Source organism: Siniperca chuatsi, linkage group LG13 (genome assembly GCF_020085105.1).
Source record: "Siniperca chuatsi isolate FFG_IHB_CAS linkage group LG13, ASM2008510v1, whole genome shotgun sequence".
NCBI classification, from domain to species: Eukaryota; Metazoa; Chordata; class Actinopteri; order Centrarchiformes; family Sinipercidae; genus Siniperca; species Siniperca chuatsi.
In genome coordinates, this window is record NC_058054.1 from 22,167,039 (window position 1) to 22,294,267 (window position 127,229).

Genomic DNA, 127,229 nt, shown 5'->3' on the forward strand with positions numbered 1-127,229 from the left:
ATCTTAGGAGAGGGTGGGGGGGCCCGCAGCTCCACTTTGTGCTCCTGCAGGACCTGGTCCATGAAGCTGACCTCATGGAGTGCTGACTTCATCTCCTCATTGAACCACGCCTCTCTGGCTTTTACCCCCAACAAACACGACAGCTTCTGGACTGTGGTTGACGGAGATGCAGGTTCAGTCAGTTCCAACTGAGACAACCAGGTTCTGAGCTCCTACTTGAAGATGCCGACACAGATTTGGATACTAGCTTGCAGAGGGAATGGTGCAGCTCAAAGAAGTGCTTGCAGACTGGCATCTGGAGCTCTAGTTTTGGTATAAATTTAGTAATTGGCTGTACAGGTGGCTTCTGTACAGGATTTTGTAGGTGTTGGTGGAAAGTGTTTTTGCTTCAGTAAGTCAAACCTGAAGGGGCTGTGCAGAGAAGATATCTATAATGTTTACACCTCCCTGAGAAGTATCAGGGCTTCCCGGCCAGCACTGGTCTACTGGATGGGATACACCAGTCTCACAGCAGCTCGCATCTGCATCGGTACAGCTACATATTGAATACCACAGGAAAAGAATATAGATTATACATGTTCCTACAGTTGTTTCTTCTTAGTCTCAGACACACACAGTGTTAACACATTCATTGGTATTAACATCATGCTGTTACCTTTGTGGATGAAGCAATTTTCTATGAGCAAATGCACTTTTACTGATCCCACTTAGAGGCCAGAAATGCATATCCACTTTACACTGCTAGTAGTTCACTACAGCTCGTGGACCCCGTGTCAGTCTGAAGGCTGGGCTCTGTAGTTTGGAGCTCAAACAGAATTAAATTGTTTCAGGAACTATTTTCAGTTGCAGATAAATGTACATTTTGTGTTCCAGTGAGTATTTACAGCAGCAGGATGGTGTATGTGGAATTGATTCAAAATAAACCCCACGTTTATGGTAATGAAAGAACATGTCAGTGCAACAATGAGGCTCATTGATGTTGTTTTTAATAGTTTTTGGACAACAATGGAGCTTTATGGCACAGATGAATAAGCTATTATCAGGCTTTGGCTACACAGGCACTACTTGTTAGTAGTATCATTTCATTGTTGTTTTTGTTTTTGACAATGAGAAAAATATAGACCATCTCCAGCCTTATTATTCATATTTACATTAAAGTCAGTGTGACTTCTTTCATTTCTCCAGGGAAGTTTAGAATTCAGTCGCAGGTCAATGCCACTGTGAACTTAGTCAGATAGCTTTCTCTAAATCTAACAATACATTACATAATAATACATTACCTTTTTTAACATTCTTACAATAATAATAGCTGCTGGAGAGAATATTAACCTTGTGTTAAGGCTATCACAGGGTTAATAGCAATGTCATTATTATTTATTAGTATTATTAACATGTACAAATCGCTGTTAGTGTGATTATCACATATAACAACAGTAACATCAGTATTGCTAATGTGTGTGAATCTCCAGAGCAGAAAACTGTTATTGGCCTACTGAAACTCACAGTCACTATAACATGCAAAACTAATTTCTTGGTATTCTGCACAATTTTCCATGTAACATACTGCGTAACACAACTTAACCCAAGAACCTGAGGATGTAGTGTAGTGACTTTGAATGGCCACTGGAGGAGGCTGTTTGTTAATCAGGGCAAATTAACAGAGCAATGCACCATGGTAATATACTAGTGGTTATAATGGCGGGGGGAGCAGAACCAAACCACCTGCTATCATCAGGGCCATTTGTACATCACAGTACTCATTTATTTGTTATATCAAGTTTTAGTTTTATTATATGTATATTATATTTATGAAGAAAGTATTTCTTTCTCAGTGACAACTGAGCAAATACCATCTGTTGATGAAGGCCATGAGTTGCAGCTGAAAGCTCCAGGAGAAATTTAGTAGGTAGACCTTGAGTTAGGATTTTTCTTTTTTGTGAAACTGCTTTTTCTGAGATTAAGAATGAACCTTCAAGCTCTACGTGTCTTTATGAGTTTTGAACACATTTAGAAACTATTTTAAACATGCCTATGATGTTCATGTTAGTTCATGTCTATAAACAGTTAATAAATGCTTTATAACACACTGTAAGGATTTGTTTGTGTGTTTGTTCATATATCATTAAATATGATTACAACTATGACAAACACATGAATAAACACTTAAAACTGTCCTTGTATCTGCTCATAACTAAATTATAGTGTGTTATGGGATTCAAGCAAAGTGTTACAGAACTGTTCAGGGGCAGTTGGCAGCCACAGTGCAGCCAAATCTAATTTTGAGGTGCCTTGCTCAAGGGCAATGGCAGAAGGATTTCTAACATGTATGTGTTTTAGTGAACAAAAAGTGCGGAACACTGGTGGGACATCCAGACTCATACAAAGCCTGCAGTCAGCCTCTGCAGTCCCAAGACCATCTGTGACCAACCAACACTGATTTCTACCCTGTTATTCCATTAATTTCTATTTCTCTTCCCACATCATTCTCACGTCTCCACCTGCTGAGGTCAATACAAACACTCCTGGCAGGCTATTGGTTTCACCTGTCACATTGTATTAATCCACCAGGAACAAAGCAGGAAGTTATTGCAGGCCATTTGGATGCTTCCCAGTCTTTCTCTCCCTCTTTATTTCTCCTTTTGTCTTGACCTCTGGTTTTCCCACGATTGTTCAGCAGCAGGAAACTCAGCCTGTCTGAATAGGAGGGAACCAGACCATCTGTAGGCAAACATACACGCATTAAACCCCTAACACTCACACATATGCACCACAAGAGCATCAGTGCTATCAAGGTTGGTGAGGAGGGCTTTTTATATAATATTTGCCTCTGAAATGTAATGAAGTAGAAGTACAAACAGCATAAAAGTACCTCTGAAATGTATTTAAATACAGTTACGTGCCACCACTGGTAGTACCATTACTGCTGCTACTATTAGTAATAATAGATATATCCAGACACACAGATCGAGTCCAGCTCAAACACAGTCTGTAGTGACACTCTCTCATGTATTGTGGTGTAATCGTGCAGCAGGCACCAAACCAGCTTGTGCACAGAGATGAAAACTTTAAAATTTGTGGTAACAGGTGAAAATGAAGACGATGGGAACAAACAGTTGCAAGAATAGCAGGATATGAAAGAGAAGAAGGGAAAGATGATTTAAAAAGAGCTGTTTCCTGGTGTATTTGTAATCACATAGTGACACATTTTCATTGTTTTGGTGGTGTACTCCCGCACACTGGACTTGACATGAAACAGTGACTGAGGTGCTGGTGTTCAAGTTCATGGGTGAACAGAGCATGTAGCCATTTTTTATTCACAAATTTTAGGACAATGCAGCAGGACAATGATTTTAAATATACTGACAAAGCAACCAAGGAGCATTTTCTGGCCAAACAATTAAATATTCCTGAAGTCAGTAAGTGAACCTCAACCCAGCTCAGCATGTGTCACTTGCTGAGAACCAGACTGAAGGCAAAAAGCCCCCTAAAACAAGCAAGAAGTGGAAATGGTAGTAGTACAGGCCTGGCTAAGCATCACCAGCGAGGATACAGAGTGTCTGCTGATGTCTGTGGGCCATAGGTTTCAGACAGTATTGACTGCAAAGTATTGGAATATTGAAAATTAAAATAGAATTTAATTAATTGCTGGTGTACAAAACATTTAATTAATATGGTGGAGTACAAAGCAAAACAACAAATAACATCACAATGCTAATACTAAGTGTTAATATGCTAATACGTTTAACAGGCTACTTATGAACTGTCTTTGGTTTACTGCACAAACATGCTACTGGACTAATGTAAAATGAGCTGTAAGATTCTACTGTGAAAGCTACAACTTGCGAACATCCTGATTAACTTTTATGTTTTTAGAAAACATCTTATTTAATAAGATAAAACAGATGTATAAAGCCACAGAACTGAGTGCAGATTTAACTACCTAACTAACTAACTATCTGCTTAAGTGGTTAGCACCTTTCTGAATGCAGGGCTGATATGAACTCCACATACCAATAAGCTAACAGTCTAGCAGCAGGCTGTTTTTAGGCACAGTAGGCTACTGCTTTGAGCTAAATGCTAACGTCAATGCTAACATGCTCACAGTGGTAATGCTAACATGCTGATGCTAATCAGATATAATGTTTACCATGTTCACCATCTTAGTTTAATGTATTAGCATGCTCACATTTGCTAATTAGCACTAAACACAACATAAAGCTGAGGCTGATGGGAATGTTTTGCAGGAATTTTGCCATAAACCAAAGTACTGGACACTGAGGGGAACATGAATGAGTCAAATAGTTGTTTGTGACATTTCAGTCAAAACCTGAAATGTGAACACCATGGCAGCTCTAGAAGAAAAGTCAGGGAATCTCCAAAGTCATTAGGATTCATCCTTTAGGGGCCATGAATGTCGGCACAAAATTTCATGGCAATTTATCCAATACTTATTGGGATATTTCAGTCTGGACCAAAGTGGTGGACCGACAGACAGACCGACATTGCCATCCCTAGAGCCATGCTGCTAGCATGGCGAAAAATTACTGAAAGTCGATGCGTTATAATAATAATATAATAATATCATGACCCAATTATAGATTTTGAGTCTCAATTATATGTGTTTTAGCAAATTATACACCCTCAGTCTTGTCCTTCCTAAGATAAACACCAAAAACTGAGAAAAACTGAATATAAATTCCATTCTCTTCCATTCTTCCATTCTTTCAGAGCCATATGTCTATTTGTAATGGAAAGTAGTGTGGAGATTCACAAGGTAAAGATGGTGTATGCAATTCTGGAAAAATTCAATACCATGACAAATACCATGATATAGAGCGAACAACAAGTCGACACAGCAAATAATGTAACTAACGTTAGCAAGGTTGTGGATTAGCTTAGCTAGGTTGTGGGTTAGCAAATTGTCCCTACAGTTGCTGCTGCGAAGCTAACAGCCAGAGAGGACGAGATGGTTTCCCAGAGCCAGCACAGCAGCTCCAGACAGCGATACACACAACTCTCCTGCTACTGTAGCTAACATCACAACAACAGCATATCTGTGACAGAACCACAGACTCTGTTTGCAGCATTTCAGTCACCTTCTTGTTTGTTGCTTATTTTGGCTCATACAAATACAACACTTTAGCTTCATGATGTAGATTCAACTGCACATCTGTAACCCTCTGGAGACACCTCCTCTTCCTCAGTGAAACCCCTCTGGGCTACAGTACAGTACAGTACAGAGTACAGTAACTGTTCACGAATGAAACCGACAACATCCTGCAGATTACCGTACTGCTTTCTTCTGGAGAGATATCTTGATCTAAGAATTTGTTTAATTTTACTTTCACTAATTACATAACCATGCATGCCTATTGAGCAGTAGCACTACATCAGCATACTTAATGCCCAGTTCAAAGTAAAATTCAATGAGCTGATATACTGTTGTGTTGCACTGGGAGCAGCTGAGCGGAAATAGACATTTGGCTCAGAAGGAATGGAAGAAGAACAGTATTGTGAGGGAAGTAGTCCTCAAAAATATCCTCGCCGTGACCTTTAAGGGGCTCCGTACTTTCCAGTCTTTTCGGAATTTATATTCAGTTTTCAGTTTCTCTCAGTCTAGGAAATGGTCTTAGTTTTGGTGCTTCTATTAAGAAGGACAAGAGGTGTATAGTTTGCTAAAACACATGCAATTGAGACTCAAAACTTGAAAAAATCTATAATTGGGTCATGATATTATTATATTTGTATCATTCATAAGAGCTAACAACATCCTGACTTCTAATACTTTACAGATCTACTGTCTGTTTACACATCACCGTTATACCTGGTTATTAATGATGTCCTTCACTGTCTCTCCTTCATGTTGTTAAACAGATTTATTTTGTAGCAGCTCTCTGTGTTGGAGATTGCAGAGCTGCTTGGATGTGTATTTGTTTTAGCTGCATGTTTTTCCTAAAATGAGCTGCAGGAAGTCTTTCCTGTTTTGAATACACTATGAATAGAAGAGCGTGTCTGTGTGTGTGTGTGTGTGTGTGTGTGTGTGTGAAGAGAGAGGGTCAAATATATGAAAAGGTAACAGGTAAGTTTTTCTTCTACATTGACTGTGAATGCAATTATTCTACACACATTTCTGTATATATAACACACATGATAGGATACAGTTACAGTGATGCACACAGTTACTCACAACCCTTGAGTCAACCCTTCATTGTGGTGCTGACCTACTGTATTCTTCTTTTTCATCTCTCTCACAACTCTCCTCTTCCTCCTCCTCCTCTGTGCTCCAGGAAACAGGACACAGTAAACTTCCAGCTTCTGTTTCTCTCACTTCCAAGTGGAAGTAGGTAAGTGGGAAGCACTTGCATGTATGTGTGTGCGTGTATTAAAGTACTGGAAAAATGGACCTCGTGACCCCTTCATGCTCCCATCTCTCTCACGTAGAAGAAGCAAACTGTTTATGTCATCAACATAAATCTAACCTAAACCCCCAAAACACAAAGACGCAAACACATCCATGAGGGCATGTCCTCATACACACACACACACACACACACACACACACACACACTCACTCATACGTGTGACTCAGATACACCTGGCTATCACACGACACATTTTAAAAAGCACAGTTTCATTTCTAAAAAGAACTGTGTTTATACTCCGGATCAGTGGAGTCAGATGGCAGGCGGCTGAGTGACTTTCAGTACAAAGGGAGACAAGCAGATGATAATAAAGATTAGGAGAACACACACCACAGTGCTAACTTATTCCAACACTTTTTTCAAACAATCTGTATCTGTAAACCACCAACTCTGGCCCCAAGCACACCAAACAAGAAGTAAAACGGTAGCTTTGCAGCCTTGGGCAATGTTGGCAGCTGTCCGCTGACAATTAAACCACGTTTCAGACCAAATAGATTTGATTCCGGCTTGTTCGTCCTATTCCGCCTTTACTGGCCCTTTTCATAGTGTTTTCTGTGATAAAGCTGAAATGCCTTCATCTATCATCTCAGTAGCTAGCTTGGTGGACTGAATTTATTTGGGTCTTAATGATATCCATCTCACCCACTGAGAAGTTTTGAGGGTGGCATTCGCTGTGGCTGAGTGGTTAAAGTACAAGCCAGGAATTCACACAGTTTCATTCATGAAGTAAGAAACTTGTTTCATAAGAGAAGACATTTTCACAAATGCAGGTATTATTTTGTATATTTTATTACAAACATCTGCGACAGTATACAACACACACAGCAGCACTGAAAACAAATGTAATAACAGTATTTACAACAGAAACCTCACAGTGAGGGAGAAGACAAGTCGTGGGCCAGCAGACTGCTCCTTAGATACTTTGTGTAAACGTCCTTACACACACACACACACACACACACACACATATATATATATATATATATATATATATATATATATATATACACAGTATATACACATATATACAGCACAAGCAAACACTAGCTAGAATGTAAACTGGAGGACTCTGACTCCGTAGTCGTGGAGGCCCCGGGGCGTCTTCGTGGTAAAATCTTCAAACTGGAGGCTCGGCTCAGTGTGAGGGCTCTGCGGGCCGAACTCTTGAACCCGGCCCCCAGGAAGGCGTACAGCAGCGGGTTTAGGCAGCAGTGTGCAAATGCCATGGGCTCAGCCACCGTCAGCCACACGCTCAGGGCGGCCTCCAGGCTGCAGCTGCGGTGCAGGACCTCCAGGCGCAGCAGGGCGTCCACAGTGATGCCCATTCCGTAGGGCAGCCAGCACACGAAGAAGCAGAGAACCAACGCGATGGTGGTCCTGACTGCTCGCCGCTTCTGCCTCTGACCCCCCAGCGGGCCTCGGGTCAGCCTGGTGACAATGACGCAGTAGCACACCAGGAGGACCAAGCCCGGGATCACCAGACCCACCAGGACCAGCTGGAGGTGGAACACTGCAACCCAGAGAGGGGCGTTGTCTGCTGGGTAGAATCGCTGGCACAGAGTGGCACCCTCTCCTCCTTCCTGAGTCCGGGCAAATATCAAGTCGGGCACTGCCAGGAGGCCAGCAGGCAACCAGGCACCTGCAGGGAGAGAAGAAGATAAAAAGAAGTAAGGGACTGTGGGAGTAAGAACTAAGAAAGAAGAAGAGAAGAGTTGCAAAGGGAAAAAGCAAGTCAGTCTTTTGACACTCACCCACATAAACCAGTCTGTGCGCCAGCAGCTGCCTCAGCCCACCGGTGTTGGTGTCTGTGGCTCGGACCACTGCCAGGTAGCGGTCCAGGCTGATGAATGCCAGGATGAGCACGCTGCCGTACAGGTTGACCGTGTAGATAGCGTGCACACCAACGCAAGTGGCCTCTCCGCAACGCCAGTCAGCCAGGGCTGCGTCCACGGCCCAGAACGGCAGCGCCAGAACAAAAAGGAGATCAGCAGCTGAGAGATGGAGGCGATACCGGTCTGTGAGGCTGCATTTGGACCTGTAGACAAACACAGGAGAGCACATCCAATCATTAAGCCTTATTTCTTATTGGTTCTTGTAAAGGACACAAAGAGATTTGTTGGAGCTAAAGCTTATCAACCACCAACCCTCTAGCCATCCTCTCACCTGCGTTGGCAGCCCAGCACTATGACGACCAGGCCGTTTCCAGTGATGCCCAGGATGAAGATGAGGGCGTAGACCACAGGCAAGAAGACCTGCTGAAGGTCAGCAGTCATCACGTGCTCCACATCACAGGGCTCCTCGAGATCCATCTCCAGGTCACCAGAACCCGAACCAAAACCGGAGCCGGTGTCATTGTAGTCGTCAAAGAAGATATGCTGGAGACAGATATGGGATAATGATTAAGGGCGCAGAGGAAAGAAAAAGCAACAATTTATCTTAAACACAGATTTGTGAATTTACATAAAAGCTCCCAGGCTTGACTACACATCACTAACATCCTTACCTCATAGTAAGACATGACGGAGGCAGTCCTTTCTCAACTTTGAGTGAAGTTGAGATTTCTGTCTACAGGGGTTATATAGTGTTCATGCTCCTCCTCCAAACACTCCAACACATCTGTGTTCCTGCTGAAACGTTTTTCCTGTTTTCGAGGTGTCAGGTGCTGATAGTGGTTCTATCACAGGATATTGTGTTGTGTGTGTGTGTGTGTGTGCGCAGTGTGTGCAGTGCACTGCTTGAATTGTTTTGGCCCTGAGACCTCTGGTTTGTGATTATCTGGATCTATTGGCAATAGGAAAGACTGCCGATGGGAATCAGACAATGAGTAATGTGTGTGGGTGTCTGTCTGAACTCCATGCTCTGTTACATCAGGACAAGCAGCGGGAGTTTCAGCTCTCACCGGAGTGTGAACATACTTTTATTTGCGTCACTGTCTTATACGCATGAACATGCATGAGAGGGAGAGACGGAGACACAGGGAGAGGAGAATTAATATGGTATTCTGAAAGTGAATATGATATGATTATCAGCAATGTTCTGTAAAGCTATAAGACTCCATCTGATCTTTCACTGTCAATGAACCATGAGTGTGTGTTTGTGATATTAGTGTGATATCACAAACACGCTCATTATGGAGACTGGAGTGTGAACTTGGACTTTTAGTGTTTAATATAATAAATGAATACATTTTTATATGTTTGGTTTAAAACTGAATTTAAACGGACAGCTGACCCCAAAATCAAAAATACATAATGCACAAAAATACACAAAATGCACTTTTTCTGAAATCAATATTTGTCTATATCTGCGTCAAGCAACTTACTAGTGGTTAAAAAAGAATATTAATACTACAGTATAAATACTGCAATTATCTAGAGACTGGAATGCCAGCTGCAACATTTATTGACTCTTGCTGGACTTAAGTTAAAGGGACAGTTCACCCCAAAATCAAAAATATATATTTTCCTCTTACCTGTAGCGCTATTTATCCATCTAGATTGTTTTGGTGTGAGTTGCTGAGTTTTGGAGATATCCCATTATGAATATAATGGGACTATATGGCACTCGGCTTGTGGTGCTCAAAGCTCAACAGCAATGTCCCTTTCTAGAAATCCTGACCCGGTTACTCAAGATAATCCACAGACCTTGTTGTGAGCAGTTTCATGTGGGAACTATCTGTAGCTCTGTCCAAAGGTAACACAATCTGCCTACCATCACCTCTAAAGCTCACTGATTAATCATGTTTATATCTTGTTTGCTTAAACCATTAAAAACAAAAGTGTACAAACATCAGGCTGTGCTTTTACGGATGCTACATGCCAGACTTTTTCTTGTCTCCGCTAGACGTGTCATTTTGTTGCTTCAGTTTTTGTACAGATTAAACAAACTAGATGTAACATGTTAATTAGTGAGCTTTCGAACTGCTGGTAGGCAAATTTTTTTTACCTTTGGACAGAGCCAGGCTAGCTGTTTCCCCGTTTCCAGTCTTTATGCTAAGTTGAACTAACCGGCTTCATATTTACCGTACAGACATGAGTGGTGTTGAGCATCTCATCTAACTCTCAGCAACAAAGTGATTCAGCGCATTTCTCAAAATATTGAACTATTGCTTTAATTATACGCATGTGAGAAGGCAAAACAGGGTTTAATGGTAAATGACAAATGTTTGTGTGAACTCTCTGAACGATCGAGGTGCTCACTGCGGGCATGCTCACAGCAGCAGCTGAAAAGCTAATAAGAAGAGTGTTTATGTGCCTAAAACGTGATGTAACATTTGGTATTGATCTTAATGACTCTAGTATGGATACTCAAAACTACAGTTAGTTTCTGCAGTATCGATACCTGGGTGACTGATCTGCACACCTCTAAAATCCAGCTCAGTACACCTGACAGCCTCAGATCTGCTCTCATGGCGTCCTATTAGCAAACCTTTGCTGATGGTCTTGATGTGTTTATAATTGTAACTATGTACATTCTGCATCACTATAGTGCCTTCACAATGACAGTGTTTCTGATTTTTTACTTTAAGAAGTACACTTACAGTACACCATAAGCTTTTATAGTATTGTTACATATGTGCCAGTTTATATATTCTTGTGTTCCAGTCAGATACTGAGCAGCAGGGTGGATTTTTCCATCTAACGCGGTACAGTCTGAAAGCTCCGAACATGATCAGTATCCATTATTAATGAGTGGAGAAAAACTGTCAACATATTAGCCCATTGAACTAATGTATTTCTACATGACTAATGGTACAAGAATATAAACGCCTGCATTGTTTTGTCAGACTGTTACAATATCAGTCGTCAGTTTCTACATAAGAGCTGTCACTGCAGACGACAGCAGACAACAAATAATCAGAATGGATCATTTAGTAGATCTGACACAGACTGCCAGGGTTGTTACTGAGGAGATAAATCAGCAGCAGCCCACTGTGCTCCAAATAATCAACACTCAAGTTATTTTTAATTAGAAAAATCTGAAGCAATCACACGTATTTACATGTTGCTTATTGATGATATTAAAGGCATATTGCTCCTTATGTATAAGGACAAATGGTCTGCTGATGTTTGGTACCTTGTTGTGAGCAGTTTTCGTGTAGGAAAATAATTTCTACATGAAACTGCTCACAACAAATCTGTGGATTATCTAGGGGAACTGGGTCAAGATTTTAGATTGTATTTTTTTGGCACTTTAAGCACCACAAGCTGAGTGCCACATAGTCCCATTATATAAAAAAATGGAGACATCTCTGCGGCCGATATCTCCAAAACTCAGCAACTCACACCAAAACAATCCAGATGGATAAATAGCGCTACAGGTAAGAGGAAAATATGTATTTTTGATTTTGGGGTCAGCTGTCCCTTTAAAGGATATATTATAAATAGAATTGTGAAACAAAAAAGCAAATTAAGTCTAAAATTTTTATTTAATTAACCGATGTGTCTATCAATTTCCATTTCACAATTAATTTGCTTCCTGCTTTAACATTTGCAGTATCGATTTCTATTTCATGGCCATTTTAATCCAAACAAGTATAAGCAGCACAGCGCAACAGCTGGATCTCCGATTGGCCAGCTGCTATGTGTTGGCAGGAGTCTGGCCAATCAGAGCACCTACTGCTCTGTGGATTCCACTTCATTTTTTAGGTGGTGCACTGCTTACACATCTATAAATTCAACCCATCATGAAATGGAAACCGTAAAGGTTAAAGCAAGAAACAAATGGCAGGCACATTAAATGGAATAACTAAAAGTGAAATGATGTGATTCCATTTTGAAATTCAATTATCATTCATTCATCAATTCATTTCAATTCAATTTTAATGGCATTTCATTATAATCAGTCTATTAACTGATTAGAATTAGACACATTTCCTGGCTTGGCACTGGCAGTTCTGACTGTAAATCCCCATCCTCTCCCAATACATTAATCCCATAGGTAAACAGAACCCCCCCCCCCCAAAAAAAAACACTGTCAAACCTTCCAGACTGAATCCTCAGTCCCTTATCTCTTTCTCATTTTCCCCACCCTTCCTTCCTCCACATTCACTGGTATCAGCACAAACATCTCAAAAACAACACTGCTGTGTAAAACTCCTTGAATGTGGAACACTCACTGATGTAAAAAGACATATTCCTGGTTTATCCTCAGCAAAAGTATCCAGCTAACTTGGGAAAGTTGCTTCTTGGAACAGGCACCTGAACAGACAGCATTAATTGGGGGTGTATAAATAATTATTAATTAAAGGCTGTATTCCATTTAGATATACTAGTACCAGGGCCCTGGTTATTGTGCGTACTAGGACACTAAATGATCGTTAAACTTATTAATTTTGGCAGTGCTTTTCCTGCTGTGACAAGTCAAAATGTCTTCTTTAAAAAAAAAAGGCACACTAAATGGCACAGGGTTGATGTAATGTAACTGGGGTGCTGATTTCTTCATTAAGTGGCGCCACCATGTGGGCTTTTAGAGAAAGGGTCTAACAGTGCCCAATACCTCTGAAAATACTACAAGCTAGGAGTGTAAAAAAACTCCCATATTTACAGAACATGGCTCCTATCCTATATATTCTTGGTAAACAGTGTTTTTCATTCATACAGAAGGGGCAGAACTTCACTGTGTCCCAAATCCATACTACCTACTAAATGTATACAGTATATATATTAATCTTTGTAGTTTTTGCAGAATTTTTTTTTGCAAATTTGAATTTTTTTGTATACTTAATTTTGTCACTTTTCTAGTGTGAAGACGCTACATACTCAAAACCTGCTTTGAATTAGTATGCCGTAATGAATTGGGACACAGGTATAGTCATATGAATAATCGTATTTTAAATCTTAAATCAGTCTGTCATATAGTGATTCGTGAAAACAGCATTAATGTTTAAAAAAAAATACAAAAACACGTTTATTCACAGTCATCCTGTTGTATAAAACTTTAAATAAATGCCATTTTGCAATTTAAGAAAAAATAAATAACATGCAAGTACGTGAAACTGCAGCAGTAATTTGCACATAAACCCAGGTATAGGTGCAGGTATTGACTGCAATAAAACAGGTATATGACTCCAGGTAAATGGCAACAAGTATTTACAGGCAAATATTCAGAACAGAATAACAGCCAGGCTAAACAACACTGAAGGTCAACGAAACATCACAAGTAAAAGCTACATCAGCGCTTGAATGCTTAATACTGTAGCGGTTAAACTGTAGCTTAAAAATAAGTCGGAGTCACCTCGCTAACGTGTTTCTTTGACGATCATGCTGCTGTTGCCACGCAACTGGGCAAGCAAGTCTCTGAATCCACCCCTCTTCTTCGGTGCTTTCTGCTTGGGTGAGACCACTTCTGGCTTGGTGGTTTCCAGGGTGACTGCAGAGGGAATCAACTCAACAGTCAGATCTTTGCCTGTCGGATCGTCGATTTCTTGATCGCTACTAGCCACAAAATCAGGGCTGCTACTGTGGCCGCCGGTTGGGTGAAGACCGTTGTTATCGGCACAGCTAATGCCGATTTGTTGGAGGTGATCGTTGCTGTGGAGACGCTGCTGCTTAGCGGCGCGAGGAGGACCCTGAGAATCATCTCTTGCCCTCTTCCTCCTGTTCTTCTTCCTCTCCTTTTTCACGGGCACTCTGACGTGTCGTCTAAGGTTCCTGACACAAAAACGCACCACATTCAAGTCATTTCTGATGTAAACAGGTTTGCCGATCTGCTTTGCTACTGTAGGAAATGTGTGTTATTTGTACAGATGCATTACCTCTGAAGGAAAGTGTGCAGCCTCAAGCAGGCTGATGATTCTCCCTCTCCCACACATTGCTTTGCACCGTTCTTCACCTTAAGCCTATTCTTAACCAGTTGCACATGGATCAAAAGCTTCCTGACAAGAAACAGAGTTATAATCAGCTGATGTTGCATAACTGGTGTTTCACCTTAAAGCCAGTAACCAATACACACACACACTCCACACACAAGCAGTCTTACCCTCTTGCATTAGGCAGCCTCCTCGGTCTGCACTTCTTGATCAGGACCCACTGGTCACATGTCAGGGACTTGGGATCTGAAGAACAAACCAGAAAGAGGTTGAATATGTTAGGATGCATCTGTGCACTGAATATAGACTAACCCTGTAGCCTGTGTGAATGTGGAAGTTATTCAGTCTCAAACACTGGAGTGAAATTGGTAATGACATAGGCTTTGGAAAAAAAAGAAGACAACGTTTTTCTTCGACCTCCACTATATGGATGTGAAAGTGCTGCATTAACATTGCCGACATTACTTAAAAGCTTACTATAACTCAACAAACCTGCAATCCATGATTTCTTGCATTGTAATCAGATGAAATACATCATTTAATAAAAATCTGAAATACATAAAACAATAAGAGTGGAATGTTGGGCAGTGTGTACCCAGCCCAGCTAGTAAGAGATCTGTGGCACATCACAGGTAGACACTGGGCTGTAGCGGTTACTGGTCGGTCATTTGTCAGCATGCCGCCAAATGTAACCGCGAGGATTTAATGGTGAATAAACTGAAATTAATTTCAAGGAGCAGACGCTTGTCAATTCTGCCTTTTTGTCTTTTCTGTGTATTAGTATTTGCTGTAGCAACGACCTAATTTCCCCACACGGACATCACATTTTCATCGTATGTTGCTGAAACGAGGAATGAGTGCACTCACCATTGTCTAAGAGTTTGTTTTTAATTGGTGCTTTCATCTTCTTTGCCTTCTGGTAGAGCGTCCGACAGGCTGAGCACAAGCCCTGCGAGGGCCTCGGTTTCTTAGTAGTGGTGTTATATAGGAGAGAAGGACCAGAAGCTATGCTGCTGGTCACAGAGGCACAGTCTTCATCTGACTCATCCACTCCTTTATCAGCTACCTCTACAAACTTTACTTCATCTTCCTCTGCAACACGTTTTGCATCATGTGTACTGTTGATGATGTCGAGGATGTCACGGTGCCATCCGCCGACTGTATTAACTGCGCTGTCGCCGGCTTCGGCCTCCCTCAGCCCTGTCCTCTGTCTCTTACCCCTAAACCTGCGCTGGATAACGTCTTCATTTGGGCTAGGGCTTCTCTGTGGACTCTTCTTGGAGGCCTTCAGTAGTCTGGAGGAGCGTCGCTGATACATGGGTTTTTCCCACTTCAGACAATACTCAAATGACCTGTGAGAGAGCGCAACAGTGACGACCTGTGATAAAGCACCTATAAAGTGTAATACATTGGTATGTGATCACCAAGGTGCATAGCTTTATCTTATTTCATAATTTAACTGAGGTCGCAGGCTGAACACTTTTTTAGAAAGCTTTCATATGGTCTTACCTATAATATTCTACTCTTATGGAAGATGTATGAACGAATGACTCCAAGCCTTCAGCCTCATACCCGCCGTCAGACACAGGCCTGTAAATTTGAAGACAGCAACCACTTTAATGACAATAATCAAAACTTACAGAAAAAATACAGCACGGTATTAGACATCTGATTCCTGTTTCTGCTCGATCTAAATTGTGATGTGCTTGTTCTCTCCCACACAACTTTCCCATCTTTGGCTATATTGCAGGAATAGTTTCCACTGCAGCCACTGAACTAAACTTGACCAGGAGCACAAAGGACCTGTGGGCTGCTACTTGACCCATTGTTCCTCTCACTCACTGAACACTGTGTATATTTTGCTGTTGTCACCTAAGCACAGTGTCCACTGCTCACTACATATAGCTTAATTGTATTTTGCCTTGAGCCACAGAAACCAGAAACATTACTATGCTGAAACACTACTTTCCCCACAGGTTTATCAATTAGTCTCTGGTCATTTTATTAAACCCCACAAAATGCATCATGTAAGCACAACAATAAGTGACATCATAAAACTCTGAAACTTGGTTTTTCCACAGGGCCTCTCCAGAAGACAGGCTGCTATTTCAGTGGTGAATATTCCCAAACTAACTTCAAATTAATCAAATGATCGCACACCAACTGATACACAAAAGTGAACCTGGAGCCATCGATCGTTGTTGGGCTGAGGCCCTGGGACTGGTGATCTAGTTAGGTTTGAACAGACCCGACTCGAAAATGTCCACAATCTATAAAATACTAGCTACCGTTGTCTAGCTCATTTTTAGCTTCCTGGCTAAGCTAGCCAGACTAAAATAAACAAGAGACTGAAGGCTACCGGGACTGACATCTTCAATGCTGAGATGACGTTAGCCACTTAGCATTGAAGCTATGACTTACTTCGTCTCAGATCGCTCACAGTTTACGTGTTTTGGCATGTTCTGTTTTTACCGACATCTAAAAATACCGAATAGCGAGACGCTTACTTGTTAACATACTGGGCCCGTGCCCCAGTGAGCTCGCGGACTTCAGGCTGTGTTTTGTTGAGCTCGCGGACAACCTACTCGAATGTGCGCACGCGCGGCGGAAGAGGAATCTTTCAGGCTGTCGATTCTTCTTTTACTGCTTTTTGACAAAAAATGTGTCTCGTTAACGCCACCAACTGGACAAGCGTTTGAATGATAGAAACTGCCTATATACACACATTTAAACGCCACATTCAAAACACGTTTCATGAGGAATGTAACTGTTTTGAATAGTATCGTAGAAAAGGTTTCAGTCGTAGTCATCTGGACACTGTTTTCAGAATCAAGACGTTTCGGCTCCCATCCGGAAGTCATTCTCAATTGTGAAAAAATTGGACGGGAACTGGAAATTTAACCTACTCTGAGTTACATAAACCCCTGCCCTCAGGAAGGAATCTGCCTGAGTATGAGGGCAGGGTTTATGTTACTCAGAGTAGCTTAAATTTCCAGTTCCCATCTAATTTTTTCACACCTGGCCCCAGGTCTTCTGTGTGTCAGTAATTTGATGAAGCACAATTTATTTTAGGAATATGGATTATGTGAGCACAACAGGCCAGCAGACATTTTGACATGTCACAGGTGTAAATAATAAAATGAATGATGACTGAATGAATTCCATTTAGCTGCTTCCGTTTCAGGGTCCTGGTATAGTGCATGCTTGTTTACTGTCATGGCTTAATGAGACACTTATATAGAACAGAACCACCAATAATGTTATTAGTAACACCAGTGATTTTCCCACTATGACAAGTCAAAAGGCCCTAAATAAACTAAAATAATTCAGCTTTTTGAGGTCGATTTTGACTCAGGCCCCCTCCACAAGGTATGGCCACAAATGATTGATGTTGTAGGCTAATTTCCAAACACAATTACAAGTGATCAAAATACCAGAAAACAATTGTTGGTTGCTTATTCATCCTTGTAGATAGATCTCATGACCGCCCTGTCACCCCACTGCATTTACATGTTCTAACTACTGGATCAGAGACACCGGCTTGATTGGCATGGGTGTCATATTACAAAACCTCAGGACTCAGTTTTCTCTTTATAGAAGTTTCAGGAACTGTATCATGTCTCACAACACTTTTGGTGAGAGGGATTATTGTCTTTCCATGTAAAAGGCTCAGCTCAGTGTATGGACCATAGAGTCTATGGTATGGACAGGACTGTATGACAATGCAGAGCAGGTAAAGGGGTTTACACTACAGTAGTCTACTTGATATACTTTCTTGTGACATCAGAAAGCATATAAAATGTTTTTGTGCAAGTACACATGCAGTTTAGTACCATCCCTGAACATATGGATTAATGTCCAAATGAAATATTATTTGTGTTAATTGAAACTGGACCAATGGAAATATTTTAAAAAGGTTAAGTAAGGGATGATGCCCGTCAAGGTGTTCATTATCAGGAATTAATGGATGACGTGGAGGCCAGCGTGTCAGACTGTTGACTCTGCAGAGTCCATTAATTCCTGATTACACCACGGTCACTTGCCAAAGAAAAAAAATTAAGACCATTCATTTATATTTTCATGCGCTTTGCAATCAAAATCTAACGTTTTTCACAAGCCATAACTCAGTTCCCTGGTGACACCTGAGGGTCTGACTAATACTTGGAACAATCATTACCATCCCATAAGGTTCTTAATGTTGTTCACTACTGCAGAAAAGAGGACGGACCTTAGATACAACTTGGCTGCGGGAGATATTTCTAGTCCGCTCAGCTCATAGAACCCTTTGGCTCAGCTATGAGCCAGAAAGCTAACATTATGTTAGCAAGATTCAAAGTCAGCAACATTGCGTACGGTTGACAGGACAGACAGCAAATATAATTCGACAGGATGTTTAACAACAAGACTAGATAGCTATTCAGCCATGCCATTGTCCCCTTATCAATATCAAGATTTTCAGAACAAATGAGTACCATGTGTACTGTCGGCCGCAGCCTGAAGTAGCGAGTTGAATAGCGAATGGGATGTGAGATGATGCTTATGTGATACAAAGTATCAGTAAGTTCAGAGGGGCGGTGTACTTCTTGCAGCTTGTGTGTTACACTTGCCATCCTGTGCTGTTCAGAGGATGAGGCAGTGAAGGACGACACTCAGCGTTGTAAATAAGTTATTCAGCATTCATTTTTTCCAGCCGCGACAGCGTGGCTGGTATTGTTTTCACCTTGTGAGTCTGAGTGTGTGTCATCGCGGCAAAACGTGCTCCTGGAGACACCTCCTGTGTTTACATGTCTGTGGACAGATTTTGTCATCGCGATAGCATCACAACCGTGCAAGATGCATTCATGAAACTTTACAGGTGTGTAGCTGAGATCAAAATGAAGGCTGAGTTTGAAGATGGGTGTGTTCCGAGCAAGAGTGCCAGAAGTAGAGGGCTCAGAAGTAGGGAAGGTGCCATTGGCCCACCCCCGCTTTACGCCCCTGGCCCACATTCGTTTAAATTTGCCGATCACTGTATTCCAGTTCCAATCATTCCCGTCACTCTAAGACATTAGGTTAATATGTGTATGTGTGTGTGTCATCATGGCAAAATGTGGTCCTGGAGACAACTCCTGTAGCGGGAACTACCACAGAGGCGGTTTTGAGTACTTTGACATGTGTTTATATTGCTGTCTGTCTGTCTCTGATACAATTGCAACAAGTGTTGCTTGAGTTTTGACCTCTTCAAACGGCAGTGTTTTGCCAGACGGTGTGTTTATATTCACTGTAGTAATCCCATTATTCCCCACTTTTGGCAGTAATCATTAACGCAATTGTCACTCTTGTATAAGTGAGGACTTTGAACACACAACTCTGCTAATTCACAGAGGAATTTCAACAACCCAGACAGAGGAGCCTGAAGGGAGGGAGTTGTTTACAGGTGCAACCAAAGTACAGAGAAGGGGACGTTTTCTTTGCCCACCTATTTCTCTGTGTTGGATTCAGTGTGCTGTGGACACAGAGGAAACAGAGAACTATGTGGAAAGCAGCAGTGTTTGTGTTCCTGCTGCTAAACATGGATCTGCAGGTGAATGGTGCTGTAGAAAAGACAAGGGGGTCTGTGGCAGAGAACTCCAGGCCAGAGAAGAAGGTGAAGACAGAAGAGACTGAAGCCACAAACGCCATTCCTGCAAGTCACACTGCTCCTTCAGGTTTCTTGGGAAACTTGCTAGTGGTACCTATGGATGGGAGCCACTGGGTGGGTATAAAGGCTGTTGTCCAAGAAATGGGTCGCCGTGGACACCGGGTCACTGTGGTGATACCAGAGGTCAGCATACGGATGGGTCCAGGGAAACACTACGACACTGTGACCTATCCTGTTCCTTATGACAAGGCTTATATTGATTCTGTCATATCCACACACAAGGATGTATTGCAAAAATCTGCACAGTCTTTCACGGACAAGATAAGGAAACGATTCACACAGATCCAGAGAATTACAGGCTTCATCCACACTACTGCTGAGAGCCTGCTGTTCAATGCCAGTCTCATCTCACATCTGGCACAGCAGGTGAGTACAAATAGGTTGAACACAACATCAGGATAAGGTGTAAAATCAAATAAAATTCAATACAATAGCCCTGCACTTTATACTGAATTTGTGAGGCATTTACTTAGACTGTGTCTACTACTCTTGAACTACTTCTTGAGACTGTTGCTATATTGGATTGTATGGTATTGTAAAGTGTTCCTGTCCTTGTGTACAATCTCTGTATCTACTGAGGTTGGGACAGTGGTAGAAGAAGTATTCTTAACTTATGTGAAAGTACTGCAAAAATGTACTTAAAGTGTCAAAAGGTTCTGCAGAAAAATGGCCCCTGTGATGGATACATTATTATTTATGACATTCTTAGATTGTTAATGCTGATGCATCAGTGCAAGTAGCATTTTACTGTTGTAGCTGGTTGGGATGGAGGTAGTTATCTACTTTATATAAAATTATTTTAGTCCTGTGGCTCCCAACCTAGGGGTTGTGAGATGATTAATGGGAGAGAAAAAATAAACAAGGTTCTGCTACACAAATTTGTGTCCTTTTTTTTTTTTTTTACTTCTCCCTAATCTTTGCTTTTTTTTTCAAAATATTGGAGAATTTTACCCCTATGGGCCTAAAATACTTATTTCAATGAAACCATGTGATACGTTTACAGGGAAAATGTCCCAACCAGACAGCATTTTTTGTAAGGGGTCCAAAAAGGTTAAAAACCACTGGTTTAATCTTTGACAGTGCATTGTGTTTCATAAGTTCATCATACTGTATGTTTTTGATTAGAAAGAAGGACGGTACTGTATGTTAATGCAAAAACAGTGATTGTAAGTAGAAGGAAAGGTGCTTCATTTTGCAAACTGTTGAAGATTCATCTCCTTCTCCTATTTTTCTTTTGCATCTTTTCACTCTGCAGAAGTTTGATGCCGTCTTAACAGACCCCATGGTGCCCACAGGCTCGTTAATAGCTCGGAAATTAGGTGAGTCTTGCCACACTTGGATTATCTGTGTTCTTATACATCTGCAGATATTCTCACCAGCCATCCCTAAATCATTTTCAGGTATCCCGACTATTAATTTGCTGAGGGGAATTCCATGTTCCTTGGATATGAAGTCTGCAGGCTGCCCCTCCCCGCCCTCATATGTGCCTCGCTTCTTCACCGGATACACAGACAGAATGAGCTTCAAGGAGAGAGCTTTCAACACTTTGGTGAGCACTTATGGCCGGATATGCATGGACAGGTGCATGCAATGAAGGATGGCTATGTAAAATAAACTCTACTCTGCTTTATTAAGTAAACCACAGATTCTGCATCGACCAAACTAATCCCTCTACTTCATATTTCTCATTTCTTTCACTATTTGTCACATAATTCTACAGAAATAGTCAGGTATTTCTGAGATGTTGGCATGCTGTTCAGTTTGGCAATGTAGCAGAACCCCTTAGTGTCTGTCTCCTTACTTTACTGTCCATTAAAAGTCATGTAGGCCATGATGGCCCAGTTAAAGTTGGACCTCCTAACAGCACTGGTAAAATGTAACTTACATAACTGAAATTCAACTCCTTTGCCAAGCACTAATGCCTTACTTTGTGCTTTTGTTTATTGTTCTGTGACGCCTCTGACCTGCAGGTGGCTTTACTGGAGCCGCTGCTATGCCGACTGCTGTATTGGCACTTTGACCACATAGCCTATCAGTTCCTGGGAGAGGAGGTGGGCATAGCTGAAGTGCTGTCAGACTCTGCTATCTGGCTGCTGAGGTAACGTGAACAAAGGTTGTATATTGATATTTTGGGAGACGAATACACCTCAGCCTAAATTGTCCTATGTAGAAGTACACATAATAAACTTATAATAATAAACTTAAGTTTTATAGCACTTTTCTTAACAAGGTTACAAAGTGCTTTACAGAAAAAAAACAGCAGATAAAAACAACAATAAAAACAACAAAAGGATCAAACAACATAAAAACACTGGAGGATAAAATAAAGATAAAATTGTAAAATGGCAAGAGTAGGAAGATAAAATCCAGCACTGAATTAAATATTCATAAACGCTTTCCTATAAAGGAATGTTTTAAGAAGGGATTTAAAAGATTCTAATGATGTAGCTTGTCTGTTTTCAGTAGGTGGAGTGTTCCACAGTCTGGGGGCTCGGGCAGCAAAGGGCAGCAAACCTTTAGTCACAAACCGGGATCTAGGAACAACCAGAGCTGCATCCACTGATCTCAGAAAAGGCCCACGCACATAGGTAGTCAATAAGTCCTTTTATATAATTTGGAGCAAGGCCATTTAACGCTTTAAAAGTGATTACAACATTTTAAAATCAATATGGAAAAAAAAAACGGGCAGGCAGTGTAAGTGGGCTAAGACAGGAGGCAAGTGTTCATATTTCTTTGTGCCTGTTATAATTTGGGCAGCAGTGTTCTGCACCAGTCCAGTGAAGTGAAGGGAGCTCTGCCTGATCCCAGCATAAAGTGCATTACAGTAGTCCAGGTGAGAAAAAATAAAAGCATGCAACTTTATGTAAATCGGACGGAGACTAAAAAGAACATATTTTAGAGAATTTTTTGAGCTGAAAGAAGCATGACTGAACAACATTCTTTACTTGAGCAACAAAACAGAGATCTGCATCAAATATTATGCCAAGATGTTGCTTCATATTTTGAGTAAGGGAGCGGAGCTTTGCTGGACCAATGGCTATGATCTCAGATTTATCGTCATTACATTTTTTAAAGTTTTGTGACATCCAGGCAAGGAGATTTTCTAAACTGCTAGAGTTACTGGACTGAGGGGGACATATAACTGAGTGTCGTCCGCATAACAGCACGTATACTGAACACAAGAGGCCCAAGACTGGACCCTTGAGGAACACCGCAATTAAAATGAGCAACTGAAGAACAGGCATTTTCTACAACAACAGAGAAAGTTCGATTTGTGAGGTAAGAACATAGGAGTTGTAAAGCTGTTCTCCGCAGACCATCCACATTTGAGACGGTGCAAGAGAACAGAGGGATCAATCGTGTCGAAGGCAGCACTTAAATCTAAAAGCACAAGGACTGAGCTGAGTCAGAGAGCTGTTAATAATCACTAGAATAAAAGTTAAAATTACCTCTTTTAAAAACTTAGTTGGGATAGTATCTAAAATGCAGGCGGATGATTTGTTAGTAGTTTCAAACTGGGTGAAGGAAGCAAGATTATTGTTGAAGGTGATGTCGTGGATCTGATGTAATTTGAGGAACGCTCTCTATCTCCCCCCCAAAAATGGGCAGCAACTTTCTCTGTACAATCAGGTTCAAGGTCTGGTTGGTCCATTGAGGACAGAACTGAGTGTCTTAATACATATTACACCAATAAACAGGGGAGGGATAGAATGCAAAGGTAATTTTACTGTTGTCGCTGTTTCATGCTGCTAAATCACACTGAAAAAAAGATTCTATCTCATATTCACATAAATATTGTGATACTGTGTTCAAACAGGATTGACTTCACACTGGAGTTGCCACGCCCTCTCATGCCTAATATCGTGCTAGTTGGCGGAATCAACTGCAACGTGAGAAATCCTCTGCCTGAAGTAAGGCCCATGTATTTAGGATTTTAATGCAGGGAGATGGAGATAGATAAAGAGAGATGAATGCCAGACCCTACTGTGTGTGTGTGTGTGTGTGTGTGTTTGTAGGATTTGGAGTCCTGGGTGTCAGGAGAGCATGGGTTTGTAGTGTTCACTCTGGGCACCATGGTGTCAGATCTGCCAGAAGAGACAACCTCCATCTTCCTAGAAGCCTTCAGACGGATTCCACAGAAGGTAGAGGAACATATATGAAAATGCATTTTAAAAACACACATCAAAGCAATGAATGACACTTTTAAAACACTTTTGATAGGTAATATGGAGGTACACTGGGCAAGTTCCCAAAAATGTCCCAGAAAATGTGAAGATGATGCAATGGGTGCCTCAGAATGACCTACTAGGTGTGTAAATCCACTGCTACACATCCTGAAATGTGAAGCACACTACTCGAAACTGCCCGACGATGTGTCGCATACTATAACATCTGACATCTTTGTGTGTGTTAGCGCATCCTGGAGCTCGGGCTTTCATCACTCACGCTGGCTCACATGGTCTCTTTGAGGGACTGTGTCACGCTGTTCCCATGGTGATGGTGCCAATTTCGGGGGACCAGCCTGACAACGCGCAGAGGTTGGCGAGCAGAGGAGCGGGAGTCGTGCTGGATATTTTTTCGATCACTACAGAAAGCCTTCTCCAGGCACTGAATGAGGTCATCAATGACCCCAGGTGAGGCGGTCAGAAGGTCGCTCACAATGTGGTTGTCAGTTGTGTCATTAAAAAGAAGCTCCTTAAATCTTGGTGCTGAAAATATGAAAGAATATTTGGAATCTGCTTTTCATACTATCTACTTCACTTCAATGTTGTATTCTCTCTGTAACTCTTGCTGTCAATCTGTTTACATCCAGGTATAGAGAGAATGTGCAGAAGCTGTCAGCTCTCCATAAAGACCGACCAGTTGACCCACTCGACCTTTCAGTGTACTGGACAGAATTTGTGATGCGGCACAAAGGGGCAAAACATCTCAGACCTGCTGTCCATGACCTCAACTGGCTCCAGTACTACTGCCTGGATGTAGTAGTGCTACTGGCTACTGCAGTGCTGGTTTTTGTAATAGTGACAGTAAAATGCTTGAAACTATGCCTCTGGAAGCTGAGCAGGAAGAGGAAGCAGGACTGACTTGTGCTACATTTGCACCTTCATCTCAGCAACAACACTGTCTGTTAAGGGAGATTAAAAACTTATCATTATCATTAAAATGTAAAATACAGAAAAGTAAACTTGGTTATGGTTTAAAGGTGTGACAGGGTGTAGGAAAAATAAGGGAAGCGATAAGATGATCAAAAAGACATTTAATAAACAGAAAATACAGGTGTAAATAATAAAATGAATGATGACTGAATTCCATTTAGCTGCTTCCGTTTCAGGGTCCTGGTATAGTGCATGCTTGTTTACTGTCATGGCTTAATGAGACACTTATATAGAACAGAACCACCAATAATGTTATTAGTAACACCAGTGATTTTCCCACTATGACAAGTCAAAAGGCCCTAAATAAACTAAAATAATTCAGCTTTTTGAGGTCGATTTTGACTCAGGCCCCCTCCACAAGGTATGGCCACAAATGATTGATGTTGTAGGCTAATTTCCAAACACAATTACAAGTGATCAAAATACCAGAAAACAATTGTTGGTTGCTTATTCATCCTTGTAGATAGATCTCATGACCGCCCTGTCACCCCACTGCATTTACATGTTCTAACTACTGGATCAGAGACACCGGCTTGATTGGCATGGGTGTCATATTACAAAACCTCAGGACTCAGTTTTCTCTTTATAGAAGTTTCAGGAACTGTATCATGTCTCACAACACTTTTGGTGAGAGGGATTATTGTCTTTCCATGTAAAAGGCTCAGCTCAGTGTATGGACCATAGAGTCTATGGTATGGACAGGACTGTATGACAATGCAGAGCAGGTAAAGGGGTTTACACTACAGTAGTCTACTTGATATACTTTCTTGTGACATCAGAAAGCATATAAAATGTTTTGTGCAAGTACACATGCAGTTTAGTACCATCCCTGAACATATGGATTAATGTCCAAATGAAATATTATTTGTGTTAATTGAAACTGGACCAATGGAAATATTTTAAAAAGGTTAAGTAAGGGATGATGCCCGTCAAGGTGTTCATTATCAGGAATTAATGGATGACGTGGAGGCCAGCGTGTCAGACTGTTGGCTCTGCAGAGTCCATTAATTCCTGATTACACCACGGTCACTTGCCAAAGAAAAAAAATTAAGACCATTCATTTATATTTTCATGCGCTTTGCAATCAAAATCTAACGTTTTTCACAAGCCATAACTCAGTTCCCTGGTGACACCTGAGGGTCTGACTAATACTTGGAACAATCATTACCATCCCATAAGGTTCTTAATGTTGTTCACTACTGCAGAAAAGAGGACGGACCTTAGATACAACTTGGCTGCGGGAGATATTTCTAGTCCGCTCAGCTCATAGAACCCTTTGGCTCAGCTATGAGCCAGAAAGCTAACATTATGTTAGCAAGATTCAAAGTCAGCAACATTGCGTACGGTTGACAGGACAGACAGCAAATATAATTCGACAGGATGTTTAACAACAAGACTAGATAGCTATCCAGCCATGCCATTGTCCCCTTATCAATATCAAGATTTTCACGAACAAATGATAGACCATGTGTACTGTCGGCCGCAGCCTGAAGTAGCGAGTCGAATAGCGAATGGGATGTGAGATGATGCTTATGTGATACAAAGTATCAGTAAGTTCAGAGGGGCAGTGTACTTCTTGCAGCTTGTGTGTTACACTTGCCATCCTGTGCTGTTCAGAGGATGAGGCAGTGAAGGACGACACTCAGCGTTGTAAATAAGATATTCAGATTTTTACCAGCCGCGACAGCGTGGCTGGTATTGTTTTCACCTTGTGAGTCTGAGTGTGTGTCATCGGTGTGTTCCGAGCAAGAGTGCCAGAAGTAGGGGGCTCAGAAGTAGGGAAGGTGCCATTGGCCCCCCTGCTTTACGCCCCTGGCCCACATTCGTTTAAATTTGCCGATCACTGTATTCCAGTTCCAATCATTCCCGTCACTCTAAGACATTAGGTAAATATGTGTATGTGTGTGTGTCATCATGGCAAAATGTGGTCCTGGAGACACCTCCTGTAGCGGGAACTACCACAGAGGTGGTTTTGAGTACTTTGACATGTGTTTATATTGCTGTCTGTCTGTCTCTGATACAATTGCAACAAGTGTTGCTTGAGTTTTGACCTCTTCAAACGGCAGTGTTTTGCCAGACGGTGTGTTTATATTCACTGTAGTAATCCCATTATTCCCCACTTTTGGTAGTAACCATTAACGCAATTGTCACTCTTGTATAAGTGAGGACATTGAACACACACAACTCTGCGAATTTCAACAACCCAGACAGAGGAGCCTGAAGGGAGGGAGTTGTTTACAGGAGCATTCAAAGTACAGAGAAGGGGACGTTTTCTTTGCCCACCTTTTTCTCTGTGGACACAGAGGAAACAGAGAACTATGTGGAAAGCAGCAGTGTTTGTGTTCCTGCTGCTAAACATGGATCTGCAGGTGAATGGTGCTGTAGAAAAGACAAGGGGGTCTGTGGCAGAGAACTCCAGGCCAGAGAAGAAGGTGAAGACAGAAGAGACTGAAGCCACAAACGCCATTCCTGCAAGTCACACTGCTCCTTCAGGTTTCTTGGGAAACTTGCTAGTGGTACCTATGGATGGGAGCCACTGGGTGGATATAAAGGCTGTTGTCCAAGAAATGGGTCGCCGTGGACACCGGGTCACCGTGGTGATACCAGAGGTCAGCGTACGGATGGGTCCAGGGAAACACTACGACACTGTGACCTATCCTGTTCCTTATGACAAGGCTTATATTGATTCTGTCATGTCCTCACACAAGGATGTATTGCAAAAATCTTTCACGGACAAGATAAGGAAACAATTCACACAGATCCAGAGAATTATAGGCTTCATCCACACTACTGCTGAGAGCCTGCTGTTCAATGCCAGTCTCATCTCACATCTGGCACAGCAGGTGAGTACAAATAGGTTGATTAGGTATTTTAGTCCCGTGGTTCCCAACCTAGGGGTCGGACCCCTCCAAAAGGTCACAAGGAAAATCTGAGGGGTCGTGAGATGATTTATGGGAGAGGTTGTGCTACACAAATTTGTGTTCTTTTTATTGTATTTTTTTTACTTTTCTTTAATCTTTGCTTTTTTTGCAAAATTTTACCCCTATGGGCCTCAAATACTTGTGATACGTTTACAGGGAAAATGTCTCTGCCCCAACCAGACAGAATTTTTTTACAAGGGGTCCAAAAAGGTTAAAAACCACTGGTTTAATCTGAGAGAGTCCAGCTCCACCCCCACAATGTCACTGGCCAGACTCAACAAACTGATCCGTAAGGCCAGTGACATTGTGGGGGTGGAGCTGGACTCTCTGTCGGTGGTGTCAGAGAGGAGGATGCTGGCCAAACTACATGCCATCTTGGACAGTGTCTCCCACCCACTCCATGACGTGCTGGTCAAACAAAGGAGTATCTTCAGCGAAAGACTCATCCCCTCAAAATGCACCACAGAGCGCCACAGGAAGTCATTCCTGCCTGTGGCCATCAGACTCTTTAACTCCTCCCTCTAAGTGTTAGTCTATATGACCCTAAGTCACTAAACTGGACATTGGATCATTAACATCACTGCAATACTTGAAATAATTGTGCAATATTCTGTGTTAATACTGCTGTGTAATATACTGTTTTCAATTTAAAATTTCCTATTTATTGATATTTATTCATACTTCTATTACTGCTGTGCAATATCCACTGTCTCATAATCATCTTAATAAGCTACACTTAACTTAACTTGACAGTTCACACACTATTACTTACTACTTGTATTATTACATTGTATTATTATACCGTACATACTTATCATCAACCGGTAAATCCACTTTGTACTTTACACTTATTTTAATTTATACTTATATCCACTTTTTATTTAATTTATCTTACCTGTATTATAGTGTATTATATTTTGATTTGCTTAGAACTCCTATCCCTGTGTGCACTGACGTGATAGTGAGCTGCTGTAACAAAAGAGTTTCCCCTCAGGGATCAATAAAGTATTTCTTATTCTGATTTTATTAGTTCATCATACTGTATGTTTTTGATTAGAAAGAAGGACGGTACTGTATGTTAATCAGTGTTTGTAAGTAGAAGGAAAGGTGCTTCATTAGTGCAAACTGATTCATCTCCTTCTCCTATTTTTCTTTTGCATCTTTTCACTCTGCAGAAGTTTGATGCCGTCTTAACAGACCCCGTGGTGCCCACAGGCTCGTTAATAGCTTGGAAATTAGGTGAGTCCTGCCACACTTGGATTATCTGTGTTCTTATACATTTGCAGATATTCTCACCAGCCATCCCTAAATCATTTTCAGGTATCCCGACAATTAATATGCTGAGGGGAATTCCATGTTCCTTGGATATGAAGTCTGCAGGCTGCCCCTCCCCGCCCTCATATGTGCCTCGCTTCTTCACCGGATACACAGACAGAATGAGCTTCAAGGAAAGAGCTTTCAACACTTTGGTGAGCACTTATGGCCGGATATGCATGGACAGGTGCATGCAATGAAGGATGGCTATGTAAAATGAACTCTACTCCGCTTTATTAAGTAAACCACAGATTCTGCATCGACCAAACTAATCCCTCTACTTCATATTTCTCATTTCTTTCACTATTTGTCACATAATTCTACAGAAATAGTCAGGTATTTCTGAGATGTTGGCATGCTGTTCAGTTTGGCAATGTAGCAGAACCCCTTAGTGTCTGTCTCCTTACTTTACTGTCCATTAAAAGTCATGTAGGCCATGATGGCCCAGTTAAAGTTGGACCTCCTAACAGCACTGGTAAAATGTAACTTACATAACTGAAATTCAACTCCTTTGCCAAGCACTAATGCCTTACTTTGTGCTTTTGTTTATTATTCTGTGACGCCTCTGACCTGCAGGTGGCTTTACTGGAGCCGCTGCTATGCCGACTGCTGTATTGGCACTTTGACCACATAGCCTATCAGTTCCTGGGAGAGGAGGTGGGCATAGCTGAAGTGCTGTCAGACTCTGCTATCTGGCTGCTGAGGTAACGTGAACAAAGGTTGTATATTGATATTTTGGGAGACGAATACACCTCAACCTAAATTGTCCTATGTAGAAGTACACATAATAAACTTATAATAATAAACTTAAGTTTTATAGCACTTTTCTTAACAAGGTTACAAAGTGCTTTACAGAAAAAAAACAGCAGATAAAAACAACAATAAAAACAACAAAAGGATCAAACAACATAAAAACACTGGAGAATAAAAGAATGTTAAAATTGTAAAATGGCAAGAAGATAAAAGAGGGAGATAAAATCCAGCACTGTATTAAATATTCATAAACGCTTTCCTATAAATGAAAGTTTTAAGAAGGGATTTAAAAAATGCTAATGATGTAGCTTGTCTGTTTTCAGTAGGTGGAGTGTTCCACAGTCTGGGGGCTCGGGCAGCAAAGGGCAGCAAACCTTTAGTCACACTGGGATCTAGGAACAACCAGAGCTGCATCCACTGATCTCAGAAAAGGCCCAGGCACATAGGTAGTCAATAAGTCCTTTTATATAATTTGGAGCAAGGCCATTTAACGCTTTAAAAGTGATTACAACATTTTAAAATCAATATGGGGAAAAAACGGGCAGCCAGTGTAAGTGGGCTAAGACAGGAGGCAAGTGTTCATATTTCTTTGTGCCTGTTATAATTTGGGCAGCAGCGTTCTGCACCAGTCCAGTGAAGTGAAGGGAGCTCTGCCTGATCCCAGCATAAAGTGCATTACAGTAGTCCAGGCAAGTAGAAATAAAAGCATGCAAATTTATTTGTTTTCTTTAGCTTTTGACAATGCTTTGTAGGTATGTCATATGTTTGTTTTCTGTTTTTTCTGTTTCTTTTTTATATTTTGTGTACAGCACTTTGGTTCCACTTGTGGTGTTGAAAGTGCTTTATAAATAAAGTTGAGTTGAGTTGAGTTGAACTTTATGTAAATCGGACGGAGACTAAAAATAACATATTTTAGAGAATTTTTTGAGCTGAAAGAAGCATGACTGAACAACATTCTTTACTTGAGCATCAAAACAGAGATCTGCATCAAATATTATGCCAAGATGTTGCTTCATATTTTGAGTAAGGGAGTGGAGCTTGCTGTGAACCAGGCTGGTAGAGTTTGCATTCGTTTTCGTCATTACATTTTTCAGTTTTGTGACATCCAGGTAAGGAGATTTTCTAAACTGCTAGAGTTACTGGACTGAGGGGGACATATAACTGAGTGTCGTCCGCATAAAAGTGATGGTTTTGAATGATCTGGCTGACAGGAAGCACGTATACTGAACACAAGAGGCCCAAGACTGGACCCTTGAGGAACACCGCAATTAAAATGAGCAACTGAAGAACAGGCATTTTCTACAACAACAGAGAAAGTTCGATTTGTGAGGTAAGAACATAGGAGTTGTAGAGCTGTTCTCCGCAGACAATCCACATTTGAGACGGTGCAAGAGAACAGAGGGATCAATCGTGTCGAAGGCAGCACTTAAATCTAAAAGCACAAGGACTGAGCTGAGTCAGAGAGCTGTTAATAATCACTAGAATAAAAGATAAAATTACCTCTTTTAAAAACTTAGTTGGGATAGTATCTAAAATGCAGGCGGATGATTTGTTAGTAGTTTCAAACTGGGTGAAGGAAGCAAGATTATTGTTGAAGGTGATGTCGTGGATCTGATGTAATTTGAGGAACGCTCTCTATCTCCCCCCCAAAAATGGGCAGCAACTTTCTCTGTACAATCAGGTTCAAGGTCTGGTTGGTCCATTGAAGACAGAACTTAGTGTCTTAATACATATTACACTAATAAACAGGGGAGGGATAGAATGCAAAGGTAATTTTACTGTTGTTGCTGTTTCATGCTGCTAAATCACACTGAAAAAAAGTATTCTGTCTCATATTCATATATTGTGATACTGTGAAACGGTGTAGCCCCTCATTCGTCCAGGAGTGTTCTATCGTAGAAAAGATTTCAGTCGTAGTCATCTGGACACTGTTTTCAGAATCAAGATGTTTCGGCTCCCATCCGGAAGTCATTCTCAATTGTAAGTACCTGATTAGCATGTGATTGGCGTGACCAAGGTGTTAACACACTGTGATCTCTACTTAGAATCTTCACCTCTCTTTCTTCAAATGTGGGGTTTGTAGCTTTAGATGCAAATGCACGGCGCTCTGTAATCCTGAGTTAGCGTGTCGTCTGTGCTGATAAAGTCTTTTGTGAAGTGGCTGTTTGGTCTCACCTATGTACCGTTCTTTGCAGTTTTCCTCACTGCACTGAATGGAGTAGACTACATTGCTCTGTTTTTGTGTGGGCAACTTGTCCTTAGGATGAACAAGTTTCTGTCTAAAGCTACAAACCACACATTTGAAGACAGCGAGGTGAAGATTCTAAGTAGAGAGAAGAGTTGGTTTGAACGGGGTGTCAAGGAAGCCATTTTTGTGAAAAAAGAGAACCCCTCTTTGAACAGAAATGGTGGTCTGAGATTAAATCTGCCCAAAGTCTATCACAGTGTATTAACACCTTGGTCACGCCAATCACATGCTAATCAGGTACTTAACAGTGATGAGGGAGGTGCAGCCAGAAAACAATAGGCCTGATTACTGATTACTGGGCCATCTTGGAAACAATTAGGTCACTTTCAGGTGAAACTAGCTATTAACAGATACTCAGGTAGATTCAGGGCTTATGTAACACAGAGTAGCTTAAATTTCTAGTTCCCGTCCCATTTTTTCACAATTGAGAATGACTTCCGGATGGGAGCCGAAACGTCTTGATTCTGGAAAACAGTGTCCAGATGACTACAACTGAAACCTTTTCTACGATTGTGATACTGTGTTCAAACAGGATTGACTTCACACTGGAGTTGCCACGCCCTCTCATGCCTAATATCATACTAGTTGGCGGAATCAACTGCAACGTGAGAAATCCTCTGCCTGAAGTAAGGCCCATGTGTTTAGGATTTTAATGCAGGGAGATGGAGATAGATAAAGAGAGATGAATGCCAGACCCTACTGTGAGAGTGTGTGTGTTTTTGTAGGATTTGGAGTCCTGGGTGTCAGGAGAGCATGGGTTTGTAGTGTTCACTCTGGGCACCCTGGTGTCAGATCTGCCAGAAGAGACAACCTCCATCTTCCTAGAAGCCTTCAGACGGATTCCACAGAAGGTAGAGGAACATATATGAAAATGCATTTTAAAAACACACATCAAAGCAATGAATGACACTTTTAAAACACTTTTGATAGGTAATATGGAGGTACACTGGGCAAGTTCCCGACAATGTCCCAGAAAATGTGAAGATGATGCAATGGGTGCCTCAGAATGACCTACTAGGTGTGTAAATCCACTGCTACACATCCTGAAATGTGAAGCACACTACTCGAAACTGCCCGACGATGTGTCGCATACTATAACATCTGACATCTTTGTGTGTGTTAGTGCATCCTGGAGCTCGGGCTTTCATCACTCACGCTGGCTCACATGGTATCTTTGAGGGACTGTGTCACGCTGTTCCCATGGTGATGGTGCCAATTTCGGGGGACCAGCCTGACAACGCGCAGAGGATGGCGAGCAGAGGAGCGGGGGTCGTGCTGGATATTTTTTCGATCACTACAGAAAGCCTTCTCCAGGCACTGAATGAGGTCATCAATGACCCCAGGTGAGGCGGTCAGAAGGTCACTCACAATGTGGTTGTCAGTTGTGTCATTAAAAAGAAGCTCCTTAAATCTTGGTGCTGAAAATATGAAAGAATATTTGGAATCTGCTTTTCATACTATCTACTTCACTTCAATGCTGTATTCTCTCTGTAACTCTTGCTGTCAATCTGTTTACATCCAGGTATAGAGAGAATGTGCAGAAGCTGTCAGCTCTCCATAAAGACCGACCAGTTGACCCACTCGACCTTTCAGTGTACTGGACAGAATTTGTGATGCGGCACAAAGGGGCAAAACATCTCAGACCTGCTGTCCATGACCTCAACTGGCTCCAGTACTACTGCCTGGATGTAGTAGTGCTACTGGCTACTGCAGTGCTGGTTTTTGTAATAGTGACAGTAAAATGCTTGAAACTATGCCTCTGGAAGCTGAGCAGAAGGAGGAAGCAGGACTGACTTGTGCTACATTTGCACCTTCATCTCAGCAACAACACTGTCTGTTAAGGGAGATTAAAAACTTATCATTATCATTAAAATGTAAAATACAGAAAAGTAAACTTGGTTATGGTTTAAAGGTGTGACAGGGTGTAGGGTGTAGGAAAAATAAGGGAAGCGATGAGATGATCAAAAAGACATTTAATAAACAGAAAATACAGAATATTATTAGACTCCATTATGGACTGGGCATGAGGGACAATAATGAGCATTAGTGGCCACCCTTCTTTGGTGGGAACAGGGCGTACTCTACAGCCAGAGCAACAGTAAAGGCAGCAAAGCCCCACTTGAATCCTCTCAGCAGCACATCAGACAGAGTCACAGCACGAGCGAAGCCGCCTGAGTATCTCCAAGCCTCGTTTCTGCAGACAGAGAGAGTGTGACAGTTACAGGAGAGAAAGATAGGGAGCAGGGTCAGGAATAAGAATTACTAAAATATCAGCTATATGTCATGTAGGTATAAATACTGACCGTGCCCACGGATCCTTGAGGCCCCTGGCTGCCAGCCTCTGCTGTGTGAACTCCAGTGGTGTTCCCTCCGTCTTCCACTGCCGCCAGTCTGGCATGGACATCTTGTTGTGGCCGTGGTCACCTCCCATACTGAAAACAGATAGATACATGCAAGTTGGCAGTGTTTTTTTTTTTATGTACCCCTTCGCTCACTGGTAGACACCTAATTTTGTGCCTCTCATATTATCTGTTTTTAAACTGAGATACATCTGCAGTCACAGAAATAAGCAATAGTGTTTCTCAGAATTAAAGCAAAGTGAAAATACGAGAACATATTTCCTCTGATGTACAGTGAAGTTTTAAACCATTGCAAAACCAGCATTTCCACACCTGAACCACAACATATATTCCAACCTACAAGTGATACCTGCTTACTCTTTGGTTTCCATCTTTGTTTACGTCTAGTAAGTGTACATGTAACTTGGAAATTGGGTAAAAATGTTGTTTCTGTGAAGGCAAACAAACAAAGTTTTGGTGATCAAAGTGCCGAGTATCTCCTGTTCTACTCTGTTTTTATTTTGACCAAAGTTGCAGCTTATTTCTGTCATGTAAATGTAATCATCTGTGCAAAAGGCTCATACATTAAAACTATGATTACATGAGGCACAAATGCCAGCTTAGTACACATTCAACAACAATGCTGTAATCCCCTTGTAAAGATACACAACTTCATTTTACATCTAAATAAATTTTAATGCTCAATGTGTGAGCAGAGACATATGAAAAACTAGTTGAGGTTGAGGTATTTAGTACCTGTCCTTATGGAAGTCATTGAGCTGGCCTGTATGCATGGTTGCTGTCTATTTTGATACACCAGTCTCTCCACATTACGCTGGCTCTACACATATTTTTTGTAATTTTAGCTTTCTCAGGACTATTATCTGACGTGGAAGTAAATGGAGAAAAACTAGGATAATTTTAAGTATCTTGGGCTGGCTCTGTTTAAGTCTCATGTCTACCTTTTAAGGGAAAAAACAGTCAATTTTTCTGAGCAAGACTTAACTCCCACTAGGTGCCACAAACTGTAAATGCAATGATTCTGGCTATTTTAATATTGCTTCACAAGTTGGCCCTAAACCTAGGTTCCCACACTAAAGCTAAATCAATCACTTTTGTAATCAAAGTATTGGACACATACCTAATTACAACCACCAATGTTATACAGTATCATACAGAGTATTTTAAACTGGCCTTATTCTTTTTACCTTGTATAACAAAGAAAAAAGTGTAATCACAAACTTTTGTGAATAAAATTCTGTATTTTAATAAATGCCACATTATTAGGTGTAATGTTACTGTTTATTTGTTATAGTTGTGTTGAAACCATGGGTCCAAACTAGCTGTCACGCAAACCCTGGAACAATTATATTGATGTTTTTATAATGTCGGTGTTGTTAAATGTGTACTGTTCCTAATAAATACCCAAAGAAACAAACTTGTCGCTGCCCTACTGACATTAACTCTGCTAAAGCTCACTGGTGTTAAACGTTGAGCATTTGATTTGACACATGCCTTAAATTATCAATGACTATCTTAATCCAGTCACTGTCATTGATTACTTATCTAACTCGCCTACCTAAAATAAACGATCCCATCGTACATAATGAATCCAAATGCTGATTAAGTCAAAGTGTAGACAAACCGCTGTTTAGCAAAGGTAGACAGCGTTTCCTCAGCTAGCATTACGTTAACTTAGCTAAGTAGCGACGTTCTCTCGCTAGATAAATAAAATTACAGCATTTGTTCTAAGACGCATTATCTACACCTACATAAGTGTAAATATAGTGTTGTCACCCACTATGAAAAAGCAGCAAAAGATGCGTCAAAAATTTTAAATTGTATTTTAAAAAACACACTGTACCTGAGTTTGTTGTGACCTCTGTTGCTGGACTAAAGGTTGCGACAGCTAACGTTGTCTTACGGCACAATTACGGTACAGCATTCGGGACAAAGTACCAGTGCGTCTGCGAGAGGGCGTTTTGATATTTTTCTCTACTGCAAACTAAAATAATAGCAGTACAGCCCTTTCGTGCATCTATACAAGTACAACTATACGTTTATTTATTGTTGTAATATCAGTTTGTTCATTTATGTAAACTGTGAGGCAGTAGCTGTCTCAGCATTATAATATACAATATTAACAATATACAATCCTTATTAATCCATATGTATACTCTAAATATTTATTGCTGTTCCGGATCACAAGGGATCACAAAATTTGATCCTAGTATAAATACTTATTGCATCCACAGATATACATTTAATGACAAAAAACATTTTATTAGTCTTTTATTATCCAATGTTAAAAGTAACAATTAGCGTATATCATAACTGTACATCAAAGACAGTCAATGCAAGGCAATCTTAGACTTACAAAGAATTACATGATCAGGCCCCTGTAAAAAAAAAAGAAAGAAAAGAGGGGTTTGAAAAAGAGATGCTGTTCTCTCTCATCACTGTAGGAGCCTAGTCCAAGGTCCAGGTTAAACACTAAAGGTGATCGTGTTTTTGACATTGTAGATCCTGACTTTGAAACAGCATCAGAGACACTAAATCAGTGCAAATTTTAAAAAAATCATTGCCATTTTCCTGAAATTATTTATATTTGTTGATTTGGGTCTATGTTTTGTTGTTATTTATGACTTTTGTCTCCATTTGTTAAGGACTTTGTAGCAATTGAGTTCTAAAGTACTGTATGTTTACTTACCAACTTACAAAGGCATTGGAAAATATATCCAGGATTAATTACATACAATTATGTACATGACTTGCATAATAAATCACACCATCGTATAACCAGGCCACCATAGTTTCTTGTTTCTTTGACAGTGCTCGTGGTGCCTGATACAGCTCGATGTCCATGATGCTCGTTGGCCAAGCACGCGTGCGTGTGCGTGTGTTTACGCATTGGGCTCAGACTATGTCACAAAAGGGAATTAGAGTTTGCTTTGTGGGTTGAGCAGGTCCTTCAGAGCGTCCAGGTTCTCCCCCTCTGGAGCTTTAGGCCATGCACTGTGGTCTGGAGACAAATACACAAGAATTTCGTATAATATACAGTATACTGTATAGTATGTGTATAGGATGCGTTAGATCTACGTACTGGGTATCTCCCACATGGAGTGGTACAGACTCTGTCCTGCATCAACCCTCAGGGTGGCTCCAGAGATGTAGGAGGCACCAGGAGAGAGCAGGAAACACACTGCTGATGAGATCTGAACATACAACCACAAAAAAAAAAAAAAAAACCCACAGAGAAAAATCACTGCTGTCCGTGACAATGCAACAAAGCCACAGACACACAGCACAAACTCTGTATCTATTGTTGTCGATTACCAAGTATTTTCAGAGTAACAGTTCACTTTGACTTCCCTTTATCATGCAGTTGAATGGGACGGACATCTAAAGAGGTGATGTTTCTTAAATAAACAGATACTGTGGCATTGATAACAACTGTTTGTGTATTTACTTTAGCAAAGTATAGCAAGGACCTTTGGATGTATAAATAGGGACTTTGTTAACAACGGATATTTTCATATTGTTCTGCATGTGTATTACTTCCAAGAACACTGCAATGCATGGGTAAAATACTTTTTAAATATAACAAAGCTGCTCTGAGTTTCACAAGTGCCTTTCCTCAAGGTATTTGTGGGTGTCACTACGTAGTCACACACCTCTTCTGGTACTCCCAGCCTCTTTGCAGGGCTAAATGGAACAGACATCTTGAAGAGATTTGGTCCAAGCTCCTTGTAGTTCTCCATTGCAGTTTTGGAAAAGATTGTGCCCTGCAACCAGACAAATGCACAGACTTGAAATGACTACATAATTTAAAAGACACTGCTTGTGCGTTAACCCATGACTTGTACTTACAGGTGCAACGGCGTTGACTCTGACTCCTGAGGCTGCCCACTCGATGGCCAGACTCTTTGTTAGGTTGTCCACTGCTGCCCTCGCTGCTCCTGTGTGGCTGTCAGGGAGAGGAGATATAGTGTGTTTCCAGAAATTGGGAAAAGAGTGTGTGTGAGTTGTAAATTTATGTGGGAATTTGGTGGGCGGCGCTGCTTACGCCATGCCTGGGAAGCCTTTCCACATGTCAGCAATGATGTTGACGATCACACCTCCGTGCTGTTTCATCCATGCAGTGTATACTGTGTGGATCCAACAGCAACACAGTCACGCTGAGCGCTTTACCAAACAGAAACTGCACCAGTGTTAGCTGTCTGCATCTTACCCTCCTGGCAGCAGTGGAAGGTTCCAGTCAGGTTGGTGTCTATAACGGCTTTCCAACCTTTAGAGGACATGTGTTCTGCTGGGCTGCTGAACTGACCTCCTCCATTGTTCACCAGAAAGTCTATCCTGCCGTACTGCTTCAGCACTGACGATACAAGGGCCTTCACCTGCCGCACAGGGAATCAAAACCAGATGCCACAATGAAATCCGGCGATCATGCGCTGACAACATGAAGCAGTTTCAGAGGCTGAAGGTGTGTGTGTGTGTGTGTGTGTGTGTGTGTGTGTGGGCCCACCTCATCCTCTTTTCGGATGTTACATGGTAGAGGGGTGACACAGGCAGGGCTGGAGGGAGGGAGTTTCTGTCTCATCTCCTGAGCTGCTGCCTCCAACCTCTCTGCATTTCGACTGGAGATCACCACACTGCAGCCTGAAGACAAAACAGTTAGCCGTAAGCAAAAGAGAGCCGACTGCTGAATAAATAGCTGTTATTTGGTTATGTGATGTGATTATTGGAAACGAGGTCACCACAGGTCAGAGTCACTGACTGCTTGCTCTTGTGTGATTTTTCATATGGATGACAGTGCTCTCAAAAATAAAGATACAATTTAAAGCTATTGGGAGTTCCACTGAATTTCACTGTTAGGCAACATTTATTAACATTGACACTTTCTTGCCTGCACAGTATTTGCTTGTCTGACAGTCAGGTTTAAACAGCCAAAGACTTCTATCTGTGTCGAAGTTCACTTGGCTCTTGTTGTCAGTCAGCTGCTGTTCACTTCAAACTGTCTGCTCTGTTAAAACTTTTCAAAAGTCTCCTGACCCACAACCCCGCAGCACTCACCCAGCTCCAGCAGCTCTGCAGAGATAGCTTTACCGATTCCGGTCCCTCCACCCGTTACTATTGCAACTTTATGGTTGAACAAGCCCGGTCTGAAAACACTGGACACCGCCATACTTGTTTCTTGACGCTGCTGTGGAATAGCACGACAGTTCGCCCCCTGCTGGACATTTTACGGCAGTTGTTGTCTTTGGTGTTAAACCGCTGCCACCTTCAGGAACTGAACTGTTTCTACAAGGTTCGTTCATCTTAATACATATATAGACTGTACTTGTTAATACAATGTTTATATTGTGCTAAATATTGTATGATCAAAATGTGTTTCTTAACTTTAATTGTTACTTATTTAGTCATGGATATATAATGTGACTGAGAAAGACTTTCAGCCAAGTTTACGAGGCTTTAAATGTCTCAAAAAGGACTTTCTTCTATTTTTATGATACTACAGACAGAGACAATTCATTATCAGTCTTATCGGGTGATGCTATTCCTTAAACTAAATGGCAAATCCGTTATTTGATTAAAGAATGATTTAAACATATATATTAGTACAACTAAATGTCACACACACTCACACAAAAACAAAACAATCAGCGGACAGCCGAAGACACAGTCCGCACCATGGCAGACACCCGCAGTAACCAGCACGTGATACTACGCAGCATCGTCCCGCAGTGCTTATAAAGTACAAAAGTTCAATGTGAGAAACTAATGTTAGTGCAAAGACGCAACACAGCACAGAACAACGCACACAACTTTTTACTAATGCTGCTGTGAGTTCTGAGAGATTCATGTAAATCTAACGCTGGCAAGAGTGTGTTTGACAACTGTACACCTACTTTCACTTGTGCTGTGCTTGGTAGAAAACCCATGATCCAGGATATAAGATGAGCACTGAGACCAAAATGATGGCTGAGCCTTTGTGCTACAATAGATATATCAGTCGTATTAAAAGCTAATGATATATAATATCTAGATGTTTGTAAAGCAAGTTTAAATACAAGCAATGTGATTGTACAAATACATACAGTACATACTGTAATATATATATACATACACATATATATATATTTATATATATACATATATATATATAGTAATAGTAATGCACAACACAAGAATATACTGCAACAAGGCAGCAGCAGAATTGGAAATTCTTGTGTGATTAATGCAGAGGATAGAGTTGACCTTTTGGAGTGTGTCCTCTGTTCTGGATATAAATATTCTCTCCATTTGCAGTCACCATAATGTCAAACAGTAGTCTTTAAAAAATCATTTTGTGTAGTACCCCTGCACACTGTCTCTAACTTGTTTATTCTATTGATCTTAATGTCATTTTTTTATTGTTTGTATATTATTTGTAGTGCCATTGTCAAATATAAATCCTGCGAGCTATAGCTATATATATATATATATAAAATCTATCACATTACCCATTTAATATTTATTTTAACTATTTGTATTTGTTTTCAATTTACAAACACTTCACTTGTAGTCATTGATTTTTGTGTGTATATATGCATATATACATACACCTACTTGTATGTACATAAGTTGTTTATATTTCCTATGTTGAGCTTTAATTTCGGCTGTCTTATTTCTATCTTCCTGTAAAGTTCTTAGAACTGTGTGTAACATTGAAAGCAACTTAAAACCAGAGTCAAACTCCTTGTATGTGTATGCATACATGCCCAATAAAGCGGATTCTGATTCTATTTACACCTGTGCCAAAGCTCAATGTAAGATTTTTTTTTTTTTTTTTTTAAAGTTCTGCACTTATTTAAAATATTTCATATTCATACAGCAAGCGTTATTAATGACAGACTTAAGTGTTCTCCATGTTAACCTGTTTCATTTTGGTCTCTGTAATGCATCACAAGTCCATCAAAATGACATGAAAAATCCACTCTAACACATAGTATATATGGCACTATAAATGCTGACCTATATAGAACTAGTAATACATCTGTTTCACAGCAGAAATTCTGAATAGCCATTGCAGGAAATGCACAAGCGTAATCAATAAAGGCTGAGTGACATTTATGTGTGCCTAAGTCATGACAGTGAGCCAGCATGTGCAATACCAGAGCCAAGAAACTGCAGATACATGGAACGCAGCCTTTATTAATGACATTACGTATAGCAAGTCAAAATATCTGCAGTGAAAACGGTCTATTTATCAAATGACCATTTCAAATTTCAATTAACCATGCATGTGTTGCCTTGTTGATCCGTTCAGTGAAATATTTTCACCTTCTGCTCCGGTGTTATTTAATTTACTGGGGATTCAAGAAAGGAAAGGGCACTGTGGCAGAGCAAGAGATTTCACTCAAAGGCTTTAACTTTGCAACACTGTCCACAGGTGAAAATATGGCATACTTCTAACTTTCTTATCAGGAGTGAAACACCCATAACTCTTTGAGTTATTCAGCTAATTTGCTAAAAGAAACAGTGCAGGTTTTTACTGCCAAGAAGAACCCCTTTCTTATGTTGTGGCACCATTACAAGCAAATGTACTAAGTTGTACTGTTTTTGATGGTGCAACTTTCTTTTTCATGCAGGTTTGGTGAGGCATCTTCTTGTACTTATGGCCCACAAGTTTAGATTTTACTGCTATATTATAAAAAAAGATGTACAAAGACACAAAAAAATATTCCGCTCCAGACCGTTTTATTTTTGGATGTTGAGGCTAAGTCCAGGCCGGTTAAATTATAGAAAAAGTCCCAAATCCACCAGTGATCATTGCACTTGGTTTACTGGTCCTTCAACTCCTTCAGTCTCCTGATGGCAGACTTGACTGTGACAGCGGAAGTTGTGCTGCAAAAGACAAAACAAACACATTACTTATACTTGTGTATGCATTTTAACGAATACTCCCAACTTCCACAGCAAGAGATTCCCATCCACCACATTTCCATGATCATAGAACGTCAGTTTATCAGGAGCTTGTCTTTCCTTAATTTAGAAAACAACTGTCAAGAAAAACTTTGGTGTTGCTCCACTTAGTCGTGCAAATCCATTTATTATTCATGCAGGTGATTTTTAATTATTGGCCATTTGCATGAAAATAAAAGAAAGCGATCCTGTGTAGGAGTGTTGACATTTTTTGCTTTCGGCAATTAGCTGTCTGCAATAACAGAAAATCATCATTTGAAAGCACTGAAAAGTTGCTTTGTGGTTCAATCTGACATTGTTCAATGGAATAATGTTGATTTTAGCTGCTCTGTGGTAGATCGGCAAAGCCATTCAACCATCTCTTTGCATAGTGTGGTCTGGCAAGGACATGGCTATTTTATTTCAATTAAGCTTCATACTGGATGATGTATAGGTCTCGCCACTGACCCGAACCCTTCCTACATCTAACTGGAATGCACTGCTCCATGGGCTGTCATCGGTCTTTACTTCCAATTTCTAAATGGAAAAAAATGTGGCAGCTGCTCTGGAAAAGGCCAGACGTCCCCAAAATATCCAACAAAAATAATCTAAATGATAATTTCTAAATATTCTGAGGGAAGAAATGTACCATGTAGTTGCTGGATCAGGCTTCATATTTATAAAACCTAGCCTAAATAGTTGAGAAAATCTGAGTGGGCTAATTCAATTCCTGAGTAATTGGTTTCAGACATATGGTAAATCTCAGTTTACAAGTTGCAGTCTGGCTGTGAGAGATTGATTTATTGGTGTAATGAACTGGGCTGTGATTGGGTAATGAAAAGAGCATTTTATTGGCAATAATTTATTATCACCTATAAGCCCTGCACAGATCTATTACAGATCCTTCGACCACCATACCATCTAGCTCTGAACAGGTAGCCTATTATTTATCGCACAGACTATACAGGCTAATCAGTAAATGACATTATATTTAGATGCCTGTGATTCCAGCTCTCTAAGTGGAAACAAGCTGTATGGCTGCTTGCTCCGTGGGTACACTGCCTTCTGTGATCTGACCACTTACTGTCAAACAACGCAACAGACCCCAGACACAGCCCTAGCTGCAGGTAGAACTACAGCATGCTGATGGCGAAAATACCGTTGTTGGTAGTGGAGTTTAGCAAGAGAAGTTGCAGCCTTCAAAACAAAGTGACTTTATAATGGATGTAAACATCCACAACCACCATTTGTTTGGGTGCCTACGTGTTTCCAGGTGGAGCTCGATGGTAGAATTACAGCAAAGCTAAAAGAAACCTACTTGTAAGTCCAGGCGCCTCCAGCCACCGTCTTCCTGCAGGACCCACAATGCCAGATACCAACAGCCCTCCTCTTCATCTTGGTCTGTCAATGTAAATTTAGCACATCAATAAGTTACATACCGGTATTTTGTCATTTTGTCCAGACACAACATCTAAACATGTGTACTCCAAACATTAAAATCTTTGCCATCTGCCCTGTGTTCCTTCACATCAGTACATACACTGAATAGGCACACTGCTTTCTGCATAAGATCATGAATTTGTCACAGCACATTCCTTTGCTGATTCTTAGGGTTGTCCTTACCTTGCCACAGAAAGAGCAGGTGTATTTTGCATGCTGGGAGATTTCAATTTTCTTCACCATCTTCCTCAGCGACGCACCGTAACGCGTGCCATATTTACCAACGATCCCCACCTTCTTGGTACGCTTGGCCTGGTGACAAACATACATATATTAAGATGCAACGTTAATGCAAGTGTACCAGCAGTAACTACTTCTGATATACTGAGCTATTACTACTGACACGGATACCGCCTAACTTGCACAGTGCTGTTGCTACAGGGGTTAAGTGTGCCTTGAACAGTGTTCTTTCAGGATATCCAAATACTCTAGATAACCCTGTAAGTAAAATAGAACCAATAACGTTCTGAGGATAAAATTTTGACAACCGAATGTATATTGGGGGATACACATCACTGCAAGTTTCAACACACGTTTTACGCCAGGCCCAGTAAGCTACAACAACTTTAGAGCCAGGGTGAATGAGCTCCTGTCACCACTGGTGTAACCAGCTAGCTTACACAAAGCTAGCCACCTAAACCATGCTAACAATCCTGGACCAGGTTTGGAGACAGCGAACGCTATCGAGACATGACGCATGCCACTTTCTTTTACTTTAAAAACTGCGGGTCCTCTAAACTTGCACAGAATTTAGGATTTAGCGACCGACAGCAAGCTAATATGACTAGCCCGCCCGGTACTTGAGATTCAGTGAGTACAGCAATGGTGGCAGCCATTTCTGTCTCAACAGGACATGAAAACATCGTTTTTACTGTTGACAAAATCACAAAACCAACACAAATAACCCCCATGTCTGACAAACAAGGACACCACAAAGCCTCCGAATATGTGCTTTTATAATTTATAGCACAGAAAATGTTAGATTGACGCGGATTAGGAAGGGGACATTCTGAACTCACCATCGTTTCAGTGGAGACGTAGGTCCAAAGAGGGATTGCTTACCGCGCAGGCGCGATTTACCCAGTCGTTCACGCTGCATTATGGGACTTTGAGTTTTCGCAGAATGCAGATGCTACAACATAATAATAAAATTACTCTTATAAATCGTATAAAATAGTAAGTACTTTTGCTAAGTAGTAGTGTCGCTGCTGCATATTTTTAACTAAACAAAAATTCTTCATGTACGCAATAATTATAAAGGAAATGACTGTAACTAAGGACGCTTCATGGATACGCGCATGCGTATTCATGTGGTGGACAACAACGTAGCGACTGCTGAGTTGAAATGTTTGTCCACCTAGTCTGTCATAATGCGGCCTTTGTTGTTTGTGAACGTATAACGTTAGTGCATTAAAAATATTCTTTCTTCACATTTAAATTACTTGATATGCTATGAAGCTAACACGGAAACTGGTTCTCGCTAAGGCTAAGGCCTCCGACTTGGAAAGCGTGAAGAAACTGAACTGTTGGTAAGTGTTTTAATTTTGTTGGTTTTTGCTTTACATGCTGATGGCCGAAGTTGACAGGTAGCAGTTACATCTTGTATTTGTGGTAACGTTACATTTCATTTTTGCAGGGGATGCAACCTGACTGATGTGAGTAGTCAAACAGTTAATAGATATCATATTTGGTCTGACACTGAATTCACCATTCATGCTCCAATAGACTTTGTTACTCATTGTTTTAATTGAAGTTGTATGCATGTATGCATGCAATAATATTAGTGTTCCCATATACACTCTCTTTCCAGATTTCTATCTTCTCTCAAATGGCCAACATTGAGGTGCTGACGCTTAGGTTGGTCTATTTAACTCTTTGCTGTCTCTCTCTCTCTGACACATTCACACACAGAGCTGTCACCGTTAACACTGACATGACCCTGTTACACTTGCTTTGAATCATTTGAGATGATCAATGATTCCTGGCTGTGATGTTCTTCCTTTTCTCTCTCTGTAGTGTCAACAGCATCTCGTCTCTCTCTCCTCTGGCTGGCTGTCTGTCTCTGTGTGAGCTCTACCTGAGGAGGAACAAGATTCCCTCACTCTCTGAGCTCTCTCATCTGCGTCCACTGACGCGTCTCAGAGTGCTGTGGTTGGCTGAGAATCCCTGTTGTGGAACTGACTCCAGCCAGTATCGCCTTACTGTACTGCGCTGCCTGCCTCGCCTCCAGAAGCTCGACAACCAAGGTGAGCGTGCAGTGTTTTTGTGTTTGTATTAGAAGTGATCTACACCCACATTTGGAACAAAAGCATTCAAATGATCGTGTTGAACTGGAGCAAAACCCTGCGTAGCTTTGGTACGACCTGAGAGAAGAGGGTGAGATAAAACACAGTTCTGTGATGGGAATGGAAATGATTGTAATGAAGTATATGCGGATGGTGTTTCATGTTTGTGTGTTTGCAGTAGTGACAGAGGATGAGATTGCACTTGCTCTCATGGAGGGTGAAGAGGTCACCACCCCCCCAGGCAGTGTCCAAAACCAGCTGTCCACCAACGGACTTCCAGATGCAGAGACAGAGAATGACCCGCTTAACTACAACATGGAGGAGACCAAGTAAGCCTTGTGGATTGACACCAACGTTTACAGAAAGTAGAACATGAAATGGCTGAAAACAATCTGTCAAACTAATGTAGACATATTAAGAACAAAACATTTTCTCTTGATTTTTGTTATTAGCAAAATCAGGGAAGAGTTGGGGATGAAGCTCCTCTCCAGAGACAAGTTTCCCTCTCTTTCTTCTCCGTCAACCAGAGAAAACAAACCATCAATGAAAAAGGTACCCTCTTATCTCTGAACAATGCTCCCCTAAAACTCAAAATGTTAGAATACACTAAAAAATGTTTTTTATTCATCTCTGCTAATAAATGATTCGTTGTATTTTCAGACGCACGCTCTCGATGCAGTTCTGCTACTGCTGAGGGATTTGGATGAAGAGGAGCTTCGTGTTGTATACACAGCTACCCAAAACAGACTCCAGACTTGCACACTGGACTCAGAAACACTAAACGATTCACTGCAGACACAGAAAACTGCAGAACACTGAACTGTTTCATAGCCTGCACTCAGGGCCAAACCTCTCACTCCTGTTTCCATGTTTAACCCAAACCTCCATGCAAAAACACCCCCTTTTTTACCTGTTACCTTCTGATTGCAATATGCATGATGTGTGATGTAATTTCACTGACCTCCCTTTTGTCTCACAGTTTTCACATGTTGAGCAATACTGAATAATTTCCTCGGCTTGCTTGCTTTTTAAAGTTTTTTTTATTAGCAGCATGCCTACCTGCCTTGTAAGAACAAAAGAATGTATGTTTTGCTAAATGTAAATCTATTTCTGTAATTAAATAGATGAAATTGCAATACATTAACTCTTAAGTGTTGATTTTAATTACACAGGTGTTAGCTGAAAACATGTATACATCAAAACACAAGACACTGTGCTACAATGGGGGCTTTTATAACAAGTCAAAACATTTCACCAATAATTAGATTTAAACCATTCATTTAAACTGTGCAGAGCCTGTAAGCTGCGCTCATGTCTTATGTTGATCAGATGTAACTGGGCCTTTATATCAGTGACTGATTCAACCCAAATATCTATTTGCTGGTAAAGTCAGTCAATGAGCTGTAAGTGTTTTAAGTCTAAAGCCTTCTCTGCTCAGTCACCCTCTTCGTTCTCTAGGAAATCCATCAATGTGCTCGCGTCCACAGCAACGGTCAAGCACTCCACTCCATCAGCACCCTGGAGAATCATGGGAATAAATGTAAGTGAGACACAGGAGTCTGCAGAGAGTTGCGGCACTGGATGAGAGTTGGGAATTCTAAAATGAAACAGGACTCCACCTTGCGTGTCCGTATCAGTTTGTGGTCTCTGAACTCAGTCAGCTGAGTCCTCAGTGTGAGGTCAGAGTTCACCAAGAACGCCTCTCGACAACGCTGGTAGAAATCTTGGAATGACAATCCTGCACCCAGTGATAGGAAAACGTTACAATCATAAAAGCAATACAGTCACATTTTAGGGAAACATTTGCACAGCATTTTCAAGTTTGGAGTATGCATGCACCTGTGTATGAAGGATTATCTTTGTTTTCCAGCTGAAATTGCACGAGCAGTTTGAAAATTCCTCTGCAAAAAGAAAGGACACAGAACCATGAAGAACTCACGCAGTTCATTAGCCACTTAACAGCTCTGAGAATTAATGTTGTGGTGTGTGTGTGTGTGTGGTACCTTGCATTGGGTGTCAAGCTGCGTAGCACGTGCGTAAGGGAGGACAGAGCGAGAGCGCCAGTCTGCTGCACCAGGAGAGAGTTTTCATACGACGTCTCCTCTGCGTAGTGCTGGAACGTCACACACTCCCACCACAGCCAGTTAAACTGGCTCTGCTGAAACTGGTCCCACACTGGGAACACACGGGAAAGACTCAGCTACAAGGACACAGTTTCATATAATTTACACTGCAGCACACACATTTACAAACACCCACCCAATGGAGCATTTATGTGGTCTAAAGAAGCCACCAAGTGCAGGTTGGGCAGGGATGCCAGCTGCCCCAGTGCACTCTGGGTTTTCTCTCCTCGCAGCATTGGTCCATCGATATTATGGATTAACAGGTACACATGGAGATCTGGGCCTGCGAGGACATGCTTCAATTGTAAAACACAGAATTCAAACACAAGCTTAAGACAGAGACAGTTGACAGACACACTCACTGTCTTTAAGGGTCTGAGTGATGTACTGGATCTGGTCTGAGGGTGCCCGGAAACTCCCCTGGTGCTCTAGAACCTCACATGTCAGAGCATTTAAGATCTGCAAAGAAAGCATAGCATGATAAGGGTAGAAGAAAAAAAAAAAACGACTAAGAAAATCTACCTATCAATATTGCTCAAGCGGTTCTCTTTTAAACCACTTCCTGACCCTGTCTGTGGCACTCAGCTCCAAGCCCACTGGCTCCCATAAGACTTAAATCTTTTAACAGGGTCGTAAACATTTAGTTTAATTTTAAATAAGGCCATAAGTCATTTCCTAAAACAGTTGGACACCAGTTTCTGGAAAATGTTACTCAAACAGGAGGAGATTGTGCATTTGTTGGGGACTATTTTCAGCAATAGATTAATACACATTTGCAGTGAGGATTTTCTATATTTGGGATTGTCTCAAAATAAACTACAGAGCCTGTGTTCATCGTAATAAAAAGGAACATGTCAGCCAGTGCAACAGTGTGGCTCACTGATGTGTTTTTAATAGTATTTGAACAACAATGGAGCTCTATGGCACAGATGAGCAAGATATATCAGGCTTTGGATATACACACACACACACACACACACACACACACACACACACAAACATTCATTGATGGTATTGGTCTTTTCATGAAATTTGTTGACAATTAGAAAAATACAGAATATCACCAGCCTCGTACCATGCCACTTAATTTTTGATATAGGTTGTACCAATAAAGTATTTTTGTTTTGACGAGATGTTTTTTTGTGTATACTGACTGATTTAAGAGTTATGGAAGGGAAGAATCCATTGACCACAAGGTGGATTTCTTGAGCCAAGTGAGACATACGGAAGTCCTCCAGCAGAGCTTTTTTGCTGCCCAAACCGTAGACCAGCACACTGAATCCCAACCTACACAAACAAACACAAAGAGACGCTTTCTGTCTTGCACCACATTTCAAACATGACCAAAAAAAAAAAAAAAAAAAAAAAGGCATGGAATAAAGAACACGCAAACCACACTCACTGTAACTGTAACATCCATTTACTAAAGTGCTTTCGGTGTTTGTTGTGGAGCTGCTGGATCTCTTTTGAGTAGCAGGATGGCTTTCCTTCTAAAAGCTGGACCAACGTCTCCTGCAAACACAAAATAAGGATGCATTTCACTAACAAGATAACTCATTGAAGACATTTAGAACACTGGCTGTTATATACTGACCCTGTCAAGTTTAGGGGTGTGTAAACGCTCCAGGGTGCGGTCTGATGTCAACACCTTTGAACTGCCATGAGCTTCAAAATACTCCTCAACCATACTATGCTGATTGAGGGGTTCAGCAGTGTTCTTGCTCTTCTTGGCGGGAGTCTTGTACAGAGCTGCTGATAAACCTTTACTGGGCGTTCTTGGAGTCTTCAAGTTCTCCTTGTCTTCTTTCTTTACTTTCTGCTCCTCCTCCACCCCATCTTCATCCTCCTCCTCCTCCTCCTCCCCAGAGTCAGAGGGCGACAGCTCACTATCGCTGTCTGACCGGATGCTCGGAACTGAAAGTATCAAACAATTTTAGATCATAGCTAAGGTCTAACCTTATATATCATAACTACTGTAACAATAAGAGAATCTACTTCCACTGTAACATGTTAAACTCACTTGTCATTCTCTTCCTGAGCCTGTGGGGCGTTGTAGAGACAAACTGAACCTTCTTCCTCTGTCACACCAAAAGCAGAGGTTAGACTGAGAAAACTGACACTGCAGCAAAGCCACCTAACCACAGCTTATAGAAATATGGCAACATCATCATAAAAGGTTGCCGAGTCTGAAGTATATATGAGAAGTCAAGCAAACAAATTCCTTCTAGTCTCACCCTCTGTGGTGTCCTGCTTTCACCTCTGTGGTCTGTCAAGGAGAGACAGAGAAAGAATAGACTTAGTTGTATGTAAATGGACACAAAAAAAATAAGAAAAATGTGTTGAACTCACTGCGGCCTGTTCGGGTGGGAGTGGAGGGTTCAACGTTGGGGGTCGTGCTGAAGGTCACGCTTTTCCCGGGAGTCCGAGCCAACTCGCTTGCTATTTTTAAAAACACAAAAACACAGTGTGTAATATCCTCAAAACCAAGTTAATAACCACCTGATCAATGCAGCTGATGATGTGATTCACTCCAAGAAAGTTTGGGTATGTGTGAGAATGGAGGCTCTCACCAGTCTGGGCCATGCTGTGTCCACGTTTGACTTTCTGAAAGGAGAAAATGGAAGATCCAGCCACTCTGGACATACCCTCCTCATCCTCTGTAAAACCAAGAAAAATCATGTAACTGAGGTGTAACCATGTAAAATACTCATTTTTATATGATTAGCAGCACTAAGCACAATGGCCTCGTGCTAATTCAGGCTGTACCAGGAGGTATTGGAGCTGATGTTTTGATTCCAGCAAGGCTCAATCGTGAAAATAAAAAACCTCAGGTCTACTCTCATTGGCATAAATGGGGTGAACAAAATACCCTATTAGAAGCACCTCTCTGTGTAACATAATACAAATCAACAGCAACGCAAACTGCAGCCTCTAAAATGATCATAACGTTTAATCAACACCTCTCTAAAACAGTTTCAATAAAACATTTACATTATAACCTTTATAGAGACAGGATTTATTGCATGGCTCTTGTATTAGACTGCATTAGTTTTAGCTAAGTGTACCTAATAAACTGGTAACTGAGTGTATACTAAATGGCAGCGGGGTATTGTTTTGCATTATTTAGCAGCAGGCTGAATAAAGGTTGAGAGCTGGGAAAAAACTGGCAGGTAGACCATGAGCAAGGTTTACTACCTACAATAAGTATTCAAAAATGACAGATGCCTCACTCACCTTCTGTGTTGTCTGTTCCTAGAGCTAGGACATAGTTCTGCTCATTAAGGAGTCCATTTTCATCTCCATCATGTCCTGCATCCTCTCTGGCCCGTCGTCCAGCTGGGCTCTTAAACGTTACCATCTTCTGAACAGACCCACTGCTGCTCTGCACACCTTATAGTTATACACGGACAGACAGGCGGTTAGCCACCCGCTCATAAACAAAAATATCTAAGCAGGAGAAGTAAAGTGGCTCTGTTGTGCATACCCTCCTGTTTGTCCACGATGTGCTCCAGAGCATCTCCATCACCAATGAACTTCACCTCCAACACACTCATGACTGACGGGAAATACGACAAACAGTGTGACAGTAGCTAGCTAAGAGCTAACTACTCAGCAGGGTCTTACAAACACAACACATACAGACTTAGCTTACCAAGGTTGCTTTACTGCTAACCAATACTTTTAATTCAGTTTGGCTCTATCAGTCATGGTAACGTCATTAAACTAAGTAATGTTAGCTGATAGTGCAGTGCGGAGTGGTCTCCCTGTGGACAGTCAGCAACACTGGACAGCGGCAGCACACTGAATGTCTAAAAGAGAAGTGGAGCAGTAACCAAATGTGTCTAAACTACAGTTACTTACCAGCTAATGTTTTAGTGACGGCCGAGGAAAATGTAAACAAAACTTTCATTAACTCAGAGCTACACTGTGTGGTGTGACAACTTTCCGCGCCATCCCACTGAAGTTTTTAAACCACGTGACAAGTGAAAGGTCATATGGTGGCCAATCAGAACGTTAGCTTCAGTAAAAAAACACATTTCCCAAGATGCACTTCGCAGCCTACTTGCTCCTGAGACCTCAACGCCACACTTTTCAGAGTTTTATTTGTAAAAAATCTTGAAAACCATGTATAATTTTTCCTTCCACTTCACAAGTACGCGCCACTTTGTGTTGGTCTATCACATGAAATCCCAATAAAATACATTTACATTTGTGGTTGTAACGTGAAAAAATGTGGAATACTTTTGGAAGCTACTGTATGTTCGTCTTGCAGTTACCAGCACCTGTTGCTCTGCAGTACACACTGTGAGCAATGCATCTTTCTCTTTTTCAGTAATTACATTTAGAGACAATCCTGAATTTCTGAATAAAACATACATGCACAAAATGTTTTTATGGAGTCTGCTGTGTCATATGGACAAGTGTCGTAACCCATGCTCTTCATAGTAAAATGCAGGAGCCACATACACATCTGCATCATCATTCATTTGTGTTTAACCATAAAGCTGGCTCATACAGATAACTAGTTAACTGTAGCATCATACTCATTTGATTGTTTTCAGCCTCCAGTGAGTGCCCACATACTGACAGCAGCCTACTGGCATTTGTTGCTGCTATCTTGGCCTTAGCACATTGACTCTTGTTTCAATGCACATACTGACACATTTCAAAACACTGCAAGATGATATCAATTAAATGATGAGACAATATAGTCCTAAAGCTTTCATTTATTAATTCATTTAAAAGCATACAGGTATTCTTTTCTACATTTCTTTTCCCACATTGATTCAGATAACACATTTGGAGAATAGATCTGCGTAAAATACTTTGTTATTTAATCAGTTGCTTTGGAATACTTCTACACTTATATTTTGGAATATAACACTCTTCTTTCCAAGAATTCAATTTATTTATTTCAATTCAATTTTATTTATATAGCGCCAATTCATAACCGAAGTTATCTCATTGCACTATTCCTATAGAGCAGGTCTAGACCGTACCCTTTATAATATTAATTACAGAGACCCAACAAATCCCACCATGAGCAAGCACTTGGCAACAGTGGCAAGGAAAAACTTCCTTTAAGAGGCAGAAACCTTGGACAGAACCAGACTCAATGGTGGACGGCCATCATGCTGTGTTAGGTTAAGAAGAGGTGAATATTCAATCATAGACGTCCACTATGTATAAAATCAACTACAGGTGACATTAGTTGCTCTAAGAAGTCCTTTTCCCCCCAGTGTTCATTTAGCTATTCTAACAAGCTCATGTATGAGTGAACAGGTGGACAGCTGTTCACCACCCGCGTGTTGGTGTCCACCTCCCCAGCAGACGGCCCTCAGAGTGCACGTGGTACACGGGATGCATCATCGCGGTTGCACACGACTGTAAAAACCAACAGAGAGAGGGTCAAACAAGAGGAGAGTGCCACAATCAAACTGACACAGTGCTAAGCTTCACTCCACAGTGAACAGTACTAACATGGTGGGGGATCAGTGTGAGCAGAGAGCCCAGGGGGTATTTGTTGTAGTCCAGCGGTCCTGAGATGGGCTCCACACTACCGTGCTCCTGGGTCATAGACAACAACCTGGAGGGAAATTTCTTTCATCAGAACTTCAGTCACACTTAAGTTTAGTATTGAGACTAGAGACAAGAGTAGATAGCATTACTTGAGGTTTGGGTGTCCTTCAATCACAGCATATCCAGTGGGAAGTTTTCCAGCTCCGTCTAGACTGAGAGCAGTGAGCATAAATGGGTTTAAAGCAAATGTGAAAACTACAGATAGCTGGAACGGCAATCAGTAATGTAGTGGTGAGTGGTTAATTTATCTGCTAATACATTTAGGTTTCTGCCCTCATACATCATTAAGGATTGTCAGCCTAAAATGGTAAGCAGGTAAAGTCCATTCTGCAAATACAAAACAGGGTAAACAATACTGATGAAGGTACCTGAGTCCACTCCATCCACAGTCAATCAGGAGCTGGTTCCTGTGAGGACAGTGTCCGATGACTCTCGTCAAAACCCTCACAGCCACATCCTCCAGACTGCACGAGCCAATCACAGACTGCTGCACGTCTAAAAGACAGCAAGAAAATACATCAGCATCATCATTTCCATATGCTAATTTCAATTGGAAAAAAACATAAACAAGCACTGATGCTACATCCATACACACACCATAGAAGATGTAGTTTCCAGGATGCACCTCGCTGAGCCGCGCCATGTCTTTGACTGGGTGACTACAGGAAGGGGTGGAGCCAATGCTGGACTTACAGACGATCCCAGCAGCCTTCAGTCTGCCCGAAAACAAACCCAGAGAAGTTTACAGAAAGATTCTATCAAGACAGCATTTCATAAAAAATAAATCTAATAGCTTATTTACTTGTTGAGGCCTTATAATGCAATTACTTTCAATAAGGTAATTCAACTTAAATCTGCATTAATTGAATCTAAGGCCACTTGGGGGCATTGCAACAAGCTGTAAACACAACACTGACATATTATTACCTCAAAGAGTTAATATGGCAAACGTGTTAGCCTATACACAGATTAAGCTGTCATGAAGCAACATTAGCATTCAACTGAAGTCGTGTTTGTGTTCATTAAGTCCAATATTCACTCTAGTTTGGTCTCTACCAACTCCAGAGAAAAATATCTGGCTCTTTAGCAGCTAAATGGGTCACTGCGTTCACCAGCTAGCTGCTAACTGTGTCTGTCTGCTGTTTGGTGCTGGGCAGGGGGTGTAAAGTGTGTTTATCAGAGCTTTTTCACAAAAACTGCTGCCTGCTGCTTCTGGAAATTATGCTGTTGAGACTGAACCAAAAACAGTAAAGTCGCGGGCTGGAAAACCAAAACAATGAGCCAAAAGACGCTAAAAGGCTCCATAGAGCTGAGGGGACCTGCAGAGTCGGGTGATAAATCTCTGTGTTTGTTACTGCGAGCAACACCTTTTACATTATATGTAGTCACATACATCATTTTTAAAAATATTGATTAGAGCAGCTTTATTAAAGTTGAAACGTAATTAAGAAAGGTTACTTATTAATTAAAGTAGTGTTAATACAATTCCACATTGTTGAGGTGTCTAATTTTAAAGCCCTTTCTTATTAATTTAACTTTACTCTCCTTCCTTCTACAATCATGGCTATAAAACAACAAGACTTTTGTGAAGCAAAGAAACTTGTACTTGGGTACACTATACAATGTATAGAAAATGTACCTTCTATGTGGCAGGTAACATATGACATGATTGGCCTCTACTTGCATCTGTCTTTTTGTCTTTTGACATACTTTTCCATGAACTGCAGAGTCAAGGTGGTGGTTTCCTGGGCGACAGCCTGTATTTGCTCCACTCCTCTGCAGTTGTAGGTGTTCCCACAGTGAGCGTACACCCCTACTAGCTCCACGCCCTCCGTCTCGGCGATAGCATGAGCCAATCTGAGCGCCTCAGGTTCTGAGTGCAGGACACCGGCTATGGCCAAGAGCAAACAAAAGATCAGCAGGCGCTCGACTTCCACGGCTCAGTAGCCGATGATGAGCCGTGTCCTGGTTCACCTGCGTGTTTACCTCTTCCGTTGCCGCAGTCGAGTTTCATCCAGACGTGCCACAGCCGACCGTCTCTCAGTGGTCTCTTTTTGAGCTGCTCCAGAGCATGAGGATGATCCACTAAAAGTTGGAAGAGATCCAGCCTCTCTGACAGCGCTGCACAGCGCTCCACCTATGAACACACACACACACACACACACACACACACACACACACACACAGACAAACAGACATAATTTAGCATGATTGTTATTTGCAGTATGGTTGGGAGATACGACCTAATAAATATAAAAGTGCTTCATACACTTCACTTACAAACAACAGAGCTGTCATTATTAAGTTAAATAAATTATTTCCACCTGTGCTTTTCCTGCTATGGCGAGTAATATCTGCTGTGAAAAAGGTGAGCTAGTTCCCAATTCCATACTACTAGTACATAGCATACAGTATGTACTATTTACTAATGCAAACTGTGACATTAGAATTCACAAAAACAAAGACAAATGTTATTTCATACGTATGTATGTATGTCTTCCATCACCTGCAAGTTATTTTAATGATATGCAACTGTGAGCTGCTCCTCCATTACTTAATGCACAAAGAAACTGAAACTGAAGCAGCTAAATGGAATTCAGTAATCATTAATGTTATCATTTACACCTGTGCTTTTCCTACTGTGACACATCATGTCTTGTGTGAAAAGACTTATTGCTTTATGGGACAATGGTGTACATTTACAAAACACTCAAAAATCAAGGGGATTTCAGGATTCATATGGACTTTTTTGAGTTTACTTGATTTTGTCACTTTTCCAGTGTGACTGCACTATATAATCAAAACGTGCATATATAGAATGGGTCTATTTAGTGTGTGAGTTGAGAGAACCTTATCAAAGGGAAGAGAGTATGCATAGAGGATGTCATCAAATCCTTGGTCGGCATAAAAACAGGCCTCTGCCAGTGTGGAAACCACGATGCACCTCCGTGATCCACCCGTCATTATTTCAGCACACTCACTAGACATGAACATGAATACACAGACATAGACCTTATCAGTATCCCTTACATATGACTGACCTGTATGAATGTATTGTATGAGTGTGTGTGTGTGCGTGTGTGTGTTTATACAGGGTTTTGTGGGTCTTCATGTGTGGCCGAAGCTGGACCCCCAGCTTCTGACAGCGTTCGATCATCCTCTGGGCATTTCTCTTCACTTTGTTCACATCCACCACCAGAGCAGGGGTACACAGGGCGGAGAGGGCCTCTCCCTCCATACTGGCAGCACTGGAACGAACGAACACACACACACACACACACACACACACACACACACACACACACACACCAGATACTTCTCATGCAATTAAATTCTTGTGCATGACTGGCTTCAACTCACATACTAGTCCAACTGTGACACTATTCTTATGATAACAAACAAACATACTGTATGTAACCCCACCCATTTTGCAATGGGGTTATGTAATGTAGAGACCTTTGAACTATACACAAAGATAATTTTTGTTTAAACAACCCTAATTTTTCACTGAATACTTATCAATCTTAAATAATATAAAGAGTAACCAAACTAAAATACCAAAAAAAATAACATGATACAGGCCACCCTATGAGTTGTTTAACCAAACAAACGAATTCACAAATAGAGGTTTTAAATGCTCTATATGCTTTTTTTAGCAATACCCTTTATTAATTCTTCAACATATCTCAACAGACATTAATAGCAGACTATGAATGGAGCCAGTATTAATCATTATAGATGACTTACCGCTTAGCAGTGATTCTAATTTCTCCCCGACATGCGGGATATTCCGGTCACGTTACACTTACGGTGTCCGTGAGTGGTCAAACCTCTTTACCGGAAACGGTCATTCACTGATGTAAAGCAGCGGTGGATGCAGTATTCACATCTTTTACTTAAGTGAAATTAGCAATACCACAGTACCCAATACAACTATACACTCATTCTGTATAAGCAACAGTATAAGCAACAGGATTGACAAAAAAAATAAATAAATAAGGCACAAAAATTACATGAAAGTATATCCTCCTGCCTTCTGTAAATGTTTTGCCTATTATGTTTCTATGAACCTTATAAGGTCCAAATATTTCTAGGTCGCAACATAAAAATACTCACTAATATTCTTGCATTAAAAATGTTACTTAAGTAGCCTAAAACATAAATATCAGCATCAAAATATACTTAAAGTACTCATGCAGCTGGTGAATATGGGGCTAATTTTAACTACTTTATATACTGCTGGGTATCTTAATCTATAATAATATATCATAATGAATTAGTTGATTTCACCTAATGTATTATATTTTGCATTAATAATCCGAGTCTGCAAAGTAACTAGTAGGCTAACTAAAGCTGTCAAATAAATGTAGTTGAGTAAAAAGTGAAATGCTCCTTTTGGAGTTTGCCTCCAAAATGTAATGTAGACTATCTGAATTATTTCATGCAATAGATTAATCTGAATACACTGTAGAATTTTCCGCTTTGTATTTCTCTGTACAGCAGAGGGAGCCAGATTCACAAACACCCATTTGTACATTTGATGACATGGAGCAAAGAGAGAATTTCTTTTATAGGATCAAAATAATTTGGGAACAACATTTTCTATTATGCTGAGGGGATAAATATTACATTCCAAAAGGGGGAAATGTACGTTTGTGCTACGTACGTTTTCTATATTTCTTGTCTTTACTAAAATCATTGTTGAGAGCCAGTTACTTGCTGCTAAGGATGCAGTGATTTAATGACAAACTGCATGGATCAAAAACATATTAACAAATCACACATTTATAAAACTTGCAAACACAAAAGACATTGTTGGGGTCACCACATTAGGCTTTATTTGGACTTCATGTTTACAGATTTGGTTATTTTATGTTTGTCTGTCAATGTATGTGTAATTAACTACAGCGTATGCGTGTGCTCCTGTGTGTGATTCTTGTGTGGTTGAGTGTGGGGCATTTATGCGCAATTTGTTTTCCCTGGAGAAGATATGTCTGCATGGTTTTATCCCCTGAACAAACTACAATAATTACAGCATAAAATGATGTAAAAAAGTGTTTCGAACCACTCAGATGGCTTTGTCCTTTATTTCTACTTTAGCACCTTTAATGTAAATACTGACTTTGTGAAGACACAGAGAGAGACAGAGAGAGATAGAGCGAAAGAATTCTTTTCTGCAAACTGAAAATCAATAAAAAATATAAACAAAATAAAGCCTACAATTCGTTTCGTACACATTCAATAATCATACATCTCTGTCTTTGGTTTGAAGTGCTGACCATAGATTTAGAATGAATAGAACAACCAAGTTACAAATGATATTGCATGCCTATGTGTTTGTGTGTGTGTGTGTCAGCTGGTCCTACGTGGATTGTTTTGGTTTTTGTAAATTAATCTTCACCCATAAAAACCAGATATGTAGCCATCTCAGTGCCTTACATCCAGTAATGATAATGATCACAGAGGTTTGTTGATGTCTGTGTGTGTGTGTTTATGTGTACGCTGAAGGAGCTGGCCCTTCTTTCATTCTGTGGATTCTAATTCTATGCTGTAGAGTGTTAAAGTTCCTCACTAGCATATCCAGCGGACAAAACGCTCAAAGAATGAGGGTTTGTTCAGCATGGTGTAGTCATCTCCTCTAAAGATGGCCGACATGTCCCCTAGAGACACCTTCTGCAACACCTCTTCATCTGTGTCTTTTCCCATGGCGATCACCATGGGAACGCCTTCTGCTCGCCTCATGGCAGACACGCCCTCTTCTAGCTGCTCGCTGGCTGTGATGCCATCAGTGATGAATACAAAGGCCAGCTCAGCGTTGCGACGAGCCAAGCGTTCTCCCTGCTACAAACACAACATGCAATGTTAAGGGAATACACTTTTTAGTTTTCTTACCAATAGTTTGATGAGATGATTGATACCACTCTCATATCTGAGTGTTTAAATGGAGCTTGAGCCAGAAGACAATTAGCTTAGCCTAGAATAAAGACAGGAAACAGGACAAACAGCTAGTAATTGTAACTGTTTGTGTACAAATGACACAGATGAGATACAATGTGTTAATTAGAGGAGTTGTTAGGCCTATTTTTGAGAACCAGGCTAGCTGTTTTCCCCTGCTTCCAGTCTTTATTACCTCCTGGCACCAGCTCCATAGTTAAAGGAATAGTTTCACATTCTGGGATATACGCTTATTTGCTTTCTTGTCGAGCGTTAGATTAGAAGATTGATACCAGTCTAATAGATGGACGATAAATATGAAGCTACAGCCAGCAGGTGATTAGCTTAGCTTAGTATAAAGATTGCAACCACAGGGAAACAGCTAGCGTGACTCTGTCCAAAGGTAAAACATTCACTAACTCACTAATTAACATGTTATATTTTGTTTGTTTAATTGGTATGAAAAGTGTAGAAATGACAGGTTGTGGTTTTCTGGGGGGTTATATGCTGAATTAATTCTTGGTATGTAAAAGTGACTTCCTGGAGTCTTGTTGTCACCTTGAGGTTGCTTGGCAACCAGCAGAGACTCCAGGAAGTCACTGCATCTGGCCAAGAAACAGTCCAACACGTAACCCCACTAATTAAACAACTTATTGTTTTTACACAGATTTGTACGGATTAAACAAACAAGATACTATGTGTTAATTAGTGAGCTTTAGAGTTACTGGTTTTTGTTTATGGATTTTGTCACTTTTGGACAAAGCCAGGCTAGCTGTTTCCTCTTGTTTCCAGTCTTTATGCAAAGCTAAGCTAATCATCTGCCGGCTGTAGCTTCATATTTACAGTATAGACATAAGAGTGGTATCGATCTTCTCATCTTACTCAAAAAAGCAAATTTCCAAAAATGTTGAACTATTCCTATACATGTTTCGAATCCAACACAAGTGTGTGTGTTTGTTTATACCCTTGGAATCACCAGATTGTTGACAGCATGGATGATAGCGCCGCCCAGAGCAGAAGAGGAGTCCATATAGGTCACAGCTGCCAGCGAATCAGAGATCACGGTGAGATTGTGTGTGAGCGGGAACTCCACCCTCTGTTCTGTAGGGCTGCCGTACTGCAGCAGAGCCAAGCGGGCATTCCTCTCGTCTGACCTGCCGTTGGCCAGGGTGAGGCGGCGAGCCACATTCTCAATGAACTCTTTGGCCCTGCGGTGGTTCTCCAGTCCCATCCTCTCAGAACCATCCAACAGGAACACCAAATCCACTGGCCGCTGAACACAGCTAGCCACAGCGGGCTCTGGAACAGACACACACACACATACATAAAGTTTTAAATCAAACATGGTGTTCATCGAGGTACAGCTGGAACACAGATGCTCAGAGGTCAAAGCCAGCAAAAGATATAGTGTAACACGGTGTGCTTCCATACATGCTAGTTCACATCCAATCCAGCTGTCTGATGTCATCTAATCTCAGATCAGTAGTGGCCTCATCAAGAAGTTTTTAGTTTAGTTTGCTCTGCACTTTTATTCTCTTGAGACGACATTATAAAACATGAATACATTTTATACAAAACAACATAGTTCACATCAGCAAGTTGCAGTCACAGAGCTAACATGATACCGTAACATTTGGTTAAAGCCACTCTGTGGTAATTTTCCTCCAGTCACCCTACTTTACAAGCCAAGCCACATGCAAAAAAACATGCACCGATCAAGGGCGTAACATACAAAAGTCCTTTCATTGTCAGTGCCAAGTCAATCGACCAAACATCCACATATACCAATGTCTGACTCATATACAGTCTACTGTGACATGTATAAAACCAGATATTTTCCACATGTAATGGCCTTTTCACCAACATGAGTCATTCACAGAGCACAAGAAAAAAGTAAAGGCCGTAACCATGGATATGTGCAAAACAGCAAAATACATGTCATCAGAGTTATTTAGCGAGCTTGTGATTCACAGTGGAAATGAGGCTTCATCAAAGAGCCACTGTACACTATACAGGAGCAACATGAATGGCTCTACAGACCAATCTGCCTCCAACAAATGGATGACATCTGCTTTCCATGTGAATGGAAAACATTCCTCCACTAAGGTGGAATAAATGATATGTATCATATGTCTAACAGACATACTTTTCTGAGAAACATCTCCATATAGGTTAATTCAGAAATATTATATGAAGAGAGGGAGCATCATGAATCCACATTTTGAATTTTGGCCCATCATATACAGTAACTGTACATAAGGCTGCTCTGAAATGTTAGCACAGGACCAGCTTCATGTCATGCGATTCTTTTGCATTAGCCCAGGTATATATTGCACCCGCAGAGTGAAAAAAATGCCCACAGTTATAATAAAATCTATTCTATGCTTCTCCAGCAGTAAGGTTATTAGTTATTGTCGTCCATAATTGCGAGGTAGCATGGTTAGCATATTAGCATTAGCAGAGTCCTAAGGCTTTCTCTGGGTCTCCCAGAATGTCTCCATAGACATATTTGAAGGAGTCGATGAACAGCTGGGTCCACTGCTGCCTGTCCGCTCCCTGGGCGAGTTTGGCTCTCTGGGCTGTGTACGCCATGGTTGCAACGCCAACCCCATACTGCTGCTCACTCAGGCCGCTCAGCAGGCTGGCCACACCCTCCAAAGAGGTGGGGACCATTGAGGGGCTGCCTTCCTCGGCCAATGGCTTCCAGGGGGGAGGGGCTTGCCCCGCAGTGACGCCCCCTCCTGAAACAAGCGGGCGGAATAACATCGTGGGCGGGGTCCCACAGAAACGACGCAGCAACACAAGTAACAAAGATGACGGAGGTACTCCGAGTTGCACTAAATTGCTAATTTGGTCTTGTGCGTTGGCTTTACAGCCACAGTAATTAATTGCATCATAGCAAAGTAGGTGAAATGATACAACTGTGTAAAAAAAAGACATATTGACCTCAGTTTAAGCCACAACGCGTCTAATCCTTAACATAACTTAAAGGCGTCATTATGCTTCAAACAAACTAATTGGTACAAAGTGTAGTCTGAACACGCCAAAGTGCCAAAGTGCCAAAGTGTTTATACCTGTTCTGAATGGCCACACTCAAAGCCGGGGCGAAAAGCCTGCTGTCATAGAGAGGTGCAGGGCATGTTGAATCATACAAATGGGGATAACAGTGCATGCTTTCTGATAGTCTCTCCTCAAAGGCATTCATGGTGTTGCACCCAGTTGTATACACGAAAAGTGACGGAAGAAGTTTCGGAAAGATACAAAGATTGTCGGATACCTCCCCGCTTTTTCAGACGCTGTTTGACAATCCGACAAGCACTTCCTTTGAAGCATATTGACGCCTTAATAATGCTGGTTACCCGGGCCTAACTGCTGAAACAGCATGTAAAATCTAAATATAAAAGAAGAGGACACGAAGTGATACATAATATTTTAAAATCTTACCTGATTTACAAGGGAGATCAGGGCATATGATGATAGGATCTGAAGCAAAAATAAGACAGAATGTCAGAGAAAAAGGACTAAGACAAAAACAGCTTCACCTAGTCTACTATATAAATGTACTTCCATGTTTTCGAAATGAGTGTACCTGGGCAGAGCACGGTTTCAATCTTGTCTATGAACTCCTCGGCCACGAGGTCTGCAAAGCGCCTCATGCCCAGCACCCTGCCATCCCTCTCGCAGGCGATGCTCTTCAGACTCTCATTCTCCTCAATCTGGTCAAACATGTCTCCGATTCCGATGGCACTCACATCAACACTGGGATCACTGCTCATATGCACCAGTACACACAAATACAAGCAATGAAATAAAACTGTTTTCTTCTCCACAAATGCTAATTCCAAATCTCAAAATACAGCCCCACTGTCAGGCACCTGCAGAGGTAGGTGAGCAGCGAGTCGTCATCTCTGGGGTCGAAGCGTCCGTCAGTGATGACAACTACAGTGACGTTGGCTTTGGCTCTGCGGCTGTCCCTGATCAGGTTGTCGTAGGCGTACTTCAGAGCAGATGGAGTCCATGTTCCTCCAGCGATCCACTCCAATTGCTTCACTGCTTCCTGAATAGTGGAGAAGACAGCATGTGAGAGACAGTACAGTAGTACACGATATGAGGTCAGTACTGAGTGTGGACACAGAGGAAGGTGCTTCAATCATTTTTACAAAGGTCACACTGCAGCCATTTTGAAGACTTGGGCTGGTTCTGTGAAAAAAGATTCAGTCATGGCTGTGGATTGTGCAGAAGTGACATTAGCATATATTTTGTACTATAATCTGTGTTTTAAAGAAACCTAACATCTACCGAAGGTGGGTCTACCATGTATTGCATCCCAGATTATATGTATTTGTAAATGTCTGAAATATTAAGAGAGGGACATGTACACATATGTAACTGTGATGACTCCTATGCGCCTTATATGTGCAGACAGCACATCTGATCTGACAGCACATCAGCCTTGATTAATTAAGAAACATCTGGACAAAAGAGACAAAAAAACAGCCTGTGCTCACCCTAAAAATACACTTCAAAGTTGTATGCATATGTGTTTGTGTCTGTTTGCTGTGAGACCTTAAAAGCAGACAGTGAATCAATTTTGGGGTCGTCAAGCCGGATGGCCTGGAAGGTTCCACTGTGACTGTACTGAACAACTCCCACTCTTGTACCTGGGAACAAGAAACCATGTTTATACCAAGTTGGCAGCCATCTTGTAAAGTATTTATTTACATTGCACAGACAAATTCTGAAGTCATTTAAGGAGCAAGGGAACATGTGCATGAACAAATGTGTGTCTACCTGTATCTGACTGGGGGTCTTTGGCAAGGGATCCCAGTCTGTTGATGGTGTTGATGACAAAATTCTTCTCCAGGGTGAAGTTAGTCAGACCCACCGACTCTGAGCTGTCGATCACAAACACAATATCTAGGGCTCCGCAGCGTTTCTCACAGTCTGCGGACAACAACACAAACTGTGAGAATCTGACAACACATCAGTGTGTTCAGATCATGAATGGCAACACAGGTAACTAAACTCACCACAGCAGCCACATGTTTCCCTGATGTAGTTCATGACATCACATTCCTGCAGGAAGAAACGTTACATCATTATATCCATCATGTCCTCGGTGTGTTTCTGTTGATGTGGCAGTGATAAAACAGCGGTCAGATTAAATGTTCTTACAGTGAGGCCGGGATCTCCCTCATGTCCAGGATCTCCCTGTAGAGGAAGAGAACACATAAAATCACATCCTTCCTCTCAGCTTTTGTCCAGTTTGGGAATGCTATCAGATAATGCTAATCTCTAACAAGTAAACATGGAAACATCAGCTTTGGTTGGCTTTTCCTAGCCAGATGCAACTGGATGTGTGTTATATGGGACTTACAGTGCAGTTTTTGTTTACTTACGTCACGTCCACGCTCTCCTCTTGTTCCTCTTCGTCCAGGTTCCCCCTGAGGTCCTGGCTCACCCTGTTGAGAGCAGACAAATTTTCATTGTGTTACTGCACTGCACACAGACACTCCGGTGACAGCATACATCCAACTACGAAGAGCTACTCACTGCCTCTCCCGGAGTTCCTTTATTTCCAGGCTCACCCTTTTGACCACAGTCTCCTCTGCTGCCACGAGGTCCACGGTTGCCATTCTCTCCTTTGTCACCCTGTACAACAGCAGAGTAAAGTCTTGTCAGCCGAGTGTGTCACTGACTCCAGCTAGCAAATGTAAGCAGACAACTTTCATGTGCACGTTACCGATGGTCCTCTTGGTCCAGGATAGCTAAAGCCAGGTCTTCCATTGTCTCCCTGAATGGAGACAAAAGAAACATTAAGACAAAGAACTGCAGCTAGATACCTGAAAACAGTCCAAGGAAGATGCTAACACACTAACACATACACAGAGACATATACCTTTGGTCCAGGCGATCCAGGTTCTCCTCTTGGTCCAGGATCACCAGGGTCACCTCTGGTACCCTATAATACAAACAGTGTTAATGTAAGCTAGAGGAAGTAATGTATCTCTAAGGCGCTTTTTCATGTGATGCCCAAATGTGACCTACATTTTTCCCCGCCTCTCCTGGTGTCCCCGGTGGCCCCCTGGGGCCTGGCAGGCCATTGTCTCCCTGTTCAGAGGAGAGAAAGTTGATGACGGGTGCAACAAAAGGGGTGTATGGTGTTCATATGAACATATACAATTTATAAAGATAATACAGCTCTCCTCACCTTTGTTCCTTTGTTTCCTGATTCACCTGGAAGTCCTCTCAAGCCCTCTGGCCCCATTTCACCCTGAAACATAAAATCAGCGTTGAGCCCCCTAATGGTGGAATAATGTATCTCAATGAAAGAAATAATTTGACTCGAATCAAAACGTTCAAAAAACAGAAATGTTTCAGATTTGTGTGATTGTGTACATGAACTCCTACCTTGTCTCCCTTAACTCCATCTGGCCCTTGACTACCCTTTGGCCCATAGTCTCCTCTTCTCCCCTACACAAGAACAATTGGAAAACAAACAAATCAAAGCCAATGTGGACGAAGCATGAAAGAAGAACATTAGGTTATGGGTGAATCGGGTGTTCTTACCAGCTCTCCTCTGGTTCCTGGAAGTCCAGGGGTTCCCTAAGAAAAACAACACACAGGTGAGCTACATGATGCATGAAATTAGTGTGTGTTTGAATGTATTTCTGTCTGTGGCGATGAGTCTTACTGGGTTTCCTTTCAGTCCAGGGATGCCAGGAGATCCAGGACCTCCCCTCTCTCCCTGTGGAAGAAGCACCAGAGTTCACCTCCAACAATCCTCAAACCATTTAACATGACCTCAGACCTAATATTTGTCCCAGCAAAGAGCAGTTATCCCAGTCCCTGTGTTCAGGTTTACCTTTGGTCCAGGCTCTCCAGACAGGCCAGGGGGACCAGGTCTTCCAGGGCGACCGGGATCACCCTGAAGACAGGACACAAGCACACACACACACACACACACACACACACACACACACAGACAATCAGGCAGAGTTTAACCACAGGTTGGATGGCTGATGGATTTTGAAGACGAGACCATATACCTTCTCTCCATCAGTTCCAAAGGGACCACGTTCACCAACGTCTCCAGGGTGACCATCAGGACCCTACAAAGCATCAAACACACACCATAAATAGGCCATAACACCACACAATATGGATGTACTAATAATTTTAAATTGTGTTGAATGTCATACTCGGTCGCCTGGGTCTCCTTTGCAGCCGGGAGCACCGATCCGTCCAATTTTACCCTGGGAAGAAGAAGACAAAGGAAGAAATTGCATTACAAAAGAATCTTAAAAAAACAAAACTAGAGCTTCACTTCAAAATCAGATATCCACTATTTGAGAATAGAATCACTTTCAGTAATGATTCTAGGTGGCATTTTGTTCCGCAACTTGCTCCTCAAAATTCAGCCTCATACAGCACCTACCTTCTGTCCATCTGTCCCATTGCGTCCTGGGATGCCAGCCACGCCCTAACGACAAAGAGAAGAGATAATTAGAGGTGAAGAGGAGAAAGACCACTTAACAAAATAAATCCTAATTGACAGATTCAGTCAGGTAATAAATCATACATTTTTTAAAAAAAGTCTTACCTTTTTCCCCTGAGATCCTATCTCTCCCTGTGGGCAGACAGAAGATCAACAGTCATTTTATGCACGATCATTATTATCATTCATCTACAAACTCAGTAATTTAATCCGAATTTCACCATTTAAGACAGTTTCAAGTCAAGCATTGATGAAGTTGATCCACACAAAGGGAAAATAATGCCTCACCTTGTCGCCTTTAAGACCTGTTTCTCCCTATAGAGAGGAAAAAGGAGGGGGAAAGTCATTTACAATATAGACAAACAAAATTCAGAATTGTAGTGAATAGTGAATGTTGGGGAGGTGGATGTTCAGTGTCTTACTTTGGTACCGGGCTGACCGATGGGACCCTCGATACCGGGGTCTCCTGGGCGACCTCTTCCTCCTTTCAGACCTGCTTCGCCGTTGTCTCCTTTAGCTCCCTGCAGTCGACGAGTTAAAAGGAGAAAGTATCTGTGAGGATGAAAGTGACTTGGGTGCAAATTCTGTAAGTGTATAAGTGTGTATGAAGCTCACTTTTTGTCCTCTGTGGCCTTTTGGACCGGGAGGCCCTTCTGTCTCCAGACAGGACACACTGTAACACTGTGTTATACCGAAAATGAAGACAAACAGTCAGTGTTGAAACAGTCTGAAACATCCATTTTTATGATATTGCTGATCATTAGTTGTGTGTGCATTCTTACCTCTACATATGCCAAATGTAGCTGTGAAGACAAAAGAAACAAGGTGTGAGCAGAAGAGGTATCGAACATGTTTCACGTTTCTCTGTGTGTCTCAAACACAGGTGTGTTTGTGCGTTACCATAGTCTTGATGATGCGATCAATGGTGTCCGTGTGTATCAAGGCTCTGCCTTGGCTCAGATCCACAGCCATGAAGTCCCTCCTGTAGACCGTCGCTGGAGAGTTGGCGATCTCCCCCAGCCCCGTCTCTTCAATATTCTTCGATGCCGCCACAGCAAACATCCGGATGCCCTCGTCGCGAGCCCTCTCTGCTGCCACTTTGATGCCCCCGCACGGTCTTCCGGTCACGTGGCCGTCGGTGATGACCACAGCAAATCGGAGGGCCTTGGGGTATGAGGTTGAGCGCAGCATTTGCTGGGTCATGTTGGTGAGGGCGCAGTCGATGTAGGTGCCCTTACCCAGGTAACGGATCCCCCTGACACCCTGGAAACGGTGACAAGTGTGACTTGTTAAAGGCTGGATTACTAATCAAGAAAAGTAACTGCCCAGGGACGCGAGACCCTCAGGGACCCCAAAGGTATCAGGCTCACTCTGTGATAATTGGTTAGTGCTAATTTGATTAATTGCTGGACTTAAGGTGGCTCCTACTTTTTTTTTTTTTTTTTACCTAATCTTCAACTGCAGTGTCTAAATCTAATTTTGAAGGAACAGTTCAACATATTGGAAAATATGCTTATTCGTTTTCTGGCTAAGAGTCTGTCTCATGTCTGTCCGTTCAATATAATGCCAATTAGCTTAGCACAATTTGAAACAAGAAGAAAAAGCTAGCCTGGCTCTATCAGAAGCCAACAAAATCCATCTACTATTACCTTTAAAGCTCACTAATTTTTAATCCATACAAATGCGGTAAAGTGTAAAAACAACAATTCCTTGCTTTACAGGGGTTATGTGCCATACTATTTCTTGGCTGGGACCAGCTGAGACTCCAGGAGGTTACTGCTCCCAGTCAAGAAAATTGTCATTTTTACACTACAACAACAAATGAGATATAATGTGTTAATTAGTGAGCTTTAGAGGTGCTGGTAGGCAGATTCTGCTACCATTGGACAGAGCCAGGCTAGCTTCTTCCCCCTGTTTCCAATCTTTGTGTTAAGCTAAGCTAACCTACAGCTGCTGGCTGTAGCCTTATATTTAACAGACATGAGAGTGGTATCAGTCTTCTCATCTAACTCTCGAATAAGTGTATTTTGAAAACAAATAAGTGTATCTCCCAAAACGTCAAACTATTCTTCAAAATACATAAAAATCAAATTTTAATCAAATTTCAAGAAATAAAAGTATATGATCAAGGACCCTTTATTAACACTGACATGAGCAACACATTTTGCTCTGGGCTAAGTGTACAAGCACTACAACAACCACTTGTAGTTAATTTTTTCTGAATATATGTTAACCTTTTTTTTAGATTCTTTTTTTTGGCCTCTTCACTGTATCTGACAGTGCAAAAAGAAAAGAAAATTGGGGGAGAGATGCAATAAAGGTCCAAGTTGGAATCGAATCAGGAACCTTGCAATTGCATAGTCCACATCTTATGTCATGGTTTTGGGTTTGTGTTCTGTTATTTCCTGTTTTATTTTGGTAAGAGTTCTCCCTCATGTGTCTTTTGCAGTTTTACTTCCTGCTTGTGATTAGTGTGCTTGCCCTTATTGGTTCAACCTGTGTCTCGTTGTCTCCCCTACCTGAGTATATTTAATCTGTGTTCTTCCTTTGTTCTGTGTCAGATTGTCGTTGAACCTGGTGTCAAGTGTTCCAGCCTTTGGTCCGTGTGCTTTCTTGGACTTTTTTCCTTTTCATGTATTGTGGATTTTGTCTTCTACCTTTTGGACTCTGTAACCTGTTCAGACTGCTCTCCTGGTTGGTTCATCTCTGCCTGCGTTACTTCCCCTATAAGCAATTGTGAATTTTATTAAATCATCTATCTGCACTAGCTCTGCCTCCTAGTCTGCATTTGGGTCCAGTTCCCAGTTTTTCCTGTTTGACACTAAACATAACATCTTAAACCACAAGGCCACAATGACTATACGTCTATCTTGCAGTTACCAGCAGTTTTTGCTCTGCAGTACACATTGTACAAAAAGCTACTTTATTTTTTATACCAGTTTCTAGTCTTTCTAGGTTGTGGGGACCCATAGCTGATTTTTTTTTTTGCCCCTTGGCCCCAAAGCAGGTTTACCCAGCCCTGCTCGTCGGTGGTGTTAATATGTGTGTGGTAAGCTAAAAAAACACCCATATTATCAGTAATTGGGTATCCCATATGAAACTCCTATTGGGCGTGGTCACAGGTCAGAAATCGCCATCCATAGGAAAGAGACACATATTTAAGAAGAAGCAGAACTCTGCAGCTTTAACCAGTAACACATCATTTTTAGGATAAATATCAAATACCTCTAATTCATCACTTGGTGGGTTACATAAAACACCCAAATGAAATCCTAAACTATTTAATTTTTTAACGTGATAGTACCTGTGATATGTATGTGTGTGTGGTGGTGGTGGGGCACTCACAGTGATGAAATCGTTCTTCGATCCGATGGAACTGAACACCTTCTGTGTCTGGGAGAAGTGCAGTCCACCGATGTTCCATCTGATCCGCACAGCACCTTTCAATTCGGCATCTTCTAAACGCTGTGCAAACTGCTCAGTGAATACCTACAAGACACAACACGTTGTTACTTAACATTGCTAATGATCACTTGATAAAATGATCAGACTATAAAACGGGGCTCTTTTGTGTTGAGGTTTAAGTATTAAAATTGGAGATAAAAGAGGGACCTTGATGCTCTCCACCAGCGATCCAGGGGGCGGCTCCTGCAGGGCGATGGTCTCAGACGTGTCTATGGTGAAGTACACGTCTATGGGACACTCATTCTTCTCTGGAGGGAACACAAAAAACAAACAAACACATAAAACCTCCATGGTAAATTCCAATGCCTTTAAATCAAGCATGAAATATTCCATGTTATGTCACTAAAACTGTGTTAACATATTAACATGGCATGTTACTGCAGCTGAAAAGCAACAAGGGTTCAGTTTCATGGCACTCACTGCTGCACTCTGTTGTCTGGCCGTGAGTCAGGGCTCCAAAAAGAAGACAGAGCACGATGATCTCAAACCCCAGCATCTTCCTCTTCTCCTGTCTGACACATAAAGGCACAAGACACACAACTGAGTCAACAGCATCTGTGTGTTTATTTCTCACTTCATCTCTTAAAATCAATAAAGTGAAAATAGAACTTGTGGAAAATGTAAAAGACAAAAAATACAGGAAAAACCCTAAATCGCTGGAATGGAAAGACATGTGACACTTATGATGTCTAAATCAAGAAACAAGGAGACTATGTTATATCGGTTTTGTCATGTAGTGTTAGCTGATTGCCAGAGTAATGTGGAAAATAACACTAAAACTAATTTCTTCAACTAGATGCACCTGGTGTCAGTTTAAGGGAATTATATAAAGAACAGTCTACTGACTGTTGCCCAGGGAAGAAAATGGCTGCCACAGTTATGTAATAGGTTTGAAAGCATGCTATGGGTTGAACATGGATCTTCTTTCTTGTGTTTAATGGTGGAAGTGGAAACAACAGAAGCTAGGATAAGTGACTGAATTCAACAAAGGCTGACATTATTGATTATTTAAGTAACCTGGACACAGGCCTTAACGTGCTGCCAAACTACAGCCATAACCAATGGAAGTCCAATCAGATTCACTAACAGGCCTGAGTGTTCGAAGGACTCACTGTTTGACCAAATGACACTTGTAAGTCCAACATAGCACCTTATCCTTTCAAGTCAAGGGAAAACTTGTACAAACTGTACAAACATTAGTTCGGGTGATGACAAAAAATGAATGGACTCTGGCTGTCTTTGGCAGCAGAGCAGGCTGCTGATTGAATAAAGTAAGGCTCACATTTTGGTTTTAAACCACAAGATTTCACAAGGCCTCAATCTGCTGCCCTCCAGAGGCTTTCCCTTCCCTCACAGTGGACCCGGGTTCACTGGCTGTCAGGGATGGATTATGGATTATGAAGTCGGGGCCCTGGCACATTGACACTTGTTGGTAATTTTGTTAAATGCAAATGTATATACGAATATGCACCGTGTAAATTTTGACGGGTAATCATGCAGGACCTGCCTTAAGGCCCTTATTATCTCAGATGTGCATATTCCAAAACAAATCCACAATTAATCTAATTACCACAAACCAAGCAAGTGACACACACTTAATATGTGGCCTTCAGGGCCCCTGAGGGTTAGGGCCCGGGACAGTGCCCACCTGCCCGATTAATAATCCAGCCCTGCTGACTGTGCAGGAAGGGAAGGCTTCTGGAGGGCAGCTGACTGCCCTCAAATCCAGTAAACACTCAGTCTGACGCTGGTAGCAACATGTCAACAAAGCCTACATCTGGTCTAGTGTCTATCCATCACTCTACAGCAACTCCAAAGATCTCAACCCAGCAAGCGTCCACCACTGGGCCATCTGCCAACTCATATACACTGCAGCATACTATATTTTTACACTGTAAAAAGTTACACCCAAGTTGAAAAACAAGAGAAAACATCTCCCTCTTGAGAAAAACAATTATAATATAATTTCCAATGCAAATCACATTTTCTGTAATTAATTGTCATCCTACCAGTGGAGCAATTTGCCTTTAAATTCTCCTTTTCTAAAGACAGTTATCAAAACAAATGAAAATGAATTTAAAGTAAAATCATCTCACACCTGCTGGCAATAACAAAATATAACAATATTTTCAGACTCATTATTTTAGGCCTTCTTTACAATATTTAAATGCACACCATCCAACAGACTGTCAGACACGCGCTTTGCTGTGGCTCCCTCTAGCGGACAGACAGCTGTGCTCTGCGCAGGAGTTGCTCCTGCAGATGTTCCCACTGCTTTCCCACTGTCCAGGCAAGGGGAGTGAGTGGGAGTCCTCATAGCTTTTCATCGCCGCATAGGTAAATATCACGCAAAAAATATGCAGAAATAACAGCACTACTGATAGAGCCCATGCTCTATTTAGGGTTTTTTTTCTTGGGCAATTTGTTTGTGAATTTTGAAGGAGTTGCGTATTCGTTGTTTGTTCGCGCAACAGTTTGGTTTGGCTGAGAAAAAGCGCATTTCTGTTGACGAGAGTACGTTTTAAGACATGCAAAGAGAGACAGAGAGAGAGAGACAGGCAGAGACACACAAGGGAAAAGAGGGAGATAGAGAGAGGGAAGGAGAAACTGGCACATTGTTGTGCGTAAAAGTGCTGCTTACCCAAACTCTTTCCAACAACTTCAAAACTTCGTGAGCAGCTGATCCTCTGTTGATTATCTCCTCATCTCAGCAGGAGGGAAAGCCGAGAAAGAAAAGGGGGATACGGGAGGAAGAAATGGAAGAAAAGGGCCCTGGATGCGCGTTTACTTCTTGCAGAAGAGCCGTTCGTTCGCTCTCCTGTCCCGGTCCAGCCCCAGCGACAATAACTGATCCCTCCTCCTGTACGCGCACGACGCACCCCAGTGCCCGCTGCTGTCCGCTTGGAGGCGCTATGGCTCCGCAGGAACCCGTGTGTGCGCGCGCGCGCGTGTACCCGTGGCCCATTACCATGCGCCAGTTAAAGAGGATGCCAAAGCGCAGCTGAAGTGTTAAACAGATCCCCCTAGAAGACACTCCACAAACACATTATAATGTCCGTTTTCAGGAGAAACGACAATTTTAGACACATGGCCACGCCGAGCTTTCATGTTCCTGAGAAAGAGCATTTAGGAGGTTTTTACAGTTAATCTCATACATGTGGTGAGTAAGAATTAAACAGAACAGGATAAAGAGCAGGCTTAACCCCCGCATACCCATAAACACACACACACACACACACACACAAACGGCCCTCGCCTGTGTCTGGTGGTCTGCTTGCAATTAGTAGGCCGAGTGAGAGGAGTTTACACTCGGTGTAAACACTGACAGACTGTCCATGAGTCTGCTCACCATGTTTATACCCATGTAGGTGCTTCAGCCGCCCGTTTGCCTATTTGTTTGCGTTCAAGTGTTGGTGGACATGGCGGGGGGGTCTCCCTTTTAGCGGATTTACCATGTCTGTACACTTACATTTACACTCTGTGAATGTAAATGTAAAATTCTTTGTTGCTGATGAATTTTTTTGATGTAAAGCTGCGAATGCATTAACCGGTAACACCGCCACTAATGTGTTATCCAGGCCAGAACACAGGATCCGATGTGAGGAACAGGCTTCTACATGCAAGTCCGCATCCGTTACATGATAGGCTATCAGTTTGGAGAGGGATGATGAAGACGTCATTTGGGTCAGCTGAGTATGGAAGGTGCTGATGAGAATGACCATACATTGAAATCCATGACTTTAAGAATATCACATCAGAGTGGCATTTGATAAAAGTTTCCCACTGAAGGGAACCTAATTCTGACCTGCTTAGTCATTAGACACTGCTGCTCTTGCACAAAAGTACAGTAGTTTTAGTCCTGCATGCTTTTTAATTTAACTTTATCTGACTGTATTGTGGGCTATGATCATCTAGAGGTGGTTGGAGGTGAGACAACAGTCAGCATTTTGTCAAGGCGACCAAGTGCAGATTAGAGAGTAAAGGAGAGGAGGAGGAGGGCAGCTGCTGACCAGAGTTATTACTCTCTGAATGTCTTCTCTCTGTCTTGGACAGGGAAGGATTTTTCCTTAAAAAGAGAAGAGGAGTGGAGCAATGTGTGTGTGTGTGTGTGTGTGTGCATATGATGGAGAGATGTGGGGGTGGGGGTTCTGGTCTCTCTTAAAAGTGTGACTCATAGAATAGGAATGACCTCCCTCCCAAATAAGAGTAAACCAGTCTCTGCCTCTCTCTCTCGCTCGCTCTCTGTTTCCCTCTTTCTCACACAAAATCTCTCTCACTCTTTTTTTTTCTTTATTTCTTTCACATGGACTAAAAGAGCATTTCAGTCTGGGGGGATTTCTGCATAATCAGTTCCAGAATCATAAAAAGCTCAACTCTTCCAACATCGCTGCAACTTTTCTTCCACAGAAAACCCACAAGGGACGACTCAGTTCCCTTCATACGCAAAACATGCACGGAGACAAGGCGGCAATAGAAACATAAAAGCAAATCAAGCACAAATCCACAGCAGATACATGCTCATGGTATCTGCAGCATGCACAGGTACACAAAACGACAGCTCTAAAGGTTATTTATAGTTCGGTGCTAATCTCTATGACTGTCTGTGTATGTATGAGAGTGATACAGTTCTTCCAGATGTTTTCCAGTGCAGCTCCTGAATCTGAAATGCCATATTTAAGAACATATAAACAGGATATTATATTAAACTTATGATAAGCTAACATTTACTCCTCTTTCCCTTTGCTTCTTTTTGGAATCTTTTCTCCTCCTTTTCTCCAGATGTGCTTTCTGTTGAAACAAGGCAGCTGGGAGTAGTTACCTCAGTGCATCATGAACACGCACGCACACACAAAGTCGAGCACACATCATGCACACATACGGTCTATGTGCAAAACTTATGTCACTACCAGTGAATTTCGGTGGAAAAAGGTTGTACTGAGGTCTGAGAGTAAGATGGTAGTGAGAGGTCCAATCGCTATTGCTTCAGAAAACAGGAGGAAGGAGGAAATTGGGTCTTAAAATATCTACAGAGGAGCCAAGACAAATTTCGGAGGAACAGTCCCCCACACATACACACACAGACAGTCACATACACACAAATCACATAGATATACATGTGCACATACTGTAAATCATGCACAGAAATATGCATCACCATGCAAGTGGGCACACCCATGTACACATACACAAAACAAACAATCACACATGCAGGGGCTCTGTGGAATGCTCTGATAAGAGCAGTTTTGGTTCAGGATCTTCAAAAATGACTTCGCCACAGGAAGAGATGTATCAAACAGTCCAGACACATACCGTGCGTGTACGTGAACACAAACACAGACACGAATGCATACAGATCAAAACAGTGGCTCAAAATCAGGACCACAGGGAAAAAAAGCACAAACGTAATTCAAACTGAGACGGTTCCACAGAAATTCTACTGCAGTCTGAGTGTGAAGATTTAATATAAAACATCTGTTTCTTGGTGATCCAGAGAGAGGAAGACAATTTGACATTTGCGTGTCCATGTACTATTTTCTGCACATCCAGTGGTGAAGAGTAGGATACAACAAGAAGATGTTTGTCCCTGAAGAAGGAATGCTTTTTTTATGTTGCCCCTCTTCAATAGGGAGGTCAGGGCAGGCTCAGCTGCAACACAGCAGCCCTGGAGCAGGTAGAGATGTGTTGCTCAAGGGCACCTTAGCACCCAAATGTGTCACAGAATTAGTGTTTAGTTAATAAACACCCAGGTCTTACTGTCATGATTTTGTGCATCTTTATTATTATAACAATTTACTCGCTAAATTAATTGCTGAGATTGGGGGACATGACAACATCACTACAGGACAACAGGGTATGAAAATGCAGTCAGATGTTTGGCGGTGTACCGGTTGTAAACATACCCCTACTTTTGCCATAATATTTAAACCACTGTTTAAAGGAGGTGTTTGAGCTAAATGCTAACATCAGCACACTAGCATGCTAGCAATAATGCTGTTTGGGAGGTAATGTTGACCATGCTCACAATCTTAGTTAAGTGTGCCAATCCAACCCATAGAAGTGAAGGGACACTGTTATCCAAAAATGTCTACCTCACGGTGGCGCTAGAGGAAAGGTCAGAGGATCACCAAAGTCAGTAGGATTCATCCTCTGGGGAGCATTAATGTTTGAAACAAAATTTCACAGCAATTCATCCAATAGTTGTTGAGATATTTCACTCTGGACAAACGTGGTAGCCCCCTCGACCAATCAACATTGCCCTAAAGTCACACTGCTAGCGTGGCTAAAAACTGTGCACACAGCTACAGAAAATACAGTAGGTCAAGATTGAGTGATCCTACAAAATCTATTGAACGTTTACAACAGAAAAACTGAACAGTAGTTTGCCTCCATTTTCTTTTTTTGACCCCACTATTGCATGTACTGTAACTGCAACCCAGATCAGCAACGAAGTTAGTGAGTAAATGTTATCAAGGGTAATAGACAATACTTAAAATTCCACAGCCATGCTAGAGGCTCTGTGACGCTGTACTTATGCGCATCGGTGCCCTGAGCTAAATGCTGACGTTGAATGCTTATGCTCACAATAACAATGCTACAATACTGATGTTCAGCAGGTACTATAATGTTTACCATGTTCACCATTTTAATTTAGAGTGTTAGCATGCTAACATTTGCTAATTAGCACAAAACACAAAGTACAGTCTTAAACCAAAGTACTGGGAAAATTACAATTTTGACTGGTGCTAGATGAGAAGGGGAGCGTATCTATGATCCCAGGGTTCTATGCTCCGCAGCTCAATATCCTCTTAATATGACACATTAAGGAGATCTTTCAAAGGGTTTTATGTTCTCAGCAATGTGTACTCTCGAAACCCACGGCCTCAAATTTGCAGGCAAGACAGTTTTTTTGACTTTAGACATTGATATCTTCACAGTGGCTGAACAGATTTCAAACAGCAGTTGAAACGTCCATCTCCCTTTATTGTTTTGCAATTTGAACTGCGAAGTTAGCCCTTACCAATCTCTTACAATGTTAGTTTATGTCAAGTCGTGGCTAATCATCCATCCAGTGTTTAGATTTCACAGAGAGCGAATCTATGTCAAAGGAGGATCTTTAGAGGTATAACTATGCATGAACATATGACAATGCATCTTTGTATACTGGCTTTAGAAGTCTGTGTGTGTATGGACAAAAGTGAGCTGAGACACTTTGGTGTAGGAAGCTTTATTGAAGGAGCTCTTACAACACTACTGAGATTTTGTATCCTCAGGTAAAAATATCTTCTTTAACAACATGGTTAGAGGCTGATACACTGAGACTAATAGCACCACAGATAATAACAGTACAGTGACTCTGGGCCACTGACAAAATTGAAGGTATGGAACTTACAGTTGAGCGGATCTAAAAGTGTGTGTGTGTGTGTGTGTTTTCTGTATGTTCGGGGGACTCACGGCATGAGTCCCATTAGGTTTCTTTTCAAGCCTTCAATCATGACAGATGTTTTCCTACCTCACTGATGAAGTACGAAGTGTGTGTGTGTGTGTGTGTGTGTGTGTGTGTGTGTGTGTGTGTGTGTGTTTGACAGAAGCCTCTCTGGTGCACAGACAATAAAGAACAGGTTTCTGTCATTCTCTCATTTGAACCAGTGACCCCAGCATCGCCCAAGGCTACACATAAAAAAAATCACTTCCACACACATATACATGTTATTGATGTACACACAGAGGTGCTCACACATACACACACATACAGATTCACACAGTCGGATAGAATCACACACATTGAGTCCAGCTGCCGTGTCCTCATTAGTACCAGGTGAAGTGCTGATGGGTTTGTTTTAGAATCTGCCTGATGTCATGTCCTGTTTTCCCTAGCGGTTTGGTGATCTAATTATGATCTGGCTTTCAAGTGATGTTGTGTGTGTGTTTTCAAAAAAGTTGGGAATATGTCATGGCTTTTTCAACTGACCTTTTCAATATGCTTTATAAAGTCAAAACCTAAAATAAAGTTGACTGGCCAATCATGAGCCAGCCTTCCAGATTAACAATCATTTAGGTACAGCAAGCACTCGCCAAAGAATGTGTATGATATTTCAATTCACATTAGCAGTTGGTTCACTTATGTTCTTTTTATGTAAAATTGTGACACCACACATCTGACACCACTTGAAAGAGTGGTAAGAGCTATAAAAATGAGTCCACATTAACAGCACAAATCCTTCAAATGGCAGGAGCTCCGGTCCTGGAGAGACAGGAGATTGTAGCCTTGGTGAGCCATTTTCAACCCACACTAGTTAGTTAAAGTAAGTCAAAGCACGGGTCCTAGCTGAAAGTGATGCAGGGATGCAGAATACCTGAGTAGAAATCAGCCAAATGTGTTTAAAACCTATAGAAATAAGTTTGATTGTGGCCATTACTGATGGCTCTCCAGGTCCGAAGCAACCCCTTTTTATTGGGACTTTTTTTACCCTGAACTTTGCCTGCCAGGCAGTAATTTCTCCCAGTTGTGTGCTGTCACAAGCGCTAAAACTCTAAAATGCTTTAGGTTAGCGCCATAATTTAGGTTATGGTCTAATGATCCCAGCATAGGAGGTGGAATTTATACACAGCCTGAGATAGTCTGCCTTGGAGGATAAACTCAGGGTAAAGACATTTACATTATCTGCCACACAATCATTTGTCGTTTTTTGACTTTTTTTTTATAACTCAAACACAGTGTATGGTAAATGAGTGTGAATATTCATAATGGGACTAAAAATCTAAAGCATGTTGTCCTGTTGATCGGGGCCCTGCACTCAGGGCATGGACACCCTGCGGGACACGGTTTGGTGGAAGACCCCGCGGAGCAGAGAGGGGTAGTCTGGAACACGGAACAGGTGGCGCTGGGCATAGGTGATGTCGTCCTGCCGCCCCCTGCTCACCAGTGTGCGCAGGTTGGCTTCATTGACTTGGCTGCCAACAGCAATGACAAAGAGCTCCACCCCGGCGTCCGCCACCTCACGAACACGCTTCTGCAGCACGGGCTCGGTGACGGCCTGAGACCTGCCGTCGGAGAACATCACCAGCTTCTTCCTGCCTCCCGATACGTCCCCACGTCCGCGTAAATTCTTAATGGCAAAATCCAAGGCCTCTAGCACGTTGGTGCCGTCATTTTGGAATGCCGCCTCCTCAGTGTGATAAGACAGCAGGGTCAAATTGGTAGTCAGCCCCTGCTCCATGCGGGCGTTTCGGCTGTACTGGCCCAGACCCACTCTGACAGTGGCACCCCTCTTCCTCTCGGCAGTCAGGAAACGCTTGGCCAGGCTGCTCACAAAGGTCTTGCTTGTCTCGAAGTTCTTCTGGCCCACACTGGCCGAGCTGTCCATCATCATCAAAATATCGGCACTTTCAGTGAAAGAGACTGCAACACACAGACACAATGCATCTGATCAATAGCTGTTTCTAGTGGTTCTGTAAGTGACCGACTAGAGAGATAGCAAGGTGCAAGATAGATGCCAAATAACATTTAGACATTATAAATTCACTCTTACATTTTACGGGTTTAAATAGTTGGTTGTTTTACGTTTTATTTCAACACTCATTTACTGTGCATCGTATGTCTTTGCTGTATCTGATTATTTGAATGTATATAAAGATATAAATGGAAAACTGGGCCACAGCAGTAAAATAAGGTAACATTAAAAAGAGAAAACCACAGTCCAACCAAATTATTATTGAAAAAGAAACAGACTTACTGGGACATTTGTAGTCTGGGCACCTCTTATCTGGACGAGAAAACAACAGGGGTTACGTCGGCTTATTTGATAAAATATTCAATTGATGGAAATGACCAACGATGTGTGTGTGTGTGTGTGTGTACTTATGTGTGTATGTTTACCTTGACAGATTCTGGATGTGAGGTTCTGCAGGAAAGTGTCATCTAGCAGCTCGGCAAAATTTTCCAGGACAAAGGAAAAGCCTGGTTTGGGGTCACTCTTACAAACCATTTCCCCGACCTGCTCCTGGTTGGGATGACGGCCCGAGTAGTCCTTCACTCCTAAACCACCCACCTGGAGATGAGGAAAAAGGTTTTTAGGTTAGCGGGCACTTTAATATTTCAGTTAAAGGGTCTACGTGTGTGACAGTAACATTCACTGTGTCTATTTAGGTGTAGCCTACTGTACTCACCTGGACACCTTGACCACAGAGGACGCTGAGGGGAACATCGTCCCTGGAAATATCAGAACGTCCGTCGGTGAGAACGAGAACGACTCGATTCTCTTTCGTCATCCGCTTGATTGTGTTGTTCAGAGCATATTCAAGGGCTTCGCCTGTGTACGTGGCCTCAGCCAGCCACTTCAAGTCTCTCACTGCCCTGTACACACACAGATTTGATGACAAAAATCAGTGGCTTGAGTGGAAAATTAATGACATAAAAAAAACCTCCAGCATACACAAATACACTTATTTGCTGCTTAAATTAAATGAGAAGACTTAAATGAGAGGACTGATAACTATTTCATCATCCATTAGTTACATACTGTAGGCCTGGATTGTGTTTATCCTAGCTAAGCAAAAAGATTGGGAGCAGGGGGAAATGGTTAGCCTAGGTTAGCTTAGTCAAAATGGATAAAATATGCCTACAGTTCGAAAACTCTTACATGTAGATTTTGTTTAAAATTTAAACAGTGTGAAGCAGTTGTTGTTCAAGAAATAGAATCAATGTGTAACATGTCCACACTAAGCTGGCAAAATTTGAAAGCTCATCTTTTTCTTTTTGTTTTAGCCTTCTGACCACACAAAACTGGGGCTTAATGTATGATGACAGAGCTAGAGCTAGGAGGTGATTAGCTTAGCGTAACACACAGGGAAACAGCTAGCCTGGCTCTTTTCGAAGAAACCTAACAGCACCTCTAAAACTCTTTTTTAACAAGCTGTATCTCATTTGTTTAATCCATACATGCGCATAAATAGTTAAACCATGTTCCTCCCCTTAAAAGCACACATTTATGTTTTAACATTTCTGTTTGTGTACAGATTAAACAAATGAGATACAAGGTGTTAGTTATTACTTTTGAGGTGTAGTAGGCATAGACTGAACTTTAAAGAGAGCCAGGCTAGCTGTCTTCCAGTCTTTATGCTAAGCTAAGCTATCTTCTCATGTCACTCTTGGAGAGAAATTCAATATGTGCATTTCCCAAAAGGTGAAATTATCCTTTTGAACTACAATGTTTAATTTTCTATTCACATTAAGCATGGTAACTACACAAACGTGTAAATAAGACAACTCTAGCGATGTTGCTTTTAATAGAGCTAGGCTAACTGTTTCCCCTTGCTTACTGTCTTTTGCTAAGCTATGCTGAATGTGTTGTGGGGCAGTTTCTGAATTGGGTGCAAAGAGATCATATTGTAATTGATCTCCTCACTCTCCATAAGACAGCAAACAAGACAAGACTGGTGAAAATAAATAGCCAATATTGAGTTAGTAAATTAGCAACTGCACTGCTTGTTCTGGATTGTTGAGGATTGTGGTCTGAGAGGATGTAACCAGAAACTGAACCAATGAAATCAAACCTCGGCAGCAGTGGTGTCACTCAATCACTACTGAATGACTGCCACAGTACACAGTTAAAGAGCAAGCCAGAGGAAAAGCAAGGCAGGCAGGGCTCTGGTTGCATGTAAACTCACTGTTTAAATTCGGTGAGACCAGTTGTGTCGGACAGTCGGATAACTTCTTGGGCACGTGATCCACTGTACTGGACTACACTCAATGTGGACTCATTACCTGCAAACTGGAAAAAAAAGCATTGCATAGTGACCGTGTGTTTTGGTCTGTGAGTGTTATGTCTAGAGCATGTGTTTTCTTCTGTCAACATTTCTGCGTCCCACCCATCCTGACTAATTATATCCAAATTGGAAGAGGAGAGTCACTGGAGAGACATAAAAGCAAGTTCCAAAATCACAGACAATATCTTTCATTCACACTTTCTATTTTGAGGTCTATTGTCATGGCTGCATTTCTGAACATCTCTGAAAACAGTTTTGGCATTATTTTGAATAAACAACACAATTCACAAAGGTCAAATGTAGGTTATCCCACAGAGGCTAGGTAAAGCTGGATGAATATGAAATACAGTGTAGTCAAATGTCAAAACCCAAGATAAATTCAGAGAAGGACATTACCTTGACTTGCTGGTCTTTGGCCAGTCTGTCTATGACTGTGATGATGAAATCTTTAGCAAGAGCAAAGTTTGTGGTACCGATACTCTCTGAGCTGTCCACAATGAATGCCAGGTCCAGAGATGCACACTTACACTCTGGAGGCACACATACAACAAAATCACCAAGGATCACAATAGCTACAGGGCATGAGAAACAATTATGATGATGACTGTGTTATAGATTTAGTTACAAACTTACCACAACAAGCTGTGAAGTGATTTGGAGAGGGTGGGGGAAAAAAAACACAAATCAAAGTTAGTTAACTGAGCAGAAAAAAACCGTAACACAGCATAACCTGCGTAACCCGCATACATTCTTCAGGTTTGGATTGCATGTTTGGCTAATCAGGCACTGAGTCTTCATTTCTGTGAGTGCGCCTATAAGTGTGCACAAAGTTGAGCGTTTAACTTACAGCAGAGCTTCATGATGATATCCAGAATTTCACATTCCTGAAGAAAGAGATGGAGTACATGTTACAGTACGGCAATGCAATGTGTTAAATCACATTACATGACCTTCAAACACAACACACACAACCAGGTCCTAGACTGTTTCAAGCTGCTCCAAAAATAAAAAAGAGAACATGACAATGGTGATATTTTACTTAGAGGCTATGGATTTTTGTGTTCAGGAAATTGAATGTGTGGCTTTGGACTGAACATACAGTATCAGTTTCAGAGTAAAAACTAGCGCAGCCTCAAGGGGGAATTAAGTCTGTGGTGCTTAGCCATCCGGTCCTGTGGTGAAAAAGAGGGTGCGGGTTCAGATTAAATGGACTGATTACATTTTTTTTTATACTCACATCAGTTCCTGGTGGTCCAGGAGGTCCAGGAGGTCCCTGAAGAGAAAGGGAGAATGAGTGAAAAAAGAAGATAGGGGGGCTGAGTGATTCATGCCCCTGATAGATGTGTTTATCTGTTTAAAAAAAAAAAACTGGCCAGACCATGGTTTATCTGGTCTGACTTCAAAATGACAGAGCTAGTACTGGAAGACTTTTATATTTTAACTGGAATACAGATATGGTGATTCTTTGGAAAACCATTACTCCTTTGACTGCAAACCAGAATCCCTCAGTCACCGAACCCACATCCACACCCACGCATTTGTGTGCGCTGCTATCATTCTGCAACAACATGTGAATCTTCCAAAAATTCATCGCCACAGCATTTTGTTTTTTTACTCGGCTGCAGGAAAACCATCTGTTTTGTTTTAACAGACATTAAACTGAGTTTAAGAGCATTCTTTTCTTCGACAAAGACGCCAGAGTAGCTTGCATGTGTGCACACAAGCAAACACACACACACACACACACAAGCGAGAGAGAGAGAGACAGAGAGCTTTGGCAATATTGTCTTTGTTACATAAAGCGAACTGAATTGAATTGAATTGAATTGAGAGAGAGAGAGAGAGAGAGAGAGAGATGTTAATTGTAGACGAGAGAAACTGTCCCGGGAACACATGACGCAAACTGTTCATACAGAAATATGCAGCAGAGACATAAGCCAGAGGCAGAACGAGAGAGGAGGAAAGGGAGGAGAAGGAGGACAGAAAGTAGAGAAAGTGTGAAAGGGTAGAGTTTGAGGACTCTGCCTCGTTATATTTAGATAATCTTTGTTCTTCTTTTCACGTGATCCAATACCACAAGCTTTTACTTGTGTGTGAAAGGGAATTACACAATATTTCCTACATACAGTGAGCCAAGCTAAGGACTGCCATTTTTTATGTCTTAACATGCGGTTTGATGTTATGCTGAGTGATGAGATTAGCTAACTTTAGCTCAGTTACTGGATGTCTATGGGATCAGTAGCAACCTCTGCCCACAGGTAGGGAAATGCCCGGCGCTGGGGGTTTGCTTTGTTCTTGTGAGGCCAATTTATTAAAGGTCTGGTGATAATTTATATTTCTATATCTAGTACCAACAAATCACATGAAAATGCCAAAACCAACAAGTGATCCTACTAACAAGTAGTGCCTGTGTAGCCAAAGGCTTTTACATCTTATTCCTTCTTGACATAGAGCTCCATTTTTGTACAAATACACTTGTTTCCCCCTTTTTGAGTAACATCTGCTGCAAACTACAGTACCCAGCTGTTTTAGGAATGAATTTGGCCTTTTTTAAAAATGAAAATATATCTTCATGAAACCTTTTTTAAAGTCTCTAGTAGGAACGAATGGGCTTGAAGCTGAGTGCCACAGATAGGCTGGGGGGATTTCGGAAATGATTGAGAGACAGACTAACACATTTGTTGGTTTTGGTGTTTTCTTGGGATTTGTTCAGAATAACAAAAGTTTAGAATTTAAATGAATGCAAATTCTAAACAATTACATAATTGTATGGAACTCCTGTTTAGGTAATCTGACATTTGAAATAATCTCACTGATTTAAGACTGACATCTGTGGCTTTATAAATATGTAAATTAAAATGATAGGCTAATCTTAGGTTCAGCACAACTTCAAACCAAGGCCACTTTCCACTGTAGGTATTTACAAAACACAGTAAGCGACCCCAAAACTATCTTTGAATGCGAGATTAGGTTAATGGTTTGAGGGGAGGGGTCTTCTTTGCATGTGTGGACAGCAGTCCCTCCAGTGTCTCAACTTGCATACACATGCAGACAAACCTACAACACACACACACACACAGAGTCAGCTCATGCTATGGCTCCATGGTATTCTTACTGGTTTGCCCTCAGGTCCTCTGTGACCTTTGGCCCCTTTAGGTCCTGGAAGCCCTGGTTCGTTGTTCTGTGAAGAGAGAAAATTAATGGAGATTAAGAGATTTTTTTTAAATAAATGTATCTATTCAAATTACAGGATGGAAACACATGTTATAGTTATACATACAAACACAATGTTTTATACAGTATCCGTGTTGAATGTGTACTGCTGTAAACATCAGTCACGGTCTGAGTGTAACGTGCAATAATTTTCATGACAAGATGGCAGCTTTGTGTCCTGTAGGTATGTTTTACAAATTAGGAAGCCTTCATATGACTGCAGGGGGACGGCCCAGATATATGCATGTACTGCTTCTCTTCTCATCTTTAGGACAATGTGCATGAGTGTATCTGCACATATCACATCCAGGGTTCAACTAACTAGTACTGGTACTTCAGTACTTCCAGTCTTTTTCATTTTGGGAAACTTCATATGGTACTAACATACACTACATTCCAGAGTGAAATATTACACCCTTTTAAATTAACTGCATTTATCTGGTGGCTGTAGTTACCAAGTTACTTTGCAGATCAAGATTTGTGCATTGAACATGTGAAAAGTTTCTTCCTGTCTTCTTGACTTTTTTCACATTCCTTTCTACTTTCCTCCTTTCCTTTCTTTTTTCCTTGCTTCTTTCCTTATTTATTCCCTTTCTTCTTTCATTTTTTCTTTACTTTAGCTGCTCTGACAGCATGAAAATCCCCCAAATGACGAGATACAAGGTTTTAATTTGGATACAAACGTACATTTTACTGTTGATGGATATTTATTTTTACTATACTTTTACACATCCACGTCACAACTACACAGTCTGATTAGACCTCTTCACCTTTCATATAGACCTATCTGAAATTTCTAAATGGCTACAGTATATGTCACAAGACATATCGTCATTTAGAAACAGAATAAACATATCAAAATCCTTCCAAAGGGTACAGTCAGTCTGAGAAAAGTCTCAAAATTAATTTCAAATCTTAGTTGAGGCCAGGTTTGGCCTGGAGAGAGAGCGGCCAAAGCCCCTGCAGCTGCTGCACTGTGATCCACTGCTGATCGCTGTGAGATTATAACCCAGAATGTAGAAATGTGGAGAGTAAAGGGTTTAAAACTGTAAATCCATTTAGGGAAATGATCCCGTCTTTAAGTTCCATGTTCCCACAGATACTGTTACACACTTTTACTACACAATTTGGGTATCTTGGTTTGAGGAAGACTGCGGACAGCTGCAGAGAATTTCAAACTAATGCAAAATTCCAAATTGAGAGCAGATACCATGCTTAAAGTGGTATCTGCTCTGGTATCTAAGTGAGTTATGCTCCAGAAACGGCTTTCAAAATGACTTGCAAACACATGTGCAGATTCAAGGGTAGTGGCTGTTTTAAAGAATGTATTTACTCACGTACAATAGTGAACCCTTTAAAAAGGCTTATTTCTGGAAAGAGCTGCATGTGGTCTCTTTATCAAAAAACCGATACTGTAACGGAAATGTGACTCAATGTCCTCAAATCCTAAAGATAATTAATAGACAAACTTTAACAAATTTTTTCCACACATAGTTTATCTCCTCTCTGCTCCAAATACATTTTGATGAGAAATCTCATAAGTACTTATTTGCAGCTCAACTTGCCAGACAGAAATGAGATGCAGTGAGGGCCAGATGGCAGGCTGGCACTGTAAAGTCACAACTTATCACAATAAATCCTTTTTGCTCTTTGATCTGAGTTAGAAGCCGACAGATCTGCACTGCTGCTATACAACCATCTACCTACAGTGGACAGAGAGAAGGTAATGCCAACCACCTGGCTTTTAACACACACACACACACACACACACACACACACACACACACACACGCATAGTGGCTCTCAGCCTTGAATAAGAACACACACGTGCGCATATACACATGTGGTTCCAATTACTGCACATTCTCAACTTCAAACACTGATGTATAGAACAAGGGCCATATCATCCACACAGTACACACACACACACACACACACACACACACACACACACACACACACACGTCCTGTCCTTGATTTTATGGCGTCATATTTGACGACACAAGGCCAGATGTGACTGTTTGTCGTACCTTGTCGAATACGTGTATATTATTATTCCAAAGTGTATCAGCTAAAAAGTCAAAAAGGTGGAAAAGTCAAAAGGTCTGTCTCCACCTTTACCTTTTCTGACACACCCCTGTCTTTACCCTCCTGTCCCCTCTGGCCAGAGAAAGTGCAGGCAGCAAAGTACATGCCTGTGCAGCGTGAAAATATTTAAACAATTTAAATTAGAAATCCAGTTGCTCAAACATCACAATGAAGCCAGTGGCATTAGATTCTCTGAAAATGTTGTCAGCCAGTTTGCTGCCTCATGATTTCAAGTCAGAGCGGTAATTGTTTCTTCCGCTGTACTGTCCAAAACAGCCAAATATGAAACTAGTGGAGACAAACAAGTGACTGTTCAGAGAAACAGATAACAGCCAGTTAAAAAGAGAAAAAATGAGATGGATGAATGCCTCTGGGGATAAGTGGAATGTAATGGATTCATTTTTTCTCCATTGAAATAGACAAAATATGGCATCTTATGTATTTTTATTAAGAACTTGGTCATGGACTGACCAATGGAACAGCAGCAGGGGGAAGATGAGTGATATTTTGTTTAAGGCAACAGTTTGACATTTTAGGAAATACGTTTGTTCACTTTCTTGCTGAGAGTTAGATGAGAAAATTGAAACCACTCTCATTCTTTACATTCAAAGCTATAGCCAGCAGCCAGTTAGCTTAGCTTAGCACAAAGACTGGAAACAGGGGGAAACAGCTAGCCTGGCTCTGTCAAAAGGTAACAAAATCTGCCTACCAGCACCTCTAAAGCTCACTAATTAACAACTTATATCGTGTTTGTTTAATCCATACAAAACTGAAGTGTAAAGACAATGAGCTGCGGTTTTAAGGGGGCTATGTGCTGGACTTGAAGACGTTACTGCTCCCGGCCAAAATAAAGTTGGGTGTAAAACCACAACTCATCATTTGAACACTTTTTGTATGAATTAAACAAGATATAATGTGTTTATTAGTGAGCTTTTGAGTTTTCAGACAGTGTCAGGCTAGCTGGTTCCCCCTGTTTCCAGTCTTTATGCTAATCTAAGCTAACCACCTGCTGGCTGTAGCTGCATATTTAAGATATGAGAGTGGTATTAATCTTTTCATCCAACTCTTGGCAAGAAAGGGTATAAGCGTATTTCCCAAAAACGTCAAACTATTCCTTCAAGCAAAGGTACTGCTGACAAAGTCACATATATTTCACCAAGTACATATCAAGAAAATGTGGAGCTTATTAGAAGACCACATGGGTGATTTTGTACGTTTTAACCCATTTAATTTACATTCCATTTTCCAAAGCTCATCACTAGTTGGTAGACTGATTGAGGCATGCCGTTGATTTTTTATATTTCAGTAAGAGGATCAGTTTAGAAAAAGTCAGTGGAGCAAAGCAAACTTCAAGTAGAACTTACAAGTTTGCAATCAAGAAGATTTTGTGAGGACTCCAAAACAGTTTCCTCTAAACTGACTCAATTACATATTTTGTAGTTGGTGATTTGGCACTTTATAATCAAACTGGTTCATGACCCTTTAACACAGCTGTAGAATCAGTTACAGAGGCTATGAAATGTTTCCTGTGTGCTGCTGTCGCTACTCAAGGACAGGGAAAAAATGGAATAAGTAAATATTGGGTCAACTGGGTGAATCATACTTCTGCATCTGATCCTGACCTGTACTACAGTACTTCAAAGTTTTGATGAGTGGTAAACTGATCTGACACTGTAAATCCACAGCTTACAAAGTGTTACTCCTCTTGAAGAAAAGAGGTCAGGGTGCACTGATGTACGGATGAGAGAAAAGTACAAACATGTGCAGAAATGTTTACGCTATGAAACACGAACCTTGGAAATGCAATAATTTCATTGTAAACACGACCAAGTTGAACCAGGGGTTAAATTTTTAAAACTGGCACGCTCTATGGACACGGGTGATCACACACATCATACCGTTGCCACACACACATGCACACACAGACACCAAAAGAGTAATGCTGTCCCTTCATCGTTTCTGCTCATTTCCTGGTATCCTTGACAACGACATATACACAGCTGCATCAGCTCAAAGTCCTCTTCCCCAAAGACACACACACACACACACACACACACACACACACACACACACAAAATGTGTTCAGATCTACTTAAGAAAGCATTTCCAGCTGCCAGCTGCAGAACAGAAGGAGAGTGTGAGAGTGAGATGGAAGAACTGAGAAAAATAAGAGTATTAAATTGTGTGAGGGGCTAATGCAGAAAAACAAAATGAAAGACAGAAATTAAAAGAAGAAACATTTTATTATATGTTATTATAAGTGTTAAAAGCATATGTAAATATGCCCATAAATCGAGAGATGTGACTCACATCCTGTCAGCGCTCTCTGCCAAGAAGGGATTGAGGAAAGATAAAATGAGAAGAGGAGGAACTCCAAAATGGAGACAAGTCAGAAGCAGACTCACATCGGGGCCTGGATCTCCAGGATCTCCGTCATCTCCTTTGGGTCCAGGGGTTCCCTTGCCACCCTGAAGGTCACATAGCAAATGGCAAAGGTCAAGAGGGTGCATGAGCATGACAATCGATTTTACACTGATGGCAGTGAATATTCAGTGTTGATGTATAAATGTACAATACAGAGTACAAGGTAGGCCAATCTAAATCAGCTTAGTTTAAAGCTTCCTATGGACAACCAATGAGCCATTCTACATTAAATATAATGTGTAATAAAACTAATGCCATTATATTCATCCAGAATATATCAGTTATGAACACATGTCTGCCCAACATCTGATTTCTAATAAAAGTCCAAGTTAAAAACAGAAATTTAAAAGGTAACTTACCGGCTCTCCGGTGTCTCCGCGGGACCCAGGATAACCCTAAAAAAGACAAATGTTCAGAATATACAAATTTACATGACGCAAAAGTGTGTCATACATGACATGCACGAACTACTATTAACACATACCTGGAAACCAGGACAACCTGCGGTGCCATTTCCTGGGACACCATCTTCTCCCTGAAATTAAGAGATAGACTTACAGATCGAATCCACATACACACACACACACGCACACATACACAAACCTCATGGCAGGGAATATGATGGATGGCACACATCTGTCTCTCCCCCTCTCTGCCTCCCACACTCACCCTCTCCCCCAACTGGCCTCTGTCTCCTGGAGCTCCTTTGATTCCTCTCTGCCCTTTGGGTCCCTGCGAGATGAAAGGAATGATAAGATTAGAAGCATATGAAATGTGACATGACATGTGTTTGCTGAAAACATTTGGTTGTTGTCAAGACATTGTGTGTGTGTCTGTGTGTGTGTGTGTGTGTGTGTGTGTGTGTGTGTGTGTGTGAACAAAAACAGTCTACATATAGCAGAATGACTTTTAACTGTTTACGTAACAATCAGTTCGGCAGTCTGTTACAGGTTATTGCTATCCGATTGGCTAGATTGTGTAATAATCTGTGGCCAGTTACTTAGAAATGATTGACGATACTAACAGCTTTCTTATTGCAGTTCTTATTGCAGTTGATACATAACCTTAACCTGTTTTATTTGCTCTGGCAGATGCATCTGGCCCCCCTCCATTCAGACTCCTTGATACTATATCCATTGTATCAAGGAGTTCGCAAATGCAAATTAGTGCCAGGCTAACATAACCTGCACATTTTTATGGATTTTGTAATTAAAACAGTGGCATTACATTATATTAAATATTCATGACTAAATAAGCACCAATCACAGTTTAAAATATACATCTTTAGGTATTATTTCAGAGTTTAATGCTTAAAAACCTTGGTCTCAAAGCTTAGTTCACTGTAACATCAAACAGTCATGACCAAATAAGTTTTGAAAAATTGATTTATGAAGAGTTTAATACTGCAACACTACTGCAAACGCTAATCTGCTTCATCAGGACAGTGTGGGTGTAGTTTTATCAGATTTAATTAACAGTGACCAGACAACCCACAGACTGTCATCAGATTCTGATTTAAAATGTTGCTAAATCCTGATTGGTGTACAGAAGTTCATGATATGATCTTTTTCCAACTGAGCCCCTCCCACTTAAAACAAGTGAGAGGAGGAAAACACAAATACAAAAATCTCTCGTGAAAAATAACCAGCACTGTTCTAACTTTGGCAGATAATTGTGTGTTCCGCACAGGATCCACTAATAGTAAGAAGCTGATTGAGTAAATTGGTTTTCAGGGCCTTTAAGCATATGTAAACTTATCAATAATCCGTGTGTGTGTGTGTGTGTCTTGTTGGACTCACTTCTGGTCCAGGTGGGCCTTCATCTCCTCTGTAGCCAGGAGACCCGGCCCTGCCAGACTCGCCCTGGAAAACAACAATAGTGTTAATGAGGCTTTTAAAACACTTCTCCAACAAAAACAAGCACATAAAGCATTGGCAATGGGCCATTTTGAACCAACACAACCTACAACAAAGTGGCAAAGTCCTGCACCACATTTGGGCCTTTTTTCAAGATTTTTTTATTGATTGCATTATGTTCAGACTCTGAACTAAATGGGTATCCACTGCTGTACTTACTAATACATTTTGAACACCATGTTTTATATAAAATAATAAAGATATGACAATGGTTATTGTCAGCATTCAACAACTACAGCTCCCATGTGTTTTTGTCAAATTTTAACTGTTAAAATTTGATGGCTAGTGAAACAGAAGCTAGCCTGAAATTGTCTCAACCTAATGAGTTACTTAATGCGACGCTGAAAATCATTTTGTGCTGCCATCTCTGGTTGACAGTTTCAAGGATTATGTGATCACACCAGGGGTCAGAGGTCCAACAGACCTCCAGTTTTCAAGTAACCACGCCCAACAGCGATGTCACGGTGTCCTGGAGGACATTTCTACATCACTGCATTAAGGTGAGAAGTCAATCCACTGGAGGTCAGCAAAAACAAGATTTTCAGCCTCTTTCAGTTATCATAACTTGGGTCCAATTTTCATATTTTTGGCCATCATTTCTATTGATTATAACATTGCACTTGCTAAGATCTGGGAACACAGCGGCATCCTTGCTACAGTAAATTCAAGTAATAGTTACTAGCTGATTTGATAACTGTTAGCTGGATCAATCTGAAGCTCTCCATAATGTGTTGAAGTAATTCTTTTGATGTATGTATGGCAATTTTTTCAGTTTAAGTGTCACATGCTGAGTATATTCAAAATGGCCACCATCAGAATAAGCTCAGAGCATGTCAATATGTGGTCAGTTCAATGAGTTAAATGTCAGAATCAATGTCCATAGATCTGCCACTAGCATCGTGCAGTATAGCCTCCCATTAGCCTGTTTTAAAGTGGAAGTTTCACATAGTATTTAATATGTTATCGCAACACTAACATTTTAGGAGAAACACTTGTTTGGAATCAGAAAAGAAGATCAATATTAATGTCATGTCTGGGCATTCACGGCAAGCCCCCAGGAAGTGCGCCGGGCTTTGAAGCCAATTTGACATAGTGGCCAAACCGTGTAATTACAACATCCGGGTCCTTCACGTGACGCACACTGACATTTTTTCGGGAATACTGTGGGTCATGGGATTCCAGTGGGATTCCTGCGGGATGGGAGTCAGTTTCACTATTCATCACGTGACTGGGACGGGACAGGAAAAAAAGTCAACAGGAGCGGGTGGGACAGGAATCATAGGACAGTTTATATATATAAACATGCAGGTCTAATATGAATAAACGCTATTTTCAATTTTTTTATCGGTGTTGAGATGGGACGGGAGTCATTCTTCTGGGATTGGGACAGAACAGGAGTATTTTGGTGGGAGTGGAGTAGGACAGGAGTGAAAATCCACTTCTGTGTCACCCTCTAATGCACACTGGCCCAAAAACACCTTTTCCCAAAGACTTACAGTGCGAAAAAGACATCTGTAAATCAACGGATAATTTTTTTTGTTCTCTTAATACATCCATGGTTCAGACTGAGACATGTTCGTGCGGCAAAAGTGACATAATCGTGTCATGTGGAGCGTGTTGGCTCTACAAGACGTGGCGGTGTGTGGTCGTGCACCTCCTCATTAAAACTAGGCGCCCACTGTGCGAGCCTTTTCATTTCAAGACGGATGAGTTCGATGAGTTTCTTTTGTTTGTTTGGTTTTTTAATACAAAAGTTGAATTCAATTAGTTCATTACACTACAACTGAGAACATGACTGCCACAAATACTGATAAAAGAAAATAGCTAAAATTAAGAAGTAAAGTAATGAATTCATTTTTATTTTTAACATGTCTCAAGGATTTTAAAAAGCCGGCCTGTTCTCGTGCCACGGTGTCTCACGCCAGCATAAACAATGTTCAAAAACATTTTGAACACTCGACCGACCAATGGTGTAACTTCATCACTCACTCAGTAAGTCAGGGACAGACTTTCACGTTTATAGGGCTGTCCCCGCTTTGCTGCGTTCCAGCCAAAAATACTCATTCCACACCTCAAAAGCTGTCTGATTTACAGATCATATCTTGTGCATTAGACACAAAATTGATAGAAATAGAAAACAAGGCATTGTAATTTATAGAAGGAGTTAGCTTTTGAATTGGCGCCATTTCCTGGCAAACAGCAGCTTGGTCCAGCTGTTGCATGCAGCACCTCAGTCCTGTCACTTGAATGTATTGATGGGTATGTAGATAGGAAAGTTTTAGTGTTCCCGGAAGACATTTTTACTTTCGTTCAAGGCTAATTGTTTTCCCCTGTTTCCAGTCTCTGCTAAGCTAGGCTAAATCACAACCGGACATAACTAGGTACTGTGAATGCACAGAACTGAAAATAATATTGCTCTTCTCATCTGACTCCAGGTAAGACGGAAGATAAGAATATTTGCCAAAAGTGCTTCTTTAATTTCAAGTTAATATTGACAAAAAAAAGATACTACAAAACACTGCTAATATGTTACAATTAAGTGCTGTACACATGTAATACAGTATACTGTAGCTTGAGTGTTTAATGAATGCAAATTATGTCCATTTTTTCCTTGAGTGTATGAGGTAAGCCCAACATGTCAGTTATTCCATGTTTTCTGTACTATTCAGTTCAGTTACTATTCATTCAGCTCTGATGAAGAAAGGAGGCACAGCCGAAAGCACAAAAGAGCCATTGAAAGTTCTGACATCACGGAGGTTACCACATGTAATGCTTGTAACGTATTATTATTACACTGCCTGGTACCTTATTAAGAAAACCATACTGAGGCTTTGGCTGGAGCAGACGGAGAGAAGAACTGAGTCAGAGGGGAAAGAGTGAGTGACGATGTTCCCAGGAGGAGTAAAAACTAAGAATGCGAGAGGGAAGATGGAGCATGCAGGAGTGGGCAGCAGTCTGGGGCACCAGCCAGGTTCGCCTCTGTTTAAGCTTCTGCACAATGTACTCCCCCTCAACATGAAATATGGATGCACAAGTGCTCACACGTGCATGCACACTAGGAAGCATGCGCACACTCAGGACCAAGTTCCTCTCTCCAACTGGAAAAAAAGGGTGCTGCCACAGAGAAAAGTGGGTGGTACGTACTTTGCCGCATTATGCCGCCTCCTGAAACTCTACACAACGGACTAATGAACGGTGGTACTGCACGTACTGTAGCTCCTGTGTGTGTCTACAGAAACGTGTGTGTGATTATATTTGAGTGTGTCTTACAGGTTCCCCGTTGGGGCCAGCTGAGCCCTCCCTCCCCTGCTCTCCACGGGGTCCTGGCTCCCCCTGGCAAGGAAAAGAACAAATGTATAAAGCGACTTAAATCCCTTCAAGACAGTAACAATAGACAAAGTAAAGCAGACAGAACCAAGTTATAAACAAAGTTAGATCAGTGGGAGTACATGGGGATAATATAAAAACATTAAGTTCAGTGCGGTTGCACTTGACTCAGTACAAGTGCCAAACAGCATTTCCCATGAATTTCTAAGGAGGAGGTGTTAAAATCTGGCTCTTCATCCCTCCTCATTATCCTTATCATCACTTACCGTCTCTCCTCTCGGACCTCTGTTTCCACGGGACCCTTGCTCCCCCTTCTCTCCGACTTGTCCCTACAAGGGATTTTAAAGACATTAATACATATTTTGGCAGCTGTCACACACAAACACTCTCATTTAAAGTCAATATTAATCCCATTTACTTTCTCCCCGCGAGGTCCATCCGGTCCTGGCGCGCCCTGAAACAAGCACATGTAGCAGAATATTAGACAAGCCGTTAAAGATCACAAAGTTGATGTTTCTGGCGTTGTCAGGAGCTTCATCACTTACATCATCACCGCGCTCTCCTTTGTCCCCATCGGCTCCGCGAGGGCCCGGATCACCCTGTCACAACACAGATATTTACACGTGTAACATATCTCCTGCTTCGTGTGATACTCTTCATAGAGATCTGTCTTTTGTCACGGTTCTTTGTTTCTTTTTGCACTGATTTACCTGAGGTCCCAGTGGACCATAGTTTCCAGGCCTTCCTGCTTCGCCGTCTCTTCCAGGATCTCCCTGAAATAAGCACAAATTGTCTTAATGCAGAACACAGAAAGGCTATTCGAAATCTTTCGAAAAGTTTTTTTTTTTTTTTTTTAGATCTTACTTTTGTTCCTTTTTGTCCATAAGGACCAGGGTCTCCCTTTGGTCCAGGCTCTCCCTGCAGGCCCTGGAAGCAGAAAACACATAGACAGTTTCAGTATGTGACATAAAGCAGCTGAAGCCACAACACTCAATCTCGGAGGCCGCTGTGCATGTTCGTGTTTGTTTACAGTATGACTATATTGCTTCATTTAAACAATCCGACAGCAGAGAATGTAAACGAAGCAGTGATTAAGAGCCAAGGGTCTCAGTCTGCCTCCCCTCGAGGGATCCAGACGTGACGTTGATCAGGGCCGTGCCGACAGCGACGTTCTTAAACATGCAACAGTGGCTAATGGCTAATCTGAAAACAATGTGGCCGAGCCTCAGACAGATACGGAAGTGGCCTCTCTGAGTGTGTGTGTCTGTTTAAGAGAGAATTTAAGACACCAAAATAAAAAGAGACCGCGTGTGCGTGTCCTAACACCTGTGTTTGCAGTCCTCATACCTGATGTCATTGTCAGAGCATGTTAACATCTAGTGACTGGTGTCCATCTGGTTGTGATTCAAACTGTCTGCAATGTCCAGTCAAGGCCAAAATGCAAGACCATAACAGTGGGATTATTCTAAGATTGAGATATACAACTCACGTCTGAGCCGGGAGATCCTTTACAGCCGGCAAGACCAGGGAAACCAGCTTCACCCTAATAAGGAAAACCAGAGAAACATAACGACTTTATCAAATCAACAAAAGAAAGACAGCCAGATAGCCAGAGCTGTACTGTTCGCATATTTGCGTCTGTAACTCACCTTGCGTCCATCAATTCCATCATTTCCCCTTTGACCTTTGTCTCCCTGAGAATTAGAGGGATAAAGAAGATAGAGAGAGAGAGTGAAATAGAATAAAAGCGACAGAAGAATAATTTAACCATTAGCTTTCAGAGCAATCACAGATGGGAGAGCATCCTTCTGAAGATCAGACAATTGTTAGGAAGAGCTCACCTTGTAGCCTTTGTGTCCTCTTTCCCCCTGCAGAAAACACACACAACGTTAGTCAGCCATGTCCATGAATTATACAGCACCGTAATCCTGCAACATATACTGAATCTTGTTTAAAAGTATACTTTTTGTATTTGTGCGTTCTGATAGTACCTTTTCTCCTCTGCCACCGCGGTCTCCCTGGAAACAGAAATACACACATCAGAATGATCATCGTTACATACAGCAAGGTGATCAATGAGAAGGTGAGTAAAGTCTGACCTAAAGTCAGTGATCATCAACAGGTAAACTACCTAAAAAATTATAAATCATTCATATAAATCAGCCTCACATTTGCAGTTTTCTTCTGGGTCATAAACATTTATGTGAAGCTAAAAAGGTTGATGTGGGCTTGTCCTTCCAGTTTTTCATATTGACAAGAGATTGTTAAAGAGATAACAAAATATAGAAGTTGAATGCTCTTATGTTACATTGTACCTGGGAAAAATCCCAGATAAACATAAAAGCACGGGATGAGTATCTCTTTTAAATATTTTTGGCTGCTAGCAAGAAAGCCATCACACAGAAATGGCTGCAGACAAACCAACAAAAGACGACTGGACTCAAATTGTCAATGAAATAAACTGCATGGAGAAACTGACCTTTATCTTAAGACTACAATATGAATACAGTACAAAGTATATGTCCCTATAAGATGTAACCCATTACATACAGTATGTCACTGAAAGACCCAGTTCCTGTTGCAGTATTGTTTCGCCCCTGTCAACTCATTCATTTAACTTCAAAATATCAATAAAAATAAAGTTGCAAAAAAAAAAAAGAAGGAGGATAAACTTGGCGGAGGTTTGTTTAGGCTCCATTGAATTCCAATGTGACACAATGTAATGGTGTTGTATCATCCAATACTCACAGCTTTCTTATGCATCAATGCTGCTACTGCTAAATCTCTTTAGCAGCCACTGATTCATATCTAAAACGTCTCTTTTAGTCGATACTAGCTCCAGTATAAAGAATATAACTTATGTTTAGTTAAGACCTAAGTGCACTCTACCTTCATTCCACTGTAACCAACAGGACCAGGATCTCCAACGTTGCCCTGTAACATAGAGACAGAAATATTAGATCATCTGAATGATGCTTCAATCAAGCCTGCATGACAAATCCAAAGAGATGTGATGATTGGTTCGTCATTTTGCATGTTTGCATGTTGGGCATGGTGTTGGTGGAGGAGGACAATGGTGGATGTCACTTACTATGTCACCAATATCTCCTTTCTCTCCTGGCATCCCTGGTCTACCTCTTTCTCCCTGTAGAGAGGCAAAAATGAAGATGAGACAATGTAGAGTTCTGTACTTTTGTACATTTGGGTGCATTGGGTTTCTGACACAAGTTGTTTTCATATCATCACACCTTAGAGCCAGTGTCTCCGTCTGGTCCTTTAGGCCCTCCTGGAGCCTGCGGACAAAACAATAAAACACAAACAGTGAAACAATTGCTCAAAAAACTAAGCCTATGATGAATTTATGTTGGCAGTAAGATAATAAATGGCTTACTTACATTGCAGTCGAAAGAGCAACACTGGAAAAAAATAAAATAAATAAATATTATGAACACCTTAAAGCAGGAAAAGTGTCTCTATGTCTCTATATATGTTTGGCTGTGAAGATTATTGGCTATTTTTGATCAGTATAGTAGGAAACATGGTATGACCCTATGTTTTCTGATCTGAAGTGAAATACTTAAATAACAATGTTCATCGGAGTCAGCTGAACAGAACGTTTCCATGTGTAACTGATAGATGACAGTAGAGCTGCGCAATATGCCCCGTATTTAAGATTTAAAGTAGGCGAGATTGTGAATATCACTGCAATCTCAGCTGGCTTTTCATGTGCTCATTACAGCTTCCTGTAGCTGTCCTGCCTGACCACTCCTTGTTTCCTGAGTATGAGAATTTAGCAGAGTTTACATAACAGTGGAGACCAGCGGTGACAAGACTTAGCCAGCAACTGAGACAGAACAAGAGGAAGGTAATGACCTAAAATCTCAAAAAGAAAACCAAAAAATTGACTCGTCCTAACTACATCTCAGTAAGATTCATTGCACTAAATAAACAACTCTAGTTCCCAAAAAGTAATAAAACCTTGCCTAGCGGAGAAATTTGGTTTGTAAACTTCTGAAGCCATGGCATTTAGCCAGTATTAAACAATTTATCTTAATTCCAATTGCATCAGCAAAACTCATCATAAACAATTGTGCTATTGAGAGGTTTCAGTTAAAAAACTGAATAATAAATAATCCCTCAGTCAAAACAATTCAGGAAGAATGAAAAATATCAAGACACAAACTTCAACTAATTGAGTTTTTAGCCATGTTGCCCAGCCCTAAATGATAGCAAATGCAATCTTTTGGCTCTGCAATACAGTTATGTATGCCAAATTGCTATGTGACTACTCCTTTAAATACTCCTTTAAATTCAAATGCAGTAAGCAAACACATATAAAAAAATTACATTTATTTCCTTTGAAAAATATCTTAAAAAGACGTACCGCATCCTTTGTCTCGTTTGTCTGAAAAGATGGAAAGAAAACAGACGTTAGTTCAGAATCCAAATGTTTAATTCTGTTTATACAGAAGAGGAGAGGAGAGAAAACAGGAGAAGAGAAGATAATACATACGATCATATCGATGATGGTTCGAATGGTTCCCATCTTGGTGGATCTGGAGTCGTCTGCTGCAGTGAAGTTCTGCCTGTGGCTCTCGTCTGTGGCAATGAGTGACAGCCTGGTGTCCTGGTGAGAGACAAAATACAAACATCATTATGACTTTTTGTTCATTGGATCCCAATTAGCTTTTGCCAGTGTTGTCGCTAGTCTTCCTTGTTTTAGCGATTACCTACAGTTAGTTTTCCATGTAGTTTACGTCAAGGACACCCTCATTTGTTCCCACACAAAGGCTTAGTACATTAGTCACCCAGTGACTGGATTAATATTTGCCTTCTTAGCATCACATTGAAATTTAGGTCACCTTTTTGTCCGACTCCAGTGATCAAGCCACAGAGTTCATGCAGTGTGAAAAATGAGTCTTGCCTCTTGACAGCAATCCACACAAACACCAGACAATGCATGTTTTTACGGATATATAAACTGTATTCAAGTCGAAGCACAACTTCATGTTTTCAGATCAAAAATGAATATGGAGTTAGTGGGCTTGTCTATATATCTCTGTGTGTGTGTGTGTGTGTGTGCGCGTGTGCACTCTTGTATCATTCTTCGTGAGGACCATTTTGAGTTTTAGACCTTGAGAGTAATGACATTTTTGGAAGTGAAGATTTTTTACTAACCCCCTTCACTTCACTATACTTTATTTTAAGTTACTTCACTTCTCTTCGCTTCTCTTTGCTTTACTTCACTTCACTTTACTTTAAGTTGCTTTACTTTATTTCACTTTATGTGACTTCACTTCACTTTCACTTCACTTAACACAACTAGATAGAGCGGTAGAGCGTGGTAACAAGGATCAGTTCACAGTGTCAGCAGCATTGCACATGGACAGACATCAGTCTTCACGTCTTCAAAGGGCTGTTTGAGGATTAAGAATTGGTTTTAGGGTTAAGGTTAGAATTAGGTTATGGTTAAGTTCTCTGTAAAAAATGTATTCCAAATTTCAGCTGTAGCTAATATTAGGGATCAGTAGTCTGAGTTAGCCAATTCAAGTGAGTATTTTCCAAAGATATAGTCTTTTTAGTGTGGAATTCCCTCTTTGTGTTTCTTAACTTGGAATGCATTTTTGCACTGGATAACAACTTGGGATTTTGTCTCCCATCTCTTAAATTTGAGTCACTTTCACCTCACAGCCATTATGTACAGAGACCAATAACTCTTTCAATGTACATATGAGTATGCAAAAATTATGTTAAGATATAATAAAAAAGTCTTAAAGCCCCTAAAATCATTAACAGAAAGTAGCTGATTGAGTAAAATACGTTTTTAGGGTCAACCCTTATTCCGTTAACTTTGAGGTAGGGATTGGGGTTATGCATCTAGTTGCGGTGATTAAGATTTGGGTTAGGGACTGGGGAATTTATTATGCTAATGAGGGTCCTCACCAGGTTATTCGTTCGTGTGTGTGTGTGTTTTGTACCTCCTGATCAGGTGAGATGGCAACAGCGAACACTTTGACTCCATGTTGCCTGGCTTCATTAGCAGCCTCCTGCACGCCTCCACATGGCTCTTTGTAACCAGTGATTGGATGACCATCAGTCACTACCACCATGTACTTGTTCTCATGGTAGTGGGAACCCCTGCATGCAGGCAGACACACAAACACACACTTGGAAATGAAATCACTCTTCTCATGACTTAATCTGCTAAAGTGTATATGTATGTGTGTGTGTGTTATTATTACCCAATGAGCAGCTCAGCAAGGCCCCTCTTGATGGCACAGTCAGTATATGTGCCCTTGCCGATGTATTTGATGGTATTGATGTCATTCTTCAGGGCCTGGCGATCAGTGTTCATGTCACTCAGCTCTCGCACAAGGATGCTTTCGTCACTGTAGTGCAGTGCTCCTGAGTTCCACGTCAGGATGCGGTCACATCGGTGGCGCCTGGATAAATAGAGGTGTTAAGTAGAGTAACAGTCATCTAATAGTACAACCAGGGTGAGAACTACAGGGGAGCCAGGGGGAGCTCGGCTCCCCTTAATAAGACATGGGCTCCCCTGGAAACACGATTTGTGAAATTTTGGGGGGCCTCTGAAAAACTGACAATATGCTGTTTTTGCCATGCATTTCAATTTTTCTGTATCTTCATAATCATGGATCATGCGTAAAAATGAGGCTATTGATGCATGATTCCTGCACTGATTAACTCTAATAAAAATACCAGCGTGCATGCTATTCTTGCCATTTTCACCATCGAAGCGTGGCGGCGCAACATCATCAACTTCACTCACTTTAACTCAAAGATCAGGGGAAAAAAACAGGCCTCTGTGGTCGCTTCTGTTTTAAGGTAAGGGCTATTCCCAGGTAACTGTGTTATTGACTGTTAGCACTGTAGCCTATTGTATGTGATGGGTGTTGAGAACTGGATCCCTATTTTTGTTGTATTTACAATGCTCATACATGTGTGTGTTGTAAGAGGCTGGTTTGTTGATATTGACCCTCACATTTGATGTCTTAATTGTACCGAGAAATGATTGTGCACACCTGTATGTGCACTGTGTCCTGCTATAGTTGGCCGTATTGTATCATACTTGTTTGACCTACACTGACAGGAGCAATTCTACAACATTTTGCTGATACTACTTCTATACTTTTACTAAAAGAGTCACTTAACACCAGGCTGAAAGTTTCAATCAGTGATGGGTGTGATTGGTGTGATTGCATATGTAACCACACCCAACAGTGACATCACAGTGTCCCACAGTACACCTGTACATCAATGCAGCAAGATGAGAAGTTAAACCACTGGGGGTGTCAAATTACTCGAAGTAAGATTTTGAATGCAGGACTTTTACTTGTAATGGAGTATTTTTCCACCGTGCTATTGCTGCTTTTATAAGTAAAGGATCTGAATGCTGCTTCCATCACTGCAGACGTGTGTGTGTGTGTGTGTGTGTGTGTCTTACATGTCCTTGAGTTCATCTATGAAGCGATTGGTGAAGTCTTTGATCTGGTCAATATAAAAGTTGGGAGGTTTCTGTCTGAGGGCGACACTTTCAGATGTATCCAGTACAAAGAAAAGGTCAACCGGACAATCTGCTCACAAAACAAACAAACAAACAAACAAACAAACAAACAAACAAACAAACAAAGATGGCTGTCAGCAGATATCATCCATTGAAAAATAAAATTGCCAAATGGCACATTCAAAGTGAAATCTATGCGTTTATGAACCAGTATATCCAAAATGCATTTATGATCAATCATCTGCCCATCAGTTCAAATGATGTCAGCACAGGTATCACTGCTGCAGCACTGGAGGCCCACATTAGGCCAACATGATGCTGCTTGGAGCACCCTGCATCACACTGGGTGTCATGGGGCTGATCTAACTGATCCATACATCTTTATACAGGTAGATTTATGACAGGTGCAGGCCTTTACTGACTGTGTGCACCCACAACATGGCTGTCTGCATATACACCTGCACTATAACTGTTGCACAGCACCCTGGCAGGGAAGCAGGCCTGAGGTGCCATCACCTGCTTTGGTTCTTGTCCACATTTATCACTTTGGTATCCACAGCATTACACCCAACGCCTACTGTTCAGGCCCATCAAGACAATCATGGGACCAAAGGATGGGCTAGGCTACTGTTATCCTCTGAGCTTACTTTCAGTCAGTTTCATCTCTGCTGCTGATTTGTAAGGCTTCTCAGACTGACGGGAAGTATGTAACCCAAAGACAATGAACATCTGGACTAGCTCTTGCAGCAAACATCACTTAAGTATATGACATGTTACATTCAAACACAGAAAGACCACTTTTCATGCAACATAAGGCCATACACATCAGATACTAGAGCAATATATGAACATATATTCAGCAAACTTACCCGCAAATCTGTGTTTTTGGGTCTGCATTTGCGCTCCAGCCAGGAAAACGCACAGCAGCGCAAGGAGACCTCTAAGAGTCTCCATGGTTAAACTGCCAAAAAATAAAAACTAAAAAATACAACACAACCAATCCCCAGACGAAAACAAACACCGAACCAGTCCGGCCCCGAGCCCGGTACCACTAAACCGATTCGGCCAACTTTTAGTGATCCAGCGCTCCGCCGCAGTTTGTCCGAGGCGAGACCCAGAGCGCGCAGAGGAGGACCAGAGCGCACGATGAGGGAGGAGAAGGAGGAGGAGGAAGAGTTCACGCGCTTTCGCTGGGGACGATGAGTAGGAATAGACTAGAACGCGCACGGGCCAAAAGTTTACACAGAATCCAAGATATGCCTGCTTCCTTAAAAGGGGCCCCCGGGGACATGGATACACAGGAATAAACAATTGACTTGCTGACTGTGGAGGAAGCTCCAATATGCACAGATTGCGGTTTTTTTTTCTTTGCAGGAAAGAGAGTGAGTGTGGGAACTGGTCTTGGTTATGTTTTAATGATTTCAGAACATGTACAATGTGAAATCAGAAAGAACATTTTAGCTTTCCTTTCCACTCTTACAGGTATAGGACCCCACCTAACATATGCCTTGTAGAAAGTAAAAAGAAATGCAACGGTGAATAGACGCACACTGGAATAATTTCATCAAACTTAATGAAAAGCAGCTGACGCACATGTTGGACGCATTTTGTATTCTCTTTCTGTAAAAGTCTCTAGTTTCTGTGGAAGATGGGGGTTACTGGAATTTGAATACATCTGGTTCACTTCGACGTGCAGACCTGACCTGAACATAAAAGCAAGAGGAGGGGGACTTCTTGACTCCCCTTTTTCCTCGGAAGCAGGAAGAGACACAGTGCCATCTAGTGCTCCTTGTGGGCAGATCATGCAGAGAACTTGGGAAAGAGTTTTGTTCTAAGGTGAGGCACTTCCATGGAAGGAGGCAGAGAGGTGTGGGCGTGGAGCGTTAATTTGGCAAGGTGTTGATGGGGGTGGATGTTGCAAGGTTGCTGTGGACATACGTGTGTGTATGTATGCTCAAACTGTGGGACTGCAGGGAAGGTGGCCTGGACTCAGATTTTCCACTGAGATCAGTGCTTGAGGGAGAAAAATTGTGTGGAGAAGCAGGGAGGGTGGGAAGGAAAGAAGGAGAGGGGGTGGGTGGTGGGACATCTGGTAATGATCTGTGTTTATTAGCAAGCTCTCATAGTAAATCTGTTTGATTTTTGGCAGCTGTGGGGCTGTGTATAAATTGTGATGCATGGGTTTTGAGATGTCTCAATACCAGCCTTCAGCAGGAATACATTACTCCATAAAACTCTTGAAGAATTCATTAGTTGGGAGTGTTTTTAGTTTTCACAATTATTTGAGCGATTCTGTTCAAAGGAAGGACCCTTTTTGTTGTTGTTGTTGCCTTTTTACAGTCCTGAAACCAGCAGGTGGGATTGAGATCAGTGAATTATCTCACTGAGAAGTAATTATCTTTCATGTACATCAAAAGGTCGAGATAAAGCTAAAAGAAATGCAAAAACACACGCTTCCTGAAGCTGAGAGGTTCTGCATAATGTCTTGGGCACAGCCTGTTGGCAGACGGGCTGTAGCACATGAGTTTCCACAGGATCCTGATGTTGAGTGGAGAAGATTAGTAGCATTTCTGAGTCAGAGAGAAAGAAGGAATAGTGCGGCCAGTGTCTCCAGCCTGACAATATTTTTTCTTTACAGTTTGAGGTTTTTAACATCTTGCAACTTTTAACACACCACCACATTCATCTTTGGGGTTGATCTCCCTGTGAATGGCAAAGGTTTTGGTTTGTTTGAGAGAATATGATTCAAAAGCTAGTATGCATAAGAAACCACGGATGAGGAATGATGAATGATGAAACGCAAACATGGAACAAGGGAGAAATTATGGGTTAAAAAAAAAAAAAAACACCTTCTCTTTTCCAGCAAAAACATTAAAGTCAGTGCGCCACATATGGAGGAGATTAATCACAATGTGCCTGTTACAAGACTTCATCTGCCTGAGGTCTAAGTTAACATACAGGGTGCTGGGAACCGTGGTGATCCAGATGAAGCTTTACTGTTAGCTAAACTGGGCTAAAGCGGCTACATGCAAACAGAACAAAAAGTGAGGCATTCTCCTGGTTTAAACCGCTTCAGATACTGCTAGGTGCCAGTCAAAGCATCAGGAAATTGCAGGCCAATAAAGATTCCGAGCCATACCAAATAGAGTTAATGACAGGAAGTGGGCCAGATTAATTTCCACTGCATTAGTCCCTCATCAAATCTAGTCTAGTCTCCTCAGATATCTTTTGAATAATCTCCAGTTGCTCCAGTATGCAGCAAAGCAGGTAATATCTGATTGATCCCATTATTCATTTCAATACCTATGGTCACCAATGGCCAGCACTGCCTGACAATGCATGAAGATTAATGGGGTAAAATGGTCAATGGTCACCTACTGCCATCTAGTGAATTCTTTTATTCTGATCGAATATGTAACTTTCAATACTGTCCACACTTTTTCTGAGAACTCCTACTGATGTTTTCCTCTAATAAATAAATTCAATCAACATGCACAAGGTATAACCGAGGTAATTTAATTTGAAATTCACAAACTTTGCAAACCATAGTGGGGAATATAAAAGGCCTACAGGAATAAAGTTATGCCATGTTGAAATAAACGGTGTCATCATTTTAACTTTGCACTCTCACAATATTTGTCTTTCAGTATATTTACAGAGCCGCAGTTTTCATTTTCCATTAGTTTTGAGGCCTTTCCAAAAATATATTCTCACCAATGTTACAGCTTCTGAACATACAGTATCTCACCCAAATAATATCCAGAATAACATCCAAACGTATTCATGCATATGAAACTGATGTAAGAAGAAAAAAAAAAGCTCAAGGAATAGCAATGTCGGGAAGGAGGGAAAGGAACGGACCATTTGCTTGTACTGATGTTAAAGGAATGGTTTCACATTTTGTGCAATATGTTCATTCACTTCCTTGCTAATAGTTAGATGAGAAAGATGAGAAGATTGATACCATTCACTATTTATCCGTTCAATATGAAGCTACAGCCAACAACCGATTAGCTTAGCTTAACTTAAAGACTGGAAACAGACAGAAATAGCTAGCCTGACTCGGTTCAAAGGTTAAAAAAAAAAATCCACCTACTAGCACCTCTAAAGATCTATTAACACATTATATCTTGGCTAGTCGTTTCTCCCTGCTTCCAGTCTTTGTGCTAAGCTAAGTGAAGTGTCTCTTGGTTCCAGCTTATTAAAGGAGAGAAACTGGAGTGGTATCAATCTTCTCATCTAATTATCTGCAACAGAGCGAATAAGGGCATTTTCCAAAATGTCAAACCATTCCCTTAAATGTTCACATAGTCCTTGACAATTGGCTAATGTGACATTTAGTTTAGAGTGAAGAGGAAATTGAACTTTTAACCTCAATTTCAACAGCAACTGTACAGCAACATTCTATATTCCTTCATGTATTGCTTGATTTAGTTGGTCCATTGCAATTTTAGTATCTACTCTGCCAAATGTCTCAGTATGTGTAAAATGTTCTCCAAGATTCTGCTCCAGTTTGCCTTCAAGCCTGACTCAGTTCATGTTGGAGTGGCTTTTCAGGTGCCTCCTCAGGTGGTTCAGACAGGTGTAGGTCTTGGGGCAGATTTGGCAGTGGTACGGTCTCACTCCTGAGTGGTTCAGCATGTGCTGCTTCAGCACACTTCCATCTGAGAAGGCTTTCCCACACTGAGAGCACACGTACGGCCGTTCGCCTGTATGCACACGCATGTGAACAGTTACCTTGTGTGCCATTGTAAAACCTTTGCCACACACTGTGCACTTGAATGGCCTTTCTCCTGTGTGAGTGAGCCTGTGGGTGCGCATTGCACCCATCTGGGAGAAAGCCTTGCCACAATCTGGGCAAACATGCGGCTTCTCTCCGGTGTGAACCCTGGTGTGACTCCTCAGTCCTCCTGCTGTGGAGAAACACTGTGAACAGTGAGTGCACTGGTAAGGTCGCTCTCCTGTGTGAGTGCGCATGTGCTGCTTCAAGTCGTAGCGGTTTCTGAAGCCGCGGCCACACACGAGACAGCTCTCTGGTCGGTCATCGTTGTGGCGCAGCTCGTGGTTGGCCAGGCATTTTTCAGACAGGAAACACTTGCCACATTCCTGACACTGATAGGGTTTCTCGTGGTCAACTCTCTGATGGTACTTCAGCTCGCTGATGCCAGGGAAAGTCTCATCACAGTATCTGCACCTGAAGCGATGGTTGGGGCTGTAGGGGAGCTGGTGCTCACTCATCTGATGATTCCTCAGCAGGTGGGCCATCTTGAAGGTCTTGCCGCAATGAGAACACTCATATTTTGTCAGCAGCTGGACACATTGATGTCTGACCCGCTCGTGTAGAGACCTGAACTGACACCCACACTTGGTGCATATGTGCGCAGCGTTTTTACACTTTCTCTTCCTGTGGCCGGACAGGTGAGCTTCTGTGCGGAAGGCTTTACCACACTGAGAGCATTTGTAAGGCTTCACCGCAGTGTGGAACCTCTGGTGTTCGAGAAATTCAAACCGATACTTAAAGCTCCTTCCACACAGTGGACAGTTATGTGTGACTCGTCCTCGTGGGTAGAGGCCTTTGACAGATGTTTTCCTGGAGGACATAGATGTCGAGGAAGTCCGATGAGCAGAGCCACTCTTCCTGTGTTTACCTCCACTCATTAATTTGGCGGTCTCCATTTCACCGACCTCTTCATGCCGTTGTTGATGTTTGGCCAGACACTTGGAGGAGATAAAGCTCTTTCCACATTGCTTACACTGATAAGGCTTATCATGATCTGCCTGCTGATGATACTTCAGGTCACCAATTCCTGAAAAACCTACCCCACAATGACTGCACTTGAAAAGGCGGCTTTGGACATGAGTAAGCAGGTGTTCCTTTAAGCTGCTGGACTTTTGAAAACTCTTTCCGCAGTGCCCACAATCATAGCTACGGCCCCGTTTTGGGCAGTGGTGTCTGAATTTGTCCAATGAGGTTGGAAAACTGTTCCCACATTTAATGCACAGATACGCAGCATTTTTGCATTTCCGTAGCCTGTGACCGGCCAGCAGAGTTGCTGTTCTGAAAGCCCTCCCACACTCAGAGCAGTTGTAAGGCTGCAGCCCACTGTGGACTCTCTGGTGTTCGATGAGGACAGAGTGATGCTTGAAGCATTTGTCGCACTCGGGGCATTTATGCATCCCTGACTGCTGTCTCCTGCGAGGAGATGATGAGATGTCTGTCCTTTTTGGCGATTCAGGAAAGTCAGTTGAGGTGGAGGGGTTTGTAGATAGTTCTTCGTCGAACATGACAATCTGAGGAACGTCATTATTTACGTCGTCACAAGCACTCGGGTGGGAAGCGATGGCCACTTCCAGCGAAGGAGGGAGACACAGAGAGGGAATGAGAAGATCATCTGACTGAAACGGAGCTGCAGGGAAAACATGAGAAAATTACGACAAAGTGTTAATACAGTCTCCCTCTTCAACTAATACACCATATTTTGACTAGTTTATAAGTGTAAATGTAAATTGTGTACATACCAACACTACTCTTAGCCAATTTCCCGTGGCACTGTTTGCTTTGAAGAAGAAATTTAAGGTCCTCTCCGTTTGAGACACACTGCATGTACTCCTCTAGCACAGAGGGGGCAGCACTGATCCAGGATGCAGTCTACACAAGAGGCACAAAAAAAAAAAAGAGACATTTTGAATTTCAAGTTGAAAGTGCTTATATTTACTGACTTTATTTTCTTATCTTTCAGAAATCCTCTTTGCACCTGTTTGAAATCTGGTATTGGCAGCAGCTCCTCCAGTCTGGTGAAGAATTCACAAACCAGCGTCTCCAGTGCCGTGTCGAAGTCCGGGCCATACTCCACTGGAAACACATTCTGTCAGAGGAAAAAAACAACCAGACACCTTCAACACATGGCATTGTCCTTTATGGCCCGACAGGCAATAGCTACATTTAATATCTCAGATTTTGTTAGGTAAAATTCCGAAATGGATTTATAACATTTGAAATTTGGCAGATCGTACTATTTACTGCATCATACACATCAAATGTAATATTACTTTTACCTTGAGAAAGTGTTCTCTGCCATCTGTGTCTTCAATGAGGCCTTGAACCAGCTTCATAAAGTTTGCCTCTGGTGCTTCAATTACAGGATCATTTGTCTGCGTTACACAACAAAACACTGCAGTCACATGATTTAGAGCAAACGAAATATCATATGAATAAAACATGAAATAACCAATTAGGGCTGCAACCAATGACTTTATTCATTAATCTGATGATTATTTTCTTGTTTAATCAAAAAACTCAACGATATCCAATTTACTATCATATAAGATGAAGATATTTGAGAAGTTGGAACCAGTCAACAGATCGGCATTTTTGCTTTACATTTTAGTCAAACAATTAACCAATTATCAAATAATAGTTTCTGCTGATCGATTAATGAATTAGTTAACTAATAATTTCAGTTCTATAATCTATATATCTATATATCTATATATATATATATATATATATATATATATATATATATATATATATATATATATATATATATATATATATATATATATATATATATATATATATATATATCTATCTATCTATCTATCTATCTATATATCTATATCTATATATCTATATATATATCTATATATCTCAATAAAAACACTCACCTCCTCAATGCAAGAAGATCGGATTCGGTTGAGGTGGGTCTCAACAGCCTTGAGATCTTCAGGGTGTTCAGAACGCAACAGTTCAAGAGTCGTCTAGAGGAAATTTAATTCATAATTTGAATGTTTCCATGACACCTTTTTCTTGGGTCTCTTATTTGAATAGATCCCATTATACACATGATGGACCTACACATTTCAAAACACTTACCCTTGCTCTCAGGCCCAGTGAGAGCAGTCTCCCTTCTCTTTTACTCATCAGTTCAGGAACTGCATCTGTTACCATGGACACAAACTCCTCCAGTTTCCCATAGTGCTTTATGTTCCGCTGGCGTACCACTTCCCACATCACTGCTGACATCAGCCGAAGTGGTGGGACAAGGAGTGCCAGCGAGGACAGGGGGACGCTGAATTCTTCAAAGAGAAATTAGTCAAACAAACTTAAAAGCAAGATGGGAACCTTGTACACTGTAACTGCTGTTACATATGCCCACAGTTAACTTATAATGTTAAATATGTTAAGTCTAGTTGGTGAAGATGTTTGAAAGATTGGATTTAATGCAAATAGTCATTCATGCTAGGTCTTCAACAAATATAACTTATTTTAGGAGGAAGGGGAATAGACTCCAATGCTAATGGGAGACTGGAAATGAAATCAGTAACGTTACAACACCTCACTTTAAAGTCAACAGCCACTTAAATCAGCACGGTGTTCACTTTCCTATAGTATCCATCCCCTATACTAGCTACAGTGTGAAACACTGCACTATCTAGAGCACCAGGCGTGTGTTTATACGTCTAGCTCCCACGACTCATTGCATGTTTATAGTAATAAACGTTGGACTAGTCCTCTAATGCTAACACAAACATATTCGGTGTTTTAACATTGCCCCGCACACTGCGCGAAATGGCAAAGGAGTGAGTTTACTGATGGGACGCGAACGGTTTACGTTCGCAAACATAACATAAACGTTAGTCGCTTTATTTCAAATTAAGATGGCTCTTGCTAACTGTCAGGCAAAAAGACCAAACAGTGTTGCGTTTGCTACATTTAAAAAAACCTCTTCGACCATTAAAAAGCGTTTTAAACACAAGATATCGTTACTGTTTGTGCTCAAGGCAAAGCGTTGGCTAACGTTACCAGTCTAGCCACAAGGCCGCTGATGTTGCCAGGTAAAACCGGCCTATTATTGGGGAAAACAATCCTTGTTCCAGGGATTAGTCTAGGCCTGTTGAGCCTTGGCTAATCCTTCGCTTTAGTTATCCGACTAGCCGCATAAGAAGGGAAAAAACACTGTTTTGACGAGCTTCGCAAGCGAATACATACCCATGTCGTTCATTGTGGAATTCTTTAATAACGATGAAAAGAAAAATCATTACAATGGAATATTTTTCATACTTTCGGTTAGCGTGCTAGCTAACCGCATACGGGGCCTCAGGCGCCAACTTCTTCCTGAAACACGTTGTTCATTCTGGGGAGCGTTGGCCCAGTCAGTGTCAGTTTGTAACAGCGAGGTTCGTTTTGCTTTACGGGGCAGCCCGGATAAAGCAATTTCAACTCACTCGACTGTCAAAATGAGAAGCACCGCCTCTCCGGATAATCAAACAACTAAATCTTAAAAGCAACGTTTAAACTTGATAAACTGTATTTTCTTATATCCCTCATGTTTTTTAATGTCTCAAACTCATCCAGATAATTTTAAGGTAACATGTTTTAAATAAATATTTGTATAAACTACATTTCAAAATAAGAGTCACTAAAGCAATTATAATTTCTGTTTTGAATACAATCTAGAAAAAAAAAAACCACCACCAGGATCACAGGAGCTTAAGTGCATTTATTTCAGTTGTCTAATTTGTTATTATTATGTTTAGAGATCACAAATATAGAATATTGTTATTGTGGAAAACCACAGCAGGATTTTCCATGTTGGATTCAAGAACAAATTCTGCTGTTGTCAGGAACAAACAAATGAGGTACTTCCATAGCATAGTTGGGATTTATTGTTTATTTTTGTATGGTTTCTTAGAGACCCTTGTAACATATGTTTTATGACTTCAAAAAACAAAAGTAATACACTTACATGTCAGGCCCAAAAGCTGCACTTAAAGATTTTTAGAGGATACAATCAGAACAGTTCTGACAACGCAGGATAATTAATCAGTCTGTAAAAACAAGAACTTCAGCAACATAGTCCTTACAAGAGAGGGTGAGTGCAAAACCTATTACACAGTGCATAAAGTCAACACTACAATCAGTCCAGGCTAGTTGCATGAATACAAAATTCATTTGAAAAAATGAAAAGCCATATGGTAATCAATGGAATTAGACCGACTGGTTTTGGACTACATTGTGAGTTTTCAAGTGTCTCTTCAGGTGATTGAGGCATGTGTAAGTCTTTGCACACAGCTGACAAGCATAGGGTCGAACCCCTGTATGGTTCATGGTATGTTTTTTCAATTCGCTGCCACGTGAAAAACCCTTCCCACACTCAGAGCAGACATAAGGGCGCTCCCCGGTGTGAACCCGCATATGAAGTGTCACCTTGCTCGCCATGGTGAATCCTCTCCCACATACAGTGCACTTGTATGGCTTTTCCCCAGTGTGGGTGCGTCTGTGTATCTGCAGCTCGCCGGCTGAAACAAAAGCCTTGCCACAGTCAGAGCACAGATACGGTTTCTCTCCAGTGTGGGTCCTTACGTGTATGTTCAAGTTTCCTGACACCGAGAAACGTTTCCCACAGTATGTGCACTGAAACGGCCTCTCGCCCGTGTGACTGCGCATGTGAAGGTTCAGGTCATGTTTGTTCTTGAAAGCTTTGCCACAACGGGCACAAATCTGTGTTCTCTGTTGCCTGTGGCGCAGCTCATGGGCTGTCAAACAGGCAACAGAGCTGAAAAATTTCCCACACTGCATGCACTGATTGGACAGCTCGGGAGGATGAATCTTCTGGTGGGACCTCAGCTCACTCATATTTGGGTACACTTCCCCGCACTGTCTGCATGTGAAGATACGGTTCTGGGTGTGAGTCAGCTCATGCTTACCCAGCAAGTGCATTTTCTTAAAGCTTTTTCCGCACTGAGAACAGTCAAACGTCTGCACACTATGAACACACTGGTGTCTAAATTTGTCCTGTATAGATTGAAAGCTATTCCCACATTTGATGCAAATATAACCTGCTTTTCTGCACTGTGTCCGCCTGTGAGTTGACAGGTCTGAGGTCCTCCTAAAGGCCTTTCCGCACTGAGAGCAGCTGTAAGGGTGTTCTCCGGTGTGCAGCCTCTGATGCTCCAGGAGCTCATAACGGTAAATGAAGCACTTTCCACACTGAGTGCATTTGTGTGCAACTCTCTGCCGCGGAGGGCCAATCATAGAGCTGGACAATACAGGAGCCTCAGCAGATGTAGATGGAGCTCGGCAGGTGGCCGACGCTCTGTCATCGTACTCCTCCACAATGTGAACATCAGGAACGCTGTCACTGCATTTCCCTCCTGTTGTTTCTTCTGCATCGCTACAGTCCAGTATGTTTGTTCCCTCCTCAGATCTTGCATCCTGTATCCCCACATCTCCTGCCCCCTGAGGAGAAATCCCCTCAGATTCTCTTTGGTTTTCAAATGTTTGTGTGTTAGATTCCACGTCTTTGGCGTTGGTCTCTCGCAGTGAAGGAGGGAGAGATAATGATGAGAAGAGCCGCTGCTCTGAGGGAGAGGGCACTGTTTGAAAAGAGAAATTAAAAAAGTGGTCGTAATATATCTGCACTGGGGCTGCAACTAATAATTATTGTCATTACCAATTAATCTGCGGATTGTTTTTTCAAGTATTTGATAAACCATTTTGTCTATAAATGGCATAAAACAGTGAACAATGTCAATCACAAATTGTTTGTTTTGTCTGACCAACTGTCCAAAACCCAAAGATATCAATTTACAATGATATAAAAACCAGCAAATGTTTGGCATTTTTTGCTGTTAACCGACTGACTGTTTCAGCACTAATATGCACATTAAAAACCTGGCTGGTATCCCAGGCAGACAGACTTACCACTGGTATTCATTGTGGCCATTTTACCACAGTGGACCCTGCTTCTGAGCAGTACTTTGAGGTCATCTGCTTTGGATACACACTGCATGTAATCTTCTAGCACAGAGGGTGTATCACTGATCCACACTGCCGTCTTTATCAAACAACAAAAAAAAATGATTTTGATGGACTGGAACCTGACAACCAATCTCTGGAAATGCATAGTAAACTGCAATTTTTATGGCATAAGTTGCTGTCTTCACCTGCTTAAAGTCTGGTATAAGCAGCAACTCTTCCAGTCTGGTGAAGAACTCACAAATCAATGTCTCCAGAGCTGCATCAAAGTCAGGCCCATACTCCGCAGGAAACACATTCTGTGAAGTGGACAATTTCAACCCAAAGCATGTAAAAGCTCATGTTAATGCATCATTTTGACAATCAAACAAACTGCTCCTTTTCATGTCAAAACTAACAATAAGGCAAAAGCAGAGACACACCTTGAGGAAGTGCTCTCTCCCCTTTGGGTCTTCCAGGAGTCTTTGAACAAGTCTGGCAAAGTTGTCTTCAAGAGCTTCATTTCCTGGATGAACCTGTCAAGGAAAATGAACACATCTAAAATAAGCAGAACACTTCCTAAACAGACAACATTTATTGTCCATGATTGAAAAAGTCACACACCTGTTTTGAGCTAGATGGCAGGAGACTGTCCAAGTGTGTTTTAACACCTCTTAGATCCTCTGAGTGTTCAGAACTTAACATCTGTAATGTCATCTGGAAAAGCCATTAACCAAGAGTCACTGAATCCCACTGTGTAGCTACATGCACAAGTGCCAGCTCTTATCTGTTCATATTATTTTCTGCCTACATACTGAAATGGAGGGGTGGAAAAATGACAGGAATAAATTGACAGTATAACAAATTTAAACACCACTACACTGACATTGATGATATATAGTAAATCTGTATCTCTTACCTTTGCTCTTAAGCCCAGAGTGAGCAGCCTCATCTGTCTGTCTGTCAAGATGTCAGGGACGGCTTCTGTTACCAAGGACAAAAACTCCTCCACTTTCCCATAATGCTTGATGTTTCTCAAACGAACCACCTTCCACATCACAGCCGACATCACCCGCAGAGGTGGAACCAGGAGCCTCAGCGAGGACAGGGGCAGGGGAGCTTCTGCAAGGGGGAGGACGGCTCCTTTCAGCAGACAGGTCATACAATCACACTTCAAACACACCAACAAAGTGGCCTGTGCATCGTTTTGCACACACATAAATGCTGTATGATCAGGCAGTAGTCATATAAATCACATAAGGTGTGACAAAAGTAGCAAAGGCTGCATGTAGCATTAGTTTTGTATTGTTAGTGGATATTGAGTATAGTGTGTAACAATTTTCTTAGCCTGTTCATGTGTTTTCATGTGTTTAGTGTTTTAATGCTGTCTTCTTGGCATGGTCTCTCTTGAAAAAGAGATGTTAACCTCAGTATGTTGTTTTTTTTTAGTTGGTTAATAAAATTTAAAGAGGAAAAGAAGCTCAACTAAATGAAGTCCTTTAGGTGCCCCAAAAAAGTATTGGTTATGTTTATTTATTTTCATTTCCATTGGGTTTGTCCACTGTTAGCATTTTGAGAGGCACTTGTGTATTATCAGTAGTTCTAATATAGTGGGCATGACTGGGGCTAGAGATGCACAACAAATAGTTTCTCAAGAAAGTGGAAAACTGAATTCTTCTGTTCGTTATATGCCCAAAATGAAATAAATATAGTATAGACTGCAATGGCTTCTCCCCTCGCGTTACATATATCTAAAATACCTCCAGGAATAATTATGACTGTTAGCAGTTTGATAAGTCAAAGCTAGGAAGTTGCTGTTAGCAGAAAAGCTAACAACATCAAAACCAACAGACGTTACCCATTTTATTCCCCCGAAGAGCTATGTTGAGTTGACACTGATGAATGTCTCCTAATTTTCTAATCCGAAACCTCGCTGCTTGCTTCTCGCTGTCAAATGCAACTGAACACCACTTCCTGACTCTACTTTGTGTTGTGTATTATTATTATTATTATTATTTCTTCTTCTTCTTCTTCTTCTTCTTCTTCTTCTTCTTGTTTTACGACGGTTGGCATCTAGCTTATTGGTGCATTACCGCCACCTTCTGCTCCGGAGTGTGGAACAGAAAATTGACTTTGACTCTAAATCCCTTCAAAATAAAATAAAATAAGAAACACACACACACACACACACACACACACACACACATACACACACCCTGATCTACGTTTTATCCTCCATGCTATCAGTGTCAGCCGCCCTAGCACCCTATTCCTGTTTTTCCATCATATCCTATTAAAAACCCCTTAGAAAAGCTAACAGTACCCTGACCTGTGCTCTCTCACCCATGCTCAGTAATTCTTTTAATGTGAATTTCTGCACCCCTAATTCCCTCAAATTATTCCTCATCATCTCTCTCTGTGTCCCATACCCCCTTCAGCGTTTTATTTAGTGCACAGTGCCCTAACCGTGAACACTGTTTTCTCTCTCATGTGTCCACTACCTACCCTAGTAACTTTGACACTTTTTTAAATTTTACATAGATGTCTCCCTTTCCCCTCTCTGTCCCACCTTTCTTGCCATAATTTATTTGTTTTTTCCCAGATTAAACATTTAACCTCTGCTTTACCGATACTAATTTGCATTTCTATATTTCCTTTCTTTAAAGCCATCTTTGCTAACTCATCCACCCTTTCATTTCTCCTCACCCCTACATGTGCTGGAACCCACAGAAATTTTACCTGACCTCCCTGATGTGCTATTCTTGTGACTGACTGAAGGACTTCATATAGTATATCTTGACGGCTGTTTGAATGAAAAGACCTTAAACTTGCTAGGGTGTGTGCAGGTAGGTAGTGCCACCAACACTGCCAACATCTCCACTGTGTAAACCCTTAACATATTGGATGTTCTCCTGTTGATTCCAATTCCTTTTGCTGGTATTGCTGCCCAAAATCCTGTCACTCCTGTCTCAGGTTTCTTAACTCCATCCTTATAAATCTGTATAAAATCACTATACTCTTTCATTACATGGTAGTTGAAAGTACTTATCAAATCAATTTGATCTTTTTCTTTCCTTTTTACCTCTAACAAATACCAATCTATTTCAGGCCAAATAAGCATCCATGGAGCCATCACAGGATAAACTTCTGAAGGGCTTATCCTCCGATCAAACACTCCTAGTTCTTTTGTAATGTCATGCCCTATTCGGCCAAAGTTATCCCTCAGATTCCTCCCATTCCCCCAGCACTCCTGCAACACTCCTTTTGTGGGATGAGAATCATTGTGTCCCTGCAAATTATCCCAGTAGTTTGCCATCAGTTACATCCTTCTTAATTACAACAGCATTTCTCCCATTTCTACCTGTAGGGCAGGTACTGGCGATGTTTTAAAAGCCCCACTGCACACTCTCAATGCCTGTACCTGAATCACATCCAATTTTTTTAAAAGAGAGCTGGAAGAGAACCTACACCCCCATTCATAACCCCACTCCACCACCTCATCAATCGCTCCTTGCACTTTCCTGATTGCATGCTCTACGTTCCATCCTCTCTTCCACAAGGCCCCATCATCTGCAAACAGTGACCTACCTATATCTACTGGTACTTTTGAAAAGACGTCATTGATCATAATGATGAAAAGTAGCGGGCTTATCACACTGCCTTGAGGTGTGCCATTTCCAACTGTATACTGACTTGACAAGTCTGACCCAACCCGTACCTTGATTTTTTTTCCAAACAGAAAATCCTTTCTCCCACCAACACCCATCTTGTGCAGCTTAATTAACAATCCTTCCTTCCACATCATGTCATATGCTTTTTCTATGTCAAAAAACACTGCAATTACTATCTCTTTATTTGCCTGGGTCTTTCTTATTTCAGTCTCTAGCCTTATCACTGAGTCCATAGTATTCCTTCCTTTCCTAAAACCACTCTGATAACTTGCCAGGATTCCTCTCTTCTCAAGCTTATACGATAACCTCTCTGTTATCATCCTTTCCATTATCTTGCATAGATTTGATGTTAGTGCTATTGGCCTATAAGTGGTGGGTTTAGATGGATCCTTGCCAGGTTTTCTTATCGGAATCACTACTGCTCCACACAGCATACCTGATCTTCCCCTGGAGAGGTTGGTCTTGATCTATTTATTGCTCTCACCATATCTGCCAAAGAAAATGGTTCATCAATTATATCATCTGCTTCTTCACTCCTGTCTAACACACCTGCATGCTGCCTCATTGTTCTTTCCCTTCTTTGTCTCCCTTCTTCTGATACATTTTCAGAACTATTTGTATGACTTGGCCATGATCTCTGCCTTATCCCTATTGGAGACTGCCGTTTCCTCCTCAGATGTAACTGGATACTCCCATTCCCTTCTTTCTCCTCCCATCCTCTTTATCATTCCCAATACCTCTCCCACAGGTGTTGTTCTTCCTATTTTGTTGCAAAAATGTCTCCAACTTTCCCTCTTAGCATGGCGTACTGTTCTTCTCACCACTGCCTGTGCCTTCTTATACTGAATCAAATGTTGCGTGTTATGGGTTCTTTTAACTTGTCTAAATGCTCTGTTCCGGTTTCTTACAGCCTGATGGCACTCCTCTGTCCACCATGGTACCAGTTTTCTATTCTTCCTATTTTTACTCCTGGGTATAGATCCATCTGCTGCCATAATAATTGCTGAGGTTACCTGACTGTTTATTTCTTCTACATCACCAGAGATGTCAGTCCTTGTCATTGGTTCCTCACTCAACTTCTGGAACTGATAACAATCTGCTTTTCTAAAGACCCATTTTGGGATTCCACCGCCTGGTCTCACTTCAACTCTTTCTCCCACCGAGCATGAGACTGGGTTGTGATCGTTGTTTACTGTTGTAGCTGTCCAAACTTCCCAGTTACTAACTCCAGCCGAGGGATTAGACACTAATGCTAGATCTAATGCTGATTCAGTACCTGTTGTTATGTCCTCTACCATCATTCATACAGACCGAATCCCTTTCATCCATCAAATCCTCAATTACCTTTCCATTTGAGTCTGAATGCGAACCCTCCCACATTGTATTGTGAGCATTAAAATCTGCACACCATATTATTTTATGTCTGTTTTGTCCTTGTATCCTTAGTAGGCTATCCAAGTCCAACCTTTTGCACGGATTGTAGTAGTTTATTATAACCCCCCCCCCCTTTCCCACATGTCCACCACGTCCATACCTTATATGGAATATCTTGTTTGATGAAAGTAGCACAACCTCCTCCCCCCCCATGATTTCTATCTTTCCTTATCTCTGTATATCCATGTACCAAAAAGTCTAAAGTTGGTTTTAACCAGGTTTCCTGAACACAAACTACATCTGGTTTTACAGCCATTTCTTTAATGAAATGCTTCAATTCCTGCCTTAAGCTCCTGGCATTCCATTGTAATAGAATTACCATAATTAGTATTAACCAACCCATGGTGCTTTCGGGATTGACTGATTTGTGAGGTTCTCCCTCACTTCTTCCCATGTCAGTCCCACTAATCCTAAATGATTAACTGCTTTGACAACCAGCTGGATTTGATAATTTGATTTTACTTCAGCTGTACTGTTAATCACTCCTGCAATGAATGTAACTGAAGCCCTTTTGTCCACATAAATCCTGCCACTTGATCTTTGTTGTAGCTCTCGAACCCCCATTGCTCCTTGTTCATTAGTAGCATTGCTCTGTTCTCTGGACACTCTTACAGCTTCTGCATAAGTGATCCTTCTTTCCACTCTTTTTGGATTTTATTCTCTTGTCTCACACCCATTCCACATTATGCACTTCTCCACAGTTACAGCATTTTGGTTGCACCCCTGTTCCACACTTCCCATAATTATGGTCGCCCCCCACATCTTGCACATCTCCTCTTCTCGTTACAGTTTTTGCCTGTGTGTCCAAACCTTTGACAATTAAAGCACCTCAGTGGCTTTGGCGCATACACTCTCACAGGGTAACCCAGGAATACCTTCTTTGGCACACTCTCTTCTTCACCTTCAAGCAGTACTGTTTCACTATCCTTTTTCACTCCTTCTTTTGTTGTTTACAGTCTTTGTGCATTCACTACTTTTCCCCCTTTGAGATTCCTCTTTAGTTCCTCCATACCTACACTCATTGGAACCCCTGTGATCACTCCTTTACATCCGGCACCATTTGGTGCTCCCACCCTCCCTGTGCTCGTCTCCTTATGTTTTGCTCTTTTAGTTTGAGTGCTCTTTCAAGTTGTTCTTCATCCGCACATCTCACCAAGAGATTGCCATCATAAGGACCTTCACATATAGTATCTCCCCTATCTTACTTACCAGAGTTGTTGTTAGCATAAATGGGTTTACTTTCTTCATGTTTTCTTGAGCTTTTTCATTAAACATTATTATGACAATACATTTCTCAGGTCTTTCCCTCTGGACTTGCTCATGCCCTTTTTCCTCACTTTCAGATCTCACATCACTGTCATTTCTTATTCTTATATTCCCTTTGCCTCGTTTTTCATTAATCTGTCCCCTCATTTCCTCCTCATACTCTTCATCATAATCCATTTCTGCCCAACTGCCTACCTCTGATCCATTCACTGAGTAGTTGTGCTCAGCTGCCACCAAGAGTGTATCTTCAAGTCGATTTGAAATTCCCACACTTTGCTGATTGTTGTTTCCTCGTTCACGTCCTGCTGATCCAGTCGTTGTGTATTTCCATTGACATCTCGTTGCTTTACCGCCACCCACCATCTGCTACAATTAGCTCACTTGTAGCAACCAAACAGCTGTAATATTTCAGGATTTACAATTTACATATCATTTCATAATTCAATAATCATTTATTTCAACACATTTGACTCAAATGAATTAATTTCAACTTAACTTCTAATTAGCACATAAAAGTAACACAATCACACAGCATGAAAAGACAAAATATCCTATAGCATCAAGTGAATGCAAAATGTAGGCCTATTGTAATGTAGCAGTAATTGAATTCAATTTCAATTCAATTCAGTTTTATTTATATAGTGCCAATTCATAACAGAAGTTATCTCATTGCACTTTTCCTACAGAGCAGGTCTAGACCACACTCTTTATAATATTATTTACAGAAACCCAACAAATCATACCATGAGCAAGCACTTGGTGACAGAAACCTTGGGCAGAACCAGACTCAATGGTGGGCGGCCATCCGCCGCTGCCGTGTTGGATTGAGAGTGGGGGGGGAATGAAAGAGAGACAGAGAGAAGGGGGGTGGGGGAGAGGGAAGCACAACAAAAAGTCCATCTAGAATTTTAAAATAGTAATAATGTAATGGTAGTGGTAATATTAATATTAGTAAAGTAATAACAATAGGAATGATAGTCATAGGAATAATAATGACAATAATAGTAACAAGGCCAATAACAACTGTAGTAGCAGCTGTTGTGCAGGAACACGGGGGCAGCATGCGGCCCACAACCAAGATCCAGTCTCTGCAGCTCCGTAGGTAGAAATACCTGCTGAAAGAGACAGGAGAGGAGAGACGAGAAAGCACAAAACTACAGGAGAGAGAAGATGTCGAGTTAGTAACATGCATTAATGGGATAAAAATGCATACAGATGGAGAGGGAGAGGGAGGAGAGAGGTGCATCATGGGAAGTCTCCCGGCAGTCTAGGCCTATAGCAGCATAACTAAGGGATGGTTCCGGTACTCACCCAAGCCAGCCCTAACTATAAGCTTTATCAAAGAGGAAAGTCTTAAGCCTACTCTTAAATGTGGACATGGTGTCTGCCTCCTGAACCCAAAATGGGACCTGATTCCAGAGGAGAGGAGCTAGATAACTGAAGGCTCTGGCTCCCTTTCTAGTTTTGGAGACTCTAGGAACCACAAGTAACCCTGCATTCTGGGAGTGTAGTGTTCTAGTGGGGTAATAAGGTATTATGAGATCCTTAAGGTATGATGGTGCATGACCATTAAGAGCTTTGTAGGTGAGAAGAAGGATTTTAAATTCTATACTGTATTTTACAGGGAGCCAGTGCAGAGTAGCTAATATTGGAGAAATATGATCTATTTTCCTAGTTCTTGTCAGTACACATGCCACAGCTTGGATCATCTGGAGAGTCTTAAGGGACTTATTCAGGCAGCCTGATAATATGGAATTGAAATAGTACAACCTAGAAGTAACAAATGCATGGACTACTTTTTCGGTATCATTTTGAGAGAGGATGTGCCTGATTTTTGCAATGTTATGTAGGTGAAAGAAGGCAGTCCTTGAAGTTTACTCTGAGGTTCCTTACAGTGGTGCTGGAGACCAGGGCAATGCCATCTAGAGCAACTATAACTTTAGATAATGTGTCTCGGAGGTGTTTGGGGGCCAATAACTTCAGTTCTTTTAAACTTCATAGTTTAAAATCAGAAAATTGCAGATCATCCAGGTTTTTATGTCCTTAAGGCATGCTTGAAGTTTAGCTAACTGGTTAGTTTCATCTGTCTTGATTGATAGATATAATTGGGATATAATCATCCGCATAACAATGAAAGTTTATGGAGTGTTTCCTAATAATATTGCCTGAATGAAGCATATATAAGGTGAATAGAATCGGTCCAAGCACAGAATCTTGTGGATCTCTGTGACTAACTTTGGCGTGCGCGAGGAAAGCGCGAGGAATCACGGTTAACATGTACAAACTGAGATCGATCTGATAGATAGGATTCAAACCAGCTCAGTGCGGTTCCTTTAATGCCAATTAAATGTTCCAGTCTCTGTAATAGGATGTGATGGTCAATGGAGTCCAATGCAGCACTAAGATCTAACAAGACAAGTACAGAGACAAGCCCATTGTCTGATGCAATTAAAAGGTAATTTGTAATTTTCACCAGTGCTGTCTCTGTGCTATGATGCACTCTAAATCCTGACTGAAAATCCTCAAATAAACTGTTGTTATTTAGAAAGGCACACAACTGACTGGCGACTGCTTTCTCAAGGATCTTAGAAAGAAAAGGAAGGTTAGATATAGGTCTATAGTTGGCTAAAACCCCTGGATCAAGAGTGGGCTTTTTAAGAAGAGGTTTAATTACAGCTACTTTAACGGACTGTGGTACATAGCCTGTTAAGAAAGACAGATTGATCATATCCAGTAAAGAAGTGTTAACTAAGGGTAAAACTTCTTTAAGCAGCCTAGTTGGAATGGGGTCTAAGAGACAGGTTGATGACTTAGATGAATTAATTGTTGAAGTTAGTTGAAGAAGGTCGATAGGAGAAAACACATGGCTCAATAGAGCTGTGACTCTCTGTCAGCCTGGCTACAGTGCTGAAAAGAAACCTGGGGTTGTTTTTACTTTCCTCTATTAATGATGAGTAGTAGGCTGCTCTGGCATTACGTAGGGCTTTCCTATATGTTTTAAGACTATCTTGCCAGACTAAACAAGATTCTTCCACGTTGCTGGAATGCCATTTCCTTTCAAGTTTTCGCGATGTTTGCTTTAATTTGTGGGTTTGGGGGTGCACTGTATACAATGTAAAATCAAACTCTTTCCAAGCCTCTCTAAGAATCACTGAGCTACACTTGTGCACATGTAAACATAGCAAATCATGTATTACATACCTACATGTGACCTGTTATCTGTGAGACTGATGTAGAACCTGAGATCATGCTGAAACTACACAGAGATTAGGGAATAGAGCATGGAAAATCATAAAAACATAGTAAATCAACAAATATACATAAATGTTTGCGTGATATATGTTCCTCAGGATTGTTCAGTTTGTCTGTTTCTTTAATTTAATATTTTTTAGTAACTGTGCAGTGGCTCTATATCAGTTAAAAAAGTAAACTTTATTCTTAATACCAAGATTGGCCTCTGAAATTTCTACCACATGTTCTACAGTTAGACATAAGTATTATTATGTTTTTGGCCTCTTTGTTGTCCTTTACAGCCTTTTGTGTCTCTCCAATTTACACACAGGTCAGAGCATCAACTGTAGGTGCCAATAAACTAAACCTAGTCATTCTTCAAACTGATCTGTAGATGCATGAATCCCCAGGTGGTGGCAGTGAAGGCTTTCTAACAGGGAAGGCCCAGTAAGTATTTATCAGAAATAGAGGAAACATGGGAAAAGTAATTAGATAGTGCCTCATCAGACCATCTGGGCAGTGTTAGCCACCATGACACCAAGTAAATCCCTGCAGTGCATGGTGACTGACAGAAGGGTCCTCTTGTACCTAAAAAGGCTATTTCCTCTACTCTTGGACTTTTGGATTCTCAGCCCTCTTAGTGAGGCCAAACTTGATTTTTACTTTGTCACCACCAACAGCCAACTAGGGCTAATAACTTGCAACCGTAGCTAATACATAGGCTAAGTGTAACTTTGAATTTGAATTTTAGTAAAAGTAGCTTGTAAACTTTACATGTAGCAATATAAAGCACATTCCACCATGAAATTCCAGCACAGTGGAAGGGAAATTGGTGAGCAGGGCTGTAGCTACCACAGGATGATAACAAGGTCATGTCCTCAGTATTTTTATCTGGAATTTGGGTCCTCTGAAGTGCTGTTTACATTCTTTATATATCATGAGTTTTTTTTTAAGCCAACAACAGTACATACTATTACAGCAAATTCAATGGAAGCCCATTTCCGCCAAAAAAAGACAAGTAGCAGTAAAAGTAGTTATGCATGATAAAGTAAAAATAGTCATACTACTCAAGATAAGTCAAAAGTTTGACTTATTGAGTCAGTACGTTTTTTAAAAATAATTTTATATTAACAACTAATCAAATGACTGTGTATGTGTTGAACACACAGATAATTTTCACCTGACTCTGCAGTTCCCCTCAACTCTACAGAGCTATATAGCATCTTTCAGCTTTCATCTTTCCTACTACTAACTCCGGAAAGCGCATCTTTCCGGAGTTAGTAGAGACCAAAAACAGAGCTAAAAGGAAAGTGAATATTGGACTTACATTTGCCAGGTGGCCAAAAACATAACTCCAAATGAATGCTAATGTTGCTCTGTATCTGCAGGATGTGTATGGGCAACTATTTGCTAACAAGTTTCCCATTTTAACTAAAGTATGACTTACCATGTCAAAATTATGAGATAATAAGATTTTGAATAATTTTTACGTAGTTTTTATTTTTATTTTATCATAACCCAACTTTTAACTACCTTGTCTTTTAGTTATTTTCTTGGTAGAAATGGGCTACCATAAAAACCACCACAACAAATGGCAGAAGAAAAGTCAGAGATTCATAAGAAAAACATAATGAGTCCTGCTTCCCCTTAAAACATCACAACTGGTTTAGTGTTTACTGGTCATTTTCTTACTAATAAAGCCTTCAAGTATTAACAATAATAATAATCCAAAATATCAGGACTGACTGAGTAGTTTATACATATTTGACATGATTAAGTTCTCTCTAGCAATGGACAGATTTAAAGACACTTAGACTACTATTATGAAAAATAAAAATGAATTGCATTCCCACTGACCTCTTTGACTCATGATGATGAAACTTGATGTGACTCATGACCTTCCTTAAATGTTAATAGAAAAAATGGCACACAGAGAACATGTAATTCATTAAATGTCTTTTGTATTAGAGTAGCATGTCCACAATATATCTAGACGATTTGGAATGCATTATGTTGACATTGCTGTGTTTTACTGTGTGCTGGTGCATTTTGTAATTAGACATAGTGCCTTTTTAATCTTTTTAAAAATGTTTGCTCTCTCTGATGAAGCTTTAATCTCCGCCACATGTCCAAACGCTTAAAAATCAGATCAATTACCAAGTCACATTCAGTCAAGTCACATTTTTCTGGCACTTCACGCACAAACACAAATTAAATTCAAAGTAAGCATCTGTCTATTATGAGGATGGATGGCAAAAGTATTGTGTATGTGTGTGTGTGGGTGGTAGTAGTGTTAATGCATGTATGTCCACATGTGTACTGTATGTATGTGTGTGTGTGTGAAAGAGAGCGAGAGAGAGCGCATGCATGCATTTGTGTGTCTGTGAGTGTGTAATTAAAACAAGTGATTTTTTTTTTTTTTTACACACAGATTATCCCTCTATCCCAGCTGGTCAGAGTTGGATTTGATCACCCCGACAACCAGAGAGAGGAAATCTCTTTGGGGCTAAATCCAAATTGGCACCCTTGATGATTTTTTTCCCAAACTGCAAATTTGGCAGTGCTCAACTATTAACTTGAATTCGGCACTGAAATCTAAACATAACAAAACAATTTGTAATACAACTTGCTTTTTAGTCTTGAAGAAGGAAGAGTC

General features: G+C 41.3%; 13 protein-coding genes across 21 annotated transcripts; 2 read left to right on the forward strand and 11 right to left on the reverse strand.

The window, feature by feature from the left end:
* Positions 1–7,195: 7,195 nt before the first annotated feature.
* LOC122886615 (C-X-C chemokine receptor type 4-like) lies at positions 7,196–9,427 on the reverse strand. The gene is made up of 4 exons (XM_044219017.1): positions 8,926–9,427; positions 8,586–8,797; positions 8,174–8,457; positions 7,196–8,061 (listed from the first exon to the last, which is right to left on the reverse strand). Exons 1-4 carry the CDS (start codon positions 8,938–8,940, stop codon positions 7,466–7,468), a joined length of 1,107 nt encoding a protein of 368 aa, XP_044074952.1. The 5' UTR covers positions 8,941–9,427; the 3' UTR covers positions 7,196–7,465.
* Positions 9,428–13,300: 3,873 nt separating this feature from the next.
* On the reverse strand, positions 13,301–16,895 carry si:ch211-227n13.3. Of its 2 annotated transcripts, none has more exons than XM_044219011.1 (6): positions 16,740–16,895; positions 15,742–15,822; positions 15,100–15,584; positions 14,403–14,478; positions 14,179–14,298; positions 13,301–14,074 (listed from the first exon to the last, which is right to left on the reverse strand). In XM_044219011.1, exons 3-6 carry the CDS (start codon positions 15,548–15,550, stop codon positions 13,663–13,665), a joined length of 1,059 nt encoding a protein of 352 aa, XP_044074946.1. In that variant the 5' UTR covers positions 15,551–15,584; positions 15,742–15,822; positions 16,740–16,895; the 3' UTR covers positions 13,301–13,662. The 2 variants fall into 2 exon arrangements, with proteins under 2 accessions (XP_044074946.1, XP_044074945.1); XM_044219010.1 differs by having other exon boundaries at positions 16,654–16,807.
* Positions 16,896–19,595: 2,700 nt separating this feature from the next.
* LOC122886609 (UDP-glucuronosyltransferase 1A1-like) lies at positions 19,596–34,233 on the forward strand. Of its 3 annotated transcripts, XM_044219002.1 has the most exons (10): positions 19,596–19,802; positions 27,445–27,911; positions 29,165–29,228; positions 29,310–29,458; positions 29,880–30,007; positions 32,837–32,930; positions 33,030–33,155; positions 33,235–33,322; positions 33,428–33,647; positions 33,827–34,233. In XM_044219002.1, the coding sequence occupies exons 1-10, from the start codon at positions 19,745–19,747 to the stop codon at positions 34,095–34,097; spliced, it is 1,665 nt and encodes a 554-aa protein (XP_044074937.1). In that variant the 5' UTR covers positions 19,596–19,744; the 3' UTR covers positions 34,098–34,233. The 3 variants fall into 3 exon arrangements, with proteins under 3 accessions (XP_044074937.1, XP_044074936.1, XP_044074938.1); XM_044219001.1 differs by lacking the exons at positions 27,445–27,911; positions 29,165–29,228; positions 29,310–29,458; ... (4 more) ...; positions 33,428–33,647; positions 33,827–34,233 and adding exons at positions 21,168–21,231; positions 21,313–21,461; positions 21,883–22,010; ... (3 more) ...; positions 24,327–24,546; positions 24,726–25,501 and having other exon boundaries at positions 19,596–20,278; XM_044219003.1 differs by lacking the exons at positions 19,596–19,802; positions 27,445–27,911; positions 29,165–29,228; positions 29,310–29,458; positions 29,880–30,007 and adding an exon at positions 31,368–31,386.
* Positions 34,234–34,260: 27 nt separating this feature from the next.
* Positions 34,261–36,647, reverse strand: ndufb3 (NADH:ubiquinone oxidoreductase subunit B3). Its single transcript, XM_044219037.1, has 3 exons — positions 36,508–36,647; positions 34,608–34,736; positions 34,261–34,498 (listed from the first exon to the last, which is right to left on the reverse strand). The coding sequence occupies exons 2-3, from the start codon at positions 34,733–34,735 to the stop codon at positions 34,348–34,350; spliced, it is 279 nt and encodes a 92-aa protein (XP_044074972.1). The 5' UTR covers position 34,736; positions 36,508–36,647; the 3' UTR covers positions 34,261–34,347.
* A 271-nt stretch (positions 36,648–36,918) lies between these two features.
* pecr (peroxisomal trans-2-enoyl-CoA reductase) lies at positions 36,919–39,892 on the reverse strand. The gene is made up of 8 exons (XM_044219031.1): positions 39,717–39,892; positions 39,169–39,302; positions 38,875–39,040; positions 38,710–38,791; positions 38,514–38,610; positions 38,318–38,428; positions 37,747–37,858; positions 36,919–37,665 (listed from the first exon to the last, which is right to left on the reverse strand). Exons 1-8 carry the CDS (start codon positions 39,826–39,828, stop codon positions 37,583–37,585), a joined length of 897 nt encoding a protein of 298 aa, XP_044074966.1. The 5' UTR covers positions 39,829–39,892; the 3' UTR covers positions 36,919–37,582.
* A 2,474-nt stretch (positions 39,893–42,366) lies between these two features.
* On the reverse strand, positions 42,367–45,256 carry rpl37a (ribosomal protein L37a). The gene is made up of 4 exons (XM_044219036.1): positions 45,107–45,256; positions 44,211–44,339; positions 43,906–43,988; positions 42,367–42,530 (listed from the first exon to the last, which is right to left on the reverse strand). Exons 1-4 carry the CDS (start codon positions 45,107–45,109, stop codon positions 42,467–42,469), a joined length of 279 nt encoding a protein of 92 aa, XP_044074971.1. The 5' UTR covers positions 45,110–45,256; the 3' UTR covers positions 42,367–42,466.
* A 114-nt stretch (positions 45,257–45,370) lies between these two features.
* cfap410 (cilia and flagella associated protein 410) lies at positions 45,371–47,512 on the forward strand. The gene is made up of 7 exons (XM_044219032.1): positions 45,371–45,616; positions 45,724–45,742; positions 45,898–45,944; positions 46,104–46,333; positions 46,551–46,701; positions 46,825–46,924; positions 47,033–47,512. Exons 1-7 carry the CDS (start codon positions 45,540–45,542, stop codon positions 47,189–47,191), a joined length of 783 nt encoding a protein of 260 aa, XP_044074967.1. The 5' UTR covers positions 45,371–45,539; the 3' UTR covers positions 47,192–47,512.
* Positions 47,513–52,515, reverse strand: orc2 (origin recognition complex, subunit 2). 2 transcript variants are annotated; one of them, XM_044218998.1, is made up of 16 exons: positions 52,357–52,515; positions 51,980–52,051; positions 51,730–51,885; positions 51,066–51,152; positions 50,845–50,934; positions 50,730–50,761; positions 50,516–50,573; positions 50,090–50,409; positions 49,898–50,007; positions 49,650–49,782; positions 48,858–48,954; positions 48,632–48,778; positions 48,376–48,547; positions 48,212–48,273; positions 47,992–48,110; positions 47,513–47,890 (listed from the first exon to the last, which is right to left on the reverse strand). In XM_044218998.1, exons 1-16 carry the CDS (start codon positions 52,403–52,405, stop codon positions 47,807–47,809), a joined length of 1,788 nt encoding a protein of 595 aa, XP_044074933.1. In that variant the 5' UTR covers positions 52,406–52,515; the 3' UTR covers positions 47,513–47,806. The 2 variants fall into 2 exon arrangements, with proteins under 2 accessions (XP_044074933.1, XP_044074935.1); XM_044219000.1 differs by lacking the exon at positions 52,357–52,515 and adding an exon at positions 52,148–52,327.
* A 689-nt stretch (positions 52,516–53,204) lies between these two features.
* On the reverse strand, positions 53,205–57,949 carry zgc:162816 (uncharacterized protein LOC571260 homolog). The gene is made up of 10 exons (XM_044219016.1): positions 57,823–57,949; positions 57,168–57,323; positions 56,926–57,055; positions 56,062–56,212; positions 55,786–55,966; positions 54,673–54,791; positions 54,444–54,570; positions 54,165–54,227; positions 53,977–54,082; positions 53,205–53,880 (listed from the first exon to the last, which is right to left on the reverse strand). The coding sequence occupies exons 2-10, from the start codon at positions 57,311–57,313 to the stop codon at positions 53,791–53,793; spliced, it is 1,113 nt and encodes a 370-aa protein (XP_044074951.1). The 5' UTR covers positions 57,314–57,323; positions 57,823–57,949; the 3' UTR covers positions 53,205–53,790.
* A 941-nt stretch (positions 57,950–58,890) lies between these two features.
* col6a2 (collagen, type VI, alpha 2) lies at positions 58,891–73,827 on the reverse strand. Of its 3 annotated transcripts, none has more exons than XM_044219331.1 (32): positions 73,614–73,826; positions 71,393–71,484; positions 71,120–71,220; positions 70,853–70,996; positions 68,408–68,770; positions 68,290–68,310; positions 68,123–68,188; positions 67,930–68,028; positions 67,796–67,822; positions 67,613–67,639; positions 67,448–67,492; positions 67,212–67,265; positions 67,059–67,121; positions 66,875–66,937; positions 66,704–66,757; positions 66,580–66,615; positions 66,421–66,483; positions 66,221–66,283; positions 66,058–66,120; positions 65,909–65,971; positions 65,753–65,803; positions 65,563–65,661; positions 65,409–65,471; positions 65,185–65,220; positions 65,040–65,085; positions 64,801–64,953; positions 64,576–64,670; positions 63,885–64,066; positions 63,599–63,777; positions 63,454–63,492; positions 60,974–61,308; positions 58,891–59,913 (listed from the first exon to the last, which is right to left on the reverse strand). In XM_044219331.1, exons 2-32 carry the CDS (start codon positions 71,466–71,468, stop codon positions 59,647–59,649), a joined length of 3,036 nt encoding a protein of 1,011 aa, XP_044075266.1. In that variant the 5' UTR covers positions 71,469–71,484; positions 73,614–73,826; the 3' UTR covers positions 58,891–59,646. The 3 variants fall into 3 exon arrangements, with proteins under 3 accessions (XP_044075266.1, XP_044075265.1, XP_044075267.1); XM_044219330.1 differs by having other exon boundaries at positions 58,891–59,916; positions 73,614–73,825; XM_044219332.1 differs by lacking the exon at positions 58,891–59,913 and having other exon boundaries at positions 61,226–62,750; positions 73,614–73,827.
* A 4,354-nt stretch (positions 73,828–78,181) lies between these two features.
* Positions 78,182–104,435, reverse strand: col6a1 (collagen, type VI, alpha 1). Its single transcript, XM_044218411.1, has 35 exons — positions 104,101–104,435; positions 103,172–103,301; positions 101,949–102,149; positions 101,685–101,844; positions 100,220–100,333; positions 100,091–100,111; positions 99,102–99,122; positions 98,955–98,999; positions 98,798–98,851; positions 98,596–98,640; positions 97,698–97,724; positions 97,548–97,574; positions 97,356–97,400; positions 97,196–97,249; positions 96,571–96,633; positions 96,417–96,479; positions 96,252–96,305; positions 96,125–96,160; positions 95,973–96,035; positions 95,650–95,712; positions 92,263–92,325; positions 91,133–91,195; positions 90,948–90,998; positions 90,823–90,858; positions 90,445–90,507; positions 85,854–85,919; positions 83,976–84,011; positions 83,586–83,622; positions 83,372–83,380; positions 83,135–83,268; positions 82,640–82,743; positions 81,140–81,326; positions 80,850–81,021; positions 80,707–80,736; positions 78,182–80,372 (listed from the first exon to the last, which is right to left on the reverse strand). The coding sequence occupies exons 1-35, from the start codon at positions 104,183–104,185 to the stop codon at positions 79,768–79,770; spliced, it is 3,027 nt and encodes a 1,008-aa protein (XP_044074346.1). The 5' UTR covers positions 104,186–104,435; the 3' UTR covers positions 78,182–79,767.
* A 2,296-nt stretch (positions 104,436–106,731) lies between these two features.
* On the reverse strand, positions 106,732–112,421 carry LOC122886355 (zinc finger protein 665-like). Its single transcript, XM_044218412.1, has 7 exons — positions 112,224–112,421; positions 111,108–111,310; positions 110,900–110,992; positions 110,288–110,383; positions 109,987–110,097; positions 109,751–109,880; positions 106,732–109,638 (listed from the first exon to the last, which is right to left on the reverse strand). The coding sequence occupies exons 1-7, from the start codon at positions 112,234–112,236 to the stop codon at positions 107,762–107,764; spliced, it is 2,523 nt and encodes an 840-aa protein (XP_044074347.1). The 5' UTR covers positions 112,237–112,421; the 3' UTR covers positions 106,732–107,761.
* A 469-nt stretch (positions 112,422–112,890) lies between these two features.
* Positions 112,891–117,020, reverse strand: LOC122886356 (zinc finger protein ZFMSA12A). Of its 3 annotated transcripts, none has more exons than XM_044218413.1 (7): positions 116,830–117,020; positions 115,891–116,114; positions 115,596–115,688; positions 115,415–115,507; positions 115,181–115,291; positions 114,939–115,071; positions 112,891–114,610 (listed from the first exon to the last, which is right to left on the reverse strand). In XM_044218413.1, exons 1-7 carry the CDS (start codon positions 116,831–116,833, stop codon positions 113,223–113,225), a joined length of 2,046 nt encoding a protein of 681 aa, XP_044074348.1. In that variant the 5' UTR covers positions 116,834–117,020; the 3' UTR covers positions 112,891–113,222. The 3 variants fall into 3 exon arrangements, with proteins under 3 accessions (XP_044074348.1, XP_044074349.1, XP_044074350.1); XM_044218414.1 differs by having other exon boundaries at positions 115,891–116,093; positions 116,830–117,019; XM_044218415.1 differs by lacking the exon at positions 116,830–117,020 and having other exon boundaries at positions 115,596–115,785; positions 115,891–116,032.
* Positions 117,021–127,229: the final 10,209 nt, after the last annotated feature.

What these genes read in the sequence shown, in the direction of transcription:
- si:ch211-227n13.3 (XM_044219010.1), bottom strand. Translation starts at nt 16,691, where the DNA reads ATGCCAAAACACGTAAACTGTGAGCGATCTGAGACGAA. An exon ending in TGTGAGCGATCTGAGACGAA is followed by an intron (nt 15,823 to 16,653) that starts GTAAGTCATAGC and finishes TCAAATTTACAG; the next exon opens with GCCTGTGTCTGACGGCGGGT. An exon ending in AGGCTGCCTAATGCAAGAGG is followed by an intron (nt 14,299 to 14,402) that starts GTAAGACTGCTT and finishes GTTTCTTGTCAG; the next exon opens with GAAGCTTTTGATCCATGTGC.
- zgc:162816 (XM_044219016.1), bottom strand. Translation starts at nt 57,313, where the DNA reads ATGGAGGGAGAGGCCCTCTCCGCCCTGTGTACCCCTGCTCTGGTGGTG. An exon ending in ACTCTCTTCCCTTTGATAAG is followed by an intron (nt 56,213 to 56,925) that starts GTTCTCTCAACT and finishes GTGTGTTCATAG; the next exon opens with GTGGAGCGCTGTGCAGCGCT. An exon ending in TCACACTGATCCCCCACCAT is followed by an intron (nt 53,881 to 53,976) that starts GTTAGTACTGTT and finishes TGGTTTTTACAG; the next exon opens with TCGTGTGCAACCGCGATGAT.
- col6a2 (XM_044219330.1), bottom strand. Translation starts at nt 71,468, where the DNA reads ATGCTGGGGTTTGAGATCATCGTGCTCTGTCTTCTTTTTGGAGCCCTG. An exon ending in CCAGACAACAGAGTGCAGCA is followed by an intron (nt 71,221 to 71,392) that starts GTGAGTGCCATG and finishes TGTTCCCTCCAG; the next exon opens with AGAAGAATGAGTGTCCCATA. An exon ending in CTGGACCAAGAGGACCATCG is followed by an intron (nt 65,662 to 65,752) that starts GTAACGTGCACA and finishes GCTGTTGTACAG; the next exon opens with GGTGACAAAGGAGAGAATGG.
- LOC122886355 (XM_044218412.1), bottom strand. An exon ending in CAATACCAGATTTCAAACAG is followed by an intron (nt 109,881 to 109,986) that starts GTGCAAAGAGGA and finishes CCTCTTGTGTAG; the next exon opens with ACTGCATCCTGGATCAGTGC. An exon ending in ATTGGCTAAGAGTAGTGTTG is followed by an intron (nt 109,639 to 109,750) that starts GTATGTACACAA and finishes TTTTCCCTGCAG; the next exon opens with CTCCGTTTCAGTCAGATGAT.
- ndufb3 (XM_044219037.1), bottom strand. Translation starts at nt 34,735, where the DNA reads ATGGGAGGTGACCACGGCCACAACAAGATGTCCATGCCAGACTGGCGG. An exon ending in CTCAAGGATCCGTGGGCACG is followed by an intron (nt 34,499 to 34,607) that starts GTCAGTATTTAT and finishes CTCTGTCTGCAG; the next exon opens with AAACGAGGCTTGGAGATACT.
- orc2 (XM_044218998.1), bottom strand. Translation starts at nt 52,405, where the DNA reads ATGAAAGTTTTGTTTACATTTTCCTCGGCCGTCACTAAAACATTAGCT. An exon ending in CACTCAGACCCTTAAAGACA is followed by an intron (nt 48,779 to 48,857) that starts GTGAGTGTGTCT and finishes ATGTCCTCGCAG; the next exon opens with GCCCAGATCTCCATGTGTAC. An exon ending in CCACATAAATGCTCCATTGG is followed by an intron (nt 48,548 to 48,631) that starts GTGGGTGTTTGT and finishes GTGTGTTCCCAG; the next exon opens with TGTGGGACCAGTTTCAGCAG.
- LOC122886615 (XM_044219017.1), bottom strand. An exon ending in GTGCTGGGCTGCCAACGCAG is followed by an intron (nt 8,458 to 8,585) that starts GTGAGAGGATGG and finishes GTTTGTCTACAG; the next exon opens with GTCCAAATGCAGCCTCACAG. An exon ending in GCACAGACTGGTTTATGTGG is followed by an intron (nt 8,062 to 8,173) that starts GTGAGTGTCAAA and finishes CTCTCCCTGCAG; the next exon opens with GTGCCTGGTTGCCTGCTGGC.
- cfap410 (XM_044219032.1), top strand. Translation starts at nt 45,540, where the DNA reads ATGAAGCTAACACGGAAACTGGTTCTCGCTAAGGCTAAGGCCTCCGAC. An exon ending in CCAGAAGCTCGACAACCAAG is followed by an intron (nt 46,334 to 46,550) that starts GTGAGCGTGCAG and finishes GTGTGTTTGCAG; the next exon opens with TAGTGACAGAGGATGAGATT. An exon ending in ACAAACCATCAATGAAAAAG is followed by an intron (nt 46,925 to 47,032) that starts GTACCCTCTTAT and finishes TTGTATTTTCAG; the next exon opens with ACGCACGCTCTCGATGCAGT.
- pecr (XM_044219031.1), bottom strand. Translation starts at nt 39,828, where the DNA reads ATGGCGGTGTCCAGTGTTTTCAGACCGGGCTTGTTCAACCATAAAGTT. An exon ending in TGCAGAGCTGCTGGAGCTGG is followed by an intron (nt 39,303 to 39,716) that starts GTGAGTGCTGCG and finishes TTTTGTCTTCAG; the next exon opens with GCTGCAGTGTGGTGATCTCC. An exon ending in CTTCCACTGCTGCCAGGAGG is followed by an intron (nt 38,792 to 38,874) that starts GTAAGATGCAGA and finishes GGATCCACACAG; the next exon opens with TATACACTGCATGGATGAAA.
- rpl37a (XM_044219036.1), bottom strand. An exon ending in CCTGCTCTTTCTGTGGCAAG is followed by an intron (nt 43,989 to 44,210) that starts GTAAGGACAACC and finishes TTACATTGACAG; the next exon opens with ACCAAGATGAAGAGGAGGGC. An exon ending in GGAGGCGCCTGGACTTACAA is followed by an intron (nt 42,531 to 43,905) that starts GTAGGTTTCTTT and finishes TGTCTTTTGCAG; the next exon opens with CACAACTTCCGCTGTCACAG.
- LOC122886356 (XM_044218413.1), bottom strand. An exon ending in GGAGAGAGCACTTCCTCAAG is followed by an intron (nt 115,292 to 115,414) that starts GTGTGTCTCTGC and finishes TCCACTTCACAG; the next exon opens with AATGTGTTTCCTGCGGAGTA. An exon ending in TTATACCAGACTTTAAGCAG is followed by an intron (nt 115,072 to 115,180) that starts GTGAAGACAGCA and finishes TGTTTGATAAAG; the next exon opens with ACGGCAGTGTGGATCAGTGA.
- LOC122886609 (XM_044219001.1), top strand. Translation starts at nt 19,745, where the DNA reads ATGTGGAAAGCAGCAGTGTTTGTGTTCCTGCTGCTAAACATGGATCTG. An exon ending in TCAGACGGATTCCACAGAAG is followed by an intron (nt 24,055 to 24,133) that starts GTAGAGGAACAT and finishes CACTTTTGATAG; the next exon opens with GTAATATGGAGGTACACTGG. An exon ending in GCCTCAGAATGACCTACTAG is followed by an intron (nt 24,222 to 24,326) that starts GTGTGTAAATCC and finishes TGTGTGTGTTAG; the next exon opens with CGCATCCTGGAGCTCGGGCT.
- col6a1 (XM_044218411.1), bottom strand. Translation starts at nt 104,185, where the DNA reads ATGGAGACTCTTAGAGGTCTCCTTGCGCTGCTGTGCGTTTTCCTGGCT. An exon ending in CCAAAAACACAGATTTGCGG is followed by an intron (nt 103,302 to 104,100) that starts GTAAGTTTGCTG and finishes TTTTGTGAGCAG; the next exon opens with ATTGTCCGGTTGACCTTTTC. An exon ending in AAGGAGAGCGCGGTGATGAT is followed by an intron (nt 96,161 to 96,251) that starts GTAAGTGATGAA and finishes TGCTTGTTTCAG; the next exon opens with GGCGCGCCAGGACCGGATGG.